At 38.7% G+C, this 139284-nt stretch overlaps 16 protein-coding genes, 1 non-coding gene and 2 pseudogenes across 25 annotated transcripts in view; 12 read left to right on the plus strand and 7 right to left on the minus strand.

The window, feature by feature from the left end:
• Positions 1 to 11084: 11084 nt before the first annotated feature.
• Positions 11085 to 11191, minus strand: LOC148297998 (small nucleolar RNA R71). The gene has a single exon (XR_015833310.1). It is a non-coding gene; the product is annotated as a small nucleolar RNA R71 (small nucleolar RNA).
• A 23724-nt stretch (positions 11192 to 34915) lies between these two features.
• On the plus strand, positions 34916 to 43687 carry LOC110774533 (putative sarcosine oxidase pseudogene; annotated as a pseudogene).
• Positions 43688 to 47660: 3973 nt separating this feature from the next.
• LOC110774527 (putative sarcosine oxidase pseudogene) lies at positions 47661 to 49165 on the plus strand (annotated as a pseudogene).
• A 344-nt stretch (positions 49166 to 49509) lies between these two features.
• Positions 49510 to 60932, minus strand: LOC110774526 (nucleoporin). Of its 6 annotated transcripts, XM_021979070.2 has the most exons (11): positions 60710 to 60932; positions 60237 to 60367; positions 59306 to 59960; positions 59008 to 59166; positions 53126 to 58929; positions 51552 to 52440; positions 50744 to 51429; positions 50498 to 50639; positions 50294 to 50375; positions 50058 to 50191; positions 49510 to 49935 (listed from the first exon to the last, which is right to left on the minus strand). In XM_021979070.2, exons 2-10 carry the CDS (start codon positions 60285 to 60287, stop codon positions 50089 to 50091), a joined length of 8571 nt encoding a protein of 2856 aa, XP_021834762.1. In that variant the 5' UTR covers positions 60288 to 60367; positions 60710 to 60932; the 3' UTR covers positions 49510 to 49935; positions 50058 to 50088. The 6 variants fall into 6 exon arrangements, with proteins under 6 accessions (XP_021834762.1, XP_021834761.1, XP_088103652.1 ...); XM_021979069.2 differs by having other exon boundaries at positions 53126 to 59155; positions 59319 to 59960; XM_088247526.1 differs by having other exon boundaries at positions 53126 to 59155; positions 59310 to 59960.
• Positions 60933 to 67903: 6971 nt separating this feature from the next.
• LOC110774544 (putative WRKY transcription factor 11) lies at positions 67904 to 69848 on the plus strand. Its single transcript, XM_021979092.2, has 3 exons — positions 67904 to 68817; positions 69232 to 69357; positions 69474 to 69848. Exons 1-3 carry the CDS (start codon positions 68066 to 68068, stop codon positions 69622 to 69624), a joined length of 1029 nt encoding a protein of 342 aa, XP_021834784.1. The 5' UTR covers positions 67904 to 68065; the 3' UTR covers positions 69625 to 69848.
• A 2469-nt stretch (positions 69849 to 72317) lies between these two features.
• LOC110774532 (LRR receptor-like serine/threonine-protein kinase EFR) lies at positions 72318 to 76170 on the plus strand. Its single transcript, XM_021979077.2, has 2 exons — positions 72318 to 75210; positions 75317 to 76170. The coding sequence occupies exons 1-2, from the start codon at positions 72486 to 72488 to the stop codon at positions 75670 to 75672; spliced, it is 3081 nt and encodes a 1026-aa protein (XP_021834769.2). The 5' UTR covers positions 72318 to 72485; the 3' UTR covers positions 75673 to 76170.
• An 881-nt stretch (positions 76171 to 77051) lies between these two features.
• EXO70G1 (exocyst subunit exo70 family protein G1) lies at positions 77052 to 80446 on the plus strand. The gene is made up of 2 exons (XM_021979074.2): positions 77052 to 77485; positions 77842 to 80446. The coding sequence occupies exon 2, from the start codon at positions 77849 to 77851 to the stop codon at positions 79883 to 79885; it is 2037 nt and encodes a 678-aa protein (XP_021834766.1). The 5' UTR covers positions 77052 to 77485; positions 77842 to 77848; the 3' UTR covers positions 79886 to 80446.
• An 11739-nt stretch (positions 80447 to 92185) lies between these two features.
• Positions 92186 to 93595, plus strand: LOC110774545 (protein OXIDATIVE STRESS 3 LIKE 4). Its single transcript, XM_021979093.2, has 2 exons — positions 92186 to 92839; positions 93058 to 93595. Exons 1-2 carry the CDS (start codon positions 92568 to 92570, stop codon positions 93461 to 93463), a joined length of 678 nt encoding a protein of 225 aa, XP_021834785.1. The 5' UTR covers positions 92186 to 92567; the 3' UTR covers positions 93464 to 93595.
• Positions 93596 to 94943: 1348 nt separating this feature from the next.
• LOC110774523 (Peptidyl-tRNA hydrolase II (PTH2) family protein) lies at positions 94944 to 96013 on the plus strand. Its single transcript, XM_021979066.2, has 2 exons — positions 94944 to 95337; positions 95720 to 96013. The coding sequence occupies exons 1-2, from the start codon at positions 94963 to 94965 to the stop codon at positions 95900 to 95902; spliced, it is 558 nt and encodes a 185-aa protein (XP_021834758.1). The 5' UTR covers positions 94944 to 94962; the 3' UTR covers positions 95903 to 96013.
• A 399-nt stretch (positions 96014 to 96412) lies between these two features.
• LOC110774524 (methionyl-tRNA synthetase) lies at positions 96413 to 97055 on the minus strand. Its single transcript, XM_021979067.2, has one exon. The coding sequence runs from the start codon at positions 96741 to 96743 to the stop codon at positions 96543 to 96545; it is 201 nt and encodes a 66-aa protein (XP_021834759.1). The 5' UTR covers positions 96744 to 97055; the 3' UTR covers positions 96413 to 96542.
• Positions 97056 to 97670: 615 nt separating this feature from the next.
• Positions 97671 to 99704, minus strand: AFR (Galactose oxidase/kelch repeat superfamily protein). Its single transcript, XM_021979065.2, has one exon. The coding sequence runs from the start codon at positions 98939 to 98941 to the stop codon at positions 97799 to 97801; it is 1143 nt and encodes a 380-aa protein (XP_021834757.1). The 5' UTR covers positions 98942 to 99704; the 3' UTR covers positions 97671 to 97798.
• A 3446-nt stretch (positions 99705 to 103150) lies between these two features.
• Positions 103151 to 108020, plus strand: LOC110774514 (pentatricopeptide (PPR) repeat-containing protein / CBS domain-containing protein). The gene is made up of 12 exons (XM_021979056.2): positions 103151 to 103407; positions 103512 to 103694; positions 103785 to 103917; positions 104106 to 104203; positions 104391 to 104552; positions 104652 to 104720; positions 105144 to 105279; positions 105739 to 105971; positions 106270 to 106347; positions 106755 to 106823; positions 107256 to 107432; positions 107654 to 108020. The coding sequence occupies exons 1-12, from the start codon at positions 103261 to 103263 to the stop codon at positions 107930 to 107932; spliced, it is 1764 nt and encodes a 587-aa protein (XP_021834748.1). The 5' UTR covers positions 103151 to 103260; the 3' UTR covers positions 107933 to 108020.
• A 546-nt stretch (positions 108021 to 108566) lies between these two features.
• On the plus strand, positions 108567 to 110381 carry LOC110774510 (Ribosomal L28 family). Its single transcript, XM_021979051.2, has 2 exons — positions 108567 to 108955; positions 109676 to 110381. The coding sequence occupies exons 1-2, from the start codon at positions 108699 to 108701 to the stop codon at positions 110124 to 110126; spliced, it is 708 nt and encodes a 235-aa protein (XP_021834743.1). The 5' UTR covers positions 108567 to 108698; the 3' UTR covers positions 110127 to 110381.
• Positions 110382 to 111359: 978 nt separating this feature from the next.
• On the plus strand, positions 111360 to 112008 carry LOC110774531 (uncharacterized). The gene is made up of 2 exons (XM_021979076.1): positions 111360 to 111709; positions 111960 to 112008. Exons 1-2 carry the CDS (start codon positions 111360 to 111362, stop codon positions 112006 to 112008), a joined length of 399 nt encoding a protein of 132 aa, XP_021834768.1.
• A 316-nt stretch (positions 112009 to 112324) lies between these two features.
• On the minus strand, positions 112325 to 115413 carry LOC110774507 (calmodulin-binding protein-like protein). The gene is made up of 2 exons (XM_021979048.2): positions 115295 to 115413; positions 112325 to 113923 (listed from the first exon to the last, which is right to left on the minus strand). The coding sequence occupies exon 2, from the start codon at positions 113846 to 113848 to the stop codon at positions 112484 to 112486; it is 1365 nt and encodes a 454-aa protein (XP_021834740.1). The 5' UTR covers positions 113849 to 113923; positions 115295 to 115413; the 3' UTR covers positions 112325 to 112483.
• Positions 115414 to 119069: 3656 nt separating this feature from the next.
• LOC110774529 (uncharacterized) lies at positions 119070 to 124131 on the plus strand. The gene is made up of 6 exons (XM_021979075.2): positions 119070 to 119310; positions 121154 to 122356; positions 122487 to 122537; positions 122638 to 122736; positions 122985 to 123149; positions 123642 to 124131. The coding sequence occupies exons 2-6, from the start codon at positions 121178 to 121180 to the stop codon at positions 123789 to 123791; spliced, it is 1644 nt and encodes a 547-aa protein (XP_021834767.1). The 5' UTR covers positions 119070 to 119310; positions 121154 to 121177; the 3' UTR covers positions 123792 to 124131.
• Positions 124132 to 126673: 2542 nt separating this feature from the next.
• LOC110774517 (transcriptional regulator of RNA polII, SAGA, subunit) lies at positions 126674 to 129517 on the minus strand. The gene has a single exon (XM_021979059.2). It carries the CDS (start codon positions 128470 to 128472, stop codon positions 127219 to 127221), a length of 1254 nt encoding a protein of 417 aa, XP_021834751.1. The 5' UTR covers positions 128473 to 129517; the 3' UTR covers positions 126674 to 127218.
• A 2345-nt stretch (positions 129518 to 131862) lies between these two features.
• LOC110774518 (centromere protein O) lies at positions 131863 to 138987 on the plus strand. Of its 4 annotated transcripts, none has more exons than XM_021979060.2 (13): positions 131863 to 132008; positions 132212 to 132259; positions 132409 to 132457; positions 132563 to 132611; positions 134819 to 134889; positions 135622 to 135680; positions 135837 to 135935; positions 136328 to 136385; positions 136922 to 137058; positions 137140 to 137196; positions 137550 to 137647; positions 138158 to 138360; positions 138599 to 138737. In XM_021979060.2, exons 1-13 carry the CDS (start codon positions 131931 to 131933, stop codon positions 138637 to 138639), a joined length of 1047 nt encoding a protein of 348 aa, XP_021834752.1. In that variant the 5' UTR covers positions 131863 to 131930; the 3' UTR covers positions 138640 to 138737. The 4 variants fall into 4 exon arrangements, with proteins under 4 accessions (XP_021834752.1, XP_021834754.1, XP_088103341.1 ...); XM_021979062.2 differs by having other exon boundaries at positions 131864 to 132008; positions 138674 to 138987; XM_088247215.1 differs by having other exon boundaries at positions 131897 to 132008; positions 132133 to 132259; positions 138674 to 138987.
• Positions 138988 to 139149: 162 nt separating this feature from the next.
• Positions 139150 to 139284, minus strand: part of LOC110774520 (uncharacterized) — a 1076-nt gene continuing 941 nt past the window's right edge. The window contains exon 3 of the mRNA XM_021979063.2: positions 139150 to 139284. This exon is cut by the window's right edge and continues 150 nt beyond it. The gene's annotated coding sequence lies outside the window, so the exon portion shown is untranslated.

Genomic DNA, 139284 nt, shown 5'->3' on the forward strand with positions numbered 1-139284 from the left:
AATCTCCCACTTGCACTAGAGCCACATAGCCATGTATCTCATACCCATTATCTCTGTATGTCTATCCAGTTGTGACTGTGACATAGGCTTAGTGCGTGGATCTGTTAGGTTGTTTGCAGATGCCCCATCTAATGGTAACATTTTTCTATGTGTTTGGATCTTTGATGAGACCTAGGTTCCTTGGCTTGAGCTATCGCCCCATTGTCATCACACAGTAAAGGTACTTGTGACATTATGGTTAACCTCATTTAGTTCGGTAATGAACCTTTTTATCCAAACAGATTTTATTGTAGCTTCTAAAGCGACAATGTAATCAACTTTAGTTGTTCTCCAACAACTACGTGTTCATTCAAAATGAAGACGTACCCTTAGGTGGATTTGCAATAATTGATAATAGATATATTACCCAAATCAGTAAATGCTTCCACTTGCTACTCTGATGTTTCTCTCAGATGAGGAACATGTCCTTAGTCCTTCTTAAGTATTTAAGAACATACTTGACTGCTCCCAATTGATCCAATCATGGGCTTGATTTATATCTTCTAGTTATACTCGTATAACCGATATCATGTCTTGTACATGCTATGACATATATGAGAATCCCAATTGCATATGCATAAGAGATTTTTACTCATCTACTGTATCTCATAATGAGTTTTTGGACACATGCTCTTAGAAAAGTGAAGTCCATGTCATACTGGAAGTAAACTTTTCTTAGACTGTTCCATATGAAATCTCCTTAGCATCTTATCAACATACAAGGATTGAGATAATCCAATTATTCTCTTAGATCTATCAGGATAAATCTTTATCTCAAGTATGTAAGATGCTTCTTTAAAATCTTTCATTAAGAATGATTTTAATGAGTCACAGCTTCACTGAAGATATCATTCCTATATCGTTTCCGATAAGTAGTATGTCATCTACATACATCACTAGGAATGCTACCAAACTCCCACTGACCTTTTGTACACTCATTAGTCATCCATGTTTTGTATGAAGTCAAATGTTTTGACAACTTCATCAAATAGGATGTTTCAACTCCAAGAACCTTGCATCAACCCATAAATGGATCTATGTAGCTTGCATACCTTATGCTTATCAACTTTAGAAATGAAGCCTTCAGGTCGATCTATATATAGTTCTTCCTGAAGGTGGCCATTCAGAAAAGCCTCCTTCACATCCATTTTGACAAATCCCATAATCATGGTATGCAGCTATTGCAAGCCAAATCCGAATAGACTTTGTCATAGTGACAGGAGAGAAGGTTTCTTCATAGTCAATCCCTTCTCTTTGCTTGTAGCACTTTGCTACTAGCCTTGCTTTGTAGGTTTCTACTATCCCATCTGAGCCTATCTTCCTCTTAAAGATCAATTTATTCCCTATTGGTACAATACCAGGAGGAGGATCAACTAGAGTCTAGACTTTGTTGGTATACGTAGAATCCATTTCGGATTTCATGGTTCCAAGCCATTTCTATGAGTCAATGTCTGACATTGTCTCATTGTAGTTCGAAGGGTCTTCGATATCCTTACAATCACTTAGGAGATTCAACTCTCCTTTGTTGTCATGAAGGAAACCATAATACCTTTTAGGCATTCTGCTAACCCTTCTTGAACTACGTGGAGTCTGTGTTACAACAAGTTTGTGGATCTGGGATTGCACTTAGTTCAGTGTTGATTTCTAGCTCATTGGACAATTCCTTGAGTTCTATCTCATGTCCCCCTTTTCCCATCAAGAGTGTATTCCCTTTTAGGAAGGTAGCTGACCTTGTGACAAACAACTCTTGCTCGTCGATGTGATAGAAGTGATATCCCATAGTTTCCTTTTGGATACCCTATAAATCTACACTTCACTAACCTTGCATTTAGTTTATCCGCATATTGCCTTTACATATGCTGGACAACCCCAAATCTTGATCTAATCAAGACTTGGTTTCTTCCCAAAACACATTTCAAATGGAGTTTGTGGAATGGATTTGGAAGGCACTCTATTTAGCAAATGAATTGCAGTTTCAAGTGCATATCCCTAAAAGGATATAGGTAAATTAGTACAGCTCATGGAACTCATTTTAGAAACTCCATTATGTTGTGGAATTCCTGGTGGAGTCCATCGTGATAAGATGCCGTGTTCCTTGAGGTAATCAAGAAACTATGTGCTTAAGTATTCACATCCTAGATCGAATCTAAGGATTTTAATACTCTTGCTTGTTTGGTTTTCAACTTCATTTCTGAATTCCTGAAACTTTTCAAAATTCATATTTATGCTTCATTAGGTATAAATACCCTAACCGTGAATGATCATCGGTAAAGGTAATGAAGTATGAATAACCGCCATCTGTGTTTGTATACAAAAATCCACAAACATCTTAGTGAATTAATCCCAACAGTTCTGTAACTCTTTCTCCTTTACCAGTGAAAGGAGACTTGGTCATTTTACCATGTAGACAAGATTCACAAGTAGGCATATGAACATGATCAAATGATCCAAAAGGTTCCATCTTTTGCCATCCGGTGAATTCTATCTTGGCTAATGCCTCCAAGTTTAAGGTGTCACAATTTAGTTGATGTATCCACATCTCTAGGCCTCTCAGGTCTAGTTGCATCTTTATCCATATACAGTTAATGCTACCATTCATTTCTTAAATGAAAAGAGACCATCAATCAAAATTGCATAAGCAACGATATGATTGATATGTGAAATAGAACAAAGAATTTTGTCAAACAAAACATTAACTCCATCTCTTAAAATATAGAGACGGATATTAAGTTCTTTACACATCCAGAAATGAAATAACAATTATTTCAAATTCAAGTCTTCTTCAGAGGGTAGTCTGAGATGTTAGGTGCCTATTGCATTAGCAACTACATTAGTGCTACTTCCCACAGTCAGCACCATTTCTCATTTTCCAAGTCTTTTACTCCCACTAGTCCATGCACACAATTGCATATATGTTGACTAGCTCCTGAATCAACTATTCAGTTTAGAAGCTTTAACTGTAATTACTAATTTTAGAACAAGAGAGTGACCTTCCGAAGGTTTTTCTCTTGAGGCTTGCAAGGCATCTCTTGCAATTTCTCTTCCAATGTCCATCCTTGCCTTAGTGAAAACAAGTACCTTTAAGTTACTTGTCTTTCTTTTGTATTCTTTCTTCCTTGGGTTTTTAGAAAACTTTTCTTCTTCTTTCCTTTATCCTTACCTTTTATTTGGATTTGGAAGAAGAAGAACCCTTCTAAAATTGCAACTATCCTTTTAACCCTTTATCTTTTGAGATATTCATTTAAGCTACTATAGCCATATTGAGTAGCTCATATAGGGTATCATTCATCTTTCCCATATTATAGTTCATAACATATTGGGATTATTTAATGATAGGGATGAATGAAAGAATCTTGTTGAACTTCAACATCAAAGAAAAATCCATATTTTCCAATATCTTATGTAATGATATTACATTGAGATCATGTTGATTAACCGGGAACCCACTTACCATTCTTGTCACAACAAGTTCACATATGGTATTGTAAGCTAGGAGTAGCTTCACCTTTTCATGGATGCCAACATGTAACTTTTACCTCGGTTGTCATCTGACACATGCTTCTTATAAGCCTTTGTCTCCTCCTCAATGGCATATGGACCAAGAGGGGTATGTGGTGGGGTTTTCTTATACACAACTAATTTCATCCAATTATAAGACAAGTTGGTGTTTGTGCATCAAACCGGATAGTTCGTGTCATCTTGGACGTTTGAGTTAAGTATCTTTGAGATTGGGTTTGTGATGGTTAATTTGAAATTCTGCAAAACGTAAATAGATTTTAATTTAGATTAATCTTCTACCAAGGACTTAGGGTCTTTAAGTCATGATGGTAGCTCCCACTATTTTTGGCAAATTTCATATCCCTCCTGAAATTCGAGAGTTTCCGTTGAAACTCTTAGTGGGGATGGGAGTCTCACTTTCACATAGTTTTCCTCAACCTAACAGTTTGTTGGATTGCTATGATACTAATGAGAGGCTACTCTTATCCAATCACATCATTAATGTGAATACCCATCACTATGGCCTCTAGAGAACTAGACCTCAACCTAACAGTTTGTTGGTTTCGTTCGTCTTAGTTAAGTTATTCCCACCATGCTTGTGGGTATAGGGTTTCAAGTATGACCTCAACCTAACAGTTTGTTGGCCACACTCGTTATCTATCCGCACTACATCAAGTATGTGTAATAGGCTTCCCTTGGATGGTTACAAGTACTGGATGTTGCCTCACTGAGGTCCAACAAGGTGTAAATGTGCCACCCAATAAGAGACTACCATGGTGGAAGGCCACAAAATAGCATTCGAAGTGCCATTTCGCTTATCAACTTAATATTGCTTTGAGGGTAGTTAAATTGGTCTAATTTTAATCCAATTTTAATCCTGTTAAAATTATCTACCTAATCTCATTAAATGGTTCCCAGTGCAATATATTAGTAGCACATAATACTCCCACTAAATGTTTTAGAAACCATTTGCTTGAGATAGTGGGAATACATGATACTACTAATTGATTAATTATCATCATTACCGAACATTCCAATTGCATTGGGCTTATAGGATGATTATGGACTTTCTTGTTGATCCAACATGAGCCACCATGTTGGATCATGGTCTTGGAAGGTGATTCATTTTAATTACGCGCGCATAAAAATAAATTAGGCATGAAAGCCATTCCATTATTACATTGCCAAATAAATTAGGCATGAAAGCCATTTCATTATTACATAGCCAATCAAAATCGAATACATATCCAATAAGCGGCCAATCACATAGCTCAATTGTTTGGTCTAAGTCCATAACCATCCTTTAATTATTTAAACGCTTTAAACAATTAAACTAGCAATGTAAAACATGCTTTTGGGTTGCATACATATATATGGGTTTAATTCAAGTGGTAACCATATTCAAATAAAATAAATTTACCATGGAGTGAAAATATTTTACTACAATAGTAAATGTAATTGTAGAAACCTTTTAGGCATAGTTACATTTATCATATATTGCAACTAGGTCTAAAACTATTCAACAATTAATAATGGATCCAAAGTTGATCCACTAGGGTGTGGGGTTAAAGCATGCATTTGTAAAATACAAAGTGGTTATCATGATTTTTCCAACAAGTGAATAATCATGAATGTGACTAGGTAGGCCAACCACACTCACCAAAGTAATCAAAATTAATTTTAGTGTGGTAGGTAAATAATTAGTGATAGGAATAATTTGATCAACTTTTGCATTTTATATCAAATCACCAACATTTATACCTAGAAAGCCCCACACACTCACCAAAGTAATCTTATTAATTTTAGTGTGGTGGGTAAATGTTTATTGAGTGGAAACATTTTTGAAAAACTTTTAATTTTATAATAAAACACCATCATCAACTTTTGACCTATTTTGGTGGAAAATTCCACTAAACAAAATCATCAAGATTAGCCACCTAACTTATGGATCAAAAAGATCCCATAACAAGAACATCAAGAACACCAAGAACATGCATATGAACTTATATGAATGTTCATGCTATTTCCGGAAAAATCCATATTCCATTTTAACCATCTCATGCTCTTAATATCATATATTTCATGAAGTTAATATCATGGGAGTTTTAATGCAACTATGCTCTAATATTCATATACATATATGAACACAAAGAGAGCATCAATCATCAAAACACAAATCCGGAAATCCAAAATCCCAAACAACCCCTTTCACTCCATTTGATTTTTATTCAATCATATCAAAATAAATCAAGTATAACTATTATACTTTTAAATGAATTCACAACCCATATATGCATCTCTAAACCCCAAAAAACATATCAAGTTCATGACCTATGGCTCTGATACCAATTGTAGGATTTTAAAACATTTTTCCAAAGTTCATTTGAATATTAAACATGCATTTAATCAAATTAATCGCAGCGGAAGTCTAAGGTGGTTGTTTAAATCCAAAAACAAAACTTCTTCCAAGTATCTTAAGCCATGAACATTGATATGTTTTTCATAAATGAAAATTCAAGAGAAAGGATAAGATCTAATTACCCTTGAAGCAATTATATGAACCAATTTGTGTTTGGTCTTCTCTTGATGATTTCCTCTTTGTTGATCTCCTCTTTGATCTTTGATCTTTGCTCCTTGATCTTTCTCCTCCATGTGAGCCACAAAAGTATATGGCCTCTAAGTCTCCACACCAATGGAACCTTGAGATGAGAATAAGTATCTTGAGAATACTTGGATGCTAGTGCAAGATTCTCAAGATTGGTTTCAATCTAAACCACTTTGAAAGATGAAAGTGTTTCACTCTTGAAAACTATCTTTTTTTTCTCTCTTTGATCTCCCAAACCTATTTGGTTGATCTTGGATTGTGTTTGTGTGTTAATGAGCTTATGGAAACAATTCCCATACACATTCACTTAAGCATTTTCGGCCAAAACCCATTGGGCTTCCAAAATTGGGCCTTATGACACTTAAACCATAATATTTAGTTGTCTTAAGCCCTTGGGCTTAATACCCAACCATTTGGGCTTCCCGTTAACTATTACCGAGGCCCAAATATGTTTTTACACGTAGTAAATCATCCACATCAAATCAATCAAATTGATTTCCTCATTCTCATTTGTATTACTCAAAGTTAACCATTTAAGGTGTGCGATCCATTAGGTTCTAATTAGCAAGGCAGTGGGAAAATATTAGAACTCTTTCTAACCAACTGGAATTAAAACCCCTTTTTAATTCTTCCTTTATTTGGATTGATCACAATCAATCCTACGACTTCCACAAGCCAAGAGTGACATCTAGCAATATATCAAGGCTACCCAAGCTAACCAGAATAGATGAAGAACCTATTCAGTTGGAATTGCAATGCAATACGATCCTTCTCTTATACAATGTTCCAAATCATATTATTAGGGTACGGATTGTTTATGTCAAACCCCTAATATGATTTATAACCTCATGTGATTCAAAAGAACATGATTAAGAACAACTTTCTAAATCAAGCTCAAAATACTTTGGCCAAAGATTTACTGAATCACATCTTGAAACATTCTCCTTCTTTATCGAAAGTAGAGATTCCTTATTGTACATTCACATGCCCCTATGATGAATTAAGAGATCCCAACAACACTTAAGACAAATCTTTTACGGCTTGCCTTTAAGAGCTATCAAAGATCAATAACGCATCACAGGACAACCATGATGCCTCAGGTCTAAGGACTAATTTGCATTATTGCAACTATGAGTTCTCATTTGACATATAGATAAATACTCCATATGAGAACTACGGTTGATCGCGTTCAGTGTACTCATTCACTAATGAGCACCCACATACTTGTATTAGTGTCAACTACACAAATGGTTTGAGACTAACCATTCTCCCAATTGAGCATACATAATATGTGCTAATCTTGACGGTTTATCAATGCCCATTTGATAACCTATGATTAGGAACATTTTGGGATGCTACAGTTAGAGATTAAAGGTCTCCCGAATCTAATCTTCTTTAGATTACTTTATCTCTTATTTAGCATACCCGGGACATTTGTTTCTTTACACAATGTAAAAGATAACAAATAAGTTTGCCCTTTATATATCATATACGAAATGTATTCTAAGGAGATTACATCAAATGTATTGGCTCTTAGGGCACATTTCTAACAACATCGTCACTGATGGGATGAAGCCGAAACACGGTGGTCCACTGTGGGCCTTCCAACTCTGGCTGCAGGCCTACTTCCCAGAGCTGAGGGGGGTGACCGCCCCCCAAGACAACGAGCCGCTGGCCAACGCATTTGCTCGAGCCCCCAAGAAGCATAACGCCACGGCCTTCTGCTACAAATTCTTCTACGGCTTGGCCGAGAGAACTGGTATGCAGTTCCGAGTCTGCCTTGCTCGGCCGTTCCCTCTGTTCCTGACCCACGACCTCTCCGTCGTTCCTGATGTTGAGACGGAGAACGATCTGAAGGAGATCTGGGGCTCCTTCCTGGTTTCGCGCGACCTCCATTGCGGCCTGTCCAAAGCCGGGGCCGAGGTGTATCTGCCGAACTTTGTGGCACGGCAGTTCGGCCTAATCCAAACGGCTCCACTCTCCCCCTGTCAACCAACCGGCTATCGTCCTGGAGGGCCGATGTCTCCCAGCAGCACGGTGTGGCTGAGATCACCTTCCAGCTCCAAAAGGGAATGACTGTTCGGTTCATTTTTACACATGATTTTTCATGTTATTCACCCACTATTTTGAGTTAGTTCTTGGCATTTTATAGCTTTTTACTTCTTTTTTGTGTTTTAATAGGTTTTACCTTGGTTTGTATGAAAATGAGCTAAAAGTGCATTATTTGATATAAATTCTGTTTTTGTTCATTTTCGTAGGTCAACTTCGTGGCCTTGGATCAGCATGTTCCGGTCCTTGGATGAGGTGGTGATCTTCATAAGACTTGTTCCAATGGATGTTAACTACAACATATCCAAATTTGAGCTCCATTGGGCAAGTGTAGCCTATCCAGATGATCGGACAATTGACGCTGGCTCTGGATGTTTGTTTTGGCCCAGTTTTCACCCCCACTTAATAGCATTTTATTTCTACTTGTTACCACACCTTTTGGTAACAATGGATTGCATTTGAGTGGCATTTCCTGAGTCAATTGGAGCCTTGGATTATACCTTAAAACAAGGTTTCATCATTTGCAAGGGGACAATGGGCAATAGCTTTAGAGAAAGAATAAGTTTTATACTAAAAGAAAAGCTGGAAAGGAGGAGAGAGAGAAGTCAAAAGGGATTGCAATCAGATTTGGGGGAGTTTTTGCAACGGGAGAGAGGGTATTCCACCATTCTACACAATTGAGAGCAGATTTTGGAGCTTGGAGCTAGGAGAAAGCCAAGGTGCAGTCAAGAAAAGTGGAGAAGAAGACCTCCACCATTGATGATCTTGAAGCTTTCATCATTTTCTGAAAATCTGTAAACTCTTTCTAATTTCATTTTGAATTTGTGTTTGAAATGATTATGAGGAACTAAACTCCATAGCTAGGGCTTAGGTTGAAGCCCTAAACATGATTACCTTTTTGTTTTGATGCTTGAGTGTATGAATTTCTAGATATTGTTGATGAATTCCAATTCACCAAATTAATCTATCCTTGATGTATGTTCTTCTTTGATTGATCACCTTTGAAAGCATGCTTCTTGAGATTGTTGGGATTATGTGTATCCTCATGTTATCCTAAGCAATAAATGGATGAAGTAAGAATCATCTATGTGAATTGGTTTCTTGAATACCTAATGTAAACACCATGCTATTAGGATTCTTGTGATGTTCATATTCTCTTTGAACTTAATGGGTTCTCCTTGTAATTGAATCGAAGTACGAACCATACCTAGGTTCGGTTATGAGGAGGGCACAAGTATTGTAGCACGAACCATGCACTTTACGTATATTAGAGAGAATCAATGCGTCTTGAGCCACGACCCATGGTCTTGATTGCGAACATCTTCATCAACACGTTTAGAGTTCATTACTTGAGTATTCATGAACTTGGGTAGAATTGTTTAGGGTGGATTCCGAAACCCTAGTGTTTGTTACATTTTGATTTCACATCTTGATAATTCATCTCCGCCATTCTCATTTAATTTCAAAGTCCATTTACTTTCATGCAATAGAAATAGGTTACTTCAAACAAATCAAAACCCCCCCCCCCCCCCAATGTGTGTGTGAGTTGCGTGTTTGACACGTTACGTGTCTTTGTTACTAAATTCTATTTGTTTCCGTAATTGTTTTGGACTTTTGGTCCGCGTTGTGTTCTTCCATTTTCTGTGCTGAATTCAACCGTATAAAGAACGTGAATTTTGGACGTACGGTTGGAAAGTTATAGGTGAAACACTGGATAGAGGTCGAAACTGGAAAAACAGAGAAAACGACTCTGCCCAAGAACGACCGGTCGCTAGTGTCTCACGACCGGTCGCTCAGCACACAATTCTGAAGTTTCGACTCTGTACTAAAACGACCGGTCGCTTTTACCTCACGACCGGTCGCCAGACAAAAAACGACCGGTCGCTCTTAACAAACGACCGGTCGCTGGTCACTGTTCACAGCACAATTCTTTTTTTGTTTTGTTTTGTTTGTTTCTTTTATATTTCTTTTTAGTTTCAAATTTTCATTTGTGCATTGTGGTGTGTTAGTTAAGTGTTCTTTTTGTACTCGAATTAGAACTTATAGACAACCGACAAGTTCTTCGTGGGATCGACCCCGTACTTATACAATCTATACTTCGATAGATTCGTGCACTTGCGGGTATTTTTAATTGGTTGTTTGCACATTAAATTGTGTCCTTTTAGGAATGCAACAATTTTTGGCGCCGTTGCCGGGGAACTGGCACGGTTGCTTATATGTTTTGTTTGAATATATTTAGAGTACTTAATTTTATTTTCATTTTTTTTCCTTGTTTGTCATTTCATTTTATTTGAGTTTGTTTTTGTTTTCTTCTTATTGCAGGAACATTTTGCTTATGTCCCTTCTGAATTTGGATATTTCATTAGATAGCACTGTAGAAGATATCCAAGCTCAAGCTTTGAGAGAAAGGAACATCCAACTAGCTGTGTCTACTCCATTGCCTTTTTCACTCTCGCCATTTTCATCATCACCAAGCTCACCAAAAGTCGAGTCACCTCCACCTTCACCAATGGCGGCAGCAGCTGCAAATGCGGAACTTACTATGCAAGAATACTCTTCACCGCCAACAACTGGACAACCATCTTGCATAGTATATCCCGCAAGCACTTTGGAAAACTTTGAGTTGAGATCGGGCATGATACACATATTGCCTAAGTTCTTGGGAAATCCTGGAGAAAATCCTAATGCACATATCCTAGACTTTGAGGAAGTGTGTTCCACAATAAAGATCGAAGGCATGAGTAGTGATGAGATAAGAATGAGACTTTTCTCATTTAGTTTGAAGGATACAGCAAAGGAATGGCTTCACTATCTACCTCCAAATTCCATCACAACGTGGACGGATCTTGCTACAAAGTTCTTGCAACATTTTTTCCCAGCACAAAGGACAAATGAACTCCGAAGTCAGATTACAGGAATTCTGCAAAGGCCGGGAGAAAGCTTCCAGGATTATTGGGACCGTTTCAAGAAACTTCTAATCACTTGTCCGCATCATAACATACAAGCTTGGCTTCTAATGCAACACTTCTATGAAGGACTTTTTGAAGCGGACCAAAATAATGTGAATGCAGCTGCAGGAGGGACTATAATGACCAAGACTCCAACAGAAGTGCGAGCAATATTTGATCTTGTTGCTGCAAATGCTCGCCAATATAATTCAAGGCAAAGACCAGTCAGAAAAGGGGAATCCTATGATGTAAGTACCCTTTCTAGTATGGAAGCTCAGATTGCAAACCTAACCAACATGGTGAAGAAATTGGCACCGGGATCATCCAAGGTTTGTGCATTTTGCTCCACAATTGGTCATGACACTGAGGATTGTCCCTTGGCACATGAGGAAGCAAATGCAGTGGGCTCATTTCAGAGAAATCAGTGGCCTAAGAATGATCCTTTCTCACAAACATACAATCCGGGGTGGAGAAATCATCCAAATTTCAGGTGGAGTGACAATTCGAATGTTCAACAAGGGCCAACTCAACCACCTCAAGGTCAACAACATACTCGCCCACCTCATGGTCAAATGCACTACTACAATCCACCACAACCACCACCTCAACCACAATCTACAGGAAAATCTTTGGAAGAACTTGTTGCTTCCATGGCTAGAAACACAGATAGTTTCATCACTGAGACAAAAAGCTACATGCAGAGGAATGACACCCACATGCAGAAAACGGATAAGGCCATTTCCAATCTAGAAAATCAAGTGGGGCAAATTGCTCAAGCTTTGAGTCAAAGGGAACCTGGTATGATGCCTAGCCAACCAGAGATTAATCCAACTGGGCGTGAGCATGTTCAAGCAGTTACCTTGAGAACTGGTAAGGTAATTGGTGAAATTGATGGTTCTAAAGATTTGATTCACAATGTTGATGACATGCAGGTTGAACAAGTGGCTGAGCCTAAAGAAAAGGATGAAAGCAACAAAGAGAAAGATAAGCAAGCAGCTTCTTCATCCGAGTGGATCCCAAAGCATGAACTTGCAAGAAGGGCAAGAAAGGAGAAGGTAAGTCGTGAACCTACTGACGAAGAAATCTTACGTGCTCCTTTTCCTCACAGGCTTATGAGTTCCAAAAAAATTCAACAAGCCAAGGAAATATTGGAAACCTTCAGAAAAGTGCAAGTCAATATTCCTCTCTTGGATGCAATCAAGCAAATTCCGAGTTATGCAAAGTTTTTGAAGGACCTTTGTACCACCAAGAGGAGATTCCAAGATCATGAAACGGTTGCACTAACGGAAAAAGCTTCTGCTGTTTTGCAAAGGAAGCTCCCTCCCAAATTGAAAGATCCAGGAAGTTTTACAATTCCTTGCATAATTGGAGATAAATTGTTTGACAAAGCTTTACTTGATTTAGGTGCTTCAATTAATCTGATGCCTTATTCTGTTTTTGAAGCCCTTAACTTAGGTGATCTTAAACCAACTTCTGTCAGCATTCAATTGGCGGACCGATCAGTGAGATATCCAAGAGGAATTTTGGAAGATGTACTTGTGAAAGTAAATGATCTCATCTTACCAGCTGACTTTTTGGTGCTAGAGATGGAAGAAGCTCCTATTCCGGGTGTGGATCTTCCATTGATTCTTGGCCGCCCTTTCATGGCCACTGCAGATACTGTGATCAATGTTCGACAAGGAACATTGACAATGACAGTTCAAGGGGAAACAATAAAGTTCAAAGTATATGATGCCTTCAAACTCCCCAATGATGAACATGAATGTTTTCGTATTGATACATTGTGTCATATTGTGCAAAATACATTTAATAGTACTCATGGTACAGATTCATTAGAAAAGGTGTTGACACAAAATCCTCAAGTTGCTGAAATTGTTGATAATGAGTTACTTGAGGCTGTGAAATTCCTTTATGCATGTCCAGCCATACCACGTAAGTACACTCCAAATTTTATACCTTTGCCAGTCAATACTGAAAAACTTGTTCCTTCTCTTGACAGGGCACCCGAGTTAGAGCTCAAACCATTGCCATCCCACTTGAAGTATGTTTATTTAGGTAAAACAGAGACATTGCCCGTGATTATTGCTAGCAATCTCAATGTGGAAAATGAACAGAAGTTGATGCAAGTGTTAAGAGAACACAAGGGAGCAATTGGTTGGAGTATTGCGGACATCAAGGGAATAAGCCCAACAAGATGCATGCATAGAATTTTACTGGAAATTGATTCCAAACCCACAAAGGATGCTCAACGCAGGTTAAACCCAATCATGACAGAGGTAGTCCGAAAAGAAATTCTGAAGCTATTGGATGTGGGTATAATTTATCCTATTTCCGATAGCAAGTGGGTAAGCCCGGTCCAAGTGGTTCCTAAAAAGTCAGGAATAACTGTTGTAAGAAATGAGGGAAATGAACTTATTCCTTCTCGTGTCAAAACGGGATGGCGTGTTTGTATTGATTATAGAAAATTAAATACCGCCACCCGAAAAGATCATTTTCCATTACCATTTATTGACCAAATGCTTGAACGTCTTGCAGGTCACAGTTACTACTGCTTCTTGGATGGCTATTCAGGATACAATCAAATTTCCATCGCTTCTGAAGACCAACACAAGACGACATTCACATGTCCTTATGGTACCTTCGCCTACCGGCGTATGCCATTTGGATTGTGTAATGCCCCGGCCACCTTCCAACGATGCATGATGAGTATTTTCTCCGATATGGTAGAAAAATTTATTGAAGTATTCATGGATGATTTTAGTGTGTTTGGTCATTCATTTGATTCATGCCTTAACAACTTGTCTTTAGTTTTGCAAAGATGCCGGGAATGCAACTTAATTCTCAATTGGGAAAAGTGTCATTTCATGGTACAACAGGGAATCGTTTTAGGTCATGTGATTTCCAGTCAAGGCATTGAGGTTGACAGAGCCAAAGTAGATGTGATAAGCGGGTTGTCACCTCCCACATCAGTGAAAGAGATCCGATCCTTCTTAGGACATGCCGGGTTCTATAGAAGATTCATAAAAGATTTTTCTAAGATCTCTCGACCATTGTGTAGCTTGCTTGCCAAAGATGCAAATTTTGATCTCAATGATGAATGTTTGGCAGCTTTTCAAAGGCTCAAAACTCTTCTCACAACTGCACCTATCATTATGCCTCCAAATTGGAATTTACCTTTTGAATTAATGTGTGATGCATCTGATTTTGCAGTTGGAGCTGTATTAGGACAAAGAGTTGAGAAGAGATTGCATGCAATATATTATGCAAGCCGTACCCTTAATGATGCTCAGTTGAACTATTCAACTACTGAGAAAGAGCTGTTAGCTGTAATTTTTGCTTTAGAGAAATTTCGTTCGTACTTGATAGGCTCTAAAGTAATTGTTTTCACTGATCATGCAGCTTTGAAATATCTCTTGGCAAAGAAGGAAGCAAAACCAAGATTGATACGATGGGTTTTGTTGCTCCAAGAGTTTGATATTGAAATCAGAGATAAGAAGGGATCGGAGAATGTGGTAGCTGACCACCTTAGCCGATTGATCACTAACTCCAATACCGAAGAAGACACTCTTCCTCTTCGTGAATCCTTTCCTGATGAGCAACTTTTTGCATTACAAATTTCTGACCCATGGTATGCTGACATTATCAACTTTCTCGCTACAGGAAATATACCAAGGGATTTGTCAAGAGGTCAAAAGGACAAATTGCTGAAAACCACCAAGTCATATGTGTGGGATGACCCATATTTGTGGAAGTATTGTTCGGACTCTGTGATTAGGCGATGTGTTCCCGAGACCGAATCTCAGTCCATACTCACATTCTGTCATTCGAACGCATGTGGTGGCCACTTTGGAGCCAAGAAGACAGCTTTAAAAGTTTTGCAAAGTGGATTCTATTGGCCAAGCTTGTTCAAAGATGCATCACAATTCTGTCTATCTTGTGATAGGTGTCAACGAATGGGTAACATTTCATCTCGAAATCAAATGCCTTTAAACCCAATTCTAATTGTTGAAATATTTGATGTTTGGGGAATAGATTTCATGGGTCCATTTCCTTCATCTTTTGGAAATCTATTTATTCTACTTGCGGTTGATTATGTTTCAAAATGGGTGGAAGCAATTCCAACCAAGACTAATGATGCGAAAGTTGTTCTTAGCTTTCTTCGAGCCAATATCTTTTGTAGGTTTGGAACACCGAGGGCCATCATTAGTGATGGGGGATCCCATTTTTGCAACCGATCATTTGAGACCCTACTCAAGAAGTATGGCATAACTCACAAGGTGTCCACCCCCTATCACCCTCAGACTAGTGGACAAGTGGAGATTTCTAACAGAGAGGTGAAGCATATATTAGAGAAGACTGTTGGTCCTACTCGAAAGGATTGGTCTTTGCGCCTTAACGATGCTCTCTGGGCCTACCGAACTGCTTACAAAACTCCAATCGGTATGTCTCCATTTCGCTTAATCTTTGGTAAACCTTGTCATCTACCTGTTGAGCTTGAACACAGGGCCCTTTGGGCAATTAAGAAGTACAACTTCGACATGAAGGAAGCAGGAGATATCAGAAGGTTACAACTGAGCGAACTGGATGAGCTTCGCAATGATGCTTATGAGAACGCAAAAATTTACAAAGAAAAAACAAAGGCGTTTCATGATAAGCATATCATTAGAAGGTCGTTTGAAGTAGGGCAAAGAGTATTACTCTTTAACTCTAGGTTCAAACTCTTTCCAGGTAAGCTTCGTTCCCACTGGACTGGCCCATTTGTTGTTACTAATGTCTTTTCCTATGGTGCAGTTGAAATCCGACCAATAGGCATAGGAAAGGAATTCAAAGTTAATGGGCATAGGTTGAAAATCTACCACGAAAATACTTTGCATCAAGAAGATGAAGTGCTTCACTTCATTGATATACATTCGGGGATGCAAAACTGAGTTGGGAAGGTAAGTCCTTAATAAAGTTTTCAACCCAAAAAAAAAAAAAAAAAAAAAAAAAGAGAGAGAACGACCGGTCGTACATGCCTCGCGACCGGTCGCTCGTTTGGAGTTTCAGAAAAAATTGAATCTGCTTCGAAACGACCGGTCGCTTTTCACTCGCGACCGGTCGCTCGTTGTTTTTCTTAAAATTGAATCTGCTTCAAAGCGACCGGTCGCTTTTCACTCGCGACCGGTCGCTCGTCGCGATTTTTTTTAAAAACCGTCTTTTTCTTTCCTTTCTCTTTTCTCTCTCCTCACTTCCTCTTCTTCCCAGCGACAGACCCACCCCCCCCTTCGACTTCTCTCTTCTCCCTCCCTCTACCTCCCTCACAACCCACCCTAATCCTAACCCAAATCACACTTTTCTCACTTAATTTTTCGAGTAGAATCCGTTTTTGGCATCTATTCCTTGAAATTTCAAGTGTTTTCTTCAATTTGAGGTGATTTTCAGTTAGGGTTACTGTAGCACCAAGGTAATTTTCGAATTTTTCTTGGTGTTTTCTCTTTGATTTTCTTACTCTAATGCATTCCTATAGTTGTTTTGTTTCTAATTTGTTGTTTCTCTTGTTTTTGTTTTGGGTTTGGCTTGTGTTTATCATTTGGTGTGATTTTCCTCAATTGGGTATGTTTTTCTCACTCTCAATCTCTTATTTGATTATTGTTGTTGTTATTTGTGTTTATTATTGGAATTTTGTCATTTTGGTTGAATGTTGGGAATGTTGTTTACATTTTGGAATTTTGGCTTAATTGTGCATTGTGATTAATATTGTGGCATTGTGGTATTTTACATTGTGATTAAATTGTCGACTCGTTCGAATTGGTGTATATTTGTATTGTGGCAAATTTTGGCTATGTGCATGCATTTTGGTTTTGATATTGGTATAATTGTGGCGTATTGCATGTTTGGGAATTGTGGCATGAATTTTGTTGTTGATTTGTTTTGTGCATATTGGTTTTTTTCTCCTTAGATGTCTAGAGCTAGACAGGGTACCAGAGGGGGTGCATCTTCTTCACGAAGTGCACCTCAACCGGAAGAGGCAATGCTCACTGCCACTGTGGTTACTGAGCGTAACTTAGATCTTAGTCCCTCCATCCAAACCGCTGGACTTATTCAAGTCCGGCACCTTATTAGGGACCGAAACCTCCTACCCTTAGTTCACATCTATGCAAAATATAATGAATCAATTGTGCGTGAGTTTTATGCCGCTTTCCCTAGGGAAGAACTTAGACGTAATGCAGAGGTGCCCCTTAAGGTTCGGGGCAAAAATATTGTACTATCCACCTCCATTATCTCTGAGGTTCTTCAAATAAGTGACAGAGAGAATACTGTTAATTGGAGACAATTTTTGGGTGAGGATTTTGACATGCAAAGGGCAGCTGAAACACTTTTTTATGCTGACCCTGCTGCCTTTGCATCTCAAACTAAAAAGACTGTCCTCATTCAGGGTAAGTTGACACCCTACTTTGCCATCCTGTGGAGCTTTGTGCGCCACAACATTTATCCATCCGGCCAACGGTCGGAAATTCCATCAGTAGGGGTCAAGCTCCTGCAAATTTTGCATGAGGGAACTTTTATCCTACCAGTTGTTGACATCATTTTTGAACGCCTGAAGGCTTGTGCACGTAAGAAAAGCATAATTTATTATCCTTGCCTTGTTAGCATGATTTGTGACCGCTCAGGTGTTCGAGCTCGCTCCACTAATATATATGTTGAGCCCATGGGTCCCATTTCGGACACTTCTGTGTCCAAGAGTATCTCTCAGAGGCGCCATGCACATGCACCTGCACCCGCACCTGCTCCAGTGCCGCCTCATATGCCACCACCACCACCACACGGGCCGGCCTCATTCCAGCCATTCCCGCCTGCTCCCACTGTCGACACTTCTGCTTGGGAGCCCTCTCTCCAAGCCATTTGGGACTTGCAGATGCTCCAGTATCAGCAGATGCAGCATATGAGCACTTCCATTGACGCCATTTGGACGCACCTCCAGATGCCAGGTCATCCCGGGACCTCTGCACATGTTGATGGTGATGATGTTGATGGTGATGATGTTGATGGTGATGATGATGATGAGACTGATGATGATCAGTAGTACTTTGAGCTTTGTACCCTTTTGAACTTTTAATTTATTTTGTTTTTGGGTTTTATTTTGAGACGGTTATTAGTTTGTTTGTTTCAACTTTTACTGTTAGTTCAACTTTTAATTGTTTACTATTTCTTTTATTTTGTGATTATCCATCCCAATTTTTCTATATGGCATTGTTTAGTATTAAATCTCCATCATTTATAAACATTGTTTCATATAAGTTTGGGAAGTAGGTTGCTTTATGATTTTGCACTCAGAATTTTGGCTCAAATGCTTATTTCATTCCAAAACATGTGATTCTACACACACACACACACACACACACACACACACACACACACACAAAAAAAACAATAAATTTATGAATCACTTGTTTCTTTTGCATTTTGAGCTAGCTGAGGCTTCTGCTAATTGCCTCTGTCTGTTCTTGCTTGTAGAATCTGCAACAGCTCTACATGATCTTTGTTCCTTTTCTGCAGCATCTCTACATGCTGGTTGGCGCTGTAGAGCCGCTTCTGCAGGTCCGCCACCAGAGCTTTCAGGGCCGCCACCTCCTCACTCAGTGCCCCGCACTCTCGTGTTCTCGCCAGTAGGCGCATGCCCAAATTTGTGGCCGAGACCGCGTTGAGCACGGTTAGATTGTGGGACTCGTCCACTGCCATCTGGTCAGACCTCTGCGCCACATGCAGGTGATCTGCAACTGTCAGTCTGCTGACAGTCATGCCCTCCGGCATTACTGCCCTTCGCGGCACCACCTCAGAGAAGTTTGAGGCCAAGCCATGGTGGTATGAGGAGTTTGGGAAGATAGGGTTTGGAGGAGCCCTTATCTGGGAATTTGGTGGTGCTAGTGACAGCTCAAGGTTGAGATCATCAAGGTGAGTACATGTGGATGCCATTGTTTTGTTTTTGGATGTTTTTGATGGTTTTCCTTGAGTTTGCAGAAAGAATTGCAGGGTACTCTTCCGCTTGCAGAGGCGTGGCTTAAATAGACATATGCAGATGAGAGGGAGAGCCAACGCCATTTCGGATTTCCCGGGCATGCTCGACCTAATCGCTTCAAGGGGGAGCACATTAACTTTCACTTTACTTTTCTTTTTTCCGTGTTTTTCTAGTGTTTTGTGTTTTTGCCTTTCCCTTTCGGCTATCACCTTTGTCTTATTTTAGTTAGGGAAGTGTGTTTTCCCTTTCGGCTGTCGTCTTTGTTTTGTTTGGGAAGTGTGCTTCTTTTTCTTTTGCAACTTCATTTCTTTTATTTCTGACAAAAAAAAAAAAAACAAAAACAAAAAAAACAAAAAACAAAAAAAACAAAACAAAACAAAACAAAAAAAAACAACAACAAACAAATACACGGAAAGGGCAAAGACAACCAGGCACACCACTAATACATTAGAAATTATTCTTTCACAGTGCTCGGTGTCTCGGCCATTGGACCTTTGAGTTTAGCCCTATGGCTATCCTCTTCCGGGGCTTCACGCACAGCCTCTTGGGGCTCATCACTCGAGCTCCCAAAGATCGCACTCTTAGCTTGAGCATACCTACTCTCGCGATCGGTTTTCTTGCGTTTACCCGGTTGGTCCAGGTCCTCCAGCTGCTTTCTCATGTCATGGGCGTAAACACTTACCATCTTTGAGAGATTTTGGTTCTCTTCCCGCAACGCCTCTAGCTGGTGTCGATTCACCTCCACTATCCTTGCCCTTTCCCTTTTTAAACTTTTAATAATACTCTGGCACTCTTCCACCATACTTCGCTCCGCCGCCAACTGACCTCTTAGCACCTCCACTTCATGGGACTTCGCAAGTAGGCGATGACCCACACTTGCGACTGTTGCGGTGCTTTGCACGCTTAGTGCCAGAGCATCGCTCACGACCCGGTTGTCATCCCTTGATCCCAGCACCCGTATATCCTTGGGAGTTACTAGATTTCTAGCAACTCCAAGGGCAACATCGTTGTCCAGCAGTATCGAGTCATTCACTGTCACGTGCCCCCGTGCAGAGGCAAAGTAGGGCATCCACACTGGTGCCACTGCTTGGCCCCGAGTCTGAGTCGGTGGAGCTAGGTTGAGATCCAGCGAGAATGGGTAGGAAGAAGCCATTTGAACTTTCTTTTCTTTTGTTCTTTCTTTTCTCTGTTGTGTGTTTCTGCGTTTGTGTGTTTTTCCCCAACTCTTTCTCTTCTTCTTTTATAGAGTTAGTTTCTACGTAACCCTAGACACGGCGCTTCTGCGTTTTGCGCGGCCCTTACGGCCTATCCCCTTAGGTCACCTCACCTGGTCCCCAACCCCTTTAATTACAGTTCTGCCTTTCAGCACTTTTGAGAAACAAAAGTCGTCACACCTTCCTATGAAGCCAATAATTCTGGCTTGGGACCGAGAGAGAGACCGCTGCTTGTCGACACGTCTCTCACTTTGTTTCCCGTGACTCACAGGTGCCGAGACTTCAGGGCCCACTTTTTTCTATTTTACTCTTTCATTTGGTTTGTGCATTTCATTGGGCTGGATTTCTGCATGTGTAAGATTGTTGTTAGGGCTTACTGTTTGGTTTTGTTTGGTGTTGTTTTGTTTTGTTTTGTTTTGCAACCGTGTTGTAGTTGTTTTTCTTTTTTGTTTTTGTATTTACTTGCTCTTTCCCTTTATTTCTTGTTATAACGTTGTTAATGCCTGAATTCTTTAACATTGAGGACAATGTTTATTTCTAAGTTTGGGAAGGGATAGCAAGTCTTTTTCGTTTCGCTTAAATTCTTGCTTTAATTTGTTCTGTTTTCTTTTCAGTTTTGAGTCTTTTTTGTTTTCAAGTCACTTTCCGGACATATATGATGAGATTGTGATGAATGTTTACATGACTTGATTGAAGATGTTAAAAAATAATAATAATAAAAAATAAAAATAAAAATAATTTGTTATTCACTAAATGGCATCGTTCTAGCATGATATGTTTGAAACCCTCTATGCACTTGCCATTTGTTTCATAATTCTCCAGTTGAGGGACTTGCATGATCCAAAGAATTGTATCAAGCATGAATTAGACTTGTATAACCATATAATGTGAGCTTTGAGCCTTGTGCTTCAATTCATGAGTGTTATACACATATTCTTACTTTTCTTGTCATCTGAGTTGTTGTTTGATCTCATTATTCATTGATTTGGTTGAGCACTTAAAAGTCACTCATTCTTGTGCAATTTGATTACATGACATTTGAGAAATGATATTAAGGCCCTCTTTGGACCGTTTGTGCCTTTCAAGCTAACCCTATGCATGCTTAAGCATGATTTTCCATTGTTAACCACCTTGAGCCTATATGTATGCCTTTTCTTTCAAGTAACCAATTATTACTTCTAGCCTTAGCTTGAAAAACAAGAATTCACCTTTCTAAGGAACTCGTGAGCTTTAATTTAGATGTGTTTTTCATGCTAAGTTTGGGAAGGGTTATTACATTCTTTATAAATAAATAAAAAAAATTAAAAAAAAAAAAGTACTTCACTCAAAGGGTGAAAGAAAAGAGAAAAGTCGTGGTTAAGTGGCAATGGTTTCAATTTCAATTCCATGTTTCTTGGTTGTTCAAATGGAAGGAAGGAGTGTGAATCATAATTAGTGGAGGTATAAGGCTTTGTGGTCTATTTGATCACCAAAAACTGAGTGAAAATCTCAAGCGTGATGTTTCAAAGTCTTTTAGTCAACGATTATATGCTCTTACATTGTGAGTTCCTTGGACTTTGTTGTATCCATATCCTTCATTTCTTACTCACCTTACACCCTTAGCCCCATTACAACCTATAATAAAGACCTAAATTGATCCTAAATGTCATGTGGTTGATTTGCACACATTTTTCAGCTTTTAAGTGTTTAGCATCCTTCTTGAGATCATATTCATGCATGTTTTTCATCTTGCTAATTTTGAGTTAAGTCCCGTATGGTTTAACTCTATTCTCATATTTATTATTGAGTGATGCATTGTAACCCTCTTCCGAGTGATTCATTTGTGAGAGGACAACTTTGGTGAGATTTGAAGTTACATTTGTGCTTGGTATGATTTTTGAAGTTGTGTGAAAACTGAAATTGGAGAATGAGTTCCATTTGGCCATCACACTACTACACTTGAGCATGTTGTGTTATGAATTTTGCCGCCTTGTGAATAATGTGTAAACTGAGTTTTTCTTGTGAAAACTTTTGAGTCGTTTGCATGAGTTGCTCTCTCCTTAGAAAGTGTTCGGAAAGTTTTGTTTCGAGTCTTGTTTTAATTTCTGTTTTGCTCGAGGACTAGCAAAAGATAAGTTTGGGAAGTTTGTTCGGTTCATTTTTACACATGATTTTTCATGTTATTCACCCACTATTTTGAGTTAGTTCTTGGCATTTTATAGCTTTTTACTTCTTTTTTGTGTTTTAATAGGTTTTACCTTGGTTTGTATGAAAATGAGCTAAAAGTGCATTATTTGATATAAATTCTGTTTTTGTTCATTTTCGTAGGTCAACTTCGTGGCCTTGGATCAGCATGTTCCGGTCCTTGGATGAGGTGGTGATCTTCATAAGACTTGTTCCAATGGATGTTAACTACAACATATCCAAATTTGAGCTCCATTGGGCAAGTGTAGCCTATCCAGCTGATCGGACAATTGACGCTGGCTCTGGATGTTTGTTTTGGCCCAGTTTTCACCCCCACTTAATAGCATTTTATTTCTACTTGTTACCACACCTTTTGGTAACAATGGATTGCATTTGAGTGGCATTTCCTGAGTCAATTGGAGCCTTGGATTATACCTTAAAACAAGGTTTCATCATTTGCAAGGGGACAATGGGCAATAGCTTTAGAGAAAGAATAAGTTTTATACTAAAAGAAAAGCTGGAAAGGAGGAGAGAGAGAAGTCAAAAGGGATTGCAATCAGATTTGGGGGAGTTTTTGCAACGGGAGAGAGGGTATTCCACCATTCTACACAATTGAGAGCAGATTTTGGAGCTTGGAGCTAAGAGAAAGCCAAGGTGCAGTCAAGAAAAGTGGAGAAGAAGACCTCCACCATTGATGATCTTGAAGCTTTCATCATTTTCTGAAAATCTGTAAACTCTTTCTAATTTCATTTTGAATTTGTGTTTGAAATGATTATGAGGAACTAAACTCCATAGCTAGGGCTTAGGTTGAAGCCCTAAACATGATTACCTTTTTGTTTTGATGCTTGAGTGTATGAATTTCTAGATATTGTTGATGAATTCCAATTCACCAAATTAATCTATCCTTGATGTATGTTCTTCTTTGATTGATCACCTTTGAAAGCATGCTTCTTGAGATTGTTGGGATTATGTGTATCCTCATGTTATCCTAAGCAATAAATGGATGAAGTAAGAATCATCTATGTGAATTGGTTTCTTGAATACCTAATGTAAACACCATGCTATTAGGATTCTTGTGATGTTCATATTCTCTTTGAACTTAATGGGTTCTCCTTGTAATTGAATCGAAGTACGAACCATACCTAGGTTCGGTTATGAGGAGGGCACAAGTATTGTAGCACGAACCATGCACTTTACGTATATTAGAGAGAATCAATGCGTCTTGAGCCACGACCCATGGTCTTGATTGCGAACATCTTCATCAACACGTTTAGAGTTCATTACTTGAGTATTCATGAACTTGGGTAGAATTGTTTAGGGTGGATTCCGAAACCCTAGTGTTTGTTACATTTTGATTTCACATCTTGATAATTCATCTCCGCCATTCTCATTTAATTTCAAAGTCCATTTACTTTCATGCAATAGAAATAGGTTACTTCAAACAAATCAAACCCCCCCCCCCCCCCCAATGTGTGTGTGAGTTGCGTGTTTGACACGTTACGTGTCTTTGTTACTAAATTCTATTTGTTTCCGTAATTGTTTTGGACTTTTGGTCCGCGTTGTGTTCTTCCATTTTCTGTGCTGAATTCAACTGTATAAAGAACGTGAATTTTGGACGTACGGTTGGAAAGTTATAGGTGAAACACTGGATAGAGGTCGAAACTGGAAAAACAGAGAAAACGACTCTGCCCAAGAACGACCGGTCGCTAGTGTCTCACGACCGGTCGCTCAGCACACAATTCTGAAGTTTCGACTCTGTACTAAAACGACCGGTCGCTTTTACCTCACGACCGGTCGCCAGACAAAAAACGACCGGTCGCTCTTAACAAACGACCGGTCGCTGGTCACTGTTCACAGCACAATTCTTTTTTTGTTTTGTTTTGTTTGTTTCTTTTATATTTCTTTTTAGTTTCAAATTTTCATTTGTGCATTGTGGTGTGTTAGTTAAGTGTTCTTTTTGTACTCGAATTAGAACTTATAGACAACCAACAAGTTCTTCGTGGGATCGACCCCGTACTTATACAATCTATACTTCGATAGATTCGTGCACTTGCGGGTATTTTTAATTGGTTGTTTGCACATTAAATTGTGTCCTTTTAGGAATGCAACAATGACCTTCCTGACTCTGACGCCTTGGTCGCGCCGGAATGCGTATGACGAAGATGGAAGGATCTGGTATGAGGAGTGTATCTCGGTCAGATTCATTCGGCCTGTTGAAGAGGCCGTGAAGGCGGCCCTGACGAATGCAGATTGGGACCCTCTCACCCCGAAGGGCAGTAAAGTGAAGAAGGTATCAGCTGGGCCGCCTCGACCAAGTGCCCCGGGCGTGGCCGCCCCCAGGGTGACGGCCCCTCCCCTGGATAGATCAGCTGCCGTGGCCTCCACCGCAGCCCCAGCTCCCAGGGCGACGCCTGTGGTGGGGGCACGAAAGACGCTGGCGCACAGGACCGTGCCGTCCTCTCTGCCAGCTCGACCGACCACTGCTGCGGGTAAGCCTCGCCTAAGTTTTGTTTTTTATCATTTATTCTTTACCCGGCTTTTTTAAACCAGTTCTGTCGGTGGTCACCTCACTCTTGTCTCTTTTCCTTGTATACGCAGCCTCGGGTCGCAAGAGGAGTCGAGAGACATCGGGTGCTGAGGCCGCGCCGGCCCAGAGTGCCGCGCCGGCCCAGAGTGCCGCGGCCGAAATGGCGGCCCCGCAGCGGCCGAGGAAGAGGACCCTTTTTACCTCCTCGGAGGGCAGAGGTGAGGAGGAGACTCCGCCTGTGATCGTGAGTGCGGCCCCTCCTGCGACCGTAAGTACCACTCCCTGACATCCATTTCCCATTTTTGTGCCTTCTGGTAATCTAGTTCTTTCCTCAGGACGTGGCAAGAGTCGAGGAACAGGCTACGGTCGAGGTGCCGTTTGTAAAGGAAGCGGCCGCTGCCCACATGGTGGTCGAGGAGGTGGGTGCCGCAGATGCGATGGTTGAGGAGGCGGCCACCGCCGAAGAAGTGGCTAAGGCGCTGGACACTGAAATTGCGCCCGCAGACGTGCCGCCTGCCGAGGAGACTACAGAAGGGGCGGCCGGAGAGATTGCCGAGGAAGTTGCCGAAGAGGCCACCGAGGGAGCTACCGAAGAGGTCGGTGTTGCGTAGATTTAGCTCCACCAAAATGGATTAAGCTGCATCCTCAACTTGTGATACTCGCAAGTGCACGAACCGTTGGTAGTATAGCATATGTAAGTGCGAGGTCGATTCCACAGGGATTGGTGATTGAATGATCCAATTTAGTTTCCCTACACAAAATAGAAACAAAAACAAAGAACATAAAACAAGGAAGAAAGAAATAAGTAACTCAAGCAAATAAGTTCCCAAGTTCAATTAGATTAACGGATTGATTCTAGCTAATGTATGATTAAGCCATGGTGTGTGGTCATAACCTTGTGTTCCTAATTCCCTAATTTGATCATTTGTTGTCTAACCTAAAATTAAGCATTAGGAACCCATTAAGCATAGAAGAATAATTTAAACAACCAAGCATGTATCTAATCCCTGTTGTCGAATGTCCATACATACTCTTCCTATTCATAGTTCAATTCGAATTAAAGCATGGTGTATACTCTTAATTCAAACCAAGATAGCTAACATGCAAGCCTAAATGGTGATCAATCATTCAAACTAGCATATTAACTTATAAGCATAATGAATAAGAACATGAACCATAATTGAAACTTGGAAACTAATCAAACTTGAGACTAAAGAAAAGAATTTACATAATGAAAAGTAAAGTGGAACTAAGAAAAACTTAAGGAAAATTTCAGCACAAATATTTCATTACAACAATTGAAAACTAGAAAATGAAACTAAGAGAATTTGAGGGAGAGAAGGGAAGGGAGCTCTAGAGAAGTGTTTGAGAGCTCCCCCCCTTGGGGTGTTATTACAAGCTTAGAGAACTTCCCTATTTATAGGCCTAGGGGAAGTGAAAATCAGAATTCAATAAGACTAATGCATACAACACTTGAATTATAAAATCTGAAATGGTTGATGCACTTGTATTAGAAAATCTGAAATGGGTGATGCACTTGTATTAGAAAATCTTGAATTGGTTGATGCACTTCACCACTAAATCCCACCAGCAGCCCTAGCTCATCTTCATGTCACCATGACCAAGCTTCCAACCAGAAATGATAGCTCATACCTAGCTCACCATGACCAAGCATCCAACCAGCACATGCTGAGGTCAGCATGACCAGCAACTTTAAGGGCTTACAACTTGGGCTTCTCTTAATCAAATTAGGACTTTAAGCACTCTAAATTGAAGTTCAGAATGTCTTCTTTCCAGCCATATGTTATTTGGGCCAATCCAAGGTCGGAGGAAGAAGTTAAGGCCGAAACAAATTGCTAACTCATTTTCCGCGCTGATAAGATCCATCCTGAGCATGGTTCTGTGTTTGCTAGGTAACGGACTCCAGATTTATCCAATGGGGCTGAATTTTGGATATGTTATAGTACACACCAATTGGAGCAACTTTCATGAAGAATGTGGCCTCATCCGAGCTATGTAGGTTGCTGAAACAAAGCTTGCAATATGACCTACGGAACTGGACTGGCAGGGGGCTGTAGCCATAATGAATTTGTCTTTAAGCTCTTCATCAATTCATCCAAATTAGGCCTTAACATGCTTGAATTGCATGAATTATGTTCTCCAAAGCCATCATTGTTACCTAAAGCTCAATTAACTGAAAGATAAACACAAAAAGGATTAAAAGCACAAGTTTAACTCAAAAACATAACCAAATCATAAGCTAGAAGGGTAAGAAATAATATACAATTATGAACCGATCAAATACCCCCAAACCTAGATTTTGCTAGTCCTCGAGCAAAACAACACAAAACAAAGTTAAAAACAAAACTAGAAGTTAACTAAACCACTTTCGTAGGTAACTCGATTGCATTTAGCATTTGCAACAAGCCTTTAAACCTCTAGGCATCCCTAGTAGGAGGAGTTGTGTCTCCTGAGGGTTTAACAGATACGATACCCACAAACGTTTTACTGACTCTGTAAAACAAAGTAATTAGAAAACTTAAAGATTGTTAGTCCTTAAGCAAAACCAAAAACAAAAACAAACACAAAAACACAAAGAACTTAAAACAATTTTTCCGAACATTTTCTGAAGAGAAATGACTCATGCACATGACTTAAACGTTTTAACAATAAAAGCTCAATTTTTAGACATTATTTACAAAGCGGCAAAGTTCTAAACACAATATGCTCAAAGTGTAGTAGTGTGATAGCCAAATGCAACAAATTCCCCAATCTTAGTTTTCACACAATTTCAAAAATCATACAAAGCATAAGTTCAACTTCAAATCTCACCAAAGTTGTCCTCTCACAAATGAATCACTCAGAAGAGGGCTATAATGCACACTCAGTTATAAACATGAGAATAGAGTTAAACCATAAGGGACTTAACTCGCAATAGAAATATGAAGAACTTGCATTAATATGATCTCAAGAAGGATGTCAAACACTTAAAAGTAGAAAAATGAATGCAATTCAACCACATGACATTTAAGATCAATTTAGGTCTTTAACATGGGTTGTAATGGGGCCAAGGGTGTAAGGTGAGTAAGAAATGAAGGATATGGATAATACAAAGTCCAAGGAACTCGCAATGCAAGAGCATAAAATAATTGTTTACAAGACTTCGAATCATCACGATTAGATTTTTTCTTTTACATGATCAAAACTCCTTATACCTTCATTTACATTGATTGATACTCCTTTCCTTTAATTGAACAAACACCAATTTATTTTGAAGGCCCAAAAATGAAATTTCAATCAACCACCACTTAAATTTTCTCTTTTCTTTCACTAATTGTGTGATTTTTTTTTTCTTCGAAATGTAACACCCATTCCCAAACTTAGTATGAAAAACACATCCCAATTAAAGCTCATGAGTTCCTTAGAAAGGTAAATACTTGTTTTTCGGGCTAAGGCGAGGAAATAAAATTGGTAAATGAAAGAAAAGGTTTACATGTAGGCTCAAAATGGTTAACAATGGAAAATCATGCTTAAGCATGCATAAGGTTAGCTTGAAAGGCACAAACGATCCAAAGAGGGCCTTAATATCACTTCTTAAATGTCATGAAATCAAATTGCATAAGAATGAATGACTTTTAAGTGTTCAACCAAATCAATGAATAATGAGATCAAACAACAACTTTGATGACAAGAAAATAAGAGTATGTATATAACACTCATGAATTGAAGTACAAGGCTCAAAAGCTCACTTTATATGGTTGGTTATATAAGTCTAATTTATGCTTCATACAATTCTTTAGATCATGCAAATCCTTTAATTGGAAAATTATGAAACAAATGGCAAGTTTAAAGAAGGTTTCAAGCATATCATGTTAGAACAATGCCAAATTAAAATTTATTATTATTATTTTTTATTAATTTTTTTTTTAATAAAGAAAAAAAAACACTAAAATAAAATGAAATCCAATTTTCATTTAAGTCATGCAAACATTTATCACAATCTCATCAAATGTGTTCGGAAAGTGAATAAAATCAAAATAAAAATAAAAGCAAGACTCAAACAAAATAAAATAAAAATAAAAACAAGCAAAAAAATTAAATTAAATTAAGGAAAAAAATCAAATTTACATGCTAAACTCCAATACCCCCAAACCTAGAAATGAACATTGTCCTCAATGTTTAAAAATTAGGAACAAGCAATGTCATAGCAAGAAATGAAAGGTACTAAAGTAAATATAAATCACAAAACATACAAGAATTAAAATACACAAATAAAATAATTACAAAAATAAAAATTACAAAACAAACAAACAAACAAACAAAAAATGAAACAGTAAACCCTAATCACACAATTCTGAAACCCAAAAAAATTTGAAGCCCAAAGCCCACAATGAAATTAACCCACCTTGAAACCCAAACAAGGTGAAAAACCGACCCAAAATGAATTCTGAAGCCCACACATTTTATTATTATTATTATTTTTTTAAAAAAAAGAAGATAAAACGTGAATTATGAGCGCAAAGTGGGATTTCTGAAAAGAAAGCACGTGGTCCCTAATGTCGTCTCATGGATAGTCACGGGCAGAAAGCAGGAGCCACGTGTCGACGCATAGAGGCGCCGCAGGTCCACAAGCGAAAATTACGGGCTCATGGAAAGGCGCGACAACTTTGCTGAACGCGTCCGTTCAGACAAAGCAAGTCGTGACAAATGTGTTGGAAACGGTTGGAAAGTGAGAAGGTTGTGGGACTCGAGGAACGCTGGATATTCAGAAAACGCTTAGACGCTGCAACGGCTAGGGTTTGTTTGTCAAAGACTACATCTATAAGAAGGAAAAAGAAGGGAAAAAAACAAAAAACAAAAAACACACAAACTCAGAAACACAAAAGAGAAAAGAAGCAAGAAAAAGAAAAAAAAAGTGAGAAATCAAATGGCTTCTTCCTACCCCTTTTCGTTAGATCTCAACCTAGCTCCACCGACTCAGACACGAGGCCAAGCAGTAGCACCAGTATGGATGCCCTACTTTGCCTCCGCACGGGGGCCTGTGACTGTCAATGACTCAATACTCCTGGACAACGATGTTGCCATTGGAGTTTGCAGAAATTTAGTGACTCCCAAAGATATACGTGTGTTCGGGACAAGGGATGACAACCGGGTCACGAGTGATGCCCTGGCACTGAGCGTGCAGAGTACAGCATGTGTCGCAAGTTTGGGTCATCGCCTACTTGCGAAGTCCCATGAGGTAGAGGTGCTGAAAGCTCAGTTGGCGGCGGAGCGAAGTATGGTTGAAGATTGTCAAAGTGCTATAAAGAGCTTAAAAAGGGAGAGGTCAAGGATAGTGGAGGTGAATCGACACCAGCTAGAAGTATTGCGGGACGAGAATAAAAACCTATCAAAGATGGTAGAGTTGTATTCTCGCGACATGCGAAAGCAGCTGGAGGACCTAGACCGACCGGGTAAACGCAAGCAAGCGGATCGCGAGAGTAGTTACGCTCAAGCTAAGATTGCGATCTTTGGGAGCTCAAGTGATGAGCCCCAAGAGGCTGTGCGTGAAGCCCCGGAAGAGGACAGCCAGAGGGCCAAACTCAAAGCTCCTATGGTCGAGACACCGAGCGCCAAGAAGAAATGATTTCAGTTTTTATTTATTATTTAATTTTAAAGTGTATGTGTGTTTTTTTTTTCTTTAATTGGGAAATAAAAACGTTAGCTATCTCAAAGAAACGATTGACCCTAAATTTAAAGAACGACAATCAAACAAAAACACGAAGACCCAAACAAGATTTTTTTTTTTTTTTATTTATTTTTTTTTTAGTTAAGTAAATACACAAATAACTGCTTCTTCTTTTAAGAGAAAAACTTAAGGATGACCAGTTAAGGGCCTCAGAAAACACAGCCAGGGGTTCCGGGAAGGTTGGAGGGGTCACAATGGTCCCGCTTAAAACCCTAACTTCTTAGACACCGAAGGTGTCGCCTTAAAGAACTCCTAGACACTGTATAGACTGCGGTTGCTCACTGGAGTTACCAAAAATTTAGCTCCTTCAAAGAATATCCTATGAGTTTTAAATTATACTACCTAATTAAATAAAAAACAAAATAAATAAATAAACTGAAATAAACACGCAATTCAAACAAGAATTTAAAAGAAGAGTTGGGATTCTTGCACCAGGTGTCCAAGACGCATCTTTAATTTTGTCTCTTCTTCCAACTACATTATTAAGAAACCTGTCAAACAAGAAGAAAATAATTGAAAATAAAATAAAATAAAATAAAAACTGAAAAAGCAAAAACACAAACATCAGAAAACAGGGAGGCAAAAGTAAGTGAAAGTGTAGACATGCTCCCTTTTAAAAAAAAAAAACGTGCTCGCAATTTGCGCCAGAAATGAAGGGATCCGAGAGAAAATAGCACAGGATAGCACCCTCGAGATCCGAAGTGCTTTCGGCTCCCTCGTCTGTATAAGTCTATTTAAACTCATCTCGGTGAAGTAGAAGAGTACCCCGCATTTCTTCCTGCAAATTCAGAGAAAAACATCAAAAAATCCAAAAACAAAACAATGGCATCCTCATGCACTCACCTTGATGATCTCAACCTTGAATTGTCCCTTGCGCCACCGAATGCGCAGATAAGGGCTCCTCAAAACCATGTCTTCCCAAACTCCACATATCATCATGGTACGGCCTCAAACTTTGCTGAGGTAATACCGAACTTTTCTGAGGCAGTGCCGAACAGAGCAGCGCTGCTGGAAGGCATGATTGGCAGCAAGCTCACATCGACAGATCATCTGCATGTGGCAAAGAGGTCTGACAAGGCAGCAGTGGAGGAGTCCCACAATTTAACTGTGCTCCACGCGGTCTCGGCTACCAATTTGGGCATGCGTTTACTGGCGAGAACACGGGAGTGTGCCGCGATGAGCGAGGAAATAGTTTCCTTGAAGGCTATGGTGGCGGACTTGCAGAAGCGGCTCTACTGTGCCAATCAGCACGTGGAAGCACTGCAAAGAAAAAATGAGGACCATGTGGAGCTGCTGCAGATTCTGCAAGTAAGAGATAATAGAGGCATGCCATGAAGATGAAGATGAAGACGAAGAAGAAGAAGAAGAAGTTGTTTTTATTTTTAATTTATTTTAATGTTCTTTTTTTTTTTTTTTTCTTTTTTTTTTTTTTTTAATTTTTTACTTTTTTTTTCTTTGTTTGTAATGCAGTGTTTGAGTTAAATAAAAATAATATGTTTTTAACACTCAGAAATAAACTAACTAACCACACCACGTAAATAAATACATAAACTAACTTAACAAAACAAAAAAAAAGAAACAAAGAAGTTCCAAATTGAAATTTACAAGGAAAATTAAATAAAAACTCAAATTTCAATTTTTTTTTAAACTTTTTTATTTTTTTATTTTTTTATTTTTGTTTTGTTTTGTTTTTTTATTTTTGAAAAAAAACACACAAATATACAAGCAACTCATGGATGACCAGTTAAGGGCCTCAGAAAACACAGCCAGGGGATCCGGGAAGGTTGGAGGGGTCACAAAGGTCCCACTTAAAACCCAAACTTCTTAGACACCGAAGGTGTCGCCTAAAGAACTCCTAGACACTGTATTGACGGAGACGCTCACTGGAGTTACCACGAGTCAGCTAATATAAAAAATCTTTTTTAATTTTTTTTTTAATAAAAGAAATAGAAAATTAAAATTACTGAAGTAATAACAAAACAACTAAAGAGAAAGGATTGGAATACTCCCCCTTGAAGCGATTAGGTCGAGCATGATGCATTTGGAGGTCGCGACTTCTCCCACTGCTCCACACTCCCCATTCTTATGATTGAGGTTGCCATCTCTCTCCATTTTTATTAAGCTATCATAAATTGCTAAAACGAACACAAAAAACTTGAAACAGAATTAAAGGATTACGAAATATAAAAAAAAAACTAAAAATGAAAAGGAAAAATCAACACATGTCCAATTCCATGCTTCAAAGCAACAAGCACCAATGGGTTGTGTAAGCTGGGACTTAAACCCAGTTCTCTTGCTTGTTGGGCAATTGTCCTTTTCTGTTGGACTACAAACACAACTTGTCCATTAATGTCATTAACTTTAAAACTTGAAATTGTCCAGTTAAGAAAAAAAAAATAAAGTAGGAAAGCCAAATAGAATCAAACAATGTTACCGATCCCCGGCAACGGCGCCAAAAACTTGTTGCGTAGATTTAGCTCCACCAAAATGGATTAAGCTGCATCCTCAACTTGTGATACTCGCAAGTGCACGAACCGTTGGTAGTATAGCATATGTAAGTGCGAGGTCGATTCCACAGGGATTGGTGATTGAATGATCCAATTTAGTTTCCCTACACAAAATAGAAACAAAAACAAAGAACATAAAACAAGGAAGAAAGAAATAAGTAACTCAAGCAAATAAGTTCCCAAGTTCAATTAGATTAACGGATTGATTCTAGCTAATGTATGATTAAGCCATGGTGTGTGGTCATAACCTTGTGTTCCTAATTCCCTAATTTGATCATTTGTTGTCTAACCTAAAATTAAGCATTAGGAACCCATTAAGCATAGAAGAATAATTTAAACAACCAAGCATGTATCTAATCTCTGTTGTCGAATGTCCATACATACTCTTCCTATTCATAGTTCAATTCGAATTAAAGCATGGTGTATACTCTTAATTCAAACCAAGATAGCTAACATGCAAGCCTAAATGGTGATCAATCATTCAAACTAGCATATTAACTTATAAGCATAATGAATAAGAACATGAACCATAATTGAAACTTGGAAACTAATCAAACTTGAGACTAAAGAAAAGAATTTACATAATGAAAAGTAAAGTGGAACTAAGAAAAACTTAAGGAAAATTTCAGCACAAATATTTCATTACAACAATTGAAAACTAGAAAATGAAACTAAGAGAATTTGAGGGAGAGAAGGGAAGGGAGCTCTAGAGAAGTGTTTGAGAGCTCCCCCCCTTGGGGTGTTATTACAAGCTTAGAGAACTTCCCTATTTATAGGCCTAGGGGAAGTGAAAATCAGAATTCAATAAGACTAATGCATACAACACTTGAATTATAAAATCTGAAATGGTTGATGCACTTGTATTAGAAAATCTGAAATGGGTGATGCACTTGTATTAGAAAATCTTGAATTGGTTGATGCACTTCACCACTAAATCCCACCAGCAGCCCTAGCTCATCTTCATGTCACCATGACCAAGCTTCCAACCAGAAATGATAGCTCATACCTAGCTCACCATGACCAAGCATCCAACCAGCACATGCTGAGGTCAGCATGACCAGCAACTTTAAGGGCTTACAACTTGGGCTTCTCTTAATCAAATTAGGACTTTAAGCACTCTAAATTGAAGTTCAGAATGTCTTCTTTCCAGCCATATGTTATTTGGGCCAATCCAAGGTCGGAGGAAGAAGTTAAGGCCGAAACAAATTGCTAACTCATTTTCCGCGCTGATAAGATCCATCCTGAGCATGGTTCTGTGTTTGCTAGGTAACGGACTCCAGATTTATCCAATGGGGCTGAATTTTGGATATGTTATAGTACACACCAATTGGAGCAACTTTCATGAAGAATGTGGCCTCATCCGAGCTATGTAGGTTGCTGAAACAAAGCTTGCAATATGACCTACGGAACTGGACTGGCAGGGGGCTGTAGCCATAATGAATTTGTCTTTAAGCTCTTCATCAATTCATCCAAATTAGGCCTTAACATGCTTGAATTGCATGAATTATGTTCTCCAAAGCCATCATTGTTACCTAAAGCTCAATTAACTGAAAGATAAACACAAAAAGGATTAAAAGCACAAGTTTAACTCAAAAACATAACCAAATCATAAGCTAGAAGGGTAAGAAATAATATACAATTATGAACCGATCAGTCGGCGATGAGGGCGGCAAGGAGGTGGGTGAAGAGGCCGCTGAGGAAGCAACCGACGAGGCCGCCGAAGAGCCTGTTGTGGACGTGCCAAGTGGGCCTTTGCCGTCCACCCCTCGCCGCCCAAGCGGCATCTCCTTTCGCTCGGTAAGAAACCGTCTTCAATATACTTGGCTTTATTGTTTTCTTTTGATCTGTTCTACACTTTTGACCGAACTTTCGTCTCTAGCCTCCCCAATCGTCGCCGCCGCTGGCCATGGTTGCCACGACCATGCCTCCTATGCCGTCGTTTCAGGACTCAACGGTCGTGGCCGAGCCAGTGATGACTAGAGCCATGGTTGTGAGTGTGCCGAGTCTCCTGCGGACCACTTCGGCGGTGATGACCGACCTTTCGCTCCTCGTGAGTATTCGACCTCCTTTTTGTTTATCCCTTTATGTCCTAGTTAATTATCTCTTACCCCTCCTCCCTCTTATGTTTAGGAGGCCACCTCCTCCGATGATCTTGAGGAGCTATACGCCAACCTCCATGAGGAAGGGGGAAGCTCAGCCTCGGCTCCCTTGGACGAGGACTCCAAGACCGTTATTGAACGGCTCCGGGAGTTCCTTCTCCTTGATGTTCGGCAAATGACCACCGCTGGGGCGATTACGGAGTTTAGGTCCTGCTTGGATACGGCCATGGCGCTCGGCCAGCTCGACTCGGCCCAACTAGATGAACTGCAAGCCCGTCTGGCCGAAGGCGAGGAGATGATCGGCCGGTATGCTGAAGCTGCCGCGCGGATGGCCGAGGGGAGCTCGCTCGAGCAGGATCTGGAGGTGATTAAAGAACAAGTTCACCCTGCAATGGCCCGACTGAAAAAGAACGACCTCGTCGTCCAACGAGAGAATGAAGAGCTTGCGCAGGTTGAGGCCCAGATTACTGAGCTCCAGGCTCGCCGAGATCTCATCCTCCAAAGCCGAGATGGCGCGGTCGCAGCCGGGAGCGAGCTGAAATCCTCGGCCAAGCGAATCCTCAAAGCAACGACTGAGATGAAGAAGGCCCTGGCCGAGCGGAAGCTGATTCGAGCGAAATGGCAGGCAGATATCAACGGTGGGGACATTGCTTGGAGAAGGATCACCTGCCTGATCTGGGGGATGTTCAGTGAAAGGGTCTAAGCGGGCGAAGAGCGGCCATTTCAACTATTTTCCTTTTTCTCTTTTCTGGGATGTAATAAAAATTCACATACACTATTTTATTTACACATATTTTTTTTGTATAGTTTCCGTATTTTTCGATCGGCCACGACTGGTCGTTCATCCTTATTGTAAAGAAACTCCTTTAAACTAATTAATAAGGCTAGTCTTTTTCCCAAAAATAATCAACCGTATGCCTCTTGCCTTGTGTTGATTGCACCGTTTGTTTAATTCGTTCGCCTACCTTCCTCTTTTCTTCTTCTTAACTTTTTTGTCGTAGGTCTTCGGTGCCATCTTCTTTTGAACTTGCGCCGAGTTGCAGGCGTCGAGTTCCGACTGTTCGGAATTCTCTGAACTCCTGGGCCTCATCTACGAGTGGCCCTTCTTCTCTTGGCCATGCTGCCCAATACTTTGAAGAAATCGAACCCTCTGCTTTGATATTTTACCAGGGTCATGGGCGTTGGCCAAGACATAAGGGGCTATACCCACGGCCGACATTTCTGAGATACGGCGTGCCCAAAAAACCTTAGAAAATAAATCGTGCGCATTGCTAAGTTCCTTTGACAGGCGCGGCCTTGGGTAATCTGGTGCCCCCAGCTCTCCCTTTATTAAATCGTCTTTTTCGATAGGCCGGATGTCCTCAAACTGAAACCCTTGACACGGCCTGCTTCGCTGCGCATTGTTTTGCGGCCAATCCTGCCGGGCCATCTGAGCAACGGGTTCGGCCGTTATGACCGAGCCGGGTAGTTTCAGTGGAACGCCGTGGGTTTGGCCGAGATAATCTCAGTCGGCTAGCCATCGAGGTATGGTCACCTGGTCCTGCTGATCTGTATCATAAAGGGAACCTAGGCGCGTTTGCATTGTCGTCTGAATGGCCGAATCGTGTATTTGCAATGATAGTGCAACAGTCATGCCTTTTTGCTCACACTATTGTGGTAACGCTTCGGTCATACTGCTTTGGCCGGACTGTGCTTGATCGGCCAAAGTATGGGTTGGGCCGAATTGCTCGGCTGTAGATACCGTAGGACTCCTCCTGAATGCTTTGGCTAGAGCGTGGAGCGGGCTACATGCTCTCTTTGCCGGTTGGTTTGGTTCGGGACTCGCCCTTGAGGGCTGGGACTGCCCCCAGCCGTTGGTCGGTGGCAAAGAATGCTGGCCGTAGCCTAACGCTTGGGTACGGGAAAAGACGCCAAGGTTGCTGCTTTCGCAGTAAGGCTCAATCTTTTCACGTTCCTGGCTTCTATGTCCGGCTCCAGGGGGTGTTGCGTGCGAGGCCACCGGCATCCTCTCCTGGAAAAGCGTTCGTAGCTCTGAAGAGAATCTATCCATCGTGGCCATGAAGGATGTTTCCATCCTGCAAGCCTGTCTGGACATCAAATTCTCCATTACTGCTTGTTCCTTTCTGGACTCGGCCGTACGATCCGCCATTACTGGAACGCTGGCCGAGATTCCGACCGTATGTTCGGTCACAGTAATTGGTGAAGTGGACTCAGGAGTCTCAGAAGTCATTTCGACTGCTTTATTTTTGAGCTTTGCCTGTACCCTAGTTTCCACCATAAATTTTTGACAAGTGTCCCACCGGGCGTGCCAAAAGTGTCTGCCGCGCAAATCTCACGGCCTGGAGTTCCGGGCCGAGGGGATGTGCGTTAACACGTGGTTTCCTGCTTTTGGATGCGGTGCGGTTGTGCGCGGGCGTGCCAGCACGGTCTACCGTGCGTCGATGTGTTGATGAGTGTTGGATGGATAAGTGGTGCGCCTGTTTGATCTGTCTTCCTAGTCAAACGATTGTAGCCGAGAGAGGAACTGGTCTCGGCTGTTCGGTTCACGGCCTGAACTACAAGGCCGTTGAGTGATGGTGTTGGTGGTGGGTTTTGGGCGGTGCTCTGGCGCGCTGCTCAGGGAGCGACGATCGTGTGATATATGGGGTGAGTGAACAAACAACAAGGATGGTGCTCCGGCGCCTTGAAAATCAAGGGTCGTATGATATATTGATGAATGGATTTTCCTTACAATCTACCACTACTCCTAGGAAAGCAAGTAAAGATATTGAAAGTGCATTACAGGAAAAAATAAGTTGCTCCGTGGGAGGCTTTGTTTTGGTGTTGAACCTTTTGAATGTAGCTCGAGTCTTGTATTTATAGGAAGAGTCCCTGGATGAGTAATCGAGGCTGAATTTACGCATAGTGGAGTCTGATTAGCGCAAGTGGGCAGTCCAATCGACATTTGGGATCGTGAAGTGTGGTGGTGTGACCCCAGAAATCCCGGTAAATCTCGACTGCCGCTCTTGATCGTGGGTTCTGAGCCTCTGGCCGTGGAGACGCATTTATGGCCTGGATAGCTGGTGAACCAATATCTCAGGCTGTCAGAATTCTTGTGAGAATGTCCACGTCTAATCACTCTGATCCTCATCACCAAATCCTGACTTCAGTCACTTCCCACCTTCCCTCATGCATTAAATGCTTCTTTGTGGCCAATAGGTTTGCTGCATTAAACAGGCACTACTTCATTAAATGAAGCCTGGGACCCTGCTGTCACGTGATGATTTTCCTTTAATGCCTTGACCGTGATTTTGTTCGGCCTCGGCCTCGGCCTGCACTTGAGGCCGAGATGATCATGCCTTAGCATTTCTTCTTTTATCTTTAGGAAGGCAAAGTACCCTGGCGGAACGCTGCATTTCAGTTTTTACGAACAAGTGCCAGGGCCGAGAGAAGGGGCTCCTTCGGCCAGCTTATGGCCGTGATTCATCAGGCACAAACAGTTATGCCCTAAATGGCTCTGTATGACATTAATTTTGTAATAAATTGTAATGTATGACTTCTTTTTTTGTTTTACTTTCATTATGCAGGTTTTGGGCACAACACTTTTAGTATTAAAAATATTAGGTTCAAGATGTAAAATACGACAGTCCAATTAACAAATTGCAAAAACATACATCTAAATGATACCCAACGTCATTTTTTAACAAACGTCGTGGAATGGACGATGGTAAACAACTGTACCTAAATAAAAACCGCCATTTGAAATAAAAAACACGTCAATTAAATAAAATTGACATTAAATTCCAAATAGGCGACGCTGAATGAAAAATACCGTCGTTTTTATTATCAGACCACGACTGTAATGTAGGTACCGACGTCTAAAGGTTAACACACATGGCTGTCATTTAGTTGAAAGCATCGTACATAATAATCAAATAACGACGTTCATGTGGCCGGTACTATTGTATATTCACGACGGAGTTGTTAATAGAAGCGACATTTCAAATATAATAACAGGACGGTAAAGGGTACAAAACGACGTATTTAACGACTTCACTATTACCTTCCATATATATATATTTATCGTCGTCTATCAAAACCACAAAAGGCATTTCAGTTTAAATAATTATCGTGAAATTTCTTCTGAATGTTAGTAAGTTGATACTTGGTGTTATCAGTGCCGTGTAGAGGGAAGAACCACATCTATATTTATATTATTCGTGTTGTGGTAAGTTAAGTGATAACGACTGCAATGTAAATACGAGGGTCGTAGTAGATCATAATAACATCGTTCTTCCCATATTTACAGCAGTTACTACTACATTTGCACGTCGTTCCATACCATAAGCGTTGTGGAATCTTGATTAACCACGGCGGTTTATTTTAAACCACTGTGGCGGACCCACAGAGGCGCAAGGAGGTGCAGCTGCATATCCCCTCGTCGGAAAAAGCTTTGAAGGTGCCGGAGTTGCCCCTCTACTCTGGTGCCCACCAATTGCTCGAGCAAATGCCTGAACAATATTCTTCTTTCGCTGGCTAATGTTGCGGTGCTGCTGGGTTGCACGCAGCGCCTTATTTTTTTTAAAAAAGTCCTGCCCAAAACGCATCGTTTTGTCCCAGGAAAAAAAACAATTTAAAAAGTAACCTGCAAACTGCTGATACGGAACAAAAGCCTCCCAATCCAATTTGAAGAAGCCGTGCAAGGTGATATCACTGACATGCAGCAAATCCCAATTTGTTTTTAATCATGCAAGATACCCATCCCAAATCCTAATATGAATTTCAACAGAAATGGAGTCCTTGCTTTTGCTTTAAAATTTGAATTTCAGCAATTTTAGGTCTGGTTCCTTTCCTCTTTTTTTTTTTTTTTTTCTTTTCAAAAATGACAAGTTTATTATTATTATTTTATTCAGTCCTTGGGCAATATCAAAACCATTATTGTTGGTTTTTTTTTAATAGAACTCTAAGTCTTTTATAAAAACTGATTGATCGATTAAGTCTTGTGCCAAGAAAGAAAATATTGTATCGATCAAGCTTTCAAAGTACGTTCGAATGTAATTCATAGTTAATCTAGAAGCAGAGGCGGCAAAAATGGTGTGCGAGCTGTGCGACCGCACAGGGCCCCCAAAATTTAAGGGCCCCAAATTTTTCCGAGTCAACGCATTCAATTAATTAAAACATGAAAATAAAAATGAAATATTAAATATCACCCCACAACGCCACATGCATGGCCCCAAAACCAAAACCAAAATTGAATTGAATATTAATTATCAACAACTTCCACGACTTAGAGAGTAGAGGCCCTAATTTAATTCGTTTTCCTCTTCTCATTATAATATTCTTTTCTCTTTCGGTAAGTCTCTCTCACTCTCCTCCATCAAAATAAATCCTTTTCTCTTCAGTACCAGTGTACCACCCTCTTCCATCAAATTTTGGATTGTAAAAACCCAAGCTTTAGCCCTTTCCCCAAAATCACAGTTCTTTTCTCCCTCCCTCATTCACATGAGAATTCACCGAGCATTGAAATTGGAAAATCAATTTATCAGCTCTATGATTTGGAAGAGTGATTAAAGAAATTTTTCTAGGAAGCTCTTTCCGAAGGTGTTCTTCCCGTGTCGGAAAATTTTGTTTCTATATGGATTTTTTTCTCCTACTTGTATATGTAGGGCCTCCAAAATCAATGGACTGGCTCTGTCTAGAAGAAAAAAAAAATGATGAAACATGTTGCGGTTTTTTTTCCTTGTTCATCAACCGTCGTGCCAATTTCGTTTTCGGCATATGAATGAAATTGGTATTGTTTAAATTATAAGGTTATTTGGTTGTCAAATTTTTTTAAAACTTTTAGCCTTTCAAAATTGCACCTCTGCCGAAAAATTCCTGGGTTCGCCCATAACTGAACTAGTGCATGCTTCAAAAAGTAAGCCTATAATTCTACGCAAGAGAAGAAGCTCCTTGTCTTTTTCCTTTTCAACTCTTTCCATATGCAACAAGCCCCTTTTCAAGGATTCAACTGACTCATTTTTGGAAGTTAATTCTCCACGAACAATTGCAATTAATTTTGATACATTATTGGTTTTTTTCATGTAATGAAATTGAGTGTTCATTTAATTTTTCTTTAAGCACACAATTACGTAGGAAAAGAAAAGGAAAGAGAGAGAGAAGAGAGAAGGAAAGGAAAACAAAAAGGAAGAATAAAAGAGAGAGAGAGAGAGAGAGAGAGAGAGAGAGAGAGAGAGAGAGAGAGAGAGAAGAGTGAACTCGGGGAGAGGAAATGAAGCGTTGAAATGAAGCCTGAAATAATCGCACGGCAAAAATAGAAATTCGCAATTAATCCGCATAATGCAACTCCGTAATGGAGAATATATAATTTTCTAATATCAAATCCCATAGTGATCATTAGCCTTTTTTCCCTAAGTGGACTAGGACACAAAGTTTTGGTGCATAACTAATTCTGATTAGGCCTCTATTTTTTTTTTTTATAAAAAAAATTAATAATAGTGAGGCTAACTAAAACATTAATTTCATTACAAATTTAGATAAAACCCAAACGTGGACAATTTTTTAATATTATAAATAAAGAGGTATGTGTATTCTGAAATATACGATCTAATTTTCCCTTGTCAATAGAGAATAGAGATTCAAACTTATGACAACTTTCAATTTTGGGTATGAATTTTTATATTGCTTCTTTTTTGCATAGGTTTATCATACTGAAGCAATCAATTTATACTAGGAAATTTGTAATTTTGTGGTATTTCACTTTTTTGTGTGGAAGACATGCTTAACCGATGATAAATATTCGATTGATTGACATTTTTGTTTGGATTGATATTAATTAAGGAGTTGAGACAAGAAGGAATATACCCTTCTTCTATTTACCTTTTTAAATTTCCCAAAGTCCTAAAGCATTATGTTTTTATTTGTAAATTGAAAGAAAGAAAAAAAAAAAACAAAGTAAAGTGGCGCGATTCGCACAAAATTACTGCACAAAGGACAAAAAGTGTACAAATGAACCAGTGGCGATATCGTAATTCAGAGGAAGAATTTGGCGGGTTCCAAAAAATCCCACTTTAAAAACACTCGACTTCCTCCACCACCGTGGCTCCTCCCATGGCGAGTCTCGGACGCTCCACGCTACCTACCCGGAAGACTACTATACGCCATTGGTTCTCGAGTCCTACAAGCTCTGGCAGCAAGCCGAGTCCGAGATCGGCTACAATGTCTACTTGAAAGCTCACCAATTGGACATGGCCCCGACAAACGATAAGGTTCTGCATGCCGTTGTTGAGAGCTGTCGTAAAAATTCGGTCCCCTTTCGGGTCATGAACCGGGACCAGCTGGATCGGGAGTTCTCGGGTCGGATTCGGATTCCGGAGGATTGGGTGGCCGTGGCAACGGAGCATGGTGGGGTTATTAAACCCACCAAGGCTGTGTCGATGTTTCAAACTCTTGCTCTGCAGAACGGTGCCGTTTTGAGGGACAATATGGAGGTGAAGGGTGTGGAGAGAGATGGGGTGAGAGGAGGGGTTTGGGTGTGCACAGAAAATGGAGAGAGGTTTTGGGGGAAGAAGTGTGTGGTGACCGTTGGGGCTTGGACTACAAAGTTAGTTAAAACGGTTGGTGGGATTGAGCTGCCTATGCAGCCGTTGGAGACCGCTGTTTGTTATTGGAGGATTAAGGAGGGGCATGAAGGTGGTTTTGCCATTGGAGGTGACTTTCCAACCTTTGCTAGCTATGGGAACAACTACATTTATGGGACACCCTCTATGGAGTACCCCGGTTTGATCAATCCATGCATGGCGGGTACCCATGTGACCAGGATAAGAGGCCGTGGGGACCCGGAAACACGCTGGCTCCATTGAAGGAGTGGATTGAGGGGAGGTTCTCCGGTATGGTTGACTCCGGTTGGCCGGTGGCCACTCAGACTCCGCTGTGTATGTACTCCAGGACCCCGGATGGGGACTTCGTGATTGATTTCTTGGGTGGGGAGTTTGGAAAGAATGTGGTGGTGGGTGGCGGGTTTTCGGATCACGGGTTCAAGCTGTCTCCGGTGGTGGGGAGGATATTGGCTGACCTTGCACTTAGTGGGGAGGCTCAAGGAGTGGAGCTAAAGCACTTTAGGATAGCAAGGTTTCGAGAGAATCCTAAAGGCAATGTTAAAGACTTCCTATAGATCATCGGTGCTAATTTGAAGCAAAATTAGGTAGCTTCCATCTGTGGCCAATAATTTGAAGCACTCTAGGATAGTAAACTGTATGTGGTTATGTAAACTGTATGTGAGTATGTATGTGTGTTGGATAAATAAACACACTGCTTCCTTTGGTGTTCAACGATCCTAGAAATGTTGCATCAATTTTACAAATTTCGTTTTTTGTTTTGTTTTTGTTTTTGTTTTAAAATTTCGTTTTAAAAAACTGAGATGGACATAATTCTATGAAAATAAAAGGCAATTTGAAACACTAGGAGCTATTAATTCAAGTTGTTATGAGCAGTTACCATGTATTCGAAATTCTGTATTCGAATTCTCATTTTCTCATATCACTTGGAATAAGAAATATATAATATAAAAAAGCCCAATTTGAACCAATTTGAAAAAAAGTATATATTAATTGATGACCAAAAAGAACCAAGTAGACATGTACACAATCTGCTTGCAGAAAACCGAGTCAAAGCCTTCACATATATCCCTGGAATTTACTTTACATAATACCATAAAAGCACTACTTTGGAGCTTTTGTTACAGCTAAATTCCCTCTCATTTTAATAAGAGAACTTATAATAATAACAGCTAATAGCGCAAAAGAAATACAATTTCACTTTCAAGTTTCGAGGGAGTTGTCATCATTGAAGCCGAGATCGATAAGCTTGCCGGTTTCATTGAAGAAGTCTCCTACGCATAATGGTTGGAGGACGTTGTTCTAGTAGTAAAGAAAGATAAAGGCCTGTGGAGAGTCTGCGAGAAGGCCATTGTCTGAGATAAGACAGTTTCAACCATGCGACCTTGTGCTAAGAAAAACCTTCATTACTGCGCAAAGACCAAAAAGATGAAACTCATGCCAAGATCATACAGTTTCAACCAGGCGACCTTAGGAATGCCATTACTTGATCAGCCAATCTGGGGGCATAGGAAGCTATACACTTTGAGTGAGTGTCAAAGTCAGTGAGAGTGTGTTTTTAAAGTGGGATTTTTTGGAACCCGCCAAATTCTTCCTCTGAATTACGATATCGCCATTGGTTCATTTGTATGGTTTGTCCTTTGTGCTAGGGGTAGGCTCGGTCTGGGTTGGTTCGGTTTTGGGCTCAACTCGAACACCGAACTGTAGGCCTCGATTTGGCTATTTTGGAAACTAAAACCAAACCATAATTGATGAAAACCGACAATTAACCGGACTTGGTGGGTTGGTTTGAGAGAGAGAGAGAGAGAGAGAGAGAGAGAGAGAGAGGAGAAGAAGAAGAAAAAAAAGGGAGAGATGGAGAAGAAGAAGAAGAAGGAAAAAAAAAGGAGATAGGGAGAAGGGTGAAGACAGACGTAAGAAGAAAAAAAAAATAGAGAGAGATGGACTGATAGAGGCAAGACAAACGTAGAGATGGAGAGAGAAGAAAAAGAAAAGATTGAAACTATGTATTATATATATATCTTATAATATTTTATATATAATTTTTTTTGATATCATCGGTTTGGTTTGATTAAACTGTGATTTTGAATATTGCAAATCGTACACCACACAATATATTTCAGTTTGGTTTGGGTTCAAACTGATGACCAAAAAAAGATTGGAAAAAAAAAACCAAACAAACCCAACCCATCGGTTTGATTTGGGCGGTTTGACCAGGTTACCAGTTTAAATGCCCAGCCCTACTTTGTGCAGTAATTTTGTGCGAATCGCGCCACTTTACTTTGTTTTTTTTTTCTTTCTTTCAATTTATAAATAAAAACATCATGCTTTAGGACTTTTGAAAATTTAAAAAGGTAAAAAGAAGAAGGGTATATTCCTTCTTGTCTCAACTCCTTAATTAATATCAATTCAAACAAAAATGTCAATTAATCGAATATTTATCATCGGTTAAGCATGTCTTCCACATGAGAAAGTGAAATACCGCAAAATTACAAATTTACTAGTATAAATTGATTGCTTCAGTATGATAAACCTATGCAAAAAAGAAGCAATATAAAAATTCATACCCAAAATTGAAAGTTGTCTCTATTGACAAAGGAAAATTATATCCTATTTATTTCAAAATACACATACCTCTTTATTTAAAATATTAAAAAATTGTCCACATTTGGGTTTTATCTAAATTTGTAATGAAATTAATGTTGTAGTTATCTCTATTCTTTCTTCTTTTTTTATTTTTTTATTTTTTTTTTTTTGGTGAGACTTAATCAGAATTAGTTATGCACCAAAACTTTGTGTCCTAGTCCACTTAGGGAGAAAAAGGCTAATTATCACTATGGGATTCGATATTATAGAAGTATATATTCTCCATTATGGAGTTGCATTATGCGAATTAATTGCGAATTTCTATTTTTGCCGTGCGATCATTTCAATCTTCATTTCAACGCTTCATTTCCTCTCGCATAGTTCTCTCTCTCTCTCTTATATATTATTGGTGACGTGGTAAGTTAGGTAACGACGACGACTTTTTAAAAGAGTAGTGTCGTAGTATATAATAATAACTACGTTCTTTCCATATTTACAGTCGTTAATACTTCATTTGCACGTCGGTACTAAGGACCATAAGCATCGTGGAATCTATATCAATGATGGCAGTTTATTTTAAAGTATCGTCGTGACAAGAATTCTGCACGACGGTAAGTTAATATTTTTTGTCGTGGTTACTCTATGTTACGGCGGGACGTGGGTAAATTGTGTCATTTTATCTCCTTTAGAAGACACGAAATTTCTAAAAGCGTCGTCTAAGCTTATCGAAGTTGGCCTTTTTTGCAGCTTTTAGTTGGAGATGATGTAGAATGTTGTAACAACGTTGATAATTTACCGTCGTGATTTTATGCATCAAAAGATGGTGGTCAATTTCATGACGATTTAAAAACCGTCTACACAACGATGAATTCCCGTCGTCTATTGCAATTTTTGTAGTAGTGTCCTTGATCTCCAGCAGCCCAACCATTTCCAACTAATTCAGTTTTTCTTCTACCCATATCCATAACTGAACTAATGCATGATTCAAAAAGTAAGCCAATATTTCTACGCAAGAGAAGAAGCTCCTTGTCTTTTTCCTTTTCAACTCTTTCCATATGCAACAAGCCTCTCTTCAAAGATTCAACTGACTCATTTTTGGAAGTTAATTCTCCACGAACAATTGCAATTAATTTTGATACATTATTGGTTTTTTCATGTAATGAAATTGAGTGTTCATCTAATTTTTCTTTAAGCGCACAATTATGTAGGAAAAGAAAAGGGACGAGAGAGAGAGAGAGAGAGAGAGAGAGAGAGAGAGAGAGAGAGAGTGTGAGTGAACTTGGGAAGAGGAAATGAAGCGTTGAAATGAAGCCTGAAATGATCACACGGCAAAAAAAGAAATTCGCAATTAATCCGCATAATGCAACTCTGTAATGGAGAATATGTACTTCTCTAATATCAAATCCCATAGTGATCATTAGCCTTTTTCTCCCTAATTGGACAAGGACACGAAGTTTTGGTGCATAACTAATTCTGATTAGGTCTCTATTTAAAAATATATAATAAAAAATAGGAATAGAGAGGCTAACTACAACATTAATTTCATTACAAATTTAGATAAAACCCAAACATGGACAATTTGTCAAGATTCTAAATAAAGAGGTATGTGTATTCTGAAATATATAGGATATAATTTTCCCTTGTCAATAAAGAATAGAGATTCAAACTTAAGACAACTTTCAATTTTGTGTATGAATTTTTATATTGATTCTTTGTTGCATAGGTTCATCATACTAAAGCAATCAATTCATACTAGTAAATTTGTAATTTTGCGGTATTTCGCTTTCTCATGTGGAAGACATGCTTAATCGATGATAAATATTCGATTAATTGACGTTTTTGTTTGAATTGATATTAATTAAGGAGTTGAGACAAGAAGGAATATACCCTTCTTCTTTTTAGCTTTTTAAATTTCCAAAAGTCCTAAAGCATGATGTTTTTATTTATAAATTGAAAGAAAGAAAAAAAAAACACAAAGTAAAGTGTCGCGATTCGCACAAAATTACTGTACAGAAGACAAAGCATACAAATGAACCAGTGGCAATATCGTAATTCAGAGGAAGCACTTGGCGGGTTCCAAAAAATCCCACTTTAAAAGCACACTCTCACTGACTCTCACACTCACTCGGTAGTTTGCAAGTAGCCAGCAAAAATCACCTCTCAACCGTCTTCCTCTGTCTTCTTCTTCTTCTTCCTCCAACAATCGCCTGAAAAATTTCGCATCGATGGAATATTCCGGAGATGAATTCGACGTCATCGTGGTCGGAGCCGGCATCATGGGCAGCTCCACCGCCTACCAGACGGCCAAGCGTGGCCAGAAGACCCTTCTCCTCGAGCAATTCGACTTCCTCCACCACCGCGGCTCCTCCCATGGTGAATCCCGGACGATCCGCGCCACCTACCCGGAAGACTACTACACGCCATTGGTTCTCGAGTCCTACAAGCTCTGGCAGCAAGCCGAGTCTGAGATCGGCTACAATGTCTACTTCAAAGCTCACCATTTGGACATGGCCCCGGCAAACAACAAAGTTCTGCATGCCATTGTTGAGAGCTGTCGTAAAAATTCGGTCCCCTTTCGGGTCATGAACCGGGACCAGCTGGATCGGGAGTTCTCGGGTCGGGTTCGGATTCCGGAGGATTGGGTGGCCATGGCAACGGAGCATGGTGGGGTTATTAAACCCACCAAGGCTGTGTCGATGTTTCAAACACTTGCTCTGCAGAATGGTGCCGTTTTAAGGGACAATATGGAGGTGAAGGGTGTGGAGAGAGATGGGGTGAGAGGAGGGGTTTGGGTGTGCACAGAAAATGGAGAGAGGTTTTGGGGGAAGAAGTGTGTGGTGACCGTTGGGGCTTGGACTACAAAGTTAGTTAAAACGGTTGGTGGGATTGAGATGCCTATGCAGCCATTGGAGACCGCTGTTTGTTATTGGAAGATTAAGGAGGGGCATGAGGGTGGTTTTGCCATTGGAGGTGACTTTCCAACCTTTGCTAGCTATGGGGACAACTACATTTATGGGACACCCTCTTTGGAGTACCCCGATTTGATCAAGGTTTCCATGCATGGCGGGTACCCATGTGAGCCGGATAAGAGGCCATGGGGACCCGGGAACACGCTGGCTCCGAACACTCTGGCTCCGTTGAAGGAGTGGATTGAGGGGAGGTTCTCCGGTATGGTTGACTCCGGTGGGCCGGTGGCCACTCAGACTCAGCTGTGTATGTACTCCACGACTCCGGATGAGGACTTTGTGATTGATTTCTTGGGTGGGGAGTTTGGGAAGGATGTGGTGGTGGGTGGCGGGTTTTCGGATCACGGGTTCAAGCTGTCTCCGGTGGTGGGGAGGATATTGGCTGACCTTGCACTTAGTGGGGAGGCTCAAGGAGTGGAGCTAAAGCACTTTAGGATAGCAAGGTTTCGAGAGAATCCTAAAGGCAATGTTAAAGACTTCCTATAGATCATCGGTGCTAATTTGAAGCAAAATTGGGTAGCTTCCATCTGTGACCAATAATTGGAAGCACCTTAGGATACTAAACTGTATGTGGTTATGTAAACTGTATGTTAGCATGTATGTGTGTGTTGGATAAATAAACACACTGCTTCATTTGGTGTTCAATGAACCTCGAAATGTTGCATCAATTTTACAAATTTCGTTTTTTTTATTTTTTGTTTTTTTGTTTTTGTTCTCAAATTTCGTTTTAAAAAACTGAAACCAACATCTAGAAATTTGAGGTGGACATAATTCTATGAAAATAAAAGGCAATTTGAAACCCAAGGAGCTATTAATTCAAGTTGTTATGAGCAGTTTTCCGGTATCCGAAATCCTGTATTCGAATTCTCATTTCCCCATATCGCTTGGAATAAGAAATATATAATAAGAAAAAGCCCAATTCGAACCAATTTGAAAAAAGTAGATACTAATTGATGACCAAAAAGAACCAAGTATACAGGTACAAAATCTGCTTGCAGAAAACCGAGTCAAAGCCTTCACATATATCCCTGGAATTTACATTACATAATACCATAAAAGCACTACTTTGGAGCTTTTGTTACAGCTAAATTCCCTCTAATTTTAATAAGAGAACCTATAATAATAACAGCTATCATGTGTACAACCTTTGGTTGGGTATTGAGGTAAACAAATTTTGACCTATGATCCCTATGATGGAATTTCCTTTTTCTTATTAGATGCAACCAAGCTTCCGAGATTCATTACAATAAAAAATGGGAATCTGAATTGCTTGGTTGAGCAAAATAATAAATCAATCTAACCACATCTAGGAAGGAGAAAAAAATTGCAGATTAAGCTTCCAACTTAATACCCCAACAAAAGCATAATCATAGTTGGGACTAGGAGCCCATCTTGCATCCCAACCAAATGCGAACCTGCAACACAAGCAAACGCAAAGCATAAGATTTGACTTTCAAGCAGAATTTCCAGACATATCAGTAGAGCAAGATCAGATGTTCAATAAAATCAATAAAACAGATTTGCGACCAAACAACACCTGACAAGAGGATCTCTGACCATTTGGCTTTTCAAATTGCAAAAGTAGCAACAAGCGCATGCAGTATAAACCAATAGAGTATAATGCCAAGCCGTAAAGCAGGTTGCCGCATTAGAGTCCGCTCACAAGAAACCCTGGAGATTGTGTACAAGATGATTTAGTTTATTCACAAAATCTAGGAAAGTTTCAAATTGAAATATTACAAAAATAATAATAATATGGAATTCGATGTGTACCAAAGGCCATCGACCATGTCAGTCACAGGTCTTGTAAATCTTGGAACAATTCTTGATGTAGTGAGTGACTTGAAACCATGAACTACAGCAAAAGAAACAAAGAAAAGTCAAACACGAGTAAGAAATGCCTTGACTTGTCTGACTTGGAATTAGAGGAAAAGAACAGTAAAAGATGACAGAAACTATATCAGTATAGGATTTTACCTTTATCATCCTCTTCATCGTCCAACCTACTAGTCTTCTCAGAATCCATATCTATGGCAATTGCAACTTGGTCACTATTGCCTTTGCGCAAACTGCGGACTTGAGGTGCAATGGAGGTCCCAGATGCCACCCAGTTGTTTATCTATTAAAAAAATCCACAAATTAAAGTCATTAATGACATTCCAATACTCTGACAAAGGCCTAGAAATGCAAGTTAATATACAAATAAACATATAAACATCTCACCGCAGGTTCAACCTCGATAATTTCAGAGGTCATACTAGTTCCTCTGCCAGAATCTCCAACACCTTCAAGCAAATTTAGTCGCGATTCTTTCTCATGTAAAGACTTCTCAAGACTTTCTCCCTTCCGTGTTAATTCTTGTACCTTACTCCTCTCAACTTGCAATAGCGTATCCTTGCTTTGAGCTACAGCCTGTAGATCCTCCAATTCTGATATAATACAATCAATCTTTTTCTTAAATATTTCCTTATGTTCAGAGTCATGATCATTGTTCTTATCCATAAGATATGCATTGTGCACAACAACCCGAGCAACATTCATATCAAACCATGTTAATAACTCATGGATCTCATCTGAATTTCTCTTGTTGTTGGTTTGAGATGCAACAAGAACATCATTGGTGCACCTAGTGACCTCTTGCCTTAAGAAAGATATCTCAGCATCCCGATCTTGCAATTGTGATTGGAGCTTTTCCACCTCGGCAAGGAGGTTTGCAGATAGATGATGTAGCTCATCAAACTTTCTCACAGTGACAGAAAGCTTTTTCATAACCTTCCCACGAGAAGCTTCAAGGTTCTCAAGATCTAAGTTCTTTTGTTCCACAACACTTTCCAATTCCTTAATCTTGAAAGTGAGACCTTGCATTTGCACCTCCTCATCATCAAGTGCTTGCATTAGGTCCTCAATCTCTGCAATCACAAGCAATTTTATAATTATTGATTATTTAAATAACCATTTTAAACTTCCTTCAAAAGATAAACATTCAAATTATATATTTGATGGTGTGGATCAAATGTCAATGAGAACTGACCTTGGTCTTTGGCAGCAATCACATCAGTCAGTGATCTGACCCTCTCTTGCAAATCGGTAGAAGTCGCACGACCATCTTCTAGCTCTTTCACTCTCTGCTCCAACAGGTTACGTTCACCCTTCATCACTTCCACCTGTTTTTCCAAATCATGCACCAACATTTTTGAGGATTGAAGATCCATTGAATAACTTGTCGCAGCCGCTTCAGCCCCCTTGATTTGACTTACAAGCTCCATGCAGATCCTTTCCCTTTGAATGTCCTTCTCCTGAAGTTCTTTCTGCAACTTGGAAATGGTAATCTTCAATTCCTTTTGGTTACCTTCCACAATTTCCGCTGTCAGAGTACCAAAATCATTCACAGTCGACAATAGCCCGTCCGTCATAGTCCTGACACATTCCTCAGAGTGAAACTGCTCCTCTCCACCAAAAGAAAGTCCATCGACGGGAAATTCTGCTGATTTCAATCTCATCCCTTGATCTCCAGCAGCCCAACCATTTCCGACCAATTCAGTTTTTCTTCTACCCATTTCCATAACTGAACTAGTGCATGCTTCAAAAAGTAAGCCAATATTTCTACGCAAGAGAAGAAGCTCCTTGTCTTTTTCCTTTTCAACTCTTTCCATATGCAACAAGTCTCTCTTCAAGGATTCAACTGACTCATTTTTGGAAGTTAATTCTCCATGAACAATTGCAATTAATTTTGATACATTATTGGTTTTTTCATGTAATGAAATTGAGTGTTCATCTAATTTTTCTTTAAGCGCACCAACCTCCACCATGAGTTCTTGCAGATAATGCCTTACATAACTAAAGATTCCAACAATAAAATTGTCATCTGAACGGCCATGCATGTTGGAGTCTGACCAAGAATTCATCAAAGTAAAGTTCTCCTGAACAGGGAAACTGAAATTAGAAGATATAGAAAATGCTATGTATATATAAAAAATAAAAATTAAAAATTAATAGTCTAACTGAAGCTGATGCGAGAGAAGAAAGCTTCAGATGAAATTTAAAGACTATATAATTGCCATACAAAATATAACAGAAAAAAGAGGTAAACAGCAATCATGATATACATAATAGTCATTAGTGATAATGATAATAACAGTATGCAAATGATAAGAGTATTACTATACCAAATTTTGGATACCAAGTGATGTGAACGTATTCATTTCTTCATTCTTGGTCCCACTTACTGTAATATGAGTCCTAGTTACTTTCAACAAAAGATAATGCTATATCATCTGTCACATCACTTGATATCCAAGAGTGTGAAATACATATACATAAAATGAATTCTTTTATAATCATTTGACACTAAAGAAGCTTCATTTCTAACAAGCTTACTGCAGTGAACAACACCATACTGTTTAACAAAATCATCGCACTTGTCTAACTTTTAGATGAATTTTATTAGTATTTTTGGGCAGGGGGAAGATGCAACAGAATTGAAACAAAGAACCTAGAATAAGTAGGAAATTGCCTTTAACAATCCACATAGAGAAACAAGAATAATAAAAAGAAAGTTGTAAAATACAATGGAACCAACGTTTGAGCGCATGCATAGTAAAGTACCTTATCTGATTTGCTCGTTATAAATCCACCCGTTGTAGTAAAAAGGGGTACATCAACCACATCAGCAGCACTGCTTGATTTGAGGCAGGAGTCAATACCAGACTCTAGGTTGTGCAAAAATTCCATGTCCTGGTGAAAAACACCAGCCAGTAAATTACTAACATCTTGGAACCCCTTCCTGAGTTGATCTACTCCAGACTTTAATCCCGCAAATTCAGAATGAGCTGTAGATAACTTTTCAAGACGAGAAAGAGCATCAAGCTTGGCGGCCTCTGTGAGATCCCTTTCCTTGGAGAGTGTAGCAAGTTCACTCGCAGATTTTGCTAGCTCTTCCTGGAGACCATCATTTCTCTCTTGAACCTCATTCAGTTCTGCAAGGAGTAGCTCTGCTGCTCTTTTTGATTTCCTAGCCTCCTGTTCCGAAGAAGACATATCTGCACGCAAATCACAGCACACTTTCCAAATATGTTCCAACTTCAAAACAGGATCACCAGAATTAGCATCATCTCCAACATCGATGTTGCCTAAAACATTTAAGATCAAGCTCAAAGTATTTCCTTGCTCCTGCAAATTGTGCTCACTTTCTTTCAAACAATTCCGCAAGAACAAAATCTCAGAATCTAGGGCTTCTACCCTCCCTGGATAAGCAGACAAATCCTTGAACTTCTCTTCATACTCTGCAAGTTTACCTTCCCCTATCTTGATCTCAGATCTCAAGCATTCCACCTCAGAATTGATCTCATCAAGATTTTGTTTCAGACTGTCACGCTGTTGCACCAATTGCTTTCCTTTTCTAACTGCAATGTTTAACTTATCTCTAACAGAAGCTGATTTCTGTTCCTCCTGATTAAGCAGCCCTTGCAACTCACTCACTTTTTTATCGAGTGCTTCTACCTCACAAGCCAAAGACCCTTGCTTCTCCAGATATCCATCTCTCTCCTCCTTCACAGCCAAAATTTCACGCTGAACCTCCTCCAACTCTTTCTTCAAAACAGCAATATCTGATTCAGCAGTATCAGGTGTAATTACGCTTCTTGCTTGATCAACCGTTGCTTCGGCAATTTCTGTATGGGTACCATCAGCTGCACTCCCAAACACTGGTTTTTCTGAGGAAAGAGTTGCATAATTCTCTAATAGCTTATTCAGTAACCCTTCAAAGCACTCAATGCTGCTTTCACCAGAATACTCTAACTTTATTCCAGGAACCTGCAAAGCATCAGTAACAAGACCCTGCAATCTTCTTATGTCACCTTCTATGCTGAAAATTTGCTCCTCATTCCCACACATCTTGGCTACATTCTCCTGCAAATCCGTAACTTCCTCCTGCAGTTTTTCATTCTCAAGCTCAAGCTCAGCTGCCTTTGCTGAAATTTTATCATGATCATTGATCAGAACCTCCAATCTTTGAGAAAGATTATTTCTCTCATCGATAAGTGTTTGAAGTTCTTCCTCAAGGTCAGATATTCTCCTTTTTGAGTCTTCCAAATCAGCAGTTAGTGATACACAAATGTTTTCAAGGTTAACAACCTTCTGCTGGAGAGACATATTATCACCCTCTGCCTCCAAAAGTGCTTTTCTTAACCACTCAATCCTATCCTCGGGCTCCATGGACCGCAGATGCGATGGCATATCAAACCTGTCCAGAAGTTCCTCCCACCTCTGGACTAAGTTGTTCCTCTCCATTAAAGATTGTTCCAACATTTCATTCTGTTCAGCCAACCCATAGAACTTATTTTGAAGTTCATCATATTTTCTTTTGATATCATCACTAGAATCTGAGCTTGGCTGTACATCATCTTTCCAGGAATCCATAACAACAAAACCAGCATCAGAGTATGAACCTCCACCAGCAGAACTCTTCTGATCTGAATCTGTCAGAGGAAAAGTGTTACCAGTAGCTGACCTAGCCAGCCAATCAATCTTTTCAATAATATCCCTCGAATGAAAATTCTCTGGCAGATCAAGGTCTTCCAAAATCTCTTCTATTCTCTGAAGGACAGAGTCTTTGAGAAGGAATGATTCCCTTAATGCAGTAGCCGAATTGCGAATGTATGAAAGCTCAGATTCCAGAGCTTCCACACGCTCACCTGCCTCTGAATATGCCTTGAGTTTTGTTTCAACCTCAACAAGCATGGAGTCTTTCAATTGCAGCTCCTGCAAGAATCTTTCCAGCTCACTAGATTTCTCCGTAAGGGACTGTTTGAGACCATCTCGCTGCACAATCAAGCCTTTCCCCTTAGAGACAGCAATGCTAAGCTTCTCTCTTAGGGAAGACACCCGTTGCTCCGATTGTTCAAGTTCATTTAGTTTCTCCTGTAACTCAGAACGAGCAACAAGAAGGGCATCCTCCACATGACGTAAACTTTCCTTGACAACAATGGTTTCACTTTCACGCTGGGAACACAAAGCATTTAAATGCTGTATTTCTTCCTGCATTGAAGTCAATTCCATCGCCTTAGATTGAAAACCTTCTTGAGATAAGCCTACCTGCACATCAGCCTCCTCGTACTTCCGAACAAGACACGACACCAATGATTCTAAGCGTGAAGCAGGCATTTTATCTACGTGAACCTCAGCATGTTCCACTTTTAGCACACCTTCAACATCTTTTATTAACTTCTGAATAGAATTTGCATCGAGGCATCTCTGTTTTAGCTCCTCAAATTCTTCTGTTCTATCCAACAACTCTGAGTTTATCTTCTTGTTAACAGATTGGAGTTGCAGCCTCTCACTCAGAAAATTCTCCAGCTGCTCTATGATGGTTACAAAATTACTGTAATCCAGATGATCAGGAAGCTTCTCATTTTCCGGGTTCATCTCACTTTCATCTATAGACCCATGCAAAACTCTAAGAAGTTTTTGAAGGCTGTCATACAACTTGCACAGAGTATCACTAGCCAATTCATTCTTTCCATGCAGATCATCACATTTCTCATTCACTTCTTTGTATAAAGTACAAATAGCCTCACGGTCCATTTGAGAACTTTGAAGTTTCCCCTTTAGATCTTCAATAACACTGACAGCATCATATACAGAAGAAACGAAATGACTAATTGTATCCAGACAATCATGAGAGACTGGTGTAGTTGTGGAACTCCCAAGAGATTCATCAAGTTTCCCAATTGCTTCAACAACCGGAGCAATAGTGGAATTCCAATGCTGCTCAAGTATCAAAACCCTCTCTGCTGCTTCCTTGTGAAAATTTTCTAACTGATCAGAGATCTGAGATACCAGGTCATTTGAACTTGTATGTAAATCATGCAATCGACTCTGCAATTGACTAATTCTTGATTCATACCCATGTAGCTTTCTACCAACTTCCACGTTTTCTGCTTCGAGATTAGTAACTTGTAGTTGTAAGGACTCACAGAGAACCACAAGCTCGCTATTCCTTGTTTCAATGCGGCCCCTATGTTGTTCTAAAGCTTCATATAGGACACCAAGCTCAATGTTGGTGGCTTCCAGCTTCTTGCTATGTTCCTCCAAGGCTTCATACTGATCCTTCAGCTCCCCAAATGTGGCATTAGCAGTTTTCCTACCCTCTCGTTCCTCCTTGAGCAGCACACTGGCATTTGCAGCATCCAGATGCAACTGCTCAAATAATGCTCTCAAGTTTCCAGTTTGCTCTCTTACTGATGCAATTGAATCTGCAGGTGATTGATTGTTAGTTAGACCTCGTTCCTCGACATCAAGTTCTTCAAGATGCGCCTTTGACTCGAAGGCTTGAATCAGTTTTGACACTGGAGGTGTGGAAACTTTATCATCTGACCTGTTCAAGGATTCTGAATGAGAGCAGATGCCTTCAATTTCCGGTACAAGTTTATTCAACATTTTATTTGCCTCCTCCAAGCGTCCCTTTAGTGCTACAAACCCAAAGGAATCATCAAAGATTTCACGCCCAAGATTCAGAAATGGTGAGCTTCCTACACAGCCATCAGAAAAGGGTTTTTCCACCATAATAAAGGAAACTTCACTATCTTCCTTTCCTGGAACTTGATGAAAATTTTCACTTTCAGTTGCAATCTCATGACCCCTGCTCTGCACTTCTGAGAGTTCAACTTGATTCTCAGCTTCCCCAGCTTGAGCTGGTATTTTGATTCCATCCTCATCAACCTCTCTCATCTTGGCTTTAAGTATGTCCAGACTGCTAGTAAGAAAAATATTTTCTTCGGTGAGTTGGTCAAGGCGTGTTGAAGTTTCTTTTAAGTCAATCACAACCCTCATATGTTCTCCATGTTCTGCAGATAACCGCTCTTGAAGAACAAGAAGTTCAGAAGAAAGTCTCTCAATCTCATGAGCAGAATGCTCCTTCTCTTCCTCGAGCTTCTTTCTCTCCACTGTAACTAAACCAAGACTCGCATTCAAATTTCCATTTTCTACCTGCAAAGCCAATACTAAATTCTTACTGTCAGCCAATTCTATTGCAAGTTTCTCATTCTCAGAGGAAAGATGTTCCTTCTCCTCCTCAAGTTTCTTTCTCTCCTCTGTTACTGAACCCAGACTCCCACTCAAGTTGGATATTTGACCCTGTAGAGCTGCCACAAAACTTTTGCCATCAACTAAGTCTGCTGAAAGCTTCTCCTTCTCGTGTAGATGAAGATCATTTTGCTCAACAAGTTTCTTTCTATCTTCATCCATTGAAGCAATAGTCCCATTTAATTTCTCATTTTCCACCTGTAAAGCTGCCACCAAAGACTTGCAGTCAGCCAACTCTTCTGACAGTCTTGACAAATCCTGCCATGACCTTTCCAGGCTGCTATGCAATTCAATTGCTCTAGCAGAAAATTCTTCAGTGTCTGCCTTCGCAGTTTGAAATTGGTTTTGGAGCTCCTCCCTTCCACTAGCAACAGGCTGGAGTTCACATCTGCACTCTGCAAGCTCTTCAGCAAGGTATTGGTTCTTCTCACGAACTTCATTGAGTGAAGCACGAAGAAGAGATGTTTCATCAAGCAACTGATTACGCTGGCAATCAAACTCCACTTGCATCTCAGACTGCTGTGCAAGCTGCAAGTGAAAGATATCTTTTGTGAAATTTGTGAGAATCAATTCTTCTTTAAGTCGCTCAAATGATTCTGGAAATCCATATTCTGGCCCAATAAAATTGGTAATCCCTGGAAATGAGTTAGAAACTGATTCGATTGTCTTAAGAAGAATCCGAAACTCTTCTTCATTAAGCCTCCTAATTACTTCTGTGAGCTGTGAGAGACTGATTGAGCTGACATCTGCAACAGGAGACACAGTCCATCCTTTATCTGGACTCACCACATTGATTTGTGGAGGCCTTTCACAGCCATCCAACGGATGTTTCTGATGAAAATCCTCAGCAACGTCCCTATGTTCTTCCCCACCTTGCTCAGAACCAGATCCAAATTGCACCTCTGACTTTTCTTCAAAATAAGAACCTGGAACATCTTCTCTTTTCTGCTCGGTTGGCACAACAGCACTAACAAGTAAAGATCCATCTGCCTCAGGTAAAGCAGAAGCAGATACTGTGAGTCCATCAGACATGGTTGCACCAGCTGGCCCAGATGCTTCATCTGCCTTACCAGTTTGCCCATCTACAGAGGAAGCTAGGTTGGTGAGAGCTTCAGCAGTTCTATCAATCTCAGACAGAGAAAGAATTTCATCTCCTTCATGACTAGGATCAGATTGCTTTGTATCTGAAGCAAATACTAACATTCCATCAGATGCTTCATCCACCTTACCAGTTTGCTCATCTACAGAGGGTGCTTTACCAGAGAAACTTTCAAGGCTTCTATCAAGCTCAGATGAAGAAAGCATGTTATCTCCTTCAAGCTTCACTTCTGCTTCACGACTAGGATCAGATTGCTTTGTATCTGAAGCAAATACTAAAATTCCATTAGATGCTTCATCCAACTTACCAATTTGCTCATCTACAGAGGGTGCTTCACCAGAGAAACTTTCAATGCTTCTATCAAGCTCAGATGAAGAAAGCATGTTATCTCCTTTAAGCTCCAATTCTGCTTCATGTCTATGATTAGATTTCTTTGCATCCAAACCATCAGCTTCCTGCATTGCCCCTACCCAGCAACAAATGAGATTCTAATTATACATCAAACCCATCAGTTTTCCTAATCTGCCCAGTTAACTTCCAGGAGAATCCCAATAGAATAGAGAATATACAAAGAAAGTTAAACAAAAAAAGGAGAAGAGTACAACCTACATCGGTTACCTGATCTTCCCTCTGCTGCATCAACACTGTATTAATATTCTCCTGTGAAGGCAATGACTCCTCTTCTCTACTCAGACTCTCTGTGTCAACAGTAACACACATCCCCGCAGCAACATCAACTGAAGCGGGTTGCGCTGACACATCAACTGGTATAGACATATTGGCATCTTTGGCTTGCCCTCCAGAATCCACAACATGTGACGTGTCCGAAGAAATAACCCTTGCCACCTCAGCATCAGCGGTCCCAGCATTCTCCCCCTCATTCCTGACAGAAAATTCAACATCATGCTTAGTGACCCCCACCTCCTGTGATGGTGACTCAGCATTTTGGTCGATCGGAGTTTCAACTACACTTGTCTCATGTGTAATGGGCACCACCGAGGGACCAGCAGCAGCAACATTAATTTCAGAAGCTGCAGATTTCTCCCCAGAATGTGACCCTGATGAGTTGATGATATTCAGATTAGCATCTATAGGAGACTCAGTTTCTCCTTCAGGGGCCTGAGGCAATGCTGTAGATTTAGCGGCACTAGAGACTGCATCAGCATCAGCTTCATTCTGATCCGATTTACCAGACTTCTTTGAGGATTTTCCATGGCTTCCACTGCCTTTACTATCTTTCTTCTGACGATATTGTTGAAGCTGATGACAAATATACAAGACTATATATTAAAATCCGATAGCTCATTTCCACTCTCTGGTTTGTTCATGTGACACTAAAGAAAACAAAAAAGAAAAAGATAGAAAATACCCATAGGCACTATACAAAAAAATTTCTTTAAACATATCTAAAGTAACATAGAAAAAGGATACAACACAGACAAGTTAGAATTTAATAGGGGTGGCAGATTAGGGCATGTAATACATGGGATGCGTCAAAAACCCTAATGCTCTCTTATAACCAAGAGCTATGTGTACCTTTTTTCGTCCGGCAGCGAGCAGATCGGTACGGCTCTTGTTCTTGTCCATCCGATCCACTCCGTTCTTGCTCCCCACTGTGTATCCGCGCAGATCACCACGGCCACGTCTCAATCACCATTGAATCCTGCCTATAAACCATTAAACACAATCACCATTACATAGAATAAATACACGTTCGGTACAGAAAAATCAAAACTGAAACTCGAATTTGATGCTGATTTCAGAAAATGAGAAACATGCCGGCACTGAGCCCAATACATTTGGTACATTTTCATTCAATTTCCTTTCCCGGCAACCAAACAGGATATCAAAATTAAATCCGATTCGGAAGATCAAGAACCTAATTCACTCACTAACAAGCCCCAAAAACAAACCTAATTAGACGAAAACAGAGCAACGAAAACGGGCAGGAATCACAGAACACGAAAACGAAATCGATTCGTTCGAAAATTCAAACGAAGAAAGCGTACCTGAATTTCGCACCAGCTCCATGTATTGGGCCGCCGTGGTTAATAGGATGGTTTTGGTGCCAATTGCTTGGGCTCTAATGAAAGCTTCTATGGCGCCCTCTGGGTCTCTCTCTCGGAGTCACTGCGTGCATGCGTTGGTCCCTTCCTTGTCCCCTTGGATCTAACGCAACCTTCGTTTTTGCTGTGCTAACCTCATTTGCCTGTAGGTAGCGTGAGATGTCGATTTGGAAGGGAAGGGAATTGAAACGTCGCTGTTTTGGTGATTGGGGTTGGTTGGACTTGGAGCAACTGTTTTCCGTTTGCTATTGAACCCAATACGCCTTGGGCCTTCGGTGAAATGGATTGTCCATCTAACCGAGAAATATATTATAAAACCCAATTATGTTTTTTTTTTTTTTTTAAATTCACAATGTTCTGATATGACGGTTTTTTTTTTTTTTCAAAACAAGTATATTCTACTATAATCTAATATAAAGTACAATGAGGAAAATTCGAACTCTGGTGCATAGTGGGGAGCACAATCGCTCTAACTAATTTGGCTAAACTCATGTTTTCTATGACACGGTGTTTTTTTTTTTTGTCAAAGTCAGAAAATGGGAGGAGGCTTTTCTCACACATACTCTTAAGGTGTCAAGGGAGTCGAACCTAGAATAACTGGTCTGTAAGTCAAGGTCCTTTTTCACTGCACCAAAATCCCTTTACCTATTACGCCTTACATAAGTTGAGATAAATAATTTGACTTTTCCATTAATGTTTATAGACTACTTTGGGGAAGTCAAGCATTATCGAATAGTCTTTCAACGGTAAGTTAGGTATTTAGATGCATACATAGGTCGATCTATTAAGGAGTTAGAGGGGGTAGGCTCCTTGTTTTAGAGTGGGGTTGGACAGGGTGGGCCAAAATATTTGTTCTATAGCTTCTTTTATCTCCCCCTCGTAGAGAAATTTTTGTTGATCCGTCATTGGGCAAGGATATACAATAAACTAACTAAGGAGACGAATATAGTGTGTTTTGATAATACTAAAATAACCATGATGATAATCAAATAGCTAATCCTATCCCATCTAACTTTTTTGCATGGATATACTTTAGAAGAAACATTTAAAATGTGAATTGTTTAGAACTTGGTGCTAACAAGGCCCAACTCTATTGCTCCTTGAAGTTTAGAGTCATTCTATAGTGAGGGCCTTATATATGGCTCTTAGTTGAGGTTTTATCTCTTAACCGTTGAATTAGACTAATTAATTTGATTCAATGATTAAGAGATAGGGTCACCAACAGGAGTTGGTCCAAGTGGAAGGGGCTTGGATCCTTTAAACAAGAGGTCCTGGGTTCGATCTCAGGCGCTTGCGAATAGAGCAGACTTTGTTGGGAGAGGTCCCCGCTTTGGGCCCGACAGTACCTCGAGGGTTAGTCCCCGCAATCGCGCGGGGAATACCTTGGTTTTCACCAAAAAAAAAAGATAGGGTCTCACCTAATGGACATAAATAAAGTCATCACTATAGAATTTTTGTGGAGTTTAAATTTCACATATTATAAGTAGCCCGTTCTAGGACCATTTAGGCCCATAAAGCCCAGCTCCGGTCGCACCTCATGGCTAAAACGGTAGAGGACGGGGCCGTTTTGTTTAATATGCCTAGAATAAAGCATATTGCGTGCTTTTGATATTGAAGCCCGACTTTCACAAGTGGGGTAAGATTTGATGCAAAATTTAATTATGCCGATCAAGAAAATTCAACGCCCACCGAGATGCTAAGAAAAGAATAATAATATTTCAAAAGTTGCACGACAATCAAACTTTAATTAATAAATAAATGTCCAATGTGGTGTCAACTAGAAGCTTACAAAATAATAATAATAATAATAATAATAACAAATATTAAAAAATATATAATTAAAAAATATAAGAGAGAAGAAACAACTAGGGATGGGGATGTCTTGACTAATAATAAAATTATATGCATTGCTAGTTGGATCCTTTTAAGCACTCCAACCTTTGTTGTGATATTATTATTATTTTCAAACCCTTTTATTTGACTTTTAAAACATTTTTAAATTATGAGGAGAATAAAATTATGGCACTATTAGCTATTGGGTGCTCTATCTCTTCGACCGCGGGGAGAGCATCAAATTTTGAAGATACGAATTTATTTCTTTATCCATACAAATTTTTCTAGCGGAGAATCAAATCCTATGCATATCAAACATGGGCACAATGTAATAATTCTTTTTTAGAGGTGGTCCGGCGCAAAGTCAAACATCGATTCGTATTGAGATTGAAGGGATTTTTTTAGTTAAAAGTTGAATTAACTTAAGGATGTGATTAAAGTAAGTTAACTTGTGACAAAAATTATTCGGTTCTTCCAATACATTCCTTGAGTTCTAAAATGGAGCGAGCACAATTACGAGAGTAGGTAAAAATTGCACAACTTATTTTAGGCAGTGGATAGAGAGCATGGTTTGAGTTATATTTTTCAAATTTCTCTCTAAAATTTGTCTAAATATGTAGTTTATGGAGCCCATTGTGGATGCTCTAAAAACTATGAGATGACGATCATAAATATTACAAAAATGTAAATTTATGTTTATTTTTAATTATTTTCCACCATTATCCATTACATTGCATCATAATTCAAGAATATATTCTTAATATTTCTTAACCAAAAAAATAAAATTGATGCATAGTTTGTAGTCTTTTGCCTCTACAATTATGTGCATAATCTTTAAAGAAAGTCATAGTCAACTCTACGTCTTCATTTTAATCGTCGGATATTTATAGGATAAATCGGACGGTTAATATAAGAGATACCAGCAAGACCCAGCTTTTATGAAAAGGAAAAAGCTAGTCAATGGTTTCGGATTTAGGCCCCGTTTGGGATTGTTTTTTTTCGCCAAAAACCTGCTTCACTTTAAAGTTAAGCAGTTTAAGGTGTTTGGTAAAAAGAAAATATCCTGATTATTTTCAAAGCAATGGCCTTTTGACAGCAGCTTTTAAAAGCAGACCCTGGGTTGCTTTTCAAAGCTGCTTTCAAAAGAAGCAGAGATGAACATTTAATGGATTTTTTTAATTCCCAAAATACCATCATTCATTTTAAAAAATGACACCACCTCCACTTCCACATCCAACTCAACCACTTGCACCACCACATTTACTACCTCCACAACCACCGCCACCACCATATCCTCCTCCTCCTCATCCTCCACCACCACCACCACAACCACCACCTCCTCCACCACCACCACCTCCTCCACCACCACCTCCTCCTTCACCTCCACCTCCACATCCACCACCACCACCACCACCTCCTCCAAAACCTCCAAATCCACAACCAACATCACCACCACCACATCCTCCTCCTCCTCATCCTCCGCCACCACCACCTCATCCACCACCTCCTCCACCACCTCCACCACCACCACCACCTCCACAACCAACACCACCACCACAACCATGCTGCCACTGCCACCACCACCACCTCCACAACCGCCATCCCTACCACCACCACCTCCACTCGATCACTACAACTACCACCACATAATTAGTACATAACACTTTTAACATCATGTCTATTTTAGTCATTATTCATAGTTACAACAATTTTATATAAAAATTAACCAAACGTTTTTTACACTGCTTTTTGTACTAACAGCACTTTAAAAATATTGTTTACCAAACATGGAGCTGCTTTACTTTACAGCTAATTATTTTCAAAGCACAGCAGAAGCAACTTTTTTTTAAAAGTGACAACAATCCCAAACTAGGCCTTAAAATGGAAAAGGAGACTTCCACGTGATCACCCACTTTTGGTCAGCTTTATTTTCTCTTCCCCACTCAATAATTTTTTTCGTAGAACAGAGATTAATTAATCCCACTCAGCCAAAAAAAAAGTAAAATAAAATTGACATTTCTCATTCACATAGAGGCATTGAGAATTGGATGAACTACTCTTTTTTAGTTGATCTCACTTATGATTTCAAGTGTATTTAATTACGAATTTTAATATGAAATTCATATAATTTTTGATTTCGCATGTTGGGGAAGTTATAAATTAGAATTATTTTAATATCCATGTGAAAAGCATGAATTGATAAGCAAACACGACATAAGATATTGTAAATGTTGGTCGTAGCAATGTGCAGCCTATTTGAGGAACCACCTAATTGTATTACAGATGTTCTTTTTGAGAATTGTAACTTTTAGTTTTTACAGGTATGTTATTAGGGGGATGGGGGTGCTTTAATGGAGGCAAGATTTCTTTTCGGGATTCGGATCCTCTGCTCTTATTTTCTCTGCCATGATCTGCTTTACTTTTGCTCTCCACACGCCACCTCATGTATTTATAAAAAAACCCACACACTATTTAAATATAGAAACACACCCAAAATCAATTCTAAAATAAACAATTATATATTTTTTTGGTGTGTTTATAAATGGGTTTTGAGTGTGTGTAATGATGGGTTTTGGGTGTGTTTATAAAGTGTTTTGGGTGTTGGGTTTTTTTATAATTTCAGCCCCCATTTTGGGTGTTTTAGTGAAACCCCCTAAAATTTAATCTAAAGGACTTAAAGTTGACACATCATTCTTCAAGAAAAACCCAATTTACTTCTAATTAAAAAAGAAAAACAATATCCTAACCCAACTAATCAAACTTAACATCCTATCCCTTTCTTCTTCTTTTTTCTTGCTTCTTCCCGTCACACGATTTCTTCCTGTCTATAATCACAATCGATTCTGGTTGTTCCAGCGTTTGTTTAGTGGTGGAGCTTTGGTTGTTTAATATTGTTAATATTGAACTCAATGCCACCAGGTATGCTCAAGTGTGTCCTCAGAGTCAGCAAATATGAAGGAGCTCCTCCAATGGAATGACCTATATCAACAAGGTGGATCCATAAAGAAAAAATCTCTCAACTATGTTATGTAAAATTGATTTTTTTTCTTTTCTTTTCTTTTTGTGTGTAGAAGTCCTCGTTTTCTTTATTCTTCTTCGTTCTGCTTAAAGGCATGGCAAGATGGGATCTTACATAGATATCCATGGAAATCCCATTGGTCATGTTCCCATCTATCAAAAGAACAAAAAGCAAACTTATTTCCCCATATCCTTTGATGTGATGAGGGTGGTTGAAGGAAAAAAAAAATTCCTTCACTGTTTTCTTGGATAAAAGAGGAATTACGTTTCAAGACTTGGATATTGGGATTGTTTTGTAAGGTCCATTGACTGATGAGTTATGGTTATTTTCTCAAATCAATGGCTACTGAAAGATATATTTATATATATATTTTTTATTTTGATAGAGGAGAGAGAAGGGATTGTGATTACAGAATTTTTGGAGAAATGAAAGCTTGGCAGGGATAAGATTTTGGGGGCAAAGGCAGGAAGAAGATGTGCTAATAAGAATGTAGAAAAAAAAAAAGGAAAAAGAAAGGGAGACGATGTTAAGTTTGATGTTAGTTGGGTTAGGGTATTGTTTTTCTTTAGGAGTAATTTTTTGCTTGAAAAATGATGTGTCAACTTTAAGTCCTTTAGATTAAATTTTAATGAGGTGGCGTGTGGAGAATAAAAGTAAAGCAGATCATGGCAGAAAAAATCAGAGCAGAGGATCTGGATCCTTCTTTTTGTACATGCTATTAAAAAGATATGATACTTTGGTAGTCCGACGACTATACGTCTCATTTATTATAGAGATACTCACCTAATTCTTTAGGACATAATCCAATTTTTGTAATTGTTTCTTTCTTCATCATCAATTCAATAACACAATTTATAGCAAATACTTAACTAATGCTAGAAGACACTGTCATGAGCGTTGAATTATGGGTCAAATCAATTATTTTGATTAAAATGAGTATTGTGGGGTGAAGTTTTACCGTTTCAAGTCACGAAAAACACGTCGGTCATTTTCCAAGGGTTAGGAGACAAACAAGCAAGCTTCCTTCTTTTGACTTGGACATTCATGTGGTCCAAGTTTCTAGTTGGTAATTAAGAATAAATCCAAAAAAATCAAACTATGTTACGATGTGACACATGTGATATTAAAATGTCCTAACTTTACAACACATTTAGGTTTTTTTTTTCCACATTATTTGTAAATTAATTTATGCTTGCATATCCCGTGTTCACCAGTTGACAAAAGCCATCAATCCATGTCAGAAGACAATTCAACCCTAACTTTTATTTATTTTTTCTTCATTTATTAGACCAATTGAAAATTTTAGAATGACATAAAAACCCCTACCACGCATGCATTTCGGTCTTAGCATTTTTGCTACGGCAAATCAATAACTATAGTCACGTCTAAAAGAAAGTGTATATCCTTTGCCACCATTTAAAGACTCTCATAATATATATATATATATATATATATATATATATATATATTTTTCAAAGAGTCACATAAAATTTAAGTATGACTTTTATTCTTAGAGACTTAGAGCACCCAAACCTTTTGGAGCACCGAATTCATCTTTGGAATTCCTGACTATTTGAATAAATATATAAACCCTTTACGTATCGGTCCGGTTCCGATGTGAGGGTGCGTTAGGGCGAGGGAGTTTAAGAGTATTTTAAAGAATTTATTTGGGTTACCTATTGAGTATAATAAATTTTTAATATGAAATTTAAAGTTTAGCTTCATAATAAAAAAATAATATGTAAATTAGCAGTTGTTATTAAATAAATAGCCGTCATATCTGTAAATGATAACGTCGATAACGATGAGATGCCGGCCGGTTGTGAATAATAGCGGTGAATGCTCTTGATTTTTTTTACAAATTTGAAAAATTATATAGTATTTAAGTGAAATTTAAAGTTAAAATTTACGATCTCAAAATTCCAATTTTTTTAAATAAAAGATTTCACAGTGAATTATTAATAAACTTTTATAACCAAACAAAACTCACAAGTCATAATAAAGTCTCACAACCAAACAGTACAATCCAAACCAAAACCCCTCCTACTTTTTTTACCCGTTCCTCTTCCTTCCCACCCTTCTGGTCCAGTCAACCTTCTCATTTGTTTTCTTCTCCTCATCACGAGAAAATATAATACTACCAGTTTTTAGTTGTCCCACACTGACATTTCCTCCCACCGTGGGACCCACCACCCCCAAGTATAGAAAAACTTATTTATATAATCAGTCATCCCAATAGAAATCTTCAAACCCATCTCAGCCGTCCGATCAAATATCCCACTTTGACTCTCCATCCCTTTATATCTTCCCACACCCCCACCACCATACAACCCCCAAAACCCCTTCTTCCTCAACACAAAAACAACTCCTCCTCTTCTCAAATCTTCCATGGCCATTTGAGCTCCGCTTGAGCTCTTAACCTCGTCTGCGTTTCTTACATTTCAAAAATGGCGGTGGAGCTGATGAAATTTCCGAAGATGGAAGATCGGAAGGCTATACAGGAAGCTGCATCGCAAGGCTTGGAGAGCATGGAGCAGCTGATCCGCTTTCTATCGCACCAGCAGCAAACTAACCAGTCTTCTCGCTTGGACTGTACGGACATCACCGACCACACCGTCTCCAAGTTCAAAAAGGTCATTTCGCTCCTGAACCGGACCGGCCACGCCCGGTTCAGACGCGGACCTGTTCAACCCGATCAACCGGTTCAGTTCCCCTCTTCTTCTTCTCATCCCTCGTATTCACAAACGTTGAGCTTGGCTCCGGCTCTGTATCCGAGGCCCTCTCCGGCGCCCGCTCCGGTCACTACACCAGCGATCGTCCCGCCGGCGCCGATCGAGTCGAGCTATGTCCAATCTCAGCCGCACGGCATGACGCTAGACTTCACGAGGCCTAATGTCTTCGCATCAAATCCTAAGAGCACGGAGATCGAGTTCGCGAAGGAGAGCTTCAGCGTCTCGTCGAGCTCGTCGTTCATGTCGTCGGCGATCACCGGAGACGGCAGCGTTTCGAACGGCAAACAAGGATCGTCGATCTTCCTGGCACCCGCGCCGGCCGTCTCCGGCGCAAAGCCTCCGCTGTCAACGGCGCCGTTTAAGAAGAGGTGCCACGAGCACGACCACCACTCCGACGACGCGTCGTGCAAGTACTCCGGCTCGGGTTCTGCTTCTGGCTCCGGCAAGTGCCATTGCTCCAAGAGAAGGTATGCGTGCTTCCCCGTCTGCGCATTTTAGTCTCTGCTGTTAATTGTTAAGCTAAAATACGCATGGACGGTTACTGAGACGATAGAGTTGGTTTTTCCAAAGATTTTCAAATGAAATTTTAGTTGATTATCCTGGGAAGCGAGTTGACTCGGACGATTTCAACTCGGCTATAATCTGGTGGATCCATCCGAGTTTCGGGTCAACTAGTTAGGTTGCTGGGCCATTAATGGGCGCAGCACTTGTGGACGCTGACATGATAAGATGCGCCTTTTTCCAAATGGCGCATCTTAGCGAAATATTTTTTTTGTCTTTTTTCGCGCGCGAGGGAAAAAGACTTGGTTATTTAAGTTTAACCGACGACCTTTTTCTTTTTAAGAAAATAAATTAATTGTTTTTTTCTTTCTATAATTCAGGAAAAATCGGGTGAAGAAAACCATTCGGGTCCCAGCAATTAGTTCAAAAATCGCCGATATTCCACCGGACGAGTACTCGTGGAGGAAGTACGGTCAAAAGCCGATCAAGGGCTCACCCTACCCAAGGTATTGAATTTAAATCTGGGCCCTTCATATACAAAGGAACAAAATAATCAGAATTTAGCATGATCAGACGGTCTGGATTGAGTCTTATATTTTGGACAATTGTTTTTCGTTATCAGGGGATATTACAAGTGCAGTACGGTTAGGGGGTGCCCAGCAAGGAAACACGTGGAGCGTGCCCCGGATGATCCGGCGATGCTGATCGTAACGTACGAAGGGGAACACCGTCATGCGCCGGAGAACGTGGGGTCGGTGTTCGAGTCAACGTGAGGGAAAATGGGTGGAAAGAGAAGGAATGTGGATGTGGGTTTGATGTAAATTTTTATTTTTTTAGTTGAATTGATTAATAGGATAATGGGGGGAATAGAGAGGCAGAATCCTCAAATCTGTCAAAGCGGTGTTTAGCTTAATGAATTAAATTGTACTTATTTTAAAATTATTCAATTTTTATTGCATTTGGTGGGGGGAATATTTATTTAAATTGGTTTTGGGAAGATTTATCTCCGTCTGCCACACACTTGAATTTATGATTGTTTATAAGTTAAAGAGAGCATCCGAAGATGACAAAAAAAGTCAAAAAAATAGATTCGAAATTGTGGAGACTTAGAGATAAAGATGAGGAGGAGGAGGGAGTCAAATTCAGTTGGCGTTGATTTAATTTTGTTGATTAAGTTGGAAGCTATGTATTTGTATTAAAAGTCAAAAGCTCCCCTACCTTCCAATGAATTTTAAAAACGTGGTGGTGGAAGGGCGCTAAGACAGCAACGACTTAAACCCATCACAAGAATTAGAGGAGAAATTTATGGTGGTAGGTATCTCTAGTCTTTCTATGGCGAATGATCTTGTAGTTAGAAACCCTAGCATCATGCCTCCTCCATATGAGATGGGGATGGGTACCTAGCTTTTTTGAGGTCAAGTTTAATTTCATTTGGCATAGCTTCTTGAACTCTATGTGATGGGTCGTGTCAAGGGAGGAGTGGGCTCTAGAATTTGAATAAAATACTAGGCTTATCTATTTTTTCAATTATCAAATACTCACTAAATAATGAGAGTTCAGGGAGGCTATAATGATGTATAAAAGTGAGGCTTTATAATGAGGGGTTCCTTAATCTAGTGCATAATTACTATTGGGCTATTGGATTAAACCCTTATTATAACCCCTCATTATAGAAGCTTCTAAGAGCATCTCCAAGGGAGATGTCAAATACCAAACATCAAATTTAAATTTGATGGCTGATGTGGCAATTTGACATCTTACACAGCTTTACACTCCACCCGATATGTCAAATTAAATTATTATTTTATTACATTTTAGTGTTGATTTATTTTTAATTAAAAAGAATAGAAAAGAAAAAATAATAAAATATTCATTTGACATCTTGCTTTTGGGATGTCAAAAATATCTCAATTTTCAGCCTTCATTCCATATCAGCTTTGACACATCGGTTGGAGTGTGTGAGATGTTATTTCTAGCTGTTAAATATCTATGTGGCACTTTTGACATATCGGTTGGAGATGCTCTAAGAGAGTTACAGTGCATTTGGATGAGAGAAATCAACTTGGAATTTTGACACAAGTCATAAAATCTAAAAAAACCAATTCTCGTGTTTGGATTAAAAAAAAACATAGAAAATTAAAACATGGAATTTGAAGGTCATAAATCCCAACTTTAAATTCTATCTAAAAGTCGTTATTTCTAAAATTCTAAGAGATATTTAGTTTTTAAAAAAGATAACTTTACAAATAAAGGTTAAATTCCGCACTTTAAATACATTACCCAAACAAGAAACCTTACAAATTTTAGAACATCAATTTTCGTCATTCATGAATTTCTTTGTACTTTTAAATTTCTTCATATAAATGCACTGTTAGTGTCTTTTTTGTGTGTGTTTGTGTGGGGGGTTGAATTGGAAATAATGGGCTTAAGAATAGCTTGAAACTAGTTAATGAAGCTGGGTCACGCTCATGCTGCTAGACCACAGCACTAACACAAAGTGGACGAAGATTAAGAAAGCTTACTATATTGTCTGTTTGGTCAAATGGGCATATCTTGGAATTTGGGCTTAATCTGAATACTAACAAGTAACAACCTCATTTTATTCTTCACATAATGTGGAAGTAGGGCCAGCCAGATGCTTTTTTATGTTAATTTCTCATGGATGAGGTAATTGGTTAGGATTACGATAGGTCAAAGATTTGATTAGATTCTCTTCAGTGCAACAGAAGAAGAAATAATGATAAATACATGTTAGCATGAGAAAATAGTCCAGGAAATGAAACCACAAAATCATCATAAGACCAAGACCCAAAAATTAGGACCAGGTCTTTGCATTTGACAAGGACGTCTCTGGAAGTTTCCGTGTGGGCAGAAGCAGAAGAGAAGGAGGATTGAAGGTTTACTTAACACACCAATGAGGGTTGGTCAGAGTTGAAGGGGCTCTGGTCGCTTAAGCAAGTGGTCTAGGGTTCGAGCCCTTGTGGATGTAGAAAACTTTCTTGGAAGAGGTCCCCGCATATGCACCTGACAGTACTTCGGAGGATTAGGCCTGGGCCATGCCTGGGGATACCTTGGGAAAACAAAAAAGGTTTACTTAACACTGTTATATTGGGGTTAAGTTATAGAACATGCGTCAAGCCTAATTAATCAATGCAATGCAATCAAGCCTAATTAATCAATTTCACCGTGAATTAAGGCAGGCTTATGCTTAAAAAGTCAAATTACGTGGACCTGAAAAGTGAAGGCTATGCCTTAAATGTTCTTCCTAGTAACTACTAACTACACAACCAAGAACCATCATGCTGTCAAAAAGTAAAAACAGTCTTAGGCAGCAAGTGGACCATTGACTTTAAACGTCCTATAATTTAGCTTTCCATGATCTCTCAAATTGAACAAAACTTAATTTCACTGGCTTTACAGTGGAGAAGGTGGCTTAACAAGAATCGATCATCCCCAATTTCCAATTCGACGGCATACTCATTCTCCATCCTCGACACATAACTGGAGGTAATTCCTCATAATATATTTTGTAACACGTATTAATTATATTTTAACTAGACATACAATACACGTCACGATTTAGAGAAAACTTAAATTCAAGTTTTTTTGTGACTAATTGATCCCCCAGACCAGAATGAAGGTTTTGGTTGTGAGATTATTGATCATAGTATGCACACTTCTCAATGCATTCGTCTGCTGCTGGAGCTTTATGCATTCGGACCGTTCCGTATCCATGGAGTCCCACAGGTTGGGACTATTGGAAGGAAATGAGAGGGATAGGGTTTCATTGCTGGCCGTCAAAGCTCAAATAAAGGAAGACCCTCATAATGTCTTGAGTTCATGGAATGATTCCATCCACTTTTGCATGTGGCATGGCGTTACCTGCAGCAAAAGGCATCATCAAAGGGTCACTGTGCTCAACTTTGAGTCCCAAAACTTGGTGGGCTCCATATCCCCACACATTGGAAACCTAAGCTTCCTAAGGGAACTTCGCCTCCATCACAATAGCTTTGGCCAACAAATCCCTGCTGAAATTGGGCGTTTGCGTAGGCTGCAGGTAATATTACTACTCAACAACTCACTCAGTGGCCCTATCCCTACCAACGTTTCCAATTGCTTCAATCTCAACTATATTCATATTGGTTACAACAGCTTAGTGGGTAAAATTCCTTCACAGCTGGGCTCCTTGTCCAAGCTTCAAATATTTGTTTTAGAGTGTAATAATTTAACAGGAGAGATCCCTCCTTCCTTGGGAAACCTTTCATCTCTTGAGAGGTTTGGTGCATATAACAATAGCTTGTTGGGAAGCATACCTAGTTCTTTAGGCAGATTGAAACATTTAAAATCTTTGGTATTGGATTTGAATCGATTGTCTGGCACCATCCCTCCCTCCATCTTTAACCTCTCCGCTCTTGCTACTTTTTCTGTCTCAATAAACCAAATTCAAGGGAGTCTTCCCTCAGACTTGGGAATAACACTTCCTAATCTCCAAAACTTTCACTGTTTTTCGAACCAATTTACCGGACCAATTCCTCTGTCAATATCCAATGCCACAAATCTGGCCAGATTTATTGTTGCAGAGAACAAATTATCTGGGCAAGTGCCGAGTTTGCGAAACCTTCATAAGCTTCAACACTTCAGTATTAACGAAAATTATCTTGGAAGTGGTACTTATGGTGACTTGAGCTTCATCTCAGACTTGACCAATGCCACAAAGTTAGGGGAGTTGTTTTCAGGCCTTAACAATTTTGGTGGCACTCTGCCCCCATCAATATCCAATCTCACAACAGAGCTTACAATGCTGGGGGTCCAAGCAAACCAACTACATGGAGACATCCCAGTTGGGATTGGGAACCTGATCAACTTGGAATCATTGAGTTTGAGAAATAATCACTTCACAGGTAGCATCCCCAGGGACATTGGAAAGTTATCAAGTCTAGTGCTGTTGCGTCTTGGACACAATGAATTATCAGGGAGCATCCCATCCTCTCTAGGAAATTTAACCATGCTAATCGCTCTCCAATTGCAAGCAAACAACCTTCATGGCAACATCCCTTCAAGCCTAGGGCAATGCCTCAGGCTGCTGAGATTGAATCTTTCCCAAAATAACCTCGACGGTGCAATACCTCGCCAAATTTTTGGCCTCCCCTCCTTGTCCATTTCTCTAGACTTGTCCAGAAACCACTTGACTGGTTCCCTTCCTGTGGAGATTGGAAAGCTAAAGAGCCTAGGTGTACTGGATGTTTCTGATAACATGCTATATGGAGAGCTTCCCAGTAGCCTTGGTAGTTGTTTGGGTTTAGAAGTCCTACACTTGCAGGGCAACTTCTTCAATGGGATAGTTCCTTCATCTATGGCTTCATTGAGAGGGATTCAAGATTTAGACCTTTCTCGCAACAATTTTTCTGGCGAAATTCCAAGGTTTTTAGAGGGCTTTGACTTCTTGAAGAATATGAACTTATCTTTCAATGAACTTTGGGGAGCAGTTCCAACTGAAGGTGTTTTTAAAAATGCTAGTGCAACTTCTGTTGTTGGAAACATCGGGCTCTGCGGCGGTGTTGCTAGTCTCCGGCTGCCCAACTGCAGCTCCAAAGAGTCCAAGGGAAGAAGAAGACTGTCACCTAGATTGAAATTAATAATTTCCGTAGTCTCTGCCTTTCTTGGAATAGCTCTGGTTTTTGTCCCTTTATATCTCTGCTTGCTAAGAAAGAAAGGGAAAAAAACTGCATCATCAAGTGCCAACTTGGCAAACTCTATGCTGCAAGTGTCATATACTACTCTTCTAAAAGCTACTGATGGGTTCTCTTCAGATAATTTGATTGGTTCTGGTAGCTTTGGATCTGTGTACAAAGGAGTTCTTGATAATCCTGATAGGTCACCTCAACTTGTTGCCATTAAAGTTTTTAACCTGTCACGCCAAGGAGCTTCTAAGAGCTTCCTAGCTGAATGTGAGGCGCTAAGAAATATCAGGCATCGAAATCTTGTCAAGATTATAACTGCGTGTTCAAGTGTTGATTTTCGCGGTAATGATTTCAAGGCTCTTGTTTACGAGTTCAAGGAAAACGGAAGCTTAGAGGAGTGGCTGCATCCAACTTCACCCAAGAATTTGAGTCTTGTTCAGAGGCTGGACATTGCCATGGATGTTGCTTGTGCTCTGGATTATCTTCATAATCATTGCGAGACACAAATAGTTCATTGTGACCTCAAGCCAAGCAATGTTCTTTTGGACAAGGAATTGACTGGCCATGTTTCTGACTTTGGACTAGCAAAATTTCTCTCGAAACTAACCAGCAATGTGTCAGAAAATCATCAAACAAGTTCCATTGGGGTAAGAGGATCAGTTGGCTATGCAGCTCCAGGTAAATACTCTATCATCCCTTATTGTTCACAATTTCTATTTTTTACTCTCAAACAATTCGAAGACAGCTATGTATTTATCTACAATTTTTGATGTTTGAATTGTAGAGTATGGCATGGGAAGTGAGGTGTCAACTTATGGGGATGCCTATAGCTTTGGCATTCTCTTGTTAGAGATGTTCACAGGGAAGAGACCTACCGACGACATGTTTAGTGGCGGCTTGAACCTTCATAATTTCGCGAAGATGGCTTTCCTAGATCGGCGAGTTACAGAGGTTGCTGATTCACTGCTTCTTCAAGAAGGTACCAGTGACAGCATCGTGATACCTCGAAAAATCGAAGAATGCTTGAGTTCGATATTCGGAATTGGGATTGCGTGTTCTGCTGAATCCCCAGCAGACCGAAAGGATATCGGTGATGTTGCATCTGAGTTGCACTCCGTTAGGAACAAGCTTCTTGTGTAGAAGCTTTTGCTACTCTATTTTTATTTTCCAGTTTTTATGTGCTACATGCGTGTTCTTGATGCTGCTATAGTGCATGAGGAAATTTGCAAGTAAATAATCAGCAATGAGATGTGGAGTGCAATGGAGTGGGAGCCATTCTGGGGTCATATGTTGAAGCCATTGGAGTTGATCATGTTGGTCCCAATTACTTTTGGTGTTTTTGGTAATGTAGTTGGGTGGGTGGGTGTCCATAGAAGATTTCACTTGTAGATTCGAACAAGGGTGTCTAGAGAAAGTAGGTCGTGAGGTAGGGCCAGAATATTCCCCGTCAAAGCTTGTGAGGTGTTTTTCAAAATGAAAGTGATTCTCGACTGTGGTCACTGACTCACTGGTGGAGAGTTTGTTGCCTGCCTGCTATTCATGGGGTCAAGCTACTGAGAGGATTTCTCTCTGTCACATCAATTGTTTATTTTTAATATACTTTTACCATCTTTCTACCATCTTCTATACTATGCTATAAATTATTTAGCTGGTTTGACAATGAGACAGTGCAATCATAATTAGTAGGCCAGCTAACAGATCTCCAAATTCATAACCAAGTTGGCAATTTCCAAACCATCCCTCCTTTATTTGACCTGCTAGGTAGTTTATTTCCATGTGCTACATATTATTTTAATTGAGAAGACGACGTTTATAGTTGAGAAGTCCGAGTTACATGTATCACTTTTACTGATCATATTTTTGACAAAATTGATTACATACGAGTCACTACATCGTATATCCTACATGAATTACTTCATTGTAACAGATATAATCAACAAATCTGATATGATCATATAGGTATTATTTTCTTGACAAGAATATTGAACAGTTTATTTTTCTGTATTTACTGGACACACACACCCAAAAAAAAAAGTTAATAAAAAAGTAGAATATTCTCTCTCAATTATTAATTTATTATTTATACCATCTACTCTACTTTGCACTGGTAGAGTTAAAAAGTAACCATTGATTGAAAGTTGTTGAAGAGGATCATTTGAAAGTTTCAAAGAATGTGATCTCCATGAAAAAAGAGAAGACTTGTAGTCATAGTTTTGGAAAGTCAGGACAAATTTCCCAATTTCCAACTTCTCTTGCCCAAACCCACCCATGTAAAACAAACTTATTTTTTTAATTACATCAATTTAAAACTTTATTTTTTTATATTTCTTTTCAGTGACATGACAGCCTCTTTCATAATTTCATTTCATCCTTCCCTACCCATATAGCCAACCCTCATAATTAAATAAAAAATTAATGATTTCTTTTGTTTTGGTGAAAAAAATTAATGATTTCTTAAATCATGTAGAATTTAGCTTTTGAATGAGTTGATGCAGTCAGATTCTACTTGTGTGCGAAGTGAGTTTTCAAACTTAACGGAGTGGAGAAGAAGAGGAGGAGGCTGAGAAGGAAAGGTAAAGAAAAGTCATAAAAAGCAAAGCAAAGCAAACAAAACAAAACAAAACAAAAATAGAGTTTTGGCTGGCAGCAGGAGAAAATAAGAGAGAGAATCAGAGAGAGAGAGAGAGGCTAAAACGAGTTTAGAACAAAGCAAGAGAGAAGGGTTTGCGGTTTTGCCTTACTGTCATGCACTTTGGCACCACTCTCGTCGGACATTGCGAAAAATAGAACTCTGCAAAAGTGCGCTCTATCTTCCCATCACTCTCACATTACTTTCGCGATTAGGGTTTCTCTCTCTCCTTCTTCCTTTTCTCCCTGTGTGTGAATCTCTGAATACCGGGTTTAGAATCTGATTCAACTCGGCCGGGTGAACTGGATCTCTCTTTTGCTTCAAGTGAGTCCTTCTTATTCATTTCTTGTATTTCTTAACTCTCAAGAAAATCTGGGTTGCTTTCCTTTGGTTTGCTTGTTGTGGGTTGAGTGAGATTTTATGCTGTTTCTTAGCGTGTTGGTTTTGTTTTGTGAGGACCCAGATGAGGTTTTGTGCTTGTACTTGTGTCCTGATTGATTTTCGATGATTTCTAGAGAGATGAAGAAAATTTCACTTCAGAAAAGGAATATAAGAAAAGCCCAAGTTTGAATTTTTTGTATTTAGCTGCTTAAAGTTGCTCCTTTTTTTTTGCTCCCAATTTGAGTGAGATTTGGAGTTTCAAAGATTTTGATTTTGGGGTTTTGTTTGTTTTTAATTAGGATTTGAATGGCGAATTCGGTGAATGATAAGAGCATTGAGAGTTTGATATCTGCAAGCAAGTCATTGAGGCTAAGTTTACAGAAATCACAGGGCCTGGGGTCGGCTCTAGAGAAAGCAGGAAACAGATTTGAAGAGATTAACCAGAGATTACCCTCTCTTGAAGCTGCGGTTCGACCCATTCGTGCAGACAAGGAAGCCCTCGCCGCTGTTGGCGGCCATATCAACCGTGCTGTAGGCCCTGCTGCAGCTGTGCTTAAAGTTTTTGATGCTGTTCATGGACTCGAGAAATCGCTATTATCAGATCCGCGTAGTGATCTTCCAGGGTACCTATCGGTTTTGAAACGCCTGGAAGAGGCTCTGAGGTTTCTGGGTGACAATTGTGGATTGGCGATTCAGTGGTTGGAGGATATAGTAGAGTACTTGGAGGATAATGCGGTTGCGGATGATAGGTACCTTTCAAATCTGAAGAAATCATTGAAAGGTCTCCGAGAATTGCAAGATGGTGAGGGAAAGGCCAACCTCGATGGCGGGCTTTTGGAGGCTGCGTTGGAAAAATTAGAAAATGAGTTCCGAAGACTCCTCATGGAACACAGTGTGCCACTTCCAATGTCGTCATCATCTTCACTTGGAGAACAAGCTTGCATTGCTCCATCACCCTTACCTGTTCTGGTAATCCAGAAGTTGCAAGCTATTATTGGAAGATCGATTGCTAACAATAGACTTGAGAAGTGTATATCTATTTACGTTGAAGTTCGAAGTTCAAATGTGAGGGCAAGTTTACAAGCTCTCAATTTGGATTACCTTGAGATATCAATTGCAGAGTTTAATGATGTCCAAAGCATAGAGGGCTATATAGCACAGTGGGGAAAGCATTTGGAGTTTGCAGTGAAACATTTGTTTGAGGCGGAGTACAAGCTGTGCAATGATGTTTTTGAGAGGATTGGATTGGATGTGTGGATGGGTTGCTTTGCAAAGATAGCTGCTCAGGCTGGTATTCTTGCATTTCTACAATTTGGGAAAACTGTTACAGAGAGCAAAAAAGATCCGATAAAGCTTTTGAAGTTGTTGGATATTTTCGCGTCTTTGAACAAATTGAGACTGGACTTCAACCGGCTTTTTGGTGGAGCAGCATGTATTGAAATCCAAAACCTGACAAGGGATCTCATTAAGAGTGTAATTGATGGAGCCGCTGAAATTTTCTGGGAGCTTCTTCTTCAGGTGCAGTTACAAAGGCAGAACCCGCCTCCTCCAGATGGGAGTGTTCCGAAATTGGTTAGCTTCATTACTGATTATTGTAATAAACTGCTTGGGGATGATTATAAGCCACTATTAACTCAGGTTCTGATCATTGACCGAAGTTGGAAGCATGAGAAGTTTCAAGAAAAGCTCCTTATTAACGAGGTTTTGGAAATTATTAAAGCCATTGAGATAAATTTGGAGACATGGATAAAGGCTTATGAGGATGCCTCCTTGTCCAACCTTTTTGCAATGAACAATCATTGGCATTTGTACAGGCACCTGAAGGGAACTAAGTTGGGGGTTCTGCTGGGGGATGCCTGGTTAAAAGAACATGAACAGTACAAGGACTATTATGCCGCAGTGTTTTTGAGAGATAGCTGGGGGAAGCTTCCTGGTCATTTAAGTAGGGAGGGTCTGATTCTGTTCTCAGGTGGTCGTGCCACCGCCCGTGATCTTGTCAAAAAGAGGCTAAAAACCTTCAATGAAGCCTTTGATGACATGTATAAGAAGCAATCAAATTGGATAGTGTCAGATAAAGATCTAAGAGAGAAGACATGCCACCTCATAGTGCAGGCGGTTGTGCCTGTTTACAGAAGCTACATGCAGAACTATGGGCCCTTGGTTGAGCAAGATGCAAGTTCAAGCAAGTATGCGAAGTATTCAGTACAGACTTTGGAGAAAATGCTCTTGTCTCTCTTTCAGCCAAAGCCTGTTAGATACGGCAGTTTCAAAGGTAGGCAAACTAGTGGGAAATTTAACAATGGAGTAACAGATCTTCGCCGTACTACCTCTGCGGTTGTGTGATTGTCAAACTATGCGCGTTGTGGAATCACAGGACAGGGCTATCATGGTTAGCCTTCCACCTTGTACATACTGACGTTCTCAGGGTCCTGGAGCTAAATACTGCTATCCCATTGCCTGAGATTCTAAGATATGGAATTATTGTAACTTATCTGAATGTGATGAAGAGTTGAACACTGTCTCCACTGCCCAGTGGGTTCTAAGTCATGATGATGAACAAATATACAACCCCGTTGGATCCCCGCGTAGATAATATATTCAGGTATAGCTATCCGTTTTTCTTTCATCTCAGACTCATTAAATCAGTAATTAGGTTAGGCAGCAGGACAAACCTAAATATACCTTTGCTAGGTTCAATGTACAATTCTTTGATTTAAAGTGCATCGAAGTGGTCTAGTTGTGATTGATTTTGTTACTTATCAGAACATGGGAAAGCTTAAAATTTAGGGACCTTCATGAGATGCTTGTTTTGTGCTATGAAATGGCATTGTTGAGAACTTAAAAATGTACTACAGCCATGTGCTATTGAAATTCTGTTGACAATAAAGTATCTACTCGTTTTAATGGCATTGTTTACTTTAGCTTTTAGTATTTTGTTGCTGGTGATTCTCCTTTTGTTTCTCTTTTCTGCTTTTCCTCGGTGTATGTGTTTATCCTTGTTAGACTTGCTTGGTAAGACATGAATTGGTACGTTATTCCTTTCTCAAAAAGCCTGTTTTCCCTTTTTGATAAGAAATGATTCCAATTGATCAAAACCTTCTGGGCCGGCTATGTTGTAACAGTTTGGGTTCAATTCTGTTCCAAAGAGAAAAAGAAAAAGAAACCTATTTGTTGTTTGGGTCAATAATTAAAAATAGGAATACTGAAATGTTCATAGAACAAACATTATAAAATATTTCCCATCTAAAAACCCGAACAGTTTTTTTTCTCTTTTCTGCACAGCAGTTTCTTATCTACCAAACGGAGCCAAACCAAAATTGTACATGATAAGTGTTAATGGATTACGAAGCCAGCCAAAGGGCTTTCAAAAGTGCTAAATTATAATTCTAGCAATGGAGACTTTTGAGTAACTTCTATTCATGACCAAGGGGTGGTTGTCGTCTTAGTTGATGGTATTTCTATTTTTCTCTAATCTCTTGTCGACATGACTAATCGCTAGAGACTTTTGAGTAACTTGTATTCATGACCAAGGGGTGGTTGTCGTCTTAGTTGATGGTATTTTCTCTAATCTCTTGTCAACATGACTAATCACCGAAGCTTCGCTCGACAAGAAAAGGAAGGTAAATTATTAACTATATGCTAATCCGATATTAGTGATGTTTCTTTCTTTAGAATCAATCCAAGTCTCCCCTAAAATCAGATTTAATCAAATTCAGAAAGTTGCAGCGTGGATGCTTAAGCAATTTCTCTTTTAAGTATAAACTATTATTATCACCACATAGACAAAGCTCCTACTAAGTCTTGTCCTCCTACCAAAATCTTCTAAATTTATCTCCATATATTTTTGTGATGAACACGACAAATTTATATAGTTGTTGTTTTCTTCCACTTTTCCCTAACGTGACACCAAGATTGCTACCAGGGACCAGTTTGCAGGCACATTGCATTCAAATCATGACCAGTCAATGTCAACCATGAGAGGCATGCATTTGGATATTTTTGAGAAAATTTGTCATGAAAACATGCCCCTTAATCCATAAAATCTTGAAAGAAAAAAAAGAAGCATGAAAATGCTGCTTAATTTACCACCAACATCTGCATTTGACTTTATAGGTAGGCGTGTGTTAAATCGATAAGGATGATTTTTTTACGCGGGTGAAATTATTGAGCTATTGACGAGTCTAAGTCGTTGATGCATGATGTTTCATTATATGCCACACATCCACAACAGAAGACAACTCGAAAACTATCATCATTTCTCTTTTCCTTTGTCCAAGTTAGGTTGCATCATCAACGGCTGAAGATGAAAGAAAATTCATGATTATGATGATGAGGATTGAGGACCGCCACATAAACGATAAGAGTTGCCATGGAATTGAATGATATGATAATGAAACATTCCGTTGAATTATTATTGATGCATGCATTCTTGAATCCCTTTTTGTTCCTTACTTTGGAGGAGATGGGTGAGAATTGAGACAAGACATCTTTGTGCTGTGTTTCACTTCATTGGGTCATGCTTCATTTCAACAATATTCATTAGTTTTGCTTCTTCTTCTTCTTTTTATAAAGATAAATCTTTTATAATATTTCAAATTATAAATATCTATAAATAAAAAGGTACTAATAATATGGATTTTTTCTTTTTCAAGTTAGTAAAAGGACCTTGATTTGCAAACCATAAGTCTTAGGTTCAAATCCGCACGACATCATAGTTATGTGTGTGAATGAAATCCTCCTTCCCTGTAGTTTAAATTAAAGCTTGTACTTTTTTTTATAAAATAAAAAACAAGAACCATTATAAATTGTGCTTTGACTCACTTTGAATTTTGAATGGTTCCTAAGATGTTAACCTACCTGAGATGTGAACCATAGTTTTAATGGTATGCTTATGCTCTAGCTGTAACCTTTAAGCTACAATTTTTATAAATACCATTTGAATTAGAACTCATGATTTTTATTTTTATTTAATTAAAGAAAACTACAACAATTGGATGATGGGTTTTTCTCTAACACCAAAAGTCATGCTTTTGGGATCTTTCAAGGGATTTATACAATGCAATGGATATGCCCCCTCTCTTGAATTTTAAATTGCCTTGACCCTCCTCTAATGACTATTATATTTTAATTAACCATGATCATTTTAATTAACTAAACTAGTTTATCTAAATAGATAAGGTAGGTTTGCAGATGGCTAAGTAGAATATCTAAATTGGTTGCTCTCCTCACCTTGACCTTGTACCCTCCAATCAAATAATTGTGAATTGTATTAATTTTTTTTTCCTTCTGACGCAGCACAAGCAATAAAGGTTTCAAACGAAAACCTTGAGTAACAAGGGAACTGGATTCCACCAGAAAATTAAGAGAAACTCTCTTTGATTAATTGTATTAAAATCTGAAGTGTCCAAAAACGTTAGACGAACCCGTCTAAATACAACTCTCAACCCTTGTAACTGCTAGGGGAGTTATTACAGATAACTGAAAAACAGAATTAATTCGGAGACTTAACTACGTAACTCCGAAACTGAAAAAAAACAGAATTTATTTTGGGAATTAACTATGTAACTCCGAAACGGAAAAAAACAGAATTTATTTGGAATTAACTTCGAACTTTGACTGCAGTTTTGAACGGCCAAACGACTTCAGAACGCCAAAATCCATCATACATCACAGCAAAGCTGTGAGTTTGACTCGTGGCATCGTTCCCTTTCCGAAAAGGTATTTTGCGCCCTAATCGGAGCTCGGACGACAATTCTGCAAATTCCCACCACGTCCTTTTCCTTGCTCAACCCCGATAAAACCTGCCACGATAAAATCTGCCATCTGTTCTACATCAGTCCCTTCCACCTCCGAAGAACTCGACCCCGAGTTATGATCTGGATAAAGAACCTCATCTTCACGGAACTCATATAAATCTGCAACATTAAAAATATTGGAAATTCCCATGGAATCTGGTAACTCAATAACATAGGCATTATCATTGATCCGTTTGAGCACTTTGTAAGGACCATATTTCTTCGGTTTAAGCTTGCTGTAAGTGCCAACTGGAAATCTCTCCTTCCTCAGAAATATCATCACAGAATCGCCTTCTTGAAACACTTTAACACGTCGATGCCTATCCGCAGCAGCTTTGTACTTAGCATTTGTTTGCTCAAGTTTCTGCTTGACCTCATCTCGAACGGCTACCACTTCCTCAGCCAAATTTTTCGCTGCCACACTGCTTTGCTGGCCTCTAGGCAGTTTCACCAAATCTACAACATGGTTAGGTATAGCAGTATAAACAATGGAAAATGGAGACCTCCCAGTAGCACTATGGACTGCACTGTTGTATGCAAACTCCACCTGCGGTAACGCATAATCCCATTGTTTCGGCTTCTCTCCACAGACGCTTCGCACCATATTGCCCAATGTTCGGTTTGTAACCTCAGTCTGGCCATCAGTTTGGGGATGGGCAGTGCTGCTTCGATTCAAAGTAGTCCCAAAAAGTCTCCACAAAGTGATCCAAAAATGGCTCAAGAACTTGGTGTCACGATCAGATGTAATGGATGTAGGAACCCCATGCAAGCGAACAACCTCCCTGAAAAACAGTTTGGCTATATTTGATGCATCGGCAGTCTTTTTGCAGGCTATGAAATGCGCCATTTTTGAGAACCGATCAACCACCACAAATACAGAGTCCACTCCCCTTTGTGTTCGGGGCAATCCGAGGACAAAATCCATAGCAAGATCCTGCCAAATATCGTTAGGAACTGGTAATGGCATATATAATCCAGTGTTTTGTACCTGCCCCTTCGAAGTTTGACAAATGTAGCACTTGCGCACAATAGTTCCAACATCACGTTTGAGCTGTGGCCAATAAAATCTCTCCTCCATCAATGCAATTGTTTTGTCACGGCCTAGGTGGCCACTCAATCCTCCACCATGCAAGTCCCGAATGAGCTTCTCCCTCAAAGAGGAAACTGGAATACACAGCTGGTTGCCTTTGAACAAATAACCTTCATTAAGAAAGTAATCTACCATTGGCTCTTGATTGGTGCACTTTGTCCAAATTTCCCGGAAATCGTCATCTCCTGCATATAATTCCTTCAGACATTCAAACCCCACAACTTCCTGAGTCAGCGTGACTAATAATGAAGCTCTTCTACTCAGTGCATCCGCCACACGATTTGTCTTGCCGGAAGTATGCTTGATAACGAACGAAAACTTCTGCAAAAAAGTCATCCATCTAGCATGCATTTTATCAATATTTTTCTGGCTGTTAATATACTTCAATGCTTGATGATCTGTAAACAAAACAAACTCCTTCTGGATAAGATAGTGCTCCCACTGCTTCAAAGCTCGAACAACCGCATAGAACTCTTGGTCATAAGTACTCCACTTTTGACGTGCATCGCTCAACTTTTCAGAAAAGAATGCAATTGGCCGCTTGTCTTGTGAAAGCACAGCTCCGACTCCCACACCGCTGGCATCACATTCAACTTCGAAAACTTTCTCAAAGTTTGGAAGAGCTAGAACCGGTGCGGTGCAAAGATTTTCTTTTATTTCTGCAAAGCTTCTCTCTTGCTCCTCTCCCCAGCTGAACCGGCCCTTCTTCAAACACTCTGTGATAGGTGCAGCAACGGTGCTAAAATGCTTCACAAATCTTCTGTAAAAGGTGGCCAAGCCATGGAAACTTCGAACTTCAGAAACTGTCTTTGGAGCTGGCCACTCAAGGATTGCCTTGATCTTCTCGTCATCTACCTGGATACCATTCTCACCAACAACAAAACCCAAGAACAGTAGCTTATTTGTGCAGAAAGTACATTTTTTTAGGTTCACATACAGCTTATTTTCTCTCAAAACATCTAAAACTTGTCTCAAATGCACAAGATGTTCTTCTTTTGTGGTACTGTAAATTAAAATGTCATCGAAATAAACAACGACAAAAGAACCAATAAATGGTCGAAGAACCTGATTCATGAGTCGCATGAAAGTGCTAGGCGCATTTGACAATCCGAATGGCATCACCAACCATTCAAATAATCCGTCCTTGCTCTTGAACGCTGTTTTCCATTCGTCTCCAGGTCGTATGCGAATCTGGTGGTAACCGCTTCGCAAATCTATCTTGGAAAACACCCTTGAGCCGCCAAGAACGTCCAGCATATCTTCTAACCGTGGAATGGGAAACCTGTACTTGACTGTTATCTTGTTGATTGCCCGGCTATCAACACACATTCGCCAAGTCTTGTCTTTCTTTGGAACCAGCAAAACAGGAACTGCGCAGGGACTCAAACTCTCCCGGATAAATCCTTTCCGCAGTAATTCTTCAATCTGTTCTCTTAGGATGTCATTCTCCTTGGGGCTCATCCGATAATGGGGCAGATTCGGAAGGCTAGCTCCAGGCACCAAGTCAATTTGGTGCTGTATGTCTCGCATAGGTGGCAGCTCGTTTGGCAGATTTTCAGAAAGTAATTCCTGAAATTGATCCAAAATCTTCTGCACATCTTGAGGAATGTCACCTTCTCCTCTGCCAATTTTCAACAACCCCTTCAACACCAAGGGACAAAAACACTCCGCTTCTTTGACAGCCTCGTTCAACTCCTGCTCGTTGCTAATTAGGGTTAGGAAACTAGAACTCTTCGTCTTGGGCTCAACAGGTTGCTTTGAGGGCTGTGTAGTTGCCATTGCAATTTTCCGGTTGTTCCAAGAAAACAGAATGACATTATCTCGTCCCTTGAAAGTCGCATCCACATCAAATTGCCAAGGTCGCCCTAACAAAATATGGCATGCATCCATGTCAATAACATCACATAATACTTCATCCCTGTAATGCTTACCAATAGACAGTGGCACTCGGCAAGTCTCAGCTACACGAACCGAAGGGCCTTTTTTAACCCACCCTAGTGAGTAAGGGCTGACATGAGGCTCCGTAGATAGCTGCAAATACTCCACCAATTTCTTTGACACAAAATTCTCGCAACTTCCATTGTCGACGATCACATCACACACCTTGTTTTTAATTGAGCAGAGGGAACGAAAAATACTATGACGCTGCCCTTCCTCCTTTGGTGCCAAAAGAACTCTCTGCAAAACCAAGGTAATCTTCTCCATTCCTTCCTCAACTGCAAATTCAGCCCCTGCATATTCATCTTCCCCGACTTCATTGTTTTCTTCATCTTCATCGGCTTCTTCGATAAAATTAGCCTGCTTCCGCTCTGGACAAACGTTAGAACGATGCCCTGGTTTTTGGCAACGGTAACATATGTCTGTCATGGGCTTAGCATACGGATTCTGGGACTGGTTTCGGGGCTGCCCTCTGTTGTAGTTCCGGCTGCTGCCTTCGTTGAAATTTTTGTTTTGGCCAACTGTTGCTGGTTTTGTCGATCCTCCAATATTCTGCTGCTGTGCTTTCCCCTTATCTCCTGAGCCACTAGAAGCACCAGCAGTATATTCAGAGGCTTCCATCGTGTTCCTGCGGAAGTTGGGTTGGCGTTTCTCCTTCTCCAACAATTCAGCCTTCAATGCCATGTTAATCGCCTCCTGCACAGTCCATATATTCTGCATACCAATTTTTTCCTGGATGGAAATCTTCAGCCCATTGTTGTACCTCGCGACCTTTTGATTGTCAGTCTCTGTCAAATGGTTTCGCTCCGCCAAACGCATGAATTCTTCGGTATATTCAGAAACTGAACGGGTGCCTTGCGCACAGCCTAGGTACATACGGTAGAGAATCTGCTCATAATCTGTGGGCAGGAATCGTTCCATCATCAGCGACTTCATCTTCCGCCATGTTCGAACCCGCTGCTTTCCTTGCCTCTGTCGTAAATTTTGCAATTGATCCCACCAAACAGCCGCTGTAGCTTTTAGACGGAAAGCTACCATCTTCACCATCTTATGCTCAGGAACCTCCATAATATCGAAAAACCTCTCCACTTCTACAAGCCAATCCAAGAAGTCTTCAATCTTCAAATTTCCCCAAAAGTTGGGAATTTCTGCTTTAATCCGATAATCGCCAAAATTCTCGTAATTGCGATTACGATTACGAGGATTATTAGCCGGTGGTGGTGGTTCTTCAAGTTCTTCTTCTGACTCTGACTCACTATCTGGAATAAGTTGCCTCCTATTATCTCTTCTCTCGCCATCTCTACCTTCTCTTCTTTCGTCATCTCTGCCGCCTCGCCTATGGTTGCCACCAAGAGCTTGCAACAACAACTCTCGCATCTCCCCAAATTGGGTGGTTAGGTTGTCGATCCGTTGGTTTTGAGCGTCCAAATCCGCTCGAGTAATTGTGGCTGGGAAATCAGCTTCACGATCACCCATGATAAGACAAGAATACCGAGACGGGAGAGACCCGCTCTGATACCACTTGACGCAGCACAAGCAATAAAGGTTTCAAACGAAAACCTTGAGTAACAAGGGAACTGGATTCCACCAGAAAATTAAGAGAAACTCTCTTTGATTAATTGTATTAAAATCTGAAGTGTCCAAAAACGTTAGACGAACCCGTCTAAATACAACTCTCAACCCTTGTAACTGCTAGGGGAGTTATTACAGATAACTGAAAAACAGAATTAATTCGGAGACTTAACTACGTAACTCCGAAACTGAAAAAAAACAGAATTTATTTTGGGAATTAACTATGTAACTCCGAAACGGAAAAAAACAGAATTTATTTGGAATTAACTTCGAACTTTGACTGCAGTTTTGAACGGCCAAACGACTTCAGAACGCCAAAATCCATCATACATCACAGCAAAGCTGTGAGTTTGACTCGTGGCATCGTTCCCTTTCCGAAAAGGTATTTTGCGCCCTAATCGGAGCTCGGACGACAATTCTGCAAATTCCCACCACGTCCTTTTCCTTGCTCAACCCCGATAAAACCTGCCACGATAAAATCTGCCATCTGTTCTACATCACCTTCAATTTGTAGACTTGTTTATCAAGCCTAGGTAGAATATCTGTCTGCCAATAAGGCAAAGTCCACCTTAATCAACCAACTTCTTTATTTGCATTTCTTGTCAAAGTTGTGTTAATGGTTTCTCTGTCCAATTCCTCAGAGCTTAAACAAATAAAAGAAATCTTATATGCTTTTGAAAAAAATCCGGATCTCTCTCTCTCTCTCTCTCCTTGTAAATATAATATGTAACTGTTAACTCAGCAATAAAATAATTAGCTTTCCAAATTTCGCAACTGGATCTGTATAGCAACATGCTATATATTATTTTATTTTAACTTTGCATGGCTGGTCTAAAATAATTTGTAATTTTTTTTGTCACAATCCTTTGATAGTATTGCAAATGTTGTGTCATTTTAGATGTAACCAACAAGTCATTATTTGAATCCGTCGTAGGATTAGTATGAATTTAATTTCAATTCAACCATCGTGCGACGAATAGTAAATAAAAGCATGATTTAGATCGATTTAGGCCTCAAATATTCGGACCCTACTGGTTTATGGGTATGGCCCCTCCACCTTTTTATTAATTTTTTTTCCCCTCAATCAATTTTACATGGCCAATAGTTACTTAGCACGAAATGGGTTTGTGTGTGCTTGATTGGTTCATAAAAAAATTGATAAGATTTGAATGAAATGATGATGTTGTCGATACACTATCTATATCTATACAGATATCATACCAACACTTCACGCTATCCACAACTAAGATATGTACATATAAGTCGTGTTCATTATTGAAGTGAATTAGGATAATTTGTAAATCCAATCCCATTGGGTTTTCAACTTTGCATAACTTTGCTTTAGATATTCCCTTTTGGCATTATTAAAAGCTAATCCAAAACCTAACCAATGTGTGGTGGTCTTCTCTCAACGTACTAGTGTTGAGTGGCAACTCGGTCGAGTTCATCCATTATTGGAAATTCATTTTGACATATTGATACTGTTAAATTTTAGAGAGATAGACTAACAGTCTGCTATTAGCCACACTGATAATGTCTCTAACTTAATCACCTACAAAGCCCAATAAGTGTGAAGTTTTATATAAAAGGCCTCGATGTTATTAGTAATGGAACCATTAATTATATGGCGTAATTTATATGATCAAGTTTTTGATGTTGGACTTATATATTCTTCAACATTTATGACTTGTGAGGTCCATCCATGGCAAGATATCAATCGAGGTCATTGGCATATTTAAATCTCTTCTTAGTTTTGTTGGCTCGTTGGTTCATTATCTAACAATTTAAGTTTTTAGGATGATTATCTAACATGATATTGGCTAGGAGGTCACGGGTTTCAAACTTCAAACCTTTTACGTTGCGCATATGTCTATCTTTGTGGGTGCACGGTGGGCTACACATGATGGGGAGTGTTAGTTTTTTTCTTGTTTTTTTTTGTTTCTCTTGGAAAGAAAGCGATGCATTTAACCAAATAAAAACATTACATAAGATCTTTAAAGAGTGCATCTTGGATGATACTGGGAGAATCCCCTCACAACTTAAGCTTATGGGGACCATAATGGTAGTCTAACAAGTTTCACCTCATGGCTCCTTTTGGCAAGTCCTAATTTTAAGTGGTTTAGGTGATTTTCTAGGTAACTATTGCTTACTTTATCATAATTTTGTGCAAATTAACTTTGCTTATTCATATGTTAAAACATGCTTATCATTAGGGGGGCCTAGATATGTTATAAGGCCTAAATAGATGGGGTGGTCCAAATTGTATGTTTTACAAAAGGTAATTTGATGTGCAAGGTTGAGTGTTCATGGATCCAAAATATTAAGAAATATAAACTTCACTACAACGATGATGTCAAACTTGTTTTATAGTATTGTCAAGTTGGAAATAATTAAATTATAATTAATGGTGTTTAGTGGTGTTTACAAAATGCATTTTCATGCTAATCAATTCTTATTCATGCCTGCACTCCATATTAAGGGAATTAGTAAAGGTAAAAAACAAAGAAGGTAATTGGCCCTTTTATTTTATTTTGTTAATTCCTATATTTAATGCTACTCTTACCACATTTGTATACTATATTTTCATACCACCTTATGTGGCAGATGAGATGTACATCCACATCAATTAAAGAGTGTCAATAAATCATAAAAGAAAAGAAAATGTTAAATTAATTTTAATTGATGTGGTTGTTCACCTTATCTCTCACATAAGGTGGTAGAGGAATGTGGTATACAAATATGGTCAGAGTAGCATTATTCATTTTGAAAACTCGTAAAACCCTTTGACAATTTTTGCGAGACAAGACATATAACAAACAATATGTTGGACATAATTAATTTGATTGTATTTCTCTTGCAACATTCATAAATCAGTGATTTTATTGGGCAAGAAAAAAAGTAAGTAAATGTGACTAAATATTAATATAATATGATTTATTATGCATTGATTTTGATTTTGCAACAAATAAAGAATATCAATCAAAATAATTATCTCTAGAAAGATCCAGCTCCCCAAGAAGCTATATATATATATAACAAACTAGACAAGCCGCCTTATGACGAGCACGAGGTACATAAAAAATAAAAATAAAAACTTATTATGTAACAATGGATCATTTTATGAGTTAATTTCACATATTATGTTCTTAGACTAGAAGTTGGATAATTAGGGACAGATTTTTGTATTAAGTCTTCAATTGAGCATGTCACATGTGACCAAAAGGATTGATTGATGACAAAATAAAGTAATAAAGCTAAAGAATGCAGATTGATTTTCCCTTAAGAAAACCATACAAATATATAATAGCCAATAATTAAGCACTTTATACCAAATATGGAGGAGAAGATAAGATAAACTAATGTTGATATTGGTACAATTTCTTTGCTAGAGTGTACATATTTGACCTAATTAAAGATACGATATCACCAAATTGAAGATTTGCAATAGATAGTTTTATTTTCTCCACAAAGACATCGCATTACTTAATAATTGTCGGGGTAAATTGAAATATCAAAATAATTTTTTTTTTTAGTAATGCTATTTAGACACACAACATTGACCATCTTATATGGCAATTAATGTGTCATGCCAAGTTAATTAATGAATGTCGCTATGTCCATTAAAAACCAAATTAAAAAAATCCTAGCAATCCTAGTAAGTGGCCTCATGGCAATATTCATCAATTGACATGACATGATACATCAGTTGCCACATAAGGTAGTCAGCTAAGGTGGTCAATGTTGTGTGTCTAAATAGCATTATTCTTTTTTTTTAGAGGAAGTAGTAAATTTTCATTCAAATAGTGTAAGGTTACAGACTTGAACGAACAAACGAGACCTCATTAAAACCCTGCTCAGACAACCCCAACGGGGACAAAACCAAAAATAAATTAAAATTAAAGAAAAGGGTTTTTGGTATTTTGAATTTATATATATATATATATATTTTTTAATAAAAAAGGGAACGAAGTGGAAGGGTGTAGAAGAAGGCAGCGAACAACAGGATAAGTTAGAGTGGATATTTCTGGTCACTGTCTTTGCCACGTAATTACGAACGTGTCAAAGCGCGTGGTTCCTATTTCGCCGACGGCGGACGTTAGCCTCTCCTCTTCTAAACACACCCACCAATTTACTCACCGCACCCCAACACCCATGTCCATGTGTTGCGTTTTTGTTGTGAGCCCTGTGACTACTGTTGTCTATATGTATAGCTGTCTAATTGTACCATTTTACCTCCTTTTTTTTATTTTTCAATTTATTTATATTTGTGGGTTTTGGCTTATCCTCCACCCCCTGCCTCTTCCTTAACCTGCGCACCCCCTACCCCCTCTCTTCCCCTTTGTCTCTCTTTAATTACACAACACAAGGCTTCTCTCTCCATCTCTCTCTCTGTGTCTTATGACTCTGCTTCACCGTCTTCTTCTTCTCCTCCTTTTTTCCAATTGATGACAACAAGCCCCGTAATCTGGAAGCTCAAACGAAGACGACGTCGCAGCGGTGAGGGGTAAACCCGAAATTTTCCATCACCGCCGCCTCAGCAGCAGCAACAGCAACACACTATATATCCTCTTTTGTTATTACTGCTGCTGTGTTTCCAGACCGAACAAACAAACAGCAACCTCTCTGTTGAATGGATGTCTTGGTGGGCCCCGCCTTCTCCATCGGGGACGGCCGCGGCCGTCTCTTCGTGAAGCAGAACGTGGATGCGCGGCCGAGGTCCGAGGAGGCTTCCTCGGATAGCTCGTCCTCGATCGGGGCTCCCGACGACAGCGAAGAAGACGATTCCAAAGGAGATGACGGCGACGGCGAGGAGGTGCAGAGCAAGTTTAACGGCGGCGGAGGCGGAGGAGTGTTGGGTTCTCTGGGTTCGTTTGGTTCGTTAGAAGAGTCTCTTCCAATCAAGTAAGTCACTGTTTAGATCTGCAACATGGAATTTTCATTTTATGTTTTTGCTTAAAGTGATCATCTTTGTTGAATTTCAGTTTTGATCCTGGTAATAATTAATTAATTAATTAATTATAATTTAATTAGTGGTTTTATATGTTAATAACTTGCTTAATTAGCTTGGGTTGATTTTCATATGGTTTTTTTTTTTTAATATATAAAATTTGTTTATTCAGGAGGGGATTATCCAATTACTTCTCAGGAAAATCAAAGTCATTTGCAAGTCTGTCAGAAGTGAGCTCTGTGAGCTCAGTGAAGGAGGTGGAGAAGAGAGACAACCCATTCAACAAGAGGAGGAGGGTTTTGATTGCCTCCAAATGGTCAAGAAAGTCTTCATCTTTCTACAACTGGCCCAACCCAAAATCCATGCCTTTGCTAGCCCTAGCTGAACATGAAGAAGATGAAGAAGATGATGAACAGCAGCAGGAACAACAAGAACAGCAAGACCCATCATCAGACCAATCTTCATCAGATGACAAGGAACAGCAAGACAGAAGAGCCCCAAAGAATTTGCTTGACAGAAGGCTCAAGAGTTTCAAGTCAAGAAGTTGCTATTGCCTCTCAGATCTGCAAGACCATTAACAACATCAACTTGGGTTGATTATTTGGTTTTCTTTTTCTTTCTTTTGTTTTTTAGGGTTGTTGGCTGGAGGGTCTGTGTCTGTTTCTATGTCCACCCAGAAAAAAATTATATAAAATATATGTTTTAGTAAATATTATCTCCATTATCTTTTGGATTATTCTTTTTATTTTTTTATTTTTTTTGGGTGTTAATAGGAAATGGATATACATGATCTGCTGAATCGGATATCTCAAGTATAAAGACCTGTTTGCCCCTCAATCAATTATCTTGGTCAGGTTTTGGTATGGAACATAGCCTAGGGTTTAAAATATTACAGATCTTTTATCCTGTTCCTTAAAAAAAGGAAAAAAGGAAAAAAGAAACTACTTTTTCTCTCCAGAAAATTATTGACTTCAACTCGATCATATCACAAAGATACTGAAATGGTTCAAAGTCATTTCTGATTGATTAGGTTACGGGCTTACAGCTTCAAGGATTTTTGTTTGGTCGGGGCAAACAAGGAAAGCCAGCAAACAAGTAGACATATGAAACAGAAACTGATAGAAACCAAAACCTGACTTCGGAAGTCACCAGAATCTTTTTTCTGGAGGAGGAACTAAAACTCAATAATGTGTCATCATCGACCTTGTTTTTAGGTGTTGGAGTCAAATATCGACTGCTTCGGTTACCCTTGTGTGGGTGTGTGCTTTTGTTTGTTTTTTATTTTCCAAAAAGTATTTCGATTCCAATTTCCATTTAGCTATCTTACCAATATCCAGTTAGTAAAATAGGCCTGGCTAGGTTGATTTGTCTTGGGTTAGGCTCCACGCGAGATGGATTGGCCCAATCACCTCCCATTAAGGTACTTAAGCTGGGCCGGGCCATGAGTCAAAGTATCTTTCGACTCATGGCATGGCAGGCCATTGAGCTCGAGCTGAACCTAATATAGCCTAGTTGAAGCTTGTATAGGTAGATATCAAAAGTGTTTTACATAATCTTATGACGGAGCCCTCAATGAAATTTATTCTCGAGTCAACCTTCTCAGTCTTTACGAAACACCTAAATTTGTAATCAACATTTCATCGTGTCTCTAATGAACATGATTTTGGTGAAGTGCCTAGCAATTTCTTCTTCATGAAGTATTGAAATCTTTTAACAAACATTTCAACGTGTAAAAGCGATTAGGGTGAAGCACCAAACAAGTGATTCTTTACGAAGCACCTGAAACTTAATAAACATTTCAACATGCTTTTAATAAAAGCGCTTCTGATGAAGCACCCAACATGTTTTTCTATCAACAAAAAAAAAAAGTGTTTCTAGCAAAAACGTTTATGAGCATAATTATTTCCCACGTAAAGAGTCTCAAACGGGCCCATAATAATTTTATTATCGAGCTTGGGTTGGGCCTCAAGTCAGGCAATACCCAAAAACATCAAGTTAAGGCCCTACAAGGCAAAAAAAACATCAAATTAAACATAAAGTAGGACAGGATGCAGATGCTCCAACGTGTAATTATACCATGGCGTGCCTTGTGGCGCCACTTCGTTGCACCTCCTCCCACTCCCATCTCACGCTCTCTTTCTCACTCTCAAAACCTCCAATTGGTTTTGGGGCCAAACTCTCTTCCAACGCGGCCGTTCTCCCGAGTCGACTCGTCCGAAACTCGATGAGTCAACCCGCTGCCGAAGCCAACTCGGACACCTCGAAATCCGAGACCCCTCCGGACGTCCTGGTTCAGTACGTGGTGCTCCGCCGTGACCTAATCGACACGTGGCCGATGGGGAGCGTGGTCACACAGGGCTGTCATGCCTCCGTATCCGCCATTTGGTCCCACAAAAACGACCCTCACACCCTTCAGTACTGTAGCCCAGAAAATATCGACTCTATGCACAAGGTAACTTGTAAAGCTTGCTCCTTTATGGTGCTTTGGTCAGTATAATTTCAAATTATTAAACTTGGGTTTGAATGTGATGTTGGAAAGGTTGGATTTTTTTAGTGCAGCAACATTTTCTGATTTCTGGGTTGAACTTACTTGATGTTTTTGGTTCCAAATGTTGAAGGGAAAGTGTGATTCTTAGTAATGGTGATGTTCATGTTTTTGGGTTAAAATCATTGCTCATTCAATTGGGGCATTGAGATTAGTGCCAGAAATTTGTGTTCAAGTTGGGTGGGAATTTTCATGTTAACCGATCAGTGGGGTTTGCAAATTTGGTCATTGTATGCTGGAATTTTTGGCTGCAATTGCTTTAAAAGTACTGATCACAATGGTTGTGCAGGTTACTCTTGAGGTGAAAGGAGAACCCCAGATATTGAACTTGTCGGAGAAGCTCACAGCTGGTGGCATAGCACACAAACTGTGGATTGAACAACCTGAAAACTACCCAACTTGTCTCGCCACAAAACCTTACCCCAAATCCGTGGTATCGGCATATTTTAAAAAGTTGAAACTCTGTAAGTGATGTGATTGTTGATCCCATCAATCCATAGCTACGATTAGTATATGAGCTCCAAGGAAAATCCTCTCATTTATGAACTGATTCTTAAAGATTTGCAGTTTTGCTTGCCCTTTATGTTGGAAAAGTTAGAATACATAGTTGATTAACAGTCTAATTGTGGGGCTTTGCTATGGGACTCTGTTTTGTGTTTGCCCTTGTGAATTAGCAATTGGAAACTTGAGAGGAAATGGACTTTTCGATGTTCTCTTAGGGAAAAGAGAATTGTCCCTTATGAGCTTTGATATTCATCACCCTTTGGCCCTTGAGATTCAGCAATTGAAAACTTTAGAACATACTTCCCTCTGATGTTTTCAATTGCAAGAAATGCCCAAAAGGAAAACCATGAAACTGGTTGCTGGTTGTAGATCAACTGGCAGACATGGCAATCTCGATGGGTTATAAGAAATAGAAACTAGATTGCGTTTCAATTTAGTTAGAGCAATCAAACAAAATCTAGAAAGAACTACACAAAAATGATGCACACATGTAAATAGAGCCTGTCATTTTGTTTCGCAGTAATAACAAAAAGTCATATTACATATATACTGCTATATATATACACGAGCACAAATTGCAATCTCTGTATTTATGATTTGGGTTTATATCACTGCACTACCAAGCGCCTAGTGCACACGGTGCAGTATAACTTGCGCTTGGTCTTCCAGTAGAGAGGCAGGAAGCAGAACGTCCACCGGCTCTCAACATCCATGGCTTGCACCATTCCTCTACAGTAGGGGCATGCCCCTGGTGCTGGTTGCCTTGAAAGCACCGTCTCATCTTCACCACACACAAACACGAAACACATGGTTCCTTCTTCCTTTAACCCTCTCGAGCCTTTCCGGGTTTCTGGGTTGCTTGCTCCTTTCTCTCTCTTTCCTTCTTTTCTGTCTCGGGTTGCTGCGTTTTTGGTATGTTTCAAGGCTGAAGAAGCTAAGTTAAAGCTGTTTATTTGCTGGTAAGATAATAGATGCAGGCAGTATGATCACAAAGTTTTCAAGGCTTCATGTTTATATAGGGAGGTTTCTTTTGGGATTTTTTCAAAGTTCTAGCCTAGTCTGGAATTTTGGGAACTGGAAAGGATGGAGAAAGGTCCAATTGTTGTGTAATAAGCGCGTACGTAGAAGATTCTAGACCCCAAACGTGACAATTTCAATTTTACATAAGATGAGAATTTTATGCCATATTTAACCGCGTTGATGCTTCTTCAGCATCCCTTTCCGACGTAAGTGATGGAAAAAAACAAAAATGCCGTGTCCTTTTTTTATTGGTTATTCCTCAATTTGCTCTGTTGATGGAAACTTGCCTCAAACTCAACTCAAAGCTTCTCTGAAAACATCATGACGCATGTCAAATATAATCAACTCAAGTTGCTCAAATCTAATCGAAAGCATAAAGTAAAAGCTGTGAGACCCGTGCATGTTTCACATCTTATTAAAAAAAAATTGGCCTTAACTGGATTGCTTTGAATTTTCTATCCAATAATTAAAGGCATGAAAAAGATCTTCCGACTCTGAAAACCCTCAAGAATGGTTATGGTCCTTTTTTCTCTTTTTATCATTAGCAACTTTAATTTGGAGCCAATGCAAAATATTCTACAAGATTTGGATAAGATAAGATATGACGGATCACATAGGCCACCGAGAGGAGAAAAACTTCATTGCAACGAGAGTAAGTTGGCTCATCGAAGTGGTCAAACAAACCTAAAAAAGTGTGTGGAAGAGCAAAGCAAATATTAGGGCTAGCTGTAGAATATTATTATGTAAACAATATAAAAGAAGTTGGGTTGTGCATAGTTTAAAATAGAATTGCCTAACGAAGCCAAAAACAAACATGAATGATAATTGATGAAACTCAATTATTTTAGGCATAAAGCACTTGACAACTAGAAGGAGAGAAGCCCCTAAAAGCAGTTGGAGCTGGCACAACCTGCCACTCAACTTTTAGCTCACCCTTTCCTCCTCCACACTCAGACAGCCTTCCTATTCCCACATTCAACCCACATGCCACCACATATATGTTCCCTTCCACCCCGCTCGCAGCAAAAGGCCGTCTCAGTGCCTCACATGGGAACTTGTCCCCACTCACATACCGCCATGTGTCCTCATCCGGATCGTACACCTTCATCGGACAGTCTCCGTACTCCGATATGACCAACAACCTCTCACCCACCACCACGCTAACCCCCGTCCACCCGTCCCTCATCCCCCGCCTCATCTCCTGCCAAGTGTCCTCGTCCGGGTCATAGACCGCGCCACGTGGCGAATGCATAAACGGCCACACCCACCCTTCTGTGACGTACATCTTGTTTCCCACCACATTGGAGTCGTACTTGGCCTGATTCGTGGGCAGCGCGGCAGACGCCGCCCACGTGTCATTTTCGGGGTCATAACAGTCTACGGCCCTAATCAAATCACCATTGCGGGCCACACCACCGCCAACCGCCAAGATCTTACCGTTGATATTTCCCGCGTCAAAAAATGATCGTGGAGTCCGCATTGGAGCGGCTATTGACCATTGATTTGTAGACGTACGATACACGATGGTGGTACGCGTAGAACATTCTGAGTCTGACCGCACGCCGCCCAAGACAACGAGCTTCCCCTGACGTGGCAGCGATGTGCATGCGAAGCCCGGTGGGCAGGCGGCCTTGGGGCATGGCATAGGAGGCAAAACAAACCAACGGCCCGATCGAGGGTCCAGCGCCTGCCACTGAATCCTGGACGTCAACTTGTTGAAGGCAAAGACGAAAAGATAAGGCAGAGGAAGAGACACAGATTTCTTGAAGCGAACGAAGCTAGAGTCTGTGATGGCTCTGTTCCACGAAGCAGAGACAGAACGCACCAGAGCTTGGTAGGGGTAGGGAAGGTAAAGAAGGCAGAGCTCGGCAATCTCGTCCGGTAACCCAGGAATTAACGGCTCAGATTTGTTGCTGCTTTCTTGGTCAGAACATTGATCAGAAACTGGGTTTGATACCGATGAAGATGATGATTTCACAGCCGCCATTGATGGAAATCAAACACAAACACAAACAAGCTGCGAATTTCTAATCTAGAAGTGTAAATAAAACTACCCAGATGAAGAAATTGTCATAAAAAATTGAATTTCTTGGAGAATTTATGGATCTAAGAGTCAGTAGCTAAGGTGTTCGACACTGGACTAGCTGATGATCTTGTAGCATATTATATGCGACTATTTATAGTGACAAAAAGATATCAAGTATATCAAATTAAGGAGTGTGATGACGAAGCAAAGATTCACTTTGTGGGGAAAGGTGGGAAGAATTATTGGGTCGTCAAAGGTCTTGAAAATGGATGATCAATTGTTTAATTTGATCTTAAAAATTGGATTTGTTTAAGGCATTTGGGTGATTGGGTGGTGCTTGTTTTTTTGTGTGTGTGTGCATCTAGAATCCGGAAAGTAAGGCAAAGAGTGACGGCACAAAACTTGAGAACACACACCGGCAGATCCGAAAGAAAAAGACTTGTGTGGATTAAACAAACAGCAACAAAACGAAAGTTTCAGTAGAACCAGGTTCAGAGTTTCTTTTTACAGAGAGACAGAAATTGGTGGTTGGTTTTCTGAATACTTGAATTTGTGGGTTTTAAAGAATAAAAAATGAAGAATAAGAAGAAGAAGTGTAAAGGACTTGTTTTTGGGGTTTTAAAAGGGGTGTGTGTGTGGGATTATGAGATGGCATGGGTTGAGGTGGGTTAGATCCAATTGGGTTGCATAGTGGTGCACGATGATTGATTGGAATAAAAAGATGAGAGTTGTGGGGTATGAATATAGGTGTGAAGATGAGCTAATGAGAGAGACTTATGATCCCATTTGCTTTAATGAGAATGACTATAATAATAGATGTAGGCCCATTTCTTTATGGTTTGAATAAGCCATCTTAATTTTGTGATCTTTCACTTTGTGGATAAGTATCTTATCACAAATGTTCTCTCATCACACAATCCTAATTTGGAACGTTCAATAACATTTAACAAAGTTATTAATTTGAACGCAATTTTATTTTCTAGAACAGTGTCGAATTACAATTTTGATAATCTAATATGTATCACATATTTGATAAGAGAATAGTTCCCGATATCCTCTTTTATGTTTCTCAATTTATTCTTCATTTTGAGCAACATAAACGAAATTAGGAGCAAGAGCAAGAGAAGTTTTTACCTATGCGATAACTCTTGTCGTATTAGGGCAATCCTACACAAGAATTTCTTCCGGAGCAGGCATGGCTATTCTATTTTGGTGCTTTCATTGTCAAGGCCCTTGGGTTCATCCATGTGTATAATACGTCTATCACCTCAACTGCCATAGCACCCTTTCTTTTTAGGACAGTTCCTAAATTTCATCAGCATCTTGTCCTTCCAATTAATTACACATTACAATTGATGTGCAATTTGTTTCAATCAATGAATAAATGAAGCCAGGCTCCTGGTAGTTGTACTCACTACTCCAATCTATTTATGTGTCATTGAAAACTTGAGGTGACCGCTTACATGTCCTTTTCAAGTGTTTGATTTGAGCATTCGAGTGATTTGAGGGTAAATTTTTCAATAAGTATTTTATGTTAAAAATTAGTTACATATTTATAATCTCGATCATTAATTATATGTATGTTGCATATTAAATTTACCTATACATCTAATGAATGCAATTCAACAGTTGAAATTAGAAATATGTAACAAATCCTTAACTTAAATAGTCATTAGAGAATTTCCTAGATTTGAGTAACTTTTTTTAAAAATAACATACGCGAATTTGCATAAAAGAAAGCCTCGTGTAAACGTGTAAACACGGGTTGAGAGATTAGATTAGTAAAAATAACGCACAATTTTTTTTAAAAATTGTGAAATTGATAGAAAGAAGGAAACACAAAATGGAAAATGAATAAAGCACACGAACTTTGGAAAAATCTGCATAAAAGTCAAGAATTTGTCGTCCACGACAAAAGAAAATAAAAAATTAAAGCTCAATGTCGTTTTCTTGCTTGTTTGGAAAATAGAAAATGGCATGCTTTTTCCAGTTTCCCATGAGCTGTTCCTGCTGGTTATTTGGGTCAGTTTGAACACCTCAATTAAAAAAGTACATGGGTCATTCCGAAAAATGACAAACAAATAAGTCGCTTTTCCAACCCCGCCCACTTGGTGCCGTTCTTCTGGTGTGAAAAGAGGAAAAGTTTGCTTTTACCTCAATTTTGGAGGGATGAGCATGAGGCTCAAAAAGTTGATTATGATGTTGGCTTTCAGGGACGGATCCAGGATTTCAAATTTGATTGGGCTAAATTTAACTTACACATAAACATATTAAGTAGATAGAAAACTCAACCGTATGATGTAATTTCATTGATAACGATAACTAATAATACATGAAAAATTGTTTTATGTAAAAATATTGGCTAAGTATAAAAAATAGGTTTTTGGAATAATCATTTTATCAAGATAATTTTTAGCGGCTTTTATTCCTTACACATCAAATAAAAAAACTTTATTTTATGGGATTTTAGTATGAAGTATATATTGACTTAATGAACCATCATTTTTAGCCTAAATCTTATTTTGTACTAAAACCGATTTTTCATATTTTGATTTGGTGGGAATTTGATTTTTTAGTATTTTTATTTGAATCCAAATGGGGGGTACTTCCTTATTTACATTGTAAATTTAAGTAAATTGAGTAATATAAAAATAAATGAAAGTAAAATGAGAAAGACATTTACTTAAACGCTGAAAATGGAAATAAGGCAGCACCTTAATAGATCCGTCACTGATTGGGCTATAATTTTTTTATCAGCTGGAAAAAAAGAAGCCACCTGGGCTGTTAGGGGTGGGCACTCAAATCGGCGAACCGGAAATCCAAGCCGAACCGTACCAAATCAAACCGGAAAAAAATCGAGTTGACCACAAAGTCAACAACCGATCAAAAATTGAACCGGACCGATTTGGACCGGTTTTGAATCCGGATTCATGTCTTCAAAAACCGAATTGGGCCGAACCGAACCGGTCAAATTAAAAAATATATAATTTCAATATTAATTTATATTTAATGCTATTTTTTAATCTAATAACTAATATTTATTCAAGTTCAATTTCCAAATATTTATCTTTTCTAACTTTAATATTTATTTTTATATGAAATTGAATAATTTGTTAATTTTCAAGTCAAAATAAATAAATTTTCAGTTGAAAATTGTATTAAATAATAATTTTTATAATCCAATTCAACCCGAACCGGATCGAAATTGGGCCGAAATAGGTTCAACCCGAATCGGACAGTTTCTGAAATTTTTTTAATTAAAACCAAACTGATCCAAACTGGATAAATAGTATCGGATTGATTCTAATTTAAGGCAAAAACCGATCCAACCCGAACCGTGCCCACCCCTATGGGCTGAAGCCCAGATTAGCCATGCCTATGATCCGTCCATGTTGGCATTTTTTCCAGGCATAGCCTATAAACTAAAAAGAAGGTCTGAAAATGGCTAAGAGGGTATAGTTTTGGGCATGAGAATATCACCATTGTAGTAAGAAAATGAAGGCGTTGCTTGCCTTGTATGTGTTTTCAACTAGAACAAGTAGCTTTTTGTCTGATAAGTCTACTCCATTTTCACATCTCAACGTGTAGTGTACCCACTGCTGCACATTTATCCCGTGTTTCAACCCCATTTCATTTTGTCTATATTTTAAATAGAAAATATTCTCTTTCCAAATAGTGACATTCTATGTTTGATTGTCAATATAAACCGTTGATTAGGTGTCTGAATATGTTTGCATTAATAGTCTGATAAGAAAATACCAAACAATCTAGTGAGTCGACATTATCATGATTTTCATTTTTACTTTCATGTAAGTGATACTGAAGATGAGGAAGATCGATTAGAACACTTCGATGCATGAGTAACTGCTTCTAACCACTTGAGTTACATTCGCTTTGTAATATTACACTAATTTTTTTTATTTTGAGTAGAAGCGATTACACACAAGAGAGGGGATTACACACGCAGGGGTTCTAACCAATGACCTGATGGGTTAACAACAATTCACTCACTGTACCACCAACTAAGCTACTGGTTGTTCCCGCAATATTGCCCTAATTTTAAGCAGGCAACCTTTTGTTATTTTACCAGAAAGGAAAGGTTACTTATTGGATCATGATGGGCCTATGTGGTCCTGAACTGATCTATAAGCCCAAAACAGTACGCCCACTAATTTACCCGCCAATAAGCTAAAATCTCCCAACTTCAGTATCTGACTGACATTATCTGTAGAGAGAGATCCATGGCCGATGGCTAGCTCTGAGCCTTTTCACCATATACAATGCAAGCCTTCTCGCCCTCGTTCTCTGTTTGTTCTTCTTATCCATTACGACGTCGTCGAATCAGCACCGCCCCTCCCCGCAAACCCAATCTCAGGCGACTCACCTCCCGCGTCGTCCAACTCACTCGCCGAAGACAGCTTCACCAGGTCCTGTTCTCCACAACCCTGTTTTCTTTTTCTCGAAAAATATATATATATATATTTCTGTTTTGCATTGATGGGTTCTTTTTTTATATTTTATTTTTCTGCAGATAATGGAGGAGATAGAGATGGCCAAAGAACGATACGGGAAGCTGAACACCATAGTGATGAATGCCGTCGTCGAGGCATGTGTTCATTGCGGCGATATCGAGACTGCTCTTATGGTGTTTGATGAAATGTCTGACCCAGGAAGCTGCGGCGTCGATACTGTCACATATGGTACCCTTTTGAAGGTACTTTTTTATCTTCTTCTTTTAATTTTAATTTTTTTTTTATTGCTTCCCATGGATTTGTTATCAGTGATTTGGGTGCCTTGTTGAAAGGGTTTGGGCAGGGCTCGAAGAATTGATGAAGCGTTTCAAGTACTTGAATCTGTGGAGCTAGGTACTGCCGTGGGAAGTCCAAAGTTGTCAGCACCTCTTGTTTTTGGTCTGCTCAATGCTCTAGTTGAAGCAGGTCTGTATCACCAATTCAATGCTCTTTAATAAGTGCTTTGTGGGCATTGTCTTATTATAATGTTTGGACCAAAATAATAGCACCCAATTGAAAGATCAGTTTTCTGGTCAGTACATTTTGGTTACTATTAAGCTCAAATTAGTTGCTTACAAACGTGCATGCGCTGCTTGCTTCTTGCTGTAGTGCAGGAGATTTACGCCGTGCTAATGGGCTTCTTGCACACTATGGTTTTCTTCTCCGTGAAGGTGGCAGTCTTACACTCACAGTCTACAACTTATTAATGAAGGTTCTGCACTGACCTATATATAGTTCTTTAAGAGACTTAACAAATTAAAGTACGAATTTTCTTTTTCTACTTTTAGAACTGAGCTTTGCAATCAAGATACAGACAGCATTTTGTGTATGCACGATCCTAGATTTATAATTTTAGTTGATAATGTTGTGTCTTAAGGGTTTGCTGCTCCTGATTTCAGGGATATATCAATGCAGGCATTCCTCAGGGTGCGATAACCATGCACACAGAGATATTACGTCTAGGATTAAAGCCTGAGAGGCTCACCTATAATACTCTAATATCTGCATGTGTAAAAGCTGGAAAGTTGGACATGGCAATGCAGTTTTTTGAGGAAATGAAGGTCCCAAGCTATATAAAAGGCCAGTTTAGAGCCTGTATATGATATTTTAAGAGTATTAGATTGTCGTAAATTATTACTAAATATGGCTCCTTGTTTTAGGACGAAGCACAGAAGTTTAGTCATGGTGACCTTTTCCCAGATGTCGTCACTTACACTACACTACTTAAGGTACGTTTACTTTTCTTTCAACAACTTTGTTAATGAAATTTAGGACATGCTCATTTTTGCAAGTTATTCAATGTATTTTCTTAACAATATCAATTGTATGACATCTTCATTATAGCATGGTAGCATTTTTTACAGCCACTGTGGTTGTAAACTTTCTTTATAGTCTTTTTCTTTTAAACCTTGTTCTCTGTCACATTGTGGTAATCTTTTTTTTTTTTTTAAAGATTGAAAAAAGATATTAGGAACTTTATGTTAGTAGTTTCCTTTTCGTTTTTCTTAATGGAAGAACTAGATTTTTCGTTCTGCCCCACCCCCCACCTCCTGAGGAATAAGCTTTATATATTTCTCTTGTTGGTAAATTGATGTTTCAGTTCCTTAAAGTCCTATGATTTTTTTTTCTTTTTGTGTGTCTTCTTTTGGCAGGGTTTTGGGCATTCCAAAGATATCAATTCAGTTCAGAAGATTATATTGGAAATGAAAACATATATTGGTTTGTTTATTGATCGAACAGCATACACTGCAGCTGTCGATGCTTTGCTAGGCTGTGGCTCAATGAAGGGTATGTTCTAGATTGCAATACAAGGTTTTAAGTTATCAGAAATTGCCAATGTCTATATCTTTACATTTGCCTTATTGTTTTAAGTTGCACGCCCTCCATTTTTACATTGCAAAATTCAATATATTGTCAATCAAATGATGAAGAAGAGACAAAAGAGATTTCTTCCATCTGCCAATGTCAAGGTATGATGGTGATGTAAAGATCTGCAAAAACGATGCAATTTGAATAGAGCTTGTACATTTGCATGCTGATGTAGGCATCAAGATTACTCTGCATTTAGTTTTCTCTGTTAGAGGTCTCATTAAATGCTGCACCAAGTATGCCGCATAGAAACTGGACTGGTTAAAATTTCATGTTTCTTTTCTTATCAAATTTGGATGGATGCTGGATTTTTGAAGTGTCAGAAATTAAAACCAATTCTTACTCTTCTACAAATTAAAAGCTTGTCCATGTGCTTAGGTGCTTTATGCATTTTGGGAGAAATACTAAAGCAGGCTGGTGGAAATCCAGACTTGCGACCAAAACCTCACCTGTATCTTTCCTTCATGCGTGCCTTTGCTGTTAGAGGAGATTATACCACCGTGGAAAATCTAAAAGATCACATGTGGCGAGATACTGCTGGAACTGTCTCCCCATTGGTTCAAGAGGAAGCTGATCATCTTCTCATGGAGGCAGCTTTAAATGGTGGTCAGGTACTATATCAACTCATTCACAATCTTCGGTATGGGGTGTGTTACTGCATAAATCTCTTTCCATTCCTGTTTAGTGTTTACCTTCATGATGTTTGAGGCATTTGGATGCTGATTTTAATATCTAGGTCCTGCACAAGATATATAGCATTGCCTTCCTTTAGTTATTTTTCCCCTCTAAATGGTACTATCAAGTTAGTGCATTAGTTCAATTTTGACTTAATTCTAACCTTTTGCATTTGGTTGGCATGAACAATCTGACTTTGACCATTTGTTATTTTATATTTTTTGGTTTTCTCAGGTCGATGTGGCTATAAAATGCCTTGAAAATGTGATTACAAGGTGGAAGAGAATATCATGGACAAGTCGTGGAGGCATGGTATGTAATGTGCTTTTACCCTCCATGACTGTTTAATATTTATGAAGATTAAGATTAGATGTGGTAGGTAATCTACACTGTTTTGAAGGATGACAATATTATATCATAATGTTAATGATATGCCTAAAAATTCTGGGTTGGTGCTGCACAGTTGGTTTTATCCTCTTCAAGTTCTCTAGACCCTTTAAATTGATACCGAGGAAACTTGTTTAAGGATTTTTTAAATTTTTTTTGGAATTATTTCTTTGAATTTCACAAACTTTAGTTCGATATTACTTGTTGTATCTGTTAGTGGTTGACTAAGTAGGCCTTTTATTTGGAATTCTATTTGTTTTCAATGCTTACCATTACATTATAATTTCTGTGTCCTCCTAGCATGAATTCATTAATGTGCCTTTGCACTGCAGGTTGCACTACGCGTAGAGGCCTTATTGGGATTCACCAAATCAAGATTGAGTCCTTATCTACTTCCTCAGGTTTTCATACATTTATTTTCCTTTCAAATTGTAGATAAAATTAGCTACTTAAGGTCCTAACCTGATGACCTGGCAAATATACTTTCATATATAGGTGTCAGTGCATGTAAGATGCTTGCTAAGGGGCCTACCATGAGTGGTTTTAATGTAGAATATCAAATTATGTAGAAGTGTGACTGGATATGATTTTAAAAATTCAATGGACTGATGAAGAATTTCTGGTGGTGAAAATATATTTCTAAATTCAGATACTTTAATAACCAGGACTAGTTGAATTATGGAAGGGGGATCTTTTATAAATCAATCAAAACGAATGGTAAAGGGACTACTTTCATATCTTTAGCCACTACTGATTGACATTCTGATATGTACTCAATTATTGGCTTTTAATTATTTTTGTATGTGTTTGCTTTGTACACTTTTTCTATTTAGGTATTGGCAAGTGAACCGATTGAGAGTGTCATGATGCCCTTTGAAGCAGCTCGGCCACTAAATGGGACCCTGCACTTGAACAAAGTGGTGATGCGTTTCTTTAGGGATTCAGTGGTGCCCATTGTAGATGACTGGGGTAGCTGCATCGGAGTATTGCACCGTGAAGACTGTAGAGAGGTATTTACTATTCACTGATGGCAGAAATAAATTGCTTTTTATCCTGGACCGTAGGGTACAAGCAAAATCTGATAGATGTTTTCCCCAACATTGCAAATTTACAAGTCAAATGCTTTGTATTGTGTTGTAAATAGCATTTTAACAATTAAATGAGCATTTGTATTAACAACTATATGTTTTATAGTTCATGAGCTAATGGAAGTTTGCATACTATTGCGTAGATGAACGCCCCGCTTTCGTCGATGATGAGAAGACCGCCTCCTTGTGCTACTACTAGGACATCGATCGGCCATGTGGTGGATCTGATTATGAAGTACAGATATAAAATGGTTATTGTAATAAACCACAGCTCAGTATATGGTGGTACTGCTTCAAGATTGAGGGCAGTTGGTGTTTTTACAGCTGAACAGCTGTGTAATCTTGTCACACCAGAAACGCCAGGACTGAAACTTTCTTTAGGTAGAAACCTGATTAACAATCTACAGAGCATGAAACTATAGCCTCCTAGTAAATTCAATTTTTGTTATATAAATATGATTGCAGTGAAAATAGTATCCTGAAAGGTGCTTGTTTATACCCTGCTATAAAGTCTTGTGGCAATAATAGCTGTTTTGGTTGATGCATTGGCCTTACCAGAAAACAGCTCAAGAGGGTAAATTCAAGGAACCAGGCTGTTAGTATTTTGGAATTTTACTAGCATCTGTTGACACGAGTATATGCAATTCTGGTAATTCTTGGGTGAGATTGTAAGATTTGCTGTGAGATTCATATCAATCGACGTGTACCCATGTGAAACTCGTATATTCGAGAATCTTTAATCTGGCCCATAGCTTGACAAACATGAACCATTATTTGGGCTTTGTAACCCAAATACATGAATATTTGAGATCGTTTTCCAATCTTTTTAATTGACATTTTTCTTTTCTTTATAATCTTAATGGTGTATTTCAGAAAATCTCAATAGGTAATGCAGAAAGCTTGACCAAAAAAGACTAATGTGAAGCACTTTTATCAAAGGCTTCCATCAGCCAAAATTCAATTAAAGATTTAAGAATCAAATAATCTATTTTGTAAAAGCAAAAATAATCAGAGCCGTCGATGCAACTGACATAAGTAGGTTTTATCAAAAAAATAAAAAAGAGAAAAAAAGCCACTGTGCTACTGCTTCCCAAAACGCAAGGCAAGCCACTGAGAAACACAGGAAATGAATTGAACCCTCCACTGGCCACTGCAAAACCCTAATTAACGAAGACGCAGTGAGTGAGAATGGCGCTCAAAGGGAAAGAGACGATCAAGAGCATGATGAGAAAATTCGGAGACAAAGCCCTAACTCCGCGACTGAAGGAGGAGGTGAAGAAGAAAGGCATAATGGGAGACAAAACCCTACCTCCGCGATTGAGAGAGGAGCTCAAGAAGCAAGGCGTACCCAACTCCAAAATAATTATGGGTCGGGCCAAACGTGGCATCTACGCTGGCTGCCACATCCAGTTCGGCAATCAAATCAGTGAAGACGGTGGCAACAAGTTCGTATTTTCTCATTTTCTCTTGCCTTTTCAATTTTAATCCCAAAGATTTAGCTCTGCTTATTGAAAATTTGAAAATTTGCCCTAATTTCAATCCATGACAAAGGCAATGCTAAAAATTACAGAACTTTTTATATGATTGTAGGACCCTTTGTAATATCTAAACCCAAAATCTTGGACTTGATCAGTAATTTTGATTTAATTTCATTTTTGTTAGCTGGGTAGTGACTGTTTTGAATGCTTGGTATTGTATGCTTCTAAGTATTTTCTTTGTAGGGAGTAAAGGTTTGTTGAGGTGTGTACTATATACCAAGCTGAAGTATGAAACTTGTGGGTTGCCATTTTAACCATTGTTGCTTCAGAAATTGTATTCTCAAAGCTATTTGAGCTAAGGCTTGAGCTGGCTCAATCATTGACCAAACGTATCATGCGTTATCATAAGGATTCTACAGAATCTGGACTAGTGCCAGACAAGTATTAGAAGTGTACAAGTTTTATATTTGTCAGCTGTGGCCGGGTCTACATGGGTTTTTTTGTTTTGTTAGAATCTGGCGTAGTGTAGCATGCTATACAGTTTCTCAGAGTATATTCAATGCAATTTATAGAACAGGGTTGGCTTATATGACTCTGATTTTGAATTACTAGGTTCTTTAATCTTGTAATAATTTGTGAAAATGGGTCATATTAACCACTGGAACTTTCCTTTGTTGGCGGTGACAGGTCAAGGAGGACATGGAAGCCAAATGTGCAGGAGAAGCGTCTCTTCAGTTACATCCTTGACCGTCACATTCGAGTCAAAGTCACCACCCATGCTCTCCGTTGCATAGACAAAGCAGGTGGGATTGATGAGTACTTTCTGAAAACTCCTTACCAGAGGATGGATACAGAAATGGGTCTCGTCTGGAAAGCCAAAATTGAAAAGCTTTATGAAGAGGTTGGGCAGACGCCGGTTGCGTTAATTAAACCTGAAGCCGAAGTCAATTTGGAACAGAAATTCAAACAACTAAAACTAGATGAGAGGGACGTCAGGAGAGAGATGTACGGTTGGTCGAACAAACTAAAACAGATTGAGGAAGGAGCGGACAACCAAGTAGCTGATGAGGAAGGTGCAAGGATTGGAGAACAAAGCTCTCATGTCGATGTTCCAGAGCAGTTGGTTGCAAACTCCTGAGTTTGGAGCTCGTAAACCAGCTTGGGAATGTTCTCGTTTTTGTCAGCTACTCCCAGTTTTTAGAGTTTTGTTTCTCTTCAGGGTTTTTAGAGAGAAATTGTAGTAGTAGCCGATCCTGATAAGCTGAAATTTGTTCATCTTTTCTCATTATGGAAATTCACAAGACAGTCCTGTTGGTTTCATATACAATTTTGTACTAAATAATTTCTATAATCTGCCGCTCTTGATGATCCCCTAAATGGGGTTGAAGATTCATTTAGCTGCCTCACAAGTAAACTACTTTGCTTTCGCTCACTCTTCATATTGGTGATGATGTTTCTATAACTAAATAGAATTGAAAAATAAATTATGATGTACTAAGAACCGTGTGTGCATTTAATATAACTTGTGTGCTTAAAGCTTTGTGTTTCGTCTGTTTCCGTGTTTCTTTTAGCCCAAGGTGAGCTAAAGGAAACACGAAAACAAAAGAAACCTGAAAACAAAAGAAACATGGCTTTCTAAAAGAAACACGAAAACAAAAGAAACATGGCTTTAAGAAAAGCAGGACATGATCGCCTTTTTACCAACACAAAAGTAGAATAGGTTTTTTTTTTCTTTTCCCAAAAGGGATTAGGGGGGTTGTTTCAAATGACCTTTGAAATCCAGAAACGCCATAAATTTTTGAAGTTTATAACCAAGACATTAGTGAAAAGTCATATCAATTTTTGAAGTTTATGGAAACAGGATATTTGTTGTATACCTCAAGAATTAGAGCCGTTGCAAGTTACAGCCATTTAGGCTTTTTAGCCAGCACAACCTTCAAATTTCTTGTAGTGCAAAACTTAATTAGCGAGCAGTGGTCCCCATGACAACGATTCTCTTCTTCTTCATTAGCAAAAGAACAAAAAGAACAGAAAAACAAAACAAAAAAGCCAAGCTTATGTTCTTCTACTTCTGTCACACTTGCCACCACCCTCCCTTCTCTCTTCCCATGTACCTCACACACAATTTACATAGCTGTAATTCTTTATAAAAACAATCTAAAATAATAATTAACAAATAGCTGGAAGCTGCAACCTTCACGTTCAAACACGCGTCGCCTAATCATTTCTAACACGCTTTCTAGTAAACCACACAACCAAACAGTTGCTTACTCAAGAAGCTTCTCTCCCATGTCTATAAAAACCCTTCACCCCTCACTCCATCTACAACAATTTTGCATCAGCTTCTCACTCCAACAAGACCACAGCAAAAATGGGCAGGCAAAGCTTGTCACTTGTAAGCCACCTGAAGAGGGCAGTGAAGAAAATAAACCTCATTTTACTTGGCTTTAAGTTAAACCGATGGAAATTGGCTTCAATCCTTGCTTGTACTAACAGAGCTTCTGCAAGGCAGTGCTTGAGCTTCAAGGACAGATTGGGTTTGTATGGCTGCATTGAAGATGATAATGCCGATGAGAATCGGTGTTTGAGACGGGTTCTTAGCACAAGGACCCATGATCGCGCTTCGGATGATGATGATGATGTTGATCACCGGGCTGATGTTTTCATTTCGAATTTTCGTCGTCAGCTGAGGTTCGAGAGACAGGTTTCTTTGGAGCTAAGGTACTGCAGAAAGGATAGCTTTTAGAAGAAATTAGTTAATTATGAAGGAAGCTTCTAAAATGAATGGTCAATTGGTCATGGTGTGCCAAAGAATCAAGGATGATAATTTGAGTGACAAGGGGTGGCCTGGCCTCTGTATGGGGCACCAAGAAAAGTATCTCATATATGGCAAAGTTCGGTTCTGAATTCCTTTTTTTTTTTTTTTTTTTCTTATTGGGATTTCGATGTTTTGTTGCTGATACTTTATCAGGCAGCTCTCTCAAATGGGGAGCAATTCGGATGTACGTTTCCAAACTTGAATAATAAAACTATTGGTCGTTTATGTATACAATTTATTCAGTTCTGTTTTTTGATATTATTTATGTATCTATGATCACAGTATACATTCCAATTTCAAATCGACACGTTTGTGACATTCATTAGCTATTTGAAAATATTTTGCTCACTGATTCTGGCAATGCATATTGTCTATAATTATCTAACTGGCTAGCAAAAATTAGGCTAAAACTACTAAAAAGAGTACATAATTGATCTAGAAATTGTATGGAATATCATTACACAGGTACATATCAACAAATTTCATGCAGGGAAATATAAAAATTCAATGACACCCTCTAAATCTAAATGCCAATACTCATAGAAAGATTTGTCAGCATTTCTGTCCAATTCAAATTTTTTTCTCTCTTTTAATCTTTTAATCCACCACATTATATGTCAATGTCTGTGTCAATATACAGAGAGTACAGATTTTACACCATCATATTGTAAATGGGTTCATTTGGATCCTGATTCATAATCTATCACAGTCTCAAATGCCCCAACCAATGCTTTCACCTTGTTCTTCCTTTTCTCCAGCAACTTGCTTGCAGTCTCCTCAATCACATCATTGTATGCAGGAGCAGAGTCCTTTTTCCCTCCTTGTGATCCCTCGCTTGTTTGGCTCGGCTTCACTGTTTCCTCTGCTGCCTCAGCTGCCTCAGCAACCTCAGCAGCCTCTGCAGGCTTTGCTTCTTCAATTCCCCCATCCGCTTTTTCTTCCCCTTCCTTCAATGCAATCCCTTCCTTCTCATCCAAGGCCATGTCCTCAACATTCTTGCTTTCCACCACTGCAACACCATCTTCTTTATCACTTATCTCTTTTCCTTTATCTTCTTTCACCTCAACTTTAGTTTCCTCACTTGCCAAACCCTCTTCTGGTTGAGCCTCACTGCTTTCATCTAATTTGTTCTGATTATCTTCCCCTTGATGTTGTTCATTATCTGCAGGCTTCTCTTCTTGGACCAATGCATTTCCACTTTCTTCATTTCTTTCCTCCACAGTTTCCTGCAATTCCTCTGCATTAACAGTAGAACTGTCGCTAGGCTTGAGCTTCTCATCCTCGCCGCCATTAGCTTCAGCTTCTACAGCAACACCATGATCATCAACTTGCTCCTTCTCTTCAACTTTTGGGTCCGGAAGAACCACCTTTTCATGTTCCTCACTCTCAATCATACCTACCTCTTCAACCTCTTGATGATCCAAAGACTCTATAGCCTCTAGATCGGCTTCAAGATCAAGTGTTTGTGTTATGTCCTCACTCTTTGGAGGTCCTGTTGAAGCTGTACTTTCCTTCTTGGCTGAACCACTTGTACTGCTCTTCTTCACACTCTTAGCATACAAAAGCTGTGGCTTTCCAGCTCTAGCCGTCTTCGAATTAGACCTATCTATACTGGGTTTCGAGACATTGGAGCTTTTCGCTGTAAACGATGAAGATCGTAGCGATGTGTCCCTTCCTGGTGATATCAGTGACTTGCGTAGTCTTGAAGGTGATGGTGGCTTGTCAAAAGATCTTCTTCTACTCAGCGTAGGCTTTTGAGATGATGCAGTCTCTTCAGAGCCATGTTTCTTGCTCCCAGCTAATGATGACTTGGAAGAATTTTCATGTCTTGAGGCACTCAAAGTAGGCCTCAAATAGTTTGGGACTTGCTTTGTTGTTGAGGCTGAAGAGATTGAAGAGGTTGAAGAGGTTGCTTTCTCAGTGCCTGTAGAGGATGAAGACTTGGTGACTCTTTTGGTGTGGTTTGTGTGGGAGTTTAAAGCTGATGTGCTCTTCTTCAGCTCCTTCCCTGAAGTAGTGCTATCTTTAGCTTTTGTTGCCATATATGTATTGTTTTGGATTGATTGATGGCTGATCAGCTGAGATATTTCAAATGCTGCTACCTCCCTGCATATTTTCTAAAGAAATCATATGTTAGAAAAAAGGAGTTCTAATTGATCAATGTGATAAATTTAAGGCATGTTCATCCACTATGCTAACAAACATAAGACGACGCATTCAAACAATTTTATTTTAATAAATAACTTAAATTGACGGTTTAATGGCATAACATATGAGATTTTGACGAGAGAAGATTAGTCTCAATACTCCTTGCCGTGAGCTATCTTTCCTCTAACATTTAAAAGAGAAATATCATTAAGACCAGAGTTAGTATCGTACACGAATTTGGCCAAAAAACACTAATCATGTATTGAAATTGACAGGAAGTAGGCCTAGTGGCCCAGCATCCCAATTGCATGCTAATGTTATTTATTGCTCTGGTTCACATGGTAAAAATGTAGCTCAGGCTCACCCAAGTCTGGACCAAATCCTACTGCATCAAATGCAGGAATCTAAGGACTGAGCCCTCATGGGGAGGGCTTTGATTAGGCTGCAGGACCCATATGAAAAGAATACCAATGGCGCTAAATTCAGATGGGTCCCATGATCCCATTTCCCATTCATAAGAGAAAGAAAGCTTCTTTATACCATTCTTGTTTTATCTCTGTATTTTTCTTAGGTCCATACTCTTTTCTTATGAACCAAATAACATGTTTTTCCTTTCTTTTGCTTCTTTTGTGTTGTTAAAGGCATCGCATGTTCTCTGTATATGGTACATGTATTGTCATGTTAGTTAGAAATCATAGATAATTTGATTACCAGATTTCATATATGGACTAGTTATTTAGTCAAGACGGTGTGTCTAGCTCTTTGAACCCAAGTTATTTAGCCATATGATAATCTTTTGTATAAACACGGTGGGAGGTTTCGGGGAAAAAAATTGGCTGACCTAAACCATGCTCACCTAATAATGCATAACTAAATCCACTTGGAACAACAGTACGCAAAGTATAAAACAAATGCTTTGCTGATAGGGAGGGGGATGGTTTTTGTTGTCACCTAGCTTAGGTCTTGTCACGTCGGTCTATATGACAAGATTGCATGCTTATCCCCATAGACAAGCAACCCAAAAACCCATACAACAAAGGCAAATTTGAAACTTACCAACATATTCATTTTCATCAAAGGAGATTAAGAACTCAAAGACAATCAAAACTAAGTAAGAACACATGTCACCAAATTATTCAAAACACACGTTATGCTTCACGCAAATGGCAATAAATTAGAAACAAAATATCCCAACTAAAATCTTCCACCATCTCTAGAAACCAGAAGTAGAAGCAAAAAAACAAAAGGAGTTGCATACGGCGTAAGGAAATATATGATGAGAAAGAGTAGATTTGTAGGAACAAAAAAGAAAGAAATGGGAGAAGAACAAGTTACCGTACCTTGATTGAAGCAAAAGGAAACCCGAAAATCAGAAACACACAAAAAACACACAAAATGGTATGGGAATTAGATGGAGAAATTAATATATGAAGGAAGAGAAAGAAGAGATTGGTTGGAATTGGAAGAGAAATAAAGGGGAATTATTTCTTCAAGTTCATGAAAAGAAGCGCGAATTTCGTGCGCACAACTCAAACATGGGTGGTGGTGTTGGTATGTTGCTAATCAAAGGCTAGTTGGAGGCCATGATTTCAATCAATCACTCTAAAAATTCTAATTTTATTCAAAATCCAACAATATTCTAGACATGTGGCAAACGTTGACCTTTTCAATGGCATTCATAAATTTATTAGAAACTGATCTTGGTTTTATCGTATAACAGAAGATGTTAAATGTGGGGGGCCGTTCATCTACTAAGTTTTCTTCAAAAATAATAACTTAGTGACATTTAGTTTTCATTTTGTTGGAGCAGATATTGTGTTACATGAGCCGAAATTTGTTATGTTGTTTGAATTCGAAAACAAAAATTATGAAAAAAAAAAAAAAAACTTATTCTTATTGCCAGTTGGGTATAGCTCAATTGGTCGAGTTCTTTCATCTTCACCTATGTTGGCAGAAATTCAAAACCTCTGGCACTCAATGAATATTTGTGTAAGCCCCCCTCCCTCAATCGCTTTTACTAAATAAAAAATTCATGTTCTTAGTACAATGATCTTTAGATTAAACCTAAAAATGAAAATGAGGTTGGTTAAACTTTTCTTATAAATCACCTTTCCAAATGATCATGAAGATTTCTCTTTTCTTTTTAGGGGTTGAGTTAATCAAAGACTTCATAGTGAAAATATAAACAATATTTGTCAAAACGATGTATATGTCCAAACCAAAACTCATGTGGAAAGGCCAACTTCATCATTAATGTATGAAAACGAAAGTATTCAATTCGTGCTATACAATTAATAATATTGTTCCTGAAAAATAAAATAAAAAATAAAAAATTTATTATTAATATTTATTTTTCGTCAAATATACAACATCATTTTCCTATTACTATTAAACAGATACAAGGACATAGGACTTGCTTTCCCATTCATTACCTACAGAATCATACTTTCCCAATCCATTAATAAATAAATTCAGCTTCTTTCATAATTGAGCTCTCTTCTTTCAATTTTATTTATTTTTAAAAAATTGGAAAGGTGTTTCCTTTTTATTTTCATTTTTGTTTACTTATAATTTGGATAAGGGAGCTGTTGGATCATGATTGGTTCCTAACTTTGATTAAAATGTGACTGCGTACGTACGTGCATAAGTATTTAAATAATAACCAGAGATTAATTAATTATATTACACCACCAAAGCATATAAACAAAAATGATGTGGCCCTATCTACAATGGCATAAAGCATTAAGCCACGCTGTTTACATTATGTTTTTTTTTATAAATAAAATAAAATTAAAAATAAAGATAAAGGGTTGTGTAATTGTTCATATGTAGTCCATTTGTGCCACATCCTGCTTTTCTTTCTGCAGGCCATTACCTAATTAGCTCTTAAACAAACAAGAAGAGGGAACATAAAGTTACATCACAGGTAGTGGTGTGGTAGGAGGAGATGATCATCACCTTTCCATGCCGCACCTGGCAAACATATAGCTACTCAACATTTTATTTATTTATTTAAACTACTCTAATACAGGGGACCGAGATTCGAACTCGAGCGTAGAAGAGCACACTATACTAGCCAACTGACCTAAAAAAATCTTTTTAAGGTTGGTTTGGTATCCGATACGATTTACTTACATAATTTTAAAAAACACTGATTTCCTTTTGAAAGAATAAACACAAAATAGTTTGCTATACCAAACAAAAATTATTTAAAAAATCAAAAGAAAATTCTTGATCTAATAACAGACAGAAAATTCATGCAAAAACAAGCGTAATATCACAGCAAAGATGGAGACACAATACGTGTATTAGGGAAAGCTTGTTTTGCTTTATTCTCAGCACCTAATTATTCTAATTAATTTATTAAGATGATGGAAGATAGAAAGATACGATGGAAAACATATGAAATATGTGGAGGCAAAACGTCATAATCGTACCCATAAAATTCACTAATAAGTTGCTTTAATTTATGTGCTGTTATTAATGGTTTGTTGGGGTGGGGAGAGAGGATTTTAAATTGGCCATGCAATTTGCATGTAAAAAGTTTCATATTTCTGCGAAATGTTTTGACGGGTCACCATTTTTTTCTTGAAAATATTTGGATAGATGATGCCGTAGTAGTAGATCTACTTGTTTCCAGAAAACAAAAAGATATTGCTTAAAATATGAAAATGCATGAAAAGAGTGTTTTTTAACAAAAGTTTCGTGAAAATGGATGATAGAAAAAATAATAATAAATATTCGAGAAATAAAGTGAGTGGAGCCACAAAATAAAACTATGTCCTGCTCACCAAATTCTCCCTTGAGGATTCTGTAGATTTGATCCTTGACAGATTCACGGGTTTTGTTTTGTGGATAAAAAACTTGTGTACTAAAATTCTCTTTTTTTTTAAAAAAAAGAAAGAAAGAAAGAAAGAAAGTCAATTTCTTGTCCATTTGAAAGGAAAGATTAGCATTGTTAAGTTTACTAATAAGAATTATGGTACATTTGGTGCAAGTGAACACAATTCCTTGTACCTTATATATTAGAAGATGTTTTGAAGTTCGAATGCTCATTTTTCATTGATTTTTGTGTTGTTGTTGAAAGATTGGTTTTATGGTGAAATGATTTAAATAAAATTAATATGAACATACCATATTTTTACATTGCAAGATTTAATTACTCACATTTACAGGGAAGCCAACATGGTAGCTGATCTTTTAGCCAAAAAAAGAAGGAATTACTACAATCATTCTTGTATTTGGTTGGCTCGATTGTGACTGTTTCTTTAGGAATCACTTCTGCTCATAAACACTTCTAGCAAAAGCGCTTTTATTATAAAGATGTTAAAATTTTCATAAGAAATCGAGGTGCTTCAAGAAAAAGCACATGACAAGTTATTCTCAAGAAAGCGCTTCTATGGCCTGTAAGTACTTCTGAACTTTTATACCAAATAGTGTCAGAAAATGCTTTAGCCCTTCCATAAGCACTCCCAAACGTTCGACAAAAAAAAAAGCACTTCTAAACATACCTTAGTAACATTCATATGGATATTATTACTAGAGTATACCTTGACTTGTATGGTATTAAGATCCCCGGAGATCTAACTTTTAATTTTTGTTTTATAGTTAAATGTTCAAATAACTCAAAATCCTACTCATTCAATAAAAGGTTCGAAAACACAACTACATGGAGAAATATGTAGATTCCACATAAGTGGATTCACATATATGAAAACCATCTATCTGATAAGCAAGTGAAAGAGACCCTCTTCAAGTCTTCAACCTCAATGTGGTTTGGAATTTACTTGGACCTTAAAAAATGATTAAATAAAATAAAACACTCCTAATTTCAATAATTAAAAAAGAAAAGGCCACAGAAGAAAATAAATAGTAGAAGATTGGACGGCGGCTGAGATGCTGAAGTTGGTATCGGCCGTGTGGGGTAATATGGTAAACACCTGCAAGTCCCACAGAAAGAGCTTTTATACTATATAACACAGCCTTGTTGACCATGTCGTCACTGTCCTCCACAGCCCTCGATCTTTGACTCTTTTTCTGATCCAACGGCTCAAATCTCTCCCATTAGGACGGCACTTCACTTTGGTTGTTGTTCCTAGTTTAGGCTTCCAAAGCCAGAAACTCAAACAAAAAAAATAGATAAAATGAAAATTGGAAGTCCAAAATGACAAGGGACTTCTCTCTCTAGGCCTTGGATCATTCACACAGACGCTTTTGCCTCCCTCTCTCTCCCTCCTTCTCTCCTAAGAGGAAACTAAGAGGAAAAGCCTCTTTTCCTCTCTCTCTAGAGTCTAACAACTTCAACTTTTGGCTTCTGGGTATTCAAAGGAAGCAGAAGAACACGGAGAAGGATTAGGTAGAAGCAGAACAAAGAATCATCAATTTTGCTTTTTTAACACCTATCTGAATTCAATGGTGGTTCAATTATATTGGGTTTGTTTTATTTTTTCAATATGGTTTAGCTTTGATATCATTTCTGGTATATGTTAGATGAGTCTTCTTCTTCTTCTTCTTCCCTTTTTCTAAACACCTTCGTTTTTCAGTTATTTTTGTCTTTAAATCAATAATTAAACACCCTCCTTTGGGAAAGTCTGGTATTGTTTTCATCCGGTTGGACTATTGGAATAATTCTTATCATTTTACGTTTTCTCTTCTTCCATCACTTCTTTTTTTTTTTTCCTTTTTTGATGAGGAACTCTGATCATCATCGTGGCCTATTTTTTCTGCTAGTTTTTCTTGCTTATCAATAACAATAAGTATTGTTCTAAGTCCAAAACTGAAAATTTCTGTTTGGTTTGTTGGAATATATATGGAGGAGAAATGATGATAACTTTCTTTTCCCTCCTTTTCAATGGTTTTTATTTTCGAGAAAATTCAGCTTTTTTTTTCTTCTTTTCATGTCCTTAAATCACGGGGAAAGAGTCTTTCGGGAGAATAGAAAATAAGATCATTTGTGTGGAGAATAATTCTAGAAAAAGCGTTTCCTCACAACAACTAGAGACCCACTTTTTTGGGATGATATATGAGGCATGTGGCCATCTGGGTCCTTTTTTTACTCATTCCTTTGTTCCTTTTATGTTTTCACACAATCAAAATTTTGGGTTCTCTCTTTCCTATCAAAAAAACTGTATTGGGTTCTCTTCTCTTTGTACCAATGACTCAACTAATGGTAACAGAGGTCTTGATATCCTTATTGTGCTTTGTTAATCCTTTTTCATGAGTGTTTCATACTTCTGTGTAATTATCATTGCATGTTTCAGCTTCTGATTATCTGATTTCTGGCATGTTACAGCTTTTTTTATTGTTCTTTTGTGTTCTGCATAGAAATTTTGCTCTTGTTGATATCTGGTGTATTGCTAGTGCTCTGAGTTCTTCAATTGTTTTCTATAGTTTTGGACTTGGGAGTTTTTTTTTTTCTTCTTAATAGTGGAATATTGTGTAAAAAAATGATTGTGGTAAAGTAACAAATTTCTGTGACAATGTTAATGAAATCTCTCTGAAATGTCGACTTCTTTAAGGTAAAAGAAGGCTTATCCTTTGTAGCTGAGTAAGAATTTCAGGTATTTATAGTAGCACTTCTCCGAATGGAACTAGGGGTATGTCTTCGGCCAATGTAACTGACAACAACTAGGAAACTGTTTGGTGGGCTTTACTACTTCCAGCAGAGGAAATGGATCAATATTTTTGGCCTACAGTTTCATTTATCATCAAAATATATTGAAATTTAAACCTTGATACGATGCTTGAAATCTGAACCTTCATCCTTTAAAGAATCCAAGTTTTGTTCATTTATGCCAGTGATTTTTTCCTTCCCTCTGTATGTTGTTGGTTTACATTGGATAGTGTGTTCCATTCCATACCGATGACATAATGTGTTATTCATTTCTTTGTGAAATTTTTGCTTACATATGAGTATGACACATGAAACATATTTGTTTTGTTTAAGTTTCTCCTTTGCAGTTGTTCTTGGGAGTAATAGCTATGAAATGTCTGTCATCTTCTTGTTTCCTTGTCTTTCCCCTTCCAAAGAAATTTCCATTTCTTAGTACTAAGGTTTCTTTGAACACTATATGATACTTCACCATATAAATCTAGATTGTGTATCACTAACAATCTGCATAGGAACTTGGAAGTCTATTGTCATTTTACTTTGGAAATAGCACTGATGATCTTAACTATTTATGTTACTGTTCTTACAGAATTGAAGGACACAATCAACATACATGGATGAGTATTCTGGTAAAAGAGCTGTCGATAGGCTTGTCTCTAAAAGGGGATCTGGTCTTGTTTTGAGGGAAACTCCAAACAGAGACCCCAATGCTCAGATCTGCAGCCGACTGGTATGTAGTGGAAGATTGAACACCGTGAAAGGTGCTCAAATTGAAAAGGTCAAGTCGTCAAGGCCTGCATTCCGCAGCACTTCAAGTGGGAAAGAGATAATTGGAAGTTCCTCTAGGTCTTGCATTGCTGTTGGCAACACAAGAAAATCCATAACAGAACCTTGCAAAAAGCTATCTTCTAATTTGGAAACAGATTCATCTGAAACCAGTAGTGTTCAGGATGATCCTGAAGTTTCAGAGCTTGCTCCGCCACCTGGAAAGATTCAAAGAGGGCTGCACACTGAATCCAAAAATGCTGAGTCCAGTGAGGTCACCTTGATGGAAGTTGGAAGCTCTGATGTAGCATCAAATACAAGATCGCGAAGGAGTTTTAATCAGAGATCTGGATTGCGAAACCAAGATTCCTTAGTTGGTTCTAATGTTTCTTCGGGATCTAAAAACACCAGCCAAGCAACACGGGCTAGCACAACCAGGAATGGTTTGAGAAATCTAAGATGCAATTCAATATCTGATGTTGTCCCGTCCAGTTGTTCGTCATCAGATTCAAGCCTCAATAGAAGAGAGACCATAAAGAAAAGAATTTCTGAAGGAGAAAGTAGCTCTGCTGCTAGGGGGAAGAAGATGAATGGGTCATCATCAGCGGGACAAAACTCCAATTCTAGCCATGGCATCTCAATTTCTGATTCAAGAAGAGCTAGGAATATGCCTTCTAACAGGGATAATGGTGCTGCATCAGTTAGGACTCGACGAACTGTCACTGGTCACTCAAGGGGAAGGCTTTCTAATCAAGGAAGTGGGAACAATTTATCAGCCAATGGATCCCCTGTAGTTGGCCCACAAACGTCTCAACCTGAAATGTCTATCAACTTGAATGTTCCTAGTTCATTACAACAGTTATCCCATGAAGCTCCTTTAATTCGGCCAAATTCTTATAGTCGGCCAGGTAGTAGCAGTGGGAATTTACATAGCATTATGCGAGCTGGTGCTGCAGATGTTGGCTTTTCCCGCTCTCTAATGAATCAGGATGGACTGCGACGCTACAACATGGATGGGATTGCAGAGGTATTATATGAATTTTTGATGTACATTTGTGTGGTCTTATGACTTTTTGCCTTGTTGGAGAGATTCACAAAAGAACTGATGTAGTAGTGTGGTTTCATTCTTTAATCTGTCTATTTCACAAACTGTGCAGGTATTGCTGGCGCTGGAGAGGATTGAACAAGATGAAGAGCTATCATTTGAGGTAGTTACTATAGAGTTTTTATGTTCACTTGCTTTTTTGGGGTAAAAAATATTCACTTAATTGGTTGATTGTTCTTTAACTGTTCTTTTTCATAATGCAGCAAATACTTGTTCTGGAGACCAATTTGTTCCTGAATGGCCTAAACTTCTATGATCAGCATAGAGACATGAGACTAGATATTGATAACATGTCATATGAGGTTTGCTATTGCTGCGCACTGCAATTCAGTTTCCATAGAAATTATCCATAGTATCTCTCATTGTTCTATTGTGTTTCAATACAATGCTGGCGTAGTCATGATGATGCATCTAAACTTTTTATTATCATCAATGCCTCGAATAAATCAATTCAAATAATCAACTAGTGGTGGGTTTAGAATAACACAATCTGGGGCAACCTTATTACGTTCAGCTGTTTCCTTTACAGTATTTCCTACTTGGATGGCAGGAATTATTAGCCCTAGAAGAGAGGATGGGTACTGTCAGCACAGCATTGCCAGAAGAAGCATTGTCAGATTGCCTTAAGAAAAGCACTTATCAGTTTACATCTCCAGAAGAATCATCCATAGACTTTGATGGGAAGAAGGATGATGTCAAATGCAGTATCTGCCAGGTCTTTTTCCCGTTCTGATTTTATTTATTTTTCTTGTAAAAACTAACCATGATATATCTAGAAGCACCTCTGGGCCTCGCTAGTAGTGGTTCATGCATGAGCCAAAACAGCTAAAATTAACTGCATTTACCCTAACTTAGCCGCTCCTTATTCAACTAAGGCTAAAGTTAGTTGCAGGGTACAAGGAAAACAGAATTTACATTGGGCTTTAAGAAAATTTGGGCACTAAGTGGTTATTTAAGGCCAAACTAGCAGGGTTGTCTCTACAAATTTCACCCTAAACCTGCACTATCCCAAGTCAGTTCCTTGGTTAACTCAGAAGTTAGAACTAGCTCAACATGATTCCAAATGTTATTTAACATCCTGTAAAGTTTAGAGTGGATGTAATTGGATATACTTCTCAAAACTTGATTTGTTTTTTAGGTGCCACCATTTTAGTCTGACTCTTTATATATAGAGAGTAATTGTTGTTGGTCTATCTTTTTTTTACAGGAAGAGTATGTTGCTGGAGATGAAGTTGGAAGGTTACATTGTGAGCACAGTTTTCATGTTAACTGCGTAAACCAGTGGCTACGGCTTAAGAATTGGTGCCCTATATGCAAGACAGCGGCAGCACCTTCGAAACCTCCACCCTCCACATAAATTTAATTATTAAGTCATTTGGAAGAGAGACCTTTCTCATTGTACAAAACTTACTCCTCTTCCTTTTCTTTTAGCTCTTACCCTTTTCCATGTACATACCAATTCTCTTTCATCCCATTCAACTAATAAATCCAAGCTGTTGGTCTTACAGCGGGAATCTGCATTCACTTGTGGAACTGTGAATACATACAAAGTGGTGCTGTTCTTCAAATACATTTCTTTTTCCTTTTTCAATTTAGTTTGCAACATTTGGATGCATGACATGTCGGATTTTTAGTTTTCCCAACTATTTCTGGCAGTGATCATTATGTAATGCTAAAAAAAAAATCCATTCGCTTCATATGATCTTCAACTTGCAGCTCCCCTTTTCAGTGCAGATTGAATGTTGGCATGGAAATTTGGTTTTTCTTTTCTATAATCAGAATTTACCAGTTATTTTTCGAACTTGAACTTTATTAAAATAAACTGATGCACACACTTCTGAGTCGTTCTGTCATTTCAAAGACAAATGAGTCTGGTGCTGTCTGTCTGGAACACTAGGGTACCAGTATAAGATATTGATCTTGGACAAATTTTGAAAGTGAGGTTGGAAAAACAGTGATTGAAATTCCGGTTCAACTCGAATAAATTTGCCAATAATATATGTTCAAGAAAACACTTTGGTATTGTCATCCAAATACCCTTCCATGATACACCCTAAGTAATATTAACAATCTTCGCCTGTTTCCTGATCTCAATCATAAACTGTTCAGAACTCTCTTTTTATTTTTGTGGGAAGAATCAAGTAATATTTATGGGATGTCACAGAATCATTTTTCTTTGCAAAAGATAAAAGAGTATCCCCTAGAAAAGGCTCAGTTGGTACTGCTGAGAAATGTCACATTTAGGCCAACATCATGAATATCCTAAGATTCCAAAGTGTTGCCTGCACTTCTCATGCACAAGAGCCACAGAGAATAAAATATGAGTCTATGAAAGAAGGTTCTCACAAAACTCGACCGGCAAATCCATGGTTAATAATAGTCTCGTTGACCTGATCACCACAGACTAAGGAAAATATGGTCACTTGCCGTTAGATTTAAACCAATGGTGAATACCGATCAATGTCTTTTTTTTCATTAAAAACACTGCCTCAATGGGTGTGGAACCCACAAAATTACCCCATAACAATGCAGAAATAAGAAGAAGAAGAGAGAGAGAGAAGAAAATCCCAAGTCGCAAGGACCCCTCAACTTGGTCCTCAATTAGCAATATTGAAAGATAACATAAGCTACCGCAGTGGGAAAGGGTAACATTTAGTGCAAAACCAGGGCATTTCTAAGAGGCATTTTAGAACTTTCTTCAGAGCTTTGCCCACTTTGGAAATTCAATAACTGAGGTCCACATGTCTCCAAGCTTCCAAGTTCCAAGTAACCATGGCCTTGTCAAATGAAGACACATCTAAGACTGGTTTAGTGGGTTTTCCACTGAAAAGACTCCAACACCAGCAGTGACGTAGGATGATGTCAGATAATGAATGCTACTCATTAAACAACTAATGACAACAGTTCCAAAGACAAGTCACCTATGATCCCAACAGCCACATCAGATGGTTCAAACCAATGTATTTGTCTCTGAGATTCTGTTTGCTCCATTCTCCCATCCCATAGCAGCACAAATGATTGGATTTTCACTATCATCAGCTTTATAAACACGTGTATGGGTTGTGAGTCATTTCAACAATAACAGATATCAGACAAAGATTAATCTGAAGCTTTCCTAGAAATCGCAGAACAAGTATTTAATGAAGATGCAGAAAACAAATCCTCCTGTCCTGTGAAGTCATGCATTTGCAATCTATAAAACCCATGCAGCCATCCCCCAGTTCCCAACCTATCCTAGACAGGCAATTCAAAGAGTGACCAATCAGAAACCTGACCAATCGGCCAAAAGAAACATCCGGACCTGACCCATCATCAGTCCTGTTATTTTTGGTAGCAAACAGTAAACAACTAAAACACAATTAAAAGAAAGTTACAGATAAAACTAGAATTGGAAATACCAAAATTAACGTTTCAAAAGTAGCAGAAAAGAAGGCAGGAAGAGTCAGAGGCAAATGCATGAGAATGAAAATTCATCTGTACATGTACAAACTGATGAAATGAAAAAGAGAGAACACATGGGGGCTAGGCTTATTAGTATAAAGTGATAAATCCAATAATTAATTTCCATACCTATAAGAGGATTGATTAGGACTGATTAAGTCAAGAATCGAAACCAAAACAATATCTAGAGCTGTACCATTTGTTCAACATTGAGTACATGGCTGGATGCTGCATTTACCACAAGTCCCATACTCACATTGCAGACTAGTATATATATCTACAGCTCGATACTACACCGGAATTTGATGTGCACATAGCGACAGAATGTGCTTATTTGCACTGTTACTGTTTTCCATTTAAGTTAGTTATAGTCTTCTAGATATATTTTATCCATTTTTTGCTTAACTCCTCATGATGAAGCTCAATCTGTCACGGCTAGTTTTTCAAAGTTGAAACAGGGCAACAGCTGAATTGGATTCCCGTCCTGGTCGTGTAGAAAAAACACTTATTTTTTAACAGCAATAATGAGATAAAAACAGCTTACCAATCAAAAATCAATTGCCAGTAGTTTCAGACATGTGAGTGATAGTGTTTCTGTTTTTGCATGCTGAAGTATACCCACCACAATTATTTGCATGATCAATGGTTGAATATACATTCACAGATCTGTACGAGAACATCTGAGTAGAGGATGATCATTTGGCAGCTGGATATTTTGAGAGCTAAATTCTTGCCATAAGGCATTGACCGAAAAAAAAAAAATTCATGCCATCAGGCATTGACCAAAAAAAAAAATCATGCCATAAGGACAGCTCAATTGATGTCAATGTGTTATTGATATTGAAATTTCAATCAATTCTAAGATTCTAAAAATACATACAGAGCATACTGCAGCTCTTACACAAGCGATTGTACCTCTCACCAAGCTACAGAACAGTATCCCTGCAAAATTTTCTTATATTTCCTCTTCATTGGCTGCAATTACAGTGAAAGCTTGAGATCTGGTGCGATAGCAAATACAGCGGCATCTACGTTAAACATACAACAGAACAACCAAACATGGGCATTCAGTTTGAAAGCACCCCTTGATTGGTTAAGTTAGATCATTCTGGATCGGTTCTGGCTCCGCAGCAAGCAAATTCTGACATTTGATGCTCAAACAGATGATTTCACCTTGCGAGACCCAAAACTTTACCCACTTAGGAACCATCTGGTGCGTCCTGGCAATGAGATTAGAATTATTTGTATCAATGACTCGAACATCTGGTGGTGTCAGGACCTTTGAACCAGAACAGACCGACCCAACCACAACGTTGGGATGAATATATCTTCACAGGGATGTTTCATTCCTCGAACGCTTGCATACAAATCTTCTCCAGCAGCAATGACCAGTCTTCTCCAAGTTGCTGTGGATTTAGCTCCATTGCAACCTTAAAATCAAGCAAAGATATTGAACACCGTGGTCTTTGCTCTTCCACGGGGCCACTGCCACTCTGCATATGCAAGTGATTGCTTGGCCACATGCCATTGATGATCTTTCCTTGAATCTGCTGCTTTGGTGCAGCATTCTTTTTTGGCTCTGACGTAGACCTTGCTCCCACCAACTCAACACAGGACCTAATCAATCGCTTTAAGTACACATCCAACACATTATTCAGCATACTGGCACATTCTGTAGAAACACCTCCAAGACCCTGTGCTGCAGCAATCTGCTCCATTCGTTTTCTAAGCGTCTCTGAATCTGACAATCCCCCATTGTCATAATAGCTAACGAAATCACAGCTGCTACCCACGGGCAAAGCTTTGCGGGCCCCACCTACGCTGGCTGGGTAGAATGGGATCCCAAGTGGCGCAAGTAGAGGACTTCTTGAGAAACTTAAGCGGTTTGATTGTTCCACCTCTTCCTCATCTTCAATAACAGCTAAGTTAGCCTGGTCTTTGCTGTGTATCCGTGGTTTTTCTATGGGTCGCCGAACTGCACCATCTCTTTCACTCTCAGGTAGCACAGCAACTGGTTGAAGATGCTGCATTGGTCTCTGATAATCATATGGATGCACATCCCCATTTTCCACAATAACCTTACTGCCATTATCCTCTGAACCCGTGGATTGATGTGACACACTATCGACCTTCCCATTTGGTCCAAGTGGGCTTGGTCTATCCCTTAGCTTCCGATCACGTATCCCGGACCTACCCTTTCGTGGGGACACTGGCAAAACCCCATTCTGCCAAACGGGTACATTTTGATTTTGATTTGGAAAGAGGGTCCCACTTTGCTCCTGCCCATCTTCTCTACTTGGAGAACTGTTTGCAGCTTGTATCCCAGGTTTTGCAGGAACTGATGAATGTATCGGTGGTGGGGTCTTGGCTTGGCATGCATTCTTCAAGATTGACCGTATAAAATGATTGTGCAGTGGCAAGTTCTCACTTCCTAGCACCCGGTGACACAACTTGTCAAATTCCTTCTTGCTCAGCTTCTGACTCAACAACCTATTCAAGTAATAGAAGTACCGCTTTGACCTCTCGGCCCCAATCCTCTTCACTATCTGCGCTTTCAAATCACCCAAATCAATTCTAGAGAACTGCTGAGGTTGCATTTCTCAACAAACAGATTCATACACCATCCACAAGAAACTGCAAATCCCCCAGTAACTCCCACCAGAAGCCAAATTACCGTTAATACTGTTTCCAGAAAACCCAGAATTTGCACTCCTCCATATCGTTCATTGCAAATCAATCTCAACACTCTGCATATCCCGACAAACAGAGGCACACACCATCCACCAAATCAAAAAAACCCCCAAAACCCCCAATCTCAAACTGGAATACGGTTACCCTTGTTTCCAAACGACCCCAAATTGTCCCACCCACAAACCACACAATGCAAAACCAAATCCCATCTTCTCAAGACCAAAACCCTAGAGATCAACCCCAGTACACAGCTCGCTAAATCCCAACAAAAAGACACATAGGGAAGCTTAATTTATTGAAAACCATTATAAATCAAAAACCCTAACTTTGAATCACCAAAATTTGGGTTCAGACGACCATACTCTTTACAAACTCCAATGAACAATAAATTACACCACCGCGCCAATCCAAACCCATAATTTATTTCACGCAATTCACAAGCTTTCAACTTCAAGACACGAAATTTGAAGTTCAGGGAATGAGATCAGTGAATTGGACGGATTGAAGTTGAGGAAACAGAGCTTGAATTGCAGAAAAATCGAATTGCAGAGGAACAAAAAAGCGCAATGAAGCGCCAAAACAAAAAATTAAATAGTAAAGCTTGGGGAGTGTGTGTGAGAGAGGGCTTTCGAGATTGATTGAACTCTGACCTTAACGAGCTCGGCGAATTGCAGAGAAAATCGAACCTTAGTGACTTCGGAGCTTTGCCTTTCGCTTTCTCGCTCTGTCTCTCTTCGGCTCTTTTCCTCTCTTTTTTCTTTTTTCTTTTTGAAAATTTCACTGCTTTTTTATTTTTATTTTTTGGTGTTGCTGATTTATATTCGAACTTCGCTCTGTGTAGCTCGATCGCTTCTGCTACTCTCTCTCTCTCTCTCTCTCTTTCTCTTTTCTCTCTCTCTATTTCTTTCTTTTGTTTTTCTCTCTCTTCGTTTCTTCTCTCTCGGTAGCTCTCACAAGGTCTCGCCTTGTGATTTTTTCTTTATTTTTTTTTCACAATTGTAAAAGGATTTTAACTTTTAATTTTTAGATTTTTCTTTGTATTATTTTTCACGATTTTTGAAATTTGATTTTGGAAGTTTTATTACATGCAAATTTCAAATCTTAGTTTTTAGAAATTAGGTCGACAAACCAGTAGTTGTGTTGTGACATAGAGAGTATATAACCCAAATAAAAATATATAATGAAAGTGTAAATAGAGTCTTTTAATTTGAACATGAACTCTTTTTTTTATAAAATGATTTGCATTTTAATACATTATTATTTTACGTATTTATACTTTAAAAACGAAGTACTTGTATTTTGATATATATGCATTTTTTGATTATTGAAAAATTAAATATAACGGTCATTTACTTTACATATATAGATATAAATGCGAATATTTTTAATTTAAATAATTTATATAATATTGGGCTATTTATGTATTCATACAAATTGACATTTTTTTTTCCTTTCCTTTTGGTAACAGATTAATTTGACAGTTTTTTTAGTTAAAATTGTATCATTTGGGAACCTTACTTGTCACGAGATCATTCTATTTCTCAGCATCTCTCATCACCTGGAAAGAGGAGTTATCACCTCATTACATGTAAGTTTTGGCCCATCAAAAGATCTTTAGTCTATAAATTGCTCTAACTTAGTTTGGGAATTGTGATTATACTAATCTTCAACAAACCAACTTGAGTTTGAGCTTCATTTCTTTGTTTAAGCCTAACTCACAAAAGTAAGGTCAATATTGATAATTTTTTTGTAAGAAAATGGAGAGAGAAAGAAGACATAACCCACTAAAAAAGACAAACAAAACAAAAATGACACAAGTTTTATATAATTTTGAGAAATTCTCTCAAAATATCACTATTATTGTAGTAAAGTTCTTAAAGAGTAATGCTATTTGGACACACAACATTGACACACTTAGTTGACACCCGCTGATGTGTCAATGTATCATTCGCTGAACAGAAAACGAGGAAAAAAGAAGAACAAATGATACATTGACACATCAGCGGGTGTCACTAAGTGTGTCAATGTTGTGTGTCCAAATAGCATTACTCGTTCTCAAATAGTACTATTATTGTAGCAAACAATGCTATTATATATTATTTCGATATGATGCTGATACTATCAATATTGTCCCATTCTTTTTTTTTTTGGTAAAAATATTGTCTCATTATTTTATTTTTTTTGTCTGAATCACGAGGTGGTCCTGGATGGGCCCCAACTATAGGTGGCACCTTTAAGCCTTAACCATAACCCAGACTAATCCCCGCTCACACCGGTCGGCCCATAAGGGGTAAAGTGCTGGCCAAAGTGGTGGCTTCATACGAGAGCAAGGATCGAACCCCTAACCTCTCTTAAGGAATTAGAGTGCCGAACCACTCACACCAACCACCTTGGTTATATTATCTCATTATTTCGATAGCAAATAATCTCACATAATATTTATTTATTTATTTTGTAGACAAAATCTCAAAGAGCCTTGATATGACATAAATAAAGTGTCAATATTATGTAAATACTATTGATATTGTTGATTTTCTATAATAACATTGTTATGGACCGGTACATCCATGCAACGGGCCAATACACCTACAACAAAGATACACAACAATTACTTATTGAACTCATCACAAATATATATCGCCATCATCATCTATATGAATTGAACCTGAGACCTCCTCCAATCAATTGGAGACAAATACCACTAGATGAAAGACTAGTTGGTGGGGGTGTGATGTTAATTAAATGTAATATTTTTGCTTTCGCATGCAAGTTCATCATTTTTAAATTTAGAACAATTTTCAAATTCAATATTAAATACTTCTCGTATATTAAAAGATATTGAGAAATGGAAAATTAAACCTAAATTTTCAAAATTGCATTGTAATATTAAAACTTATTTTGGGACAATGAACTAAATGGCTCCACACTCAAAGGGATGTAACGAAAATGTGGAAGTCACAATATTTATGAATTTGTTCAAATTTCGTAGGTCTTTTGTTTTGGTGTTCATTTGTTTTTTTTGTTTTTTCGTTTCTCAATAGAAAAAGGCAAAAAGAAAAAGTACACATTTTCTTTTTCTTTAAATGGAGGTAAGAAAATAATTCCAAAAAAAAAAAAACCAAGATGGAACTTCTTATTAGTACCGAGTTGCCTCATTCGGCCCTGTCTGCGAGGGAAGGACATTGGACTCTACCTGGCGGCCCAGTTTGTTACCAGCCTTTATTATCGGGTCGGGTCAGGTACATTTTACCCGATTTCCAACGAAGCCCTAATTTTGATTCCGGGTTACTCCGAGCCAATCAGAGCTTCTTTCCCCCCCCCCCCCCTCTCTCTCTCTCTCTCTCTCTCTCTCTCTGTGAGAGGAATGGATTACAGCGACACAGAAGAGCCTTACAGGAGGAGACCGAGGAAAATGGCTTATCTTGGAGACTCCTCTCGCAGGGTAAGCTCTTTTGTTCATAATTCATCGATTAATTTACTGTAAATACATATTTTTGCTGAGAAATTGAATTGATTTTTTTGTTTTTGATTTCATTTTTATATTGATTTCTTCACCATTGCTTCAGTCACTGTTACTTTCAATTGTATCGCTGCAAATATGACTTGTTATGGATTGCTGAGTACAATTTCTGCTGAATAATGCAGCAATTTGAATCTCTAAGCGGACGTCCCTATGCCCTAATGGGAGACATGGTAATGGTTTTTACTTGTCACTCTTATTTTTGTTCATTTTTAGTGTGATATTTTATTTTTCATTTGTAAGTCAATTTGTTGCTATTAGTGCTTTGGTGTTGTGTAGGATTTTATCACAAGGTGGTACTTATTTTGTTGATTTGTAACAGAGTTTTCTGCAAGAGGAAGACATTTCGTTAGACGCGACACGGGCTAGATGTAACAATCTATTTTCATATTTATTTGTCTCCGTTCTGTGTTGCATATATGTATAAGAATGTTTCTTTATTATGAAGCTGCTAAAGCTTTTCCTGTACTTGATAGGGACAAATGTTCTCAAACGGCATAGTGACTTAGCAGAGCGTCTTTCTAGGTAAGGCTTTCTCAGGAAATTTTTAACTCTTCATTCATCATCTAGCTTTTGGTTATTGTGAGATCATAATTACTTTTATGGAACTGTTATTGCTTTAAAATATTATGAAGTACTCATGTTTTGAGTGACTTAAAATTCCAAAGGCCTTCGTGGAGTCGCTCCTCTAGACTCAGTAATATATGCGTTGTGTAATCTTTGTTCATCTTTGTCATACATGTTTTCGGAGAATTTCACTTGCGTTTTTATCATTTTAGAGAGTATGTATGTATGCAACAAAATAGGAGAAAAAAATATTGTCGAACAGTGGAAGAAGAAAGCAAGAAATCTACTAAGAAATCTTATTGCAAATCTATGTTTATAACTGCAGGCATTTTAGATGCTTTGGCCACACCCAAAATGGAGTCCAGTTCCTTGATTATCTCAAAAATGTGGGTAGCACTGTTTCTTCGTATATTTCTATTTTGAGTATGAGATTGATTATGATACGCTGGTCATTGAAACTCACTTCAAATATCTTTCGGAAAAAGACCAAAAACATTTCTGAATCACGTGATGCTTTCGTATGAATTTTGTGAATTTTGGGCCTATTAACTTTTTTTGGATTTGGGCCTTCTTGATTCATCATTCTTTTGCATGCAATTTTGTATTCTTGAAAATAACCAGAAGAAAGTGTAATTTTATAAATTAGACAGGTTTGATGAATGATAGGTGAATTTAAGAGCCCATTTCGACCTTGAGATAATTAACATAGCCTTATTATGGTTCTTTCTTTCTTTGTGATTAAATGTCAAGTGCAATAACATTTTAGCATCAACTGACTTTTGTGATCCCAAAGGGTTTACTAAGCTGTTCATCAATGACCTTCAGATCTTTTACTTAGCTGTGAGTAGCACTGTTTCTTCGTATATTTCTATTTTGAGTATGAGATTGATTATGATACGCTGGTCGTTGAAACTCACTTCAAATATCTTTTGGAAAAAGACCAAAAACATTTCTGAATCACGTGATGCTTTCGTATGACTTTTGTGAATTTTGGGCCTTTTAACTTTTTTTGGATTTGGGCCTTTTTGATTCATCATTCTTTTGCATGCAATTTTGTATTCTTGAAATTGACCAGAAGAAATTGTAATTTTATAAATTAGACAGGTTTGATGAATGATAGGTGAATTTAAGAACCCATTTCGACCTTGAGATAATTAACATAGCCTTATTATGGTTCTTTCTTTCTTTGTGATTAAATGTCAAGTGCAATAACATTTTAGCATCAACTGACTTTTGTGATCCCAAAGGGTTTACTAAGCTGTTCGTCAATGACCTCCAGATCTTTTACTAAGCTGTGGGTAGCACTGTTTCTTCGTATATTTCTATTTTGAGTATGAGATTGATTATGATACGCTGGTTGTTGAAACTCACTTCAAATATCTTTCGGAAAAAGACCAAAAACATTTCTGAATCACGTGATGCTTTCGTATGACTTTTGTGAATTTTGGGCCTTTTAACTTTTTTTTGGATTTGGGCCTTTTTTATTCATCATTCTTTTGCATGCAATTTTGTATTCTTGAAAATAACCAGAAGAAATTGTAATTTTATAAATTAGACAGGTTTGATGAATGATAGGTGAATTTAAGAACCCATTTCGACCTTGAGATAGTTAACATAGCCTTATTATGGTTCTTTCTTTCCTTGTGATTAAATGTCAAGTGCAATAACATTTTAGCTTCAACTGACTTTTGTGATCCCAAAGGGTTTACTAAGCTGTTCGTCAATGGCTTTCAGATATTTTATTTTGTAAATGTACATTAACAGAGACATGTGTGACTACGTAATATATATGTACTTATTTGCATACATATTTAATACACCAGTGAAAATAAAGTACTTAGTGACTTATGGATATGCACCTGCGTTTTATTTCTTTCTGAAAAGTGTGGATATGACCTGAATTAATCAAACAAGCTAATCATTTGAATCATTTGGAGGCACTTCTATGTATGCCTCCGAAGAAAAGAACTACTTGTTCATCATTTTTCCAGTTATGTTCTGAATTTTCTTGTATTGTACATAGCACCTTCTATTTTCATCATGTGTTGGTGTTTATATATTGCCATGGCTGCAAACAGATTGATACATAGTAGCAATATTATCATTGTTCTCGATGGACATGTAATTTCTGGTCTAATGTCTTGGTGATTCTATTGATTTAATAGGGATGCTGACAAGACAATTTATGAGCGTCTACAAAAAGAATTTGAAGCTGCACGGGCTTTACAAACTCAAGGTATCGTTGAAAAAAGAGCAATGCTAGGCATTCCGCATTTGTATACCACATTATGTACCACCTCTCTAATAGAGGTGGAGCCCCCCAATACAATGGGGCTCACCTCTTTTAGAGAGGTGGTACACAATGTGGTATACAAATGTGGTATGACTAGCATTTTTGTTGAAAAAAAGTTATGTGTTAATGCTTCATTTCAAAAGTAATCAGTAGTATCTAGCTTTGCATCACGTCAAGTTTCTTTTTCTTTTCTTCATGGGTTCCTAAATGCTGTTGGAGGAGGGCAAAGGTGGGGTGTGATACCTCAATTCCCATATCCTCTGTGTACTGGGGTGATCTTAGGGCTGTAAACTGGTATAAGGAACCCAACCATGATCAGGTTGTGGTATTTTAGGTCGTGGATAAGTGTGTGAAATCAATCTCTTGATGAGGATGCCAGCAACTAAAAGGGGAATACTATCATACCCTGAGTCCCACAAGGGATGTGTTGGAATTACTAGTCTTGATGGCTAACCTGTGTTGGAATTACTGTGGTTCCCATTTCACAGATCTTAGAGATAACTTAAGCTGAATGTATAAATAACAATATAATTCAGCCAATATTCTAAATGCTTTCTCTCCAAGTCTTCCTATTGATTAAAAGGTTGTGTAAGCTTTGTTTGTGTTAATTTTTGAAATAATTTTGGTTCACCTCCTCTAGTTTGGTTAAGAAGTAAAATATATCTTTTTTTGCAGAGATTTATTTGGATGGTGAACAATGGAATGATGGACTACTAGCTACAATAAGAGAGCGGGTATGGTTTTATCCAATACTTATTGGGATTTACTGTGGCTCCCTTTAATCCTTTGATGTTAGAATTCAGTGATTGATTCGATATTCAATTTTCCTTAGGCTGTTTCATGTGTAACATGAACAAATGCCTAATCTAATTGAGTTATAATTTAATCAGGTTCACATGGAGGTTGACAGAAAGGCAATGGCGGGAGACGTAAACATGTTGTCTGGTCCTCAAATCCAAGAAAAAATTACTTATAAAGTCGGAAATAAGGTAATTTTGGGAAGTTTATTTTAATCAATAATGGGGGGTTGGGTCATGATTATCCATAGCATGGTTAGAGAAATACCTCCTTTGAAAGGCCAAGACAGGGCTATTTGCAAACCAAGAAGCCTTTCTGATTGAAGAATAACTGTGCATTGTTGTAAATCAGGTCGTGAGAATTTTAATAATTTCTTTTAAATCTAGTTTCTAAAGAGTGAAAATAAATACAAACATCAATGCCAGGATCCAAGGAAGGTTGTTAAAGGAAAATCTGGTTAACATCCAGTTGTAGTTTGTACATATTAGATACCATTATACATATGGAAATCTTTATTTGATAATTTTATTGAGTACTGTTTTGGGGTGAGAGTTTTCCTGAATATTGTATTAATTGTGAACAGGTGATTTGTTGTTTGGAAGGGGCTAGAATTGGCATTCTGTATGAGACATCTTATGCAGGTATGCTGTGAAGTAACTGATTTTAATTGTTTAGTAATCCAAGTGTCTAGCTTTGGTATCATGTCTTTTTTGTAATGTTAGCAAAAAGTATCATTTTTCCATGTGACATCATTATTCTGCTGCTTGTAATCTTCCATTAGAAAACTGAAGGTTGATACTTGATAATTCAGTTTATCAAGATTGGTGTAACGGCTGGATCAGTTCCCCCCATTTTTTTGTTTCTTAATTTAGTTCTTTCTAGTAATTTACAGGATACCACTTGCACCTAGCACAAGTATCTTGGTGGTAAAATAATTTTTTTAGTATCCTAAGTTTGTATATAGGCCCTAGGGTCACCCAGATATGGGCCATTTGACCCTTTCATTTTTTCAGTTGCCTAATAGGTTGGCTTAGGGCTTATATACATTATAGACAACATATTTTTACTCTCGAGAAATAAATAAAAAATCTTCAATGAGGTTGTAAGCGCATTCATCACTTTCGGCTTTAGCACTGGAGAAGATGACTCATCTGCATCTGCATCTGCAATGGTGCAGGAGAACCTTGTGACCTGTACCATTGTGTGCTTGAGAGCAAGTCATTTCTTGAGAAGATGACTGTCCTTGAACACACCATTCCATATTTTTTGCCGTTACGAGAAGCGGAAAATGATCTTCTTTCTTCTAATGCTATGGTAAGAATGGTTTCCTGCATAGGCCTTGCTCACTCAATATAGTACCGGGTATGATATTAATCCTTGGTGATCTGCTTTCAGAAATTTATAGATTACATTGGAGAGCTTTTGCAGTCTTACGTGGATAGAAGGGAACAGGTATGCTGTTGGCATTTGTAAACATTATTGAAGAGTGTGTCTAATTCAAAATGTAATAGATTAGAGTTGGGTGAAGGGTGTGTTACCTCCTTTTTTCCATCCCGCATACATGAAATAGTCAAATATGCGAAGTTCAAATTAAAATTGGAAATGTTGAAAATCTGGTTAGAGGGTTTTCTATTTTGGAGGCAGGGATATAAGTTATAACAGCTGTCTTGCATTCCTTTATCTTTGGGTTTCACCTACTTATCCCCACACAATATTTTCATGAACAACAAAGATTTAATTTGTTACTATTTCAACTTCACGGATTGTCATTCTTATTAACGAAAAATTTATTGATTGTCATGCAGGTTCGGCTTGCCAAGGAGTTATATGGGAACCAGATTAAAGAAATTTATTATACCCTTCCCTACAACTTAATTGCCTTTTCACTAGTTGATTTTGATTGGTTGGTGCATTTTTTTTCCCCTGCATTATACTTTGTATTTGGATTTTTATATTTTTAAATATCAGTGGAATAACATCTTGAGGTGCTAAATATATTAGTAATTAATCATTTGTCAGCACATTCATGTTCACGTGGGTGACTGAACATATTAGTAATAGCTCACACGGTTTTGAAGTATCCCATACCCGTTCCTTGTAAAGGTAGGGTATCTTTTGAGCTTGGTAATTTGTTCCTGAAGCTTCCAAGTTACCATGTCTGGCTTGTCTGGCAGACAATCAACAGCTTTTTCCTCAGTAGGACAATGATAAATTTGCTCACTTCTATGTTCCTTTGACAAGACAAAAGTAGTTGATTCTGTCTGTTGCCTTCTATCATTTTCACATGATATCGACTGTTAGTCATAAAACTAAATTACACCAGTTTGATTGTCATATTGGTTGCAGGCATGATTACATACATCCTCACAAAGAGGTTTCCATCATGCTGAAGAATGTCTGTTTCTTTTTGCAGCAAGGTAATAGTTAAGCTTAAATATGCGGAGCTTGTTTCTGTACTTCCAACTCATGTCAGTGTGGTAGCATGGCCAGTGCATCAATACAGGAAAACAAGTCTAAATGCATCAACCATGAACAAAAAGGAAAACGGATCCTTGGATGGTCCAACTACCCTCTCCTATGCAGAGGATGCCTTGCAAAATATGAGCTTACCTGAAGGTATTCTTTCTAGTTGACGACTTTTTTTGTTGCTTACTACTTGCCAATATAAATGATATTCAAAATTTTGATGAGGTCGCCCTCGCTATTATATCCTCCTGATGATACTTGACTATTTTTTTCTTTTGGTCTACGATTATGTTTGAAATATAACAAAACAACCCGTTCCAACTTTAATGTTAAGATCAAAGAGACAGTTTAATGACTCCAAAACACTTTTGTTGGGCACTTTTTACAGCGCTGTTCCTGTATAGGCTTTGCATGCTTCTGCATTTCTGATGGTTTTTCTGTCTGTTGTGTGCGTCTACTCCAGCATATGCAGAGATTGTGTTGAATTTGCCACAAGCTCTTCGGGATATATGTGAGGGGTCCTCTTAATGCTACACCAGTCGGAACATCTGAATTTGTACAAAACCGTAGCAAAAATGGTGCTGCTGGGATACCTTTAGTTGTTTAGCATTAGAGTACTAACCAAACTATTCGTGAGACAATTTTTAGGCTAAAATAGCAATAGGGTTGATTTCAGCAATTTGTATATTCGAGTATCACCTACTCATTATCCCTCGGAAACATCTGTATCAGGCTGTCTGATCTATTTGATTTGTGCCATCATTATAGTTTAGGCCATTTTAGACTAGAATAAATCTCGTTTCCAAAATTAGATGCTGCCAAAAAGTATAGTTCCCAGATTTTCAAATTTGCGCTTGGCACTTCTATTTGCCAATTCATTTGTCTACAAATAGACTTGCTCCCGTATTTCAAAAACAACTCAAACCATTCCACACCATCTACATAAGAAGGTAATTGAGACCATAAAATGAACCCGTTTCCCTCTAAATCATGGCTACACTGTTTTCTTAGCTGTGCACACAGCTCCAATAGATCTCTGGATGATCAAACAGTGGATTATTGACGGGAATCCGA

Source organism: Prunus avium, chromosome 1 (assembly GCF_965620075.1).
Source record: "Prunus avium chromosome 1, drPruAviu1.hap1.1, whole genome shotgun sequence".
Taxonomy (NCBI): Eukaryota; Viridiplantae; Streptophyta; class Magnoliopsida; order Rosales; family Rosaceae; genus Prunus; species Prunus avium.

What these genes read in the sequence shown, in the direction of transcription:
- LOC110774526 (XM_021979068.2), bottom strand. Translation starts at nt 60,287, where the DNA reads ATGGACAAGAACAAGAGCCGTACCGATCTGCTCGCTGCCGGACGAAAA. An exon ending in TAACGAGCAAATCAGATAAG is followed by an intron (nt 52,441 to 53,125) that starts GTACTTTACTAT and finishes TTCCCTGTTCAG; the next exon opens with GAGAACTTTACTTTGATGAA. An exon ending in TTATCGAGGTTGAACCTGCG is followed by an intron (nt 50,640 to 50,743) that starts GTGAGATGTTTA and finishes TTTTTTTAATAG; the next exon opens with ATAAACAACTGGGTGGCATC.
- LOC110774544 (XM_021979092.2), top strand. Translation starts at nt 68,066, where the DNA reads ATGGCGGTGGAGCTGATGAAATTTCCGAAGATGGAAGATCGGAAGGCT. An exon ending in TGCCATTGCTCCAAGAGAAG is followed by an intron (nt 68,818 to 69,231) that starts GTATGCGTGCTT and finishes TCTATAATTCAG; the next exon opens with GAAAAATCGGGTGAAGAAAA. An exon ending in AAGGGCTCACCCTACCCAAG is followed by an intron (nt 69,358 to 69,473) that starts GTATTGAATTTA and finishes TTTCGTTATCAG; the next exon opens with GGGATATTACAAGTGCAGTA.
- LOC110774532 (XM_021979077.2), top strand. Translation starts at nt 72,486, where the DNA reads ATGAAGGTTTTGGTTGTGAGATTATTGATCATAGTATGCACACTTCTC. An exon ending in AGTTGGCTATGCAGCTCCAG is followed by an intron (nt 75,211 to 75,316) that starts GTAAATACTCTA and finishes TTTGAATTGTAG; the next exon opens with AGTATGGCATGGGAAGTGAG.
- EXO70G1 (XM_021979074.2), top strand. Translation starts at nt 77,849, where the DNA reads ATGGCGAATTCGGTGAATGATAAGAGCATTGAGAGTTTGATATCTGCA.
- LOC110774545 (XM_021979093.2), top strand. Translation starts at nt 92,568, where the DNA reads ATGGATGTCTTGGTGGGCCCCGCCTTCTCCATCGGGGACGGCCGCGGC. An exon ending in GAAGAGTCTCTTCCAATCAA is followed by an intron (nt 92,840 to 93,057) that starts GTAAGTCACTGT and finishes TTGTTTATTCAG; the next exon opens with GAGGGGATTATCCAATTACT.
- LOC110774523 (XM_021979066.2), top strand. Translation starts at nt 94,963, where the DNA reads ATGGCGTGCCTTGTGGCGCCACTTCGTTGCACCTCCTCCCACTCCCAT. An exon ending in ATATCGACTCTATGCACAAG is followed by an intron (nt 95,338 to 95,719) that starts GTAACTTGTAAA and finishes ATGGTTGTGCAG; the next exon opens with GTTACTCTTGAGGTGAAAGG.
- LOC110774524 (XM_021979067.2), bottom strand. Translation starts at nt 96,743, where the DNA reads ATGTGTTTCGTGTTTGTGTGTGGTGAAGATGAGACGGTGCTTTCAAGG.
- AFR (XM_021979065.2), bottom strand. Translation starts at nt 98,941, where the DNA reads ATGGCGGCTGTGAAATCATCATCTTCATCGGTATCAAACCCAGTTTCT.
- LOC110774514 (XM_021979056.2), top strand. Translation starts at nt 103,261, where the DNA reads ATGCAAGCCTTCTCGCCCTCGTTCTCTGTTTGTTCTTCTTATCCATTA. An exon ending in CATATGGTACCCTTTTGAAG is followed by an intron (nt 103,695 to 103,784) that starts GTACTTTTTTAT and finishes CCTTGTTGAAAG; the next exon opens with GGTTTGGGCAGGGCTCGAAG. An exon ending in GGACAAGTCGTGGAGGCATG is followed by an intron (nt 106,348 to 106,754) that starts GTATGTAATGTG and finishes TTTGCACTGCAG; the next exon opens with GTTGCACTACGCGTAGAGGC.
- LOC110774510 (XM_021979051.2), top strand. Translation starts at nt 108,699, where the DNA reads ATGGCGCTCAAAGGGAAAGAGACGATCAAGAGCATGATGAGAAAATTC. An exon ending in AGTGAAGACGGTGGCAACAA is followed by an intron (nt 108,956 to 109,675) that starts GTTCGTATTTTC and finishes TGGCGGTGACAG; the next exon opens with GTCAAGGAGGACATGGAAGC.
- LOC110774531 (XM_021979076.1), top strand. Translation starts at nt 111,360, where the DNA reads ATGGGCAGGCAAAGCTTGTCACTTGTAAGCCACCTGAAGAGGGCAGTG. An exon ending in CAGGTTTCTTTGGAGCTAAG is followed by an intron (nt 111,710 to 111,959) that starts GTACTGCAGAAA and finishes ATACTTTATCAG; the next exon opens with GCAGCTCTCTCAAATGGGGA.
- LOC110774507 (XM_021979048.2), bottom strand. Translation starts at nt 113,848, where the DNA reads ATGGCAACAAAAGCTAAAGATAGCACTACTTCAGGGAAGGAGCTGAAG.
- LOC110774529 (XM_021979075.2), top strand. Translation starts at nt 121,178, where the DNA reads ATGGATGAGTATTCTGGTAAAAGAGCTGTCGATAGGCTTGTCTCTAAA. An exon ending in ATGAAGAGCTATCATTTGAG is followed by an intron (nt 122,538 to 122,637) that starts GTAGTTACTATA and finishes TTCATAATGCAG; the next exon opens with CAAATACTTGTTCTGGAGAC. An exon ending in TTGATAACATGTCATATGAG is followed by an intron (nt 122,737 to 122,984) that starts GTTTGCTATTGC and finishes CTTGGATGGCAG; the next exon opens with GAATTATTAGCCCTAGAAGA.
- LOC110774517 (XM_021979059.2), bottom strand. Translation starts at nt 128,472, where the DNA reads ATGCAACCTCAGCAGTTCTCTAGAATTGATTTGGGTGATTTGAAAGCG.
- LOC110774518 (XM_021979062.2), top strand. Translation starts at nt 131,931, where the DNA reads ATGGATTACAGCGACACAGAAGAGCCTTACAGGAGGAGACCGAGGAAA. An exon ending in TAGCTACAATAAGAGAGCGG is followed by an intron (nt 135,681 to 135,836) that starts GTATGGTTTTAT and finishes TAATTTAATCAG; the next exon opens with GTTCACATGGAGGTTGACAG. An exon ending in ACGTGGATAGAAGGGAACAG is followed by an intron (nt 137,197 to 137,549) that starts GTATGCTGTTGG and finishes ATTGTCATGCAG; the next exon opens with GTTCGGCTTGCCAAGGAGTT.